This window comes from Chironomus tepperi, unplaced genomic scaffold, assembly GCF_022539635.2.
Source record: "Chironomus tepperi strain 1889 unplaced genomic scaffold, CSIRO-AGI_Ctep_v1 contig_309, whole genome shotgun sequence".
NCBI classification, from domain to species: domain Eukaryota; kingdom Metazoa; phylum Arthropoda; class Insecta; order Diptera; family Chironomidae; genus Chironomus; species Chironomus tepperi.
In genome coordinates, this window is record NW_027226431.1 from 340,782 (window position 1) to 443,219 (window position 102,438).

The following is a 102,438-nucleotide window of genomic DNA, read 5'->3' on the forward strand; positions in this document are numbered from 1 at the left end:
ACATGTTCCAACATATCAACTCTTATTTTTTTTTGTGCTGCTTCTGTAATGCACTTTTCTGTTTTTTTCTCATCGATTCCTTTTCGACTCTTTTGCACAAACTGAATTTTTATATTATTTCTTATTTTTTTCGGGTAGCATATACATGATTCTTACGAATAAGAAAGAAATCACAAAACTGACTACAATAAATAAAATAATTGCACTGCTGCATCGTTTTACGTTACGTTAATTGTCATTTTTTTTTTTGTTGATATTTCCCTTCTTGTAAAGTAATTCTTTTCAATTTTTCTTCTTCAATTGTTGATGCTTTGGCTGTTGCTGGTTATTGCCATTTTTTTGTAGTTATTTCAATAAATCACATTTTCCCAATGTGTGTTTTGACGGATCTCGATAAAGGAATGAAGGCAGTAATGAATGTTGTCGAGTGTGAAGGACTTTAATGTGCCTTTTTTTGGAGAATCTGAATCTGTGGGTCTGCTGTATGTAGAGAGATTCGAACCATTGATATTGAGAGAATAACAAGGTTTTTAAGGATTTTGTATGAAGTTCTTGTGCTAATCAAGACAATATTTGTATTTTGACTGAAAATACAATTCTAATGTGATTTTGGTTTTATTCTGAATAGCACAAGTTGGTTAATCAATCCAAAATTCGGAATCAAATCGTAATGACTCTTACATGTTGCCTGATTTTAATCAAATCCGATATCATGCCAGAATCACGATGATCTAATGTCGGATTTTGGATCAATCAACCTAGATCAACAGACTTGTGTTGTTCAAGGATTAGCGGTGATGTTACATTAGAATTGAACTAGAATATCAAGTCATATTTAGACAATTCTCTCAGTTTTCAAGTAATGCTTCTGTGATCAAATGGTAAGTCAACAGACAAATAAAATCGGAAGATTTCCTTTTTTCGGCTTAAGTTCGATTCCTATTAGAGTATCTTTTGTTAATAGCTACATTAAGCTTTATTAGTAAGCCTTAGATTTCGAAAATTTGTCACGATTCGTGAACTTGAAGTTGAAAATTTTCACGACATAAGTCTTGTCTAGTGAAAAATCATCTTCAACCCAAGCGACGGTCTCACTTGGCAATCGCAAGATAGAAGCTTAGAAGACATAGTCAACTCGGATGCAGCTTGGTTTTAATTATTATGTACATGATGTTTCATTTCATGACAATCCAGTAGAGCTCACGGCGTAGATTTGATCAAATTCTGGTGAAATCTAAATTTTGTCTATCCTGAAGTCGGATTTTCGGCATGCCTTCCTGGATTATTTCAAGATTCAAAACCTCTTAAAATCAACAAAACCAATTCAATTTCACTTAATTCTTACAACAAGAACATTCAATCAAAATGACAGAAAGCCGGACAAACAAAAATCAAAACCACCAACAATAAACATCAATTCCCAACTGCTACTGCTGTTGAAAAAATGACTGCAATCGATTGCCGTTTAAAAAATTTATTTGAACAAATATTTCATCATAGGGGAAGACATTGAGGCTTCAATTTATTGTACTCATTTCAGTCGACTTTTTTTTGCCATCATCATGATGATTATTATTTGTTGTCCCTCACACACAGTTCATAACTTACATATAGAATTCCCATTTTTTTTTTTCGTCTGATGAGAAATGATGAGTAAAACATGAAGAAATGAAGCACAAAAAAAATAAGAAGTTCAAGTTGACAATAATTTTTTTTTTCACAACAACGATGCAAGTCATATCCAAATAGGGCAAAAATGCAATTTTTCCTGTTATCAACAAGAGAGGTAGAAGAGTCGCAGTCGCCTTCATGTCTTTGCGATACATCGCAATTTTTGCATTTTTCGCTTAAAAAACATTAATTCATAATGATGATACGTGATTGAAATTCTTGATTGAATGATGCTCGTAATATCTCCTGAAATTCCATACTGCCAATATTTCTCATGATGCTGATTGTATGTGATGATGAGATTGGATTGTTGATGCATGTTTTTTATTTCTTACTCGTATCATCATGTTTCTCTTAGGTACGGTCTTCCTTATGTTGATTATTGTAAGATTGGGATGATAAGTATGTTAATGAAAATTATGATTTATGGGAAATTGTGATAGTTGGTAATCGAATGAGATTTATATCATGCTGAGAATTGTGGAAATTTTAAGGTTCGAGTCCTTGTATGCAATGTACTTTTATTCTATTTGTAAAGCTGATCATTCCTCTTTTTGCATCCAGAATCTCCTTTTTTGCATTATTCCATTTAAATCAACATCCAACTCAACCCTCAACGTACTTCCTACCATGTGAATAGACCAAAAACATCGAATACAGATGAATGATCCAGCGTCAGTGATGCGGCATGAAATTCAACTTTTATTGCATTTTTATTTACAAAATCACATGTGATCATCAAAGTAATCTTGGCAAATCTGATTTATTTAATTAATTTACATTCCTGCATCAAAATCAACTTTGTTCCTTAAATCAATACAACAATTCACAATCAAAACATTCAATGCAATACATGCAAAAACCTGAATCGGTTGACTGTGTGTGCATGAATCGGTAATAAAATTTATTTTCCCCAAAGACAATTTTTCTCGTGAAAATTAGACAGTGATACGTGAAGTGGATAATGTTTTAATTGTGATACATGTAGTTAGAGTGTGTTAAGCTTTAATGCTAGTGTTAAATCAATGTAAATATAACAGCGGAATATGATGATAATTTGAAAAAAATCTATGCCTCAATCTATTGTTTTCATTTTTCCAATTCAATTATCTATTACTGTTTGACAAACAATGGAAAAAAAATTGATTCTGTCGACAACTAATTAGCAATGATTTTTAAATGTTTTATAATGTGACAAAGATATCAAAATCAATTGTTGCTGTCTGAATTGCTTACTATTTCCATAAATAATGAAAAAAAAAATTATGATTAAGTGTATAAACAATTGAGCCTCAGTTTGTTTAAATTCTTTGCACAATTAGCAATGTTTTCTTCTCTTCTGTGTGTGCTTCTTTATAAACTTCCACAATAATTGTTCCCGTTATAATTCATTACTTATTAATGCTAGAAGAGTTGGATGGCAAATAACAATTGACCGGAAGCACGATTGCTCCTTCCTGTATGATTCTTTTTGGCTATCATTTCGGGAACTAATCAACTGACTATCCATCAACCCGTTGTCAATAAACTTCTACGTACTCATATAGTTCTTTTATAAATTTCAACATTGAATCGGAACATAAAGTGCATACATAATGAATGAATAAATGGATAGGAACATAAGAAAATATAGAAAGAGAATAAGAATCATTTCTGTTTTTATGAATTGCGGCATATTTTTTATTATCTTTACGGGAAATGAAAGGTTATTAATAAATAATAATTGAAAATTGCAACAATGATGAATATAAAGAATCAGGGGGATATTCAATGAGGATGTCCATAATTTTGATGGAGTGGAGTAGGTAGACAAAGGTTGAATGGGCAAAGGACTCTTGGGAGGAGACTGCTAGTTGACAGCATCATATCCCGAACAGATATGGAGCATGTTCATGATATCCTAATAAAATCGAGAAAACTCCATTATAATGATTGAGCGCGCTCATTAAGATGAGTATGCTCATTGTCTGTTAAGGATACTTGGTATTGCTAATTGACAAGCGGAAGCCAGCGATTGAGCCAACTTCAAGTGCTAGTAATGGGAGGTCATGGATCACAATTGATCTAGTATTGAGTGAAATAGTCAAAAGTCCTTAAAGAATAAAGGATATTAAAATATATTTATGTCTAAGCGAAGCGAGGCTTATGAGTTGGAAACAAGATTAGAAGCTATACGGTTCGAGCCTCTGAAAGCTACCTTTTGCCTTAGCTATGCTCCTGCAGTGCAGTATGTCGTCTTTGGTGTCCTTTACATGTTATTCTTTGGATATAACTTATAAAAAGCTTAATCTAGCGACGAAAACTTCAGATTTGATTTCTGGTACCTAAAAACCTATGCTTCAAGTAAAACTGATAGATATTGGTTGTCGCAAGAGCTGTATTGTTTTTGGAGCCATAAGATGCTTCCACTGAGGCACACGATGCAAAAATCTGTCATTTTTTTTGCAAAATTATAGCCGATTATTCCAAAACACGTGTCAAAAAAACACCATAAATGTAATTGTAATGACAATAGTAGAAGCACATCCAAAAGCCATTAGACGTCACTTATCCATCAAACCCTTTGTCATCAAGCGGAATCGATAATTTCAAGTTTTGCGGCTCGTGAAAATTATATGCATAAGTACAAAACAGTATATATTTTTTATGAATGAAAATGAGAATATTCACGTGTTGGATATATTATGTACATTAAGTGCAATATTTCTTTTTCCTTTACGATTGTTCATTCAACCTGAGGATTTATTTTGTGTTTACTTTTTACTCCCCTCAAGTGTGACATCATTTAATGTAAATAATTCCAAGATTTATATTTGCAATTCTTAGTCACACTTCAATATTGTCTTATTCATCTTCTCTGTACAGCACATGCATCTCTCATTCTGTTTTTTTGTTGTTGTTGTTGCTGTTTCTCTCGAAAATCGTGTTTTTTTCTTGGCAATTTTGTAATTTACATCTTTTTTCTTTATTTTTGTAAAGATTTTTTTTTTCTTTTATATTCACGATTTGCATATTTCTTCCTTCTGTGCATTACAAGCATTATATTGACTATGAATGTTTATAAATAAATTACTTCTGATGCCGAACAAGACTTTAGAAAAAATTAATGCAACGGAAAATTATTTTATGCTTTTGTGACAATGGGGAATTTTTTTTATTTAGGCCTTAGGAGGCTGTGAATTTTTAGTTTGAGAAATGTGTTTAAATTTAGTGAAAAGTTTGGATTTGAAGATTTCTATTTTTATGCTGGAAATTTGAAGCTTAAAATTGAGATTCTTGTGGCTTTTTGACAGCTTTTCTTATAACGTAAGATTTATGAAATTGGATTTTGATGGTATCACACAGTTTACAGAGAAAATATGGAGGAGATTACTGGTGTATTCCTAGATAGGCATTGAAAGGCAAAGGACAAATTACTTACCTTCTTTGCTGATCAGACAAATCAACTGTGATCCATAGGATCTCTTAGTTGACGTCTGAAACTGGTTCAATTGCAGGCTGCTCGTTGTCAATTACCAATACCGAATGCTACACTGTCTCTTTCAATAGATTATCTTCAATTGTTCTTTGACCGCTCATTGCGTATATGACACATTAGTTCTTCTAAATTATCGAAGAATTGATCGTAATTGAACACAAAACTTATTCATTAGCGTTTAATGATTTTCTGGCTATTTAGTTTAATTTTCTGTTTTCTTTTCCTGGATAGACTATAATTTCGAGTAATAATCCATAAGTAGGCAAATCTGCTTATGAAAAAGGATAGGCTTTGTGGCCAATTGGATACTTTTGATTACTTTTTGTGAGGACGCGGATTCGATTTCAATCAGAAATCACTCTCTCAATCATTATATAGATCCAGAGTTGGCAGGACTCTAAAATGGTGGCTTCTCTACGAAGTCCGAACTTCCAAAACACAGGCAATCCTGATATAGATTCTAATCGATATGGGAAAAATTCGCAAAATGCTTTTTTATCACCTTTATGTTAAGTTGGTGATTTTTAGATGAAAATTTTAGATTTGTCAAATTCAAAATATTCATCTAAAAATTATCAATTCAGACACCATTTTGCATACCTTAGCCAATGTGATTAGCTCCCACAAAAAAAAAATCACAATTAAAATTCATGAAACTTTCAAGAAATCCAATCACATTGAATATTCATTGAAACGATTCCTAACAAAACGTCGATATTTAAGCTTTTATCGTAGTATTCACCATTTTCAAAAGAAGATTCTTTTTCCATTAGTATTTAATGTCCAATTCTTTCATTAATTAAATCTCCATGACTCTTCAATAATCCAGACATTCGAATACAATTTCATTATATGATTGTAATATATTAATTTCAAGTCTTTTTAATGAATTTTTTTTTTTGAAACGCCTACAACCTTTTTTAGAACTTGAGCCGATGCCAAAAATGGAAATTTTGTAGCAAAATGGTATTAATTTTAATAATACAACATGCGATGCTCGCTAAAGCAATAGTAAATGTTGATGATCATCTCAACTCATGTTGATACTCGTCTATTTTTGAACTTTTAGTTCTTTTTTTCTCTTCATCGCATTTTGCAACTGCATGAGGAAGTCAGCATAAAAAGTAGAAAATTTTATGCTATTTTAAGATGAAAAATTGTTTGAGTCTCGCTTCCTCGATGTTCTAGATTTAATATGGTAGTTTTTTCTTTGAATTAATTGGCCTTTTATGAGATGAGTTTGTGGACTGAAAGGTTTGAATATTCATAATTGAATTCAGGGTTGTTGATTGAATATACCTGGATGATGAGGCGTTTTGATGTCAGATTGCAACAAAGATGTAGCAATGACAGCGAATCATAATGACTGTGAAATGTTTTTGGATTCAAAACTTATATTTTGATACCAAAATATTTAATTGAACTAATTTTATTTGATTTACCTCTTATTTGACCTTTCTCGCAGCGTATTCAATGGTTTCCACATTACTGAGATCCTTAGTATCTTAATCTTCCTTCCGTAGTGATCCTTAGACTTTAAATTAATTAAAATTCACTAAAATTTCTTAAAAATGCTTTCTTTTTTTTCAATTTACGGATTAAACTTGTTCGACCAACTTGAAGTTGACTTCAAAATTTTCATGAGCTTAACGAAATAAAATTTGAATTTCAAACGATCGTTATGGTGTTCTCAGTAGTTTAATCCGAGAAAAATTGTAAAAAATATCAATATTTGACTAGAAATTCTTTGAAAATAGACAAAGGATGAAACAAATCAATGGGAAATAAATGCAGTAAGAAAATGCCCAATGGATAATCGAACCAAACTCTAAACAATCCATATCAATGCCACAACTCCATCCAAAATGTCACACACCAACACTGTAATTTAATTATCCAAATAACTTGAGATAAAGAGTCACAAAGCACCAACTCAAAGATGAAAATTATGAAACACGAGGCGCCGATTTGTTATTTTTAAAAATCTCTCAAAACTCCTCAAAAAATGAACATTTTCCGGTGTTTTCGTGTTTTTACTTTTCCGAGAGATAATGATAAGACTGAGCATAACCTTGAAAATTTCCCTCGTATAATCTTTGATATAATTAGTCGATTCGCACTTCCTAAGAATAATCTTGCCGCGACACAAAATTTCATCCGAAATTTGCTGTCTTTTTTTTGTGAGTCATAAATTAAAACGGAATCAGTGTACACAATTTTTCTCTTCGAACTGTAAGGTTGACAAATGAAATTAATGGCATGTCATAAAATTGTAGAAAATATTAAGAAAAAATAAGAAATTACAGTTTTTGATCAACGGATCTTCATGAAATCTGATCTGTAAATTACCAAGATTGTTAAGTCTTCATCTATAATAAAAATATTAAAGTGAAATTACTGATCAGACTCTAGATCTTTAGGTTGTTGATTTTTAATGGTCATCAGTCCTAAAGATGTAATTTATTGGATATAATTGTGACATTATTAATCTCTAGGATATAAATTATTAAGTAAATGGAGGAAATTATTGTTGATGTTGCGGGTGGAGTTGATGGAAATTGCTTGGTGAATTATGAATTATCATGTAAATCAGAGACTTAGCTTTGGGAGTGATAGATGAATGGAAATATGATAGCTGTTGATCATGGAATGGAAAATAGTTGAATAAATTTGAAGTTTTATGTTTGCTGTTTTGTTGAAAAATGTTCAAAATTAAGTTTCTTAATTCGGAGCTGTTCTCAGTTATGATTCTAGATACACAGCTTTGATTCTAATGGCACAGCTATGATTTTAAAGACGCAACAATGATTCTGGAGACAAAGCTATGATTCTTGAGAAACAGTTATTAACCTAGAACTACAAAGATACCAAAAATGTAGATTATTGATTATAAATGGATTGAAAACTATCAGTTTTACGATTTTTCATTTATTAAAACAACATCGTGACTAGTAAAATAAATTCAAAAAGTTACATTTTATGAGTCATGGTCAGAAAGGAAACCCCATTGAAGAAAGAAGAGTTGATGTATAATCGATATTTTATGTGAAGCCTTCTTTATTTTGATGTTTTACACTTTTATATCTAAAGCATCTACTAATTTTGATACATTTTCGATTTCATTAAGTGATATCACATGTCGGATGCACGCTTATGTGTGTATGTTCACTCATGATACAATTCAAAACGTCAAATTTACATAAATAACCTCAAAATCAATTTAGAAGCTAAAACACCTTTTGCAATTTTCCATAAAATTTCATCTTTTATCTCGTCCACCTGACTGTCATTGGTCGATCGGGCAATGCTCGTGCACCAAATTTAATACAATAGAGAGCTAAGTTTCATTTTATTCCATTCAAATTCCATCTCATCCGAAGAAGCTCATCAAATCTCAAATTAACAATATGTGTCCGATACTCACTGATTTTATTTCAAATGTAATCTGATTCACTCTTTTATCGCATAAATCAGCATTTTACTATCAATAAAAATCATTGCGAGGATCGTAAAAACGAGAAAAAATTTCTGCGAAATATTTGACATATCAAATTAGCCAACTTGTTTTTACTGTAAGAAAAACCATTAGAGCATCAAGTGAAGCATTCCTTTGTGAATTTTCATGTCAAATCAACGCTTGTTGTTATCAACACAAAGCATTTCCCCCTTTTTTTCTCTTTTCATTTCATTAGTGACGATTGACATCTCTTCATACATACCTTGTGAAAAATTATAAAATTGCCCCTAATCGATTTCTATTTTAAGTATTTTAAACTCCTTAAAGGCACTTCACGTGCACAAAAAAAAGGAAAGAAACGTTATACAAACCTTAATGAAATTGTTGGATTGCAATTTAAAGGAATGCCATGATATAAGGAGGGATTGATTGTTAGTGATGACTAGTATGAATTGGTGGGTTGGTTACTTACTTGCTGTAGACATGTATCTTTGAGGAATCTCGGTACAGCAAGAGGCTTTTCATGTGTCTCTCGCTGACTTTGTCAGCTAGTTTGTACAAATTTTCTGAGTCAAATCAGTTCTTTTATCATTAAAACGGATCTTCTTGGTTCCATACTGGTATTCTTTAATGTCAATCTTGTTTGTTGAGTTGCCATTAGCCAGCACCAACTTAACATGAACTTATGAAGTTCCAAAATCTAGGACAGTTTAGCTGAATGTCTAGAAATCAGAGAAAACTCAAATTATGTATAGATTATTCAGATTTGAGTTGATAAATGTTGAGAACATGTCAACTGTCGTTTAATTTTCAAACTATATATGCAACTTCAATTAGTTGATTTTCCCCTTTTATAGTTGTTGACCCCTTCAATTGTAAACATTCAGTCTGATTTAGAATTTCGAAGAATAAACATCTCATTTATCAAATCCGTAAGGAAAAGAGCTTTATTAGTGATATTAATAAGCAGATAAGCATTGTTGATTACCATTCCAACAACTGTACTTGTGTTTTGTATGGAAAAAATCAATAAAATTCAACTTTTCCATTCAAAATCGAGTCAATACGAGTTTTGAGTCAAAAATTCTCTAAATTGGTCTAAATACAGCAATACAGAATTAGTGCAGGAGGTAAAACAGTCAATTTAAGTACACATCATTTATCACCAAATCCTACTCATAAGAAAAACTCTTTTTTACAATCATAAATGACCAAATTACATACACCGTTCATCATGTCATTGAGATCACTAACAATTAGTGTCACTGATTGATTGTTACGTGCTTACGTGACTCAATTTTTTTCCCTCCCTAGATATTCATCACACCATTGTTTTAAATATATGGATAAATTTATCTAGAAAGACTAATGGGCTTAAAAGACATCAATAATATCGATGTAATTCTATTGAAAACATCAAGTTGAACAATTTGTTAATTAAAAGCCAATCTAATTGGAAGGAAAGAAAAAAACTACACATATATGAATGAAGAAGAAGTAATAGTATAGAGGAGAACTGAGAAGAAGTTGTCACAAGTTGAGTTGACCAATGCGGCATTGAGAGCTTTTTTTTTATTTTTTATTCCTCTAAAATATACATTCATACACACACGGGTTTAGGTTGTTTTGCTATATATGAAAGAAAAATTTATTTTTTTTATAACATACAGAGAGAGCGAGAGATCGTGTGCAAATGCGAAGAGAGAAAAAGCACGAAAACAGAACGTAAAAATATCGCAGAATGAAAATTTTTTTTGTATTTTTTCTACATTTCAATACGCAACAACGAAAAACACACGTTGCGATATTGTGCTCTAGTAAAGATAAATTAAATAAAAATAATATATAGATCGGGTTTATAATAAAAAAATTGAATTAATAAATTGGATATATATATAAACACAATTATAAGAACATTCATCGGAAGCACACAAAAAGGAGATAATTGCTCAGCTGTTTTATTATTACACAGAATTCGTGTAATTTTTCGAGAGATCTTCCCTAATTAGAAAACGACATCGACGACGGAATCAATTTATTGATTGATTGAATTTGGAAGAGGCGATTGAGGTTAAATACAAATTAATTGTTGTCATTTTAAACAGAAGATAATAAACAAGATCATCATTGGAAGCTTTAATATAATATTAAATATATATAATATAAGTTTAGCTAATGATTCATAATAAAGTGAAAAATATATAAATTTTCCGGTGAAAAATCATTGATAATCTTACAAAAAAACAAAAAAAAATTTTTTTTTGTTCATATTTCGCCTTAAAAAAGAAGAAATCAGAGTCAGTGGTGGATTCACATAAATGAAAATTAATGTTTAAAAATAGAAAAAAAGCGCTCGAAACAGCGATTGTGAATAATTTTTCGGTTTTAAAAAGAAAAGAAAGACTGTAAAAAAAAAATAAGATTTTTTATTTTAGAAGATATTCATCTCATTTGGTCCAATTAACTCAAGTCTTTTGCCTTGAGAAGAGAACATCACACACGCATACGGGAATGAAAATAAAAAAATGCCGAATTTTCCCATTTTCAAAATAACGCAATTTTATCCTATGTGTAGATAAAAATAAAAGAAAAAAATATAAGAGAAACGCGGGGGACGGACAAGATAGAAGTAAATAAAGCAGATAGTGAATCGTCGTACTTACAAAAAAAATAAAAATGTCATGCTTGAAATAGAGGAAAATCATTTAGAGAAGTGACCAAAATACATAAAAACAGAGAGAATCAAATTGAAATAAAACTTCACCGACTTCTTGATGCTTTAGTGCCGTCGCCGTTAGTATAAAGCAAAGTAAAAAAAAGATTCATTCTAAATTTACACACAAGACACACAATTTAATGTGGACAGGGATCAAATTGTGAAGGAAATAAGACAACAAGTGGAAAGATAAACGATCAAAGCGACGCAGTAAATTTATTGCAATACACAAAAAAAAGGTACGGTAATAATCATCAATCAAATACAATTGAGATGGAACCACCGCGTGAGAATTCGCCGTCAACACCATCAAGATATCTTAATAGTTATCTACAACAGAATCCAACAGAACTTTTTCATCAAAATTTTCCTCAACGACAATTATCAAATCAGCAATTTTATGCAGCTGCTGCTGCCGACAGTGTCACACCAAATAATAAGAATTATTTGAAGAGACATCATCAAAATTATGAGAAGAATGAGAGCGAACGTGATAAAAAGTATGAGAAATATGATAGTAAGAAAATTGATGATCAGGCATTACATCAAGGACACACATATGATGGATTTAATAATGATGCATATTCGACGGCTAGTATAGCAACATCAACTGGTAGTGCAGCAGTAACCACAACACCTCAAACAAAAACTGGTACAAATACCAAGAGTCTATCAAATGGCAAGAAAACCAAAGGACGTGTTAAAATTAAAATGGAATATATAGACAATAAGTTGCGACGTTATACGACATTCTCAAAGAGGAAAACTGGCATCATGAAAAAAGTGAGTATTTTTAAGGTTTATTTCTTTTATGACAAATGTTTTTTGTGTCTAATGTACTGTAACATTCGCATCACTTGCCAATAAGGAAGTTAATGACTATTCCCATGTGTATACTGCATTTTTTTTAATGTTCTTCTAATATAAAAATGCAGTAACATGAATATTTAAAGATGAAAAAAGTTCAAAAGAAGCCAGAAAATTAAATGCAATGCGTGCGATCGTTGCTGGGAGTCATTAAGGCATGGGAGGATTTTTTTATGCTTAAAATGAGGAAAATATTTGTGAAAAATTGTTTTATTTCAAAGTTTAAAGTTTAGACATTATGAGTCAGATTTTGAAATATTAAATGGCAGTTCTTTCAGGCGTTTGGCATTTACAAATGTCTTGAAAAACTTGTAGTTTTGCGATGACTAATTCTATTGCAATATCAGATGGGATTTTTGATTTTTTAAAGATTTTATTTTGCAAAATTATAAAAATTTGAATTTTTTTGGAATTTGATTATTCTTATTCGTAACTTTATGGTTATCGTATGATTTAATTGGGTCTACTGTTAGAAATCACTTTTAAATTTTTGAGTTCAACTAAAAGTTGAATCTGCTCCAAAAATTATTAATCTTAAATCTTGATTTTTGAGACTAAGGGAACAGGACCATTTAAGCTTAGTTTCAAAATATGTTCCTTACCCAAAGAGCACATGGCAAATAAATGACTGAAAATGACCAGCCCCGTGCTAACGTGACTATAGCTTCAGAACAGATTCGATGAAATCCAGCCTCAATTTTGAGTCATGTCCGCCTGTGGCCGGTTTATCAACCATTTATACACCGTGTGCTTTTCGGTTTGACACACCACTAAATGATAAATGATTAAGTCTATTAAAATTTCAAAATTTAAAAAAACATTCTACATTTTAGTCATTTTGATGATTCATATAAAATTTGTTTCAATTCTTCAAAATAGAAAATTGGATGTAAAGTTCAATTAACTATGTTATCCTTCATTGACGAAACCGCGTTTCCCGTAATTCTAACATAAATTGCACTTTCTAAACTAGGATTTTCGAAACTGAGACCATGACTTCACAGTCTCGATCTCGAGACTTCCCTTGAAGTTTGTGTCTCAGTTTCGAGAATTCATCTAGACTTCGAGAGATCTTACTAAATTAAAGTTTGAAGTCATTTCGAGTTTTGTATGGAAAAAATAAAATCGAGTTGAATTTTGTATGGAAAAGTCGGCTTAAGTAGACTCAACTCCATCCAAATTTGAGTCGACTTCGAGCTCTGCTCAAAACACATTTCAAATTACATCAAAAAATAAATTCTTTCTAACAATCCTTAAAATCATTTAATTAACTTCAATTTTCATAGCTAATAAACATTCTTTATATTACAAACTTTAATGTAACTCAATAACTCATCTCTATCCACATTCATACCTACTTCCTAAGTATCAGTTCATCATACTGCATACATCATTTCAATAAAAATAATTTTTATGAATAAGCAACAACATCCTACAAATGAATATAAAAAACAGCATAAAATTTGTTACTAATTTCAAAGAAAATGAAAATGAAAATTTTTGCCCTTAAAATTTGCCAGTGACATAACTGCACATCATTAACGTCGAGTGATCTACATACATTTTCGCACTTAAATGTTTATTTTTAAAAGTAACATTTTTTTCCTCACTCACATCGTCATCGTCTCATGTAAATTACTATACATTTTTCCTTATAATGCGGAAATTACGAACTCATTACTAGATCATTGGCATTTGTGTTGGTGCTGATTTCATTTCAAATTGATTGATTTTTTCTCATTTTCACAAAAAAAGAAAAATAAATGATGAGAAAATGAGAATTTTTCTTCGTTTCGTTCATGATGTTGAGGAAAAACCTGTTGATTCATGAACGCAATGTAAGCTAATTGTGAAATGGGAATTCCGCCAATTATTCCCAAAACGATTGTCTTTCTCTATGAATGTTGGCGAAGCAGGGTTGTTAGGTAAATGCTTAGTATTGAGTGTTTGATGCATAATTCCCATTGGTAATTCTAAATGCAGGAATTCAGGCATAAATACTTTGAGAATCGAAGGCTTTATGACTCATTCATTTTCAAGCTTTGTGTTCGAATCTTACCGATTCATTGTTTCACTTTAATAAATACCTAAAAGCACAAATCGGTTAAATGATCAAAAATCAAACTGCAGGCCATCATGACTCTGACTTGATGCCAGATTCGGATCAACAATCCCGACTCTGGTCAGGCGTGACTCTGACCTAGTGATTGATTTAGATAAGATATCAGACCTCAGGCCGACATGACTCTGACATGGAGAGTCCCACTCTGTTCGAAAATCAGATCTCAAGCCGGCATGACTCTGACCTGATAACGGATTCGAATCAGAATTCGATCCAATACCGACATGACCCTGATATCCAGGTTGGCATAATTCTGACCTAGGCCAGCTTGGCTCTGACATGGTGTGAGATTCGTCGGAGAAATCCGACTCAAAGCCAGTATGATTCTGTCTTGGTTCCGAATTGGGATCAGAAATTAGAACTCAAGTTGGCATGACACTTACCCTGTGCCGGATTCGAATTGAAATTTAGACCCCAGGTTGGCATGACCTGACTTGGTGTGGGATTGAGCTTAAATCCGGCACCATGGGAGAGTCACATCGGCCTTTTGTGGAATTTGATTTAAATCGAAAACCATGACAGAGTCACACCACCCTCATACCGTATTATGGATCAATTAACCAACATGTGCTGTTCGGGTTTACCTCATGACAATCCAATCACAACTTTACAGTCTGATCATAGTTACATGACAGTCATCAACCCTGTATAGCAACAAGATACACGATCAATTGTGATAGATGAATTCCCTTCAGACTCATGTCGATGATTTTCATGTAAAAATTCTCTCATTCATGTATCAATCTTAACGAAATCGCGTATCAAGAAAATCTGTTATTTTTGCAATACACAAAAGCAGCAAAAGAAGTTTCTCTCTATTTCCAAATTTAGAAATGTTTGGTTGAACAAAAAAAAAATCAGTTTCGTCGTCGTCTTTTTCATTAAAAAATACACACGTCATATTCAATATTGGATAGTAGGTGGATACTCAGATGCTTTATAATGTGAGCTGGAACTATAGGTAGAGATTTATATTTCACAAGCTTTAGTTCTCATTTAACATACATAAAGATACACACTAACAATAACAATAATATTCAAAAAAATTTTTTGTATATGAGCCATGACGATGGATGATTATGATGATGATGATCATTGCCTGCCATCACATGTGCGGGATAAATCTTCAATTACTCGTGTCGAGTACGAGATTTTATGTATATTTTTGGAGACCTCTTGATATATGATAGCTCTCACTCCATTTTTTATTTGTCTTTCATTTCATGTCTCAAGAAAGTCTCTTTTACAATCTTGCGGTATGTTATTGTTTAACATTGTTTTATTGAATATCAAACTATGACAGGCATTGCGTTTGTCTTCGCTTTTTGGGGATTGTTTGGCTGTTAGGTTATGTGAATTGATGAAATTTTTGATCTTTCTTTTCCTTCTGGTTCAAAAAAGAAGGGGTATTTTGTCATTTGACCCTAACAGGCAAAGAGTATGTTCTTATGCTACTATTTACTTCCTAGATGGGGCACAGGATGCGTTTAGAGAAGTCTGTAGACAGCTCCAGCATACTTCTGTCAGTTCAGGATATTGAGAGAAAGTCCTATTTAGAGATCCAGGAACTTTTCGGTGCTTTTTTTACTGGTTTGGGACGGAATGGGGCTGAAGATTACAGTGTATCAACACCTGGGCCTTTATAAACGTATAACTTGAGAGATAATCAGAAAGCTCTGATCATATTCATGCCCTTGTGAATGACAACCTCTAGTTGTTTGACGATTTCGACGAGACCAAGAATCCTTGCTTGTGACCAATAACGAATGAAGTATACTCATTAGAATGAGTATGCTCCTTGTATTATTAGGAGTAGTGATACATCTTGCATGATAAAGTGGGAGTCCTATAGAAATCGGCCTCTAAAGCCTTCAAAGCTCTTCGTATGCAACATTAATGTTTATCATCTATTCAACCCTCAACTCTGACTAACTTCCTAAATTTAGAGAGATTTAGGCTTACATGAACCAGCAGCAACGTTCGAATACTATTCGAGTTGACTTTTTGTTACAAAATTCGAGTAAATTTCGAGTCCTGACCAACAGTAAAGGTGCGTCCCCTATAATTTGCATTACTGACTCATGACTGAATCACTTAAGGCATTTACTACACCATTAACATATGATAAACAGCCTTAGATTGACCGTCAATTATAAACAATCCCCTCACAACTAACAGATCATTTTGTGGATAAAAAAGTGCACAAGCAACACGACAAAAAAATGAGTACAATAAATAAATAAAGGCTATATAAGTAAAAAAATTATGGATATATAAAAAAATGGGATCATGTGAGTTGCACAGAGACGCGCGAGACATCAGCTGGAACAGATTTTTTATACGAAAATAGAAGAGATATAAGCTCCATTTTAAGAATGAATGAATGAAACGATTGTTTTTGGTAGTGTCGAGCGTGTAATTTGTAGTGAGTAAAAAAATTTGGATGTGAAATCAGCTGTGATTGTCAACACAGAGTGATTTTTATTAGGCATGATCGTAAATTACTCGCATTCTATGAATTTGGAAGTAATCGTAATATTTACATTCTGAGTTTTTGAATGAATCATTGTTCTAGTCGTTGGCAAATCATCACTGACTTATTGCCACTGCTTTTTTGTGTTCTGATCTGAGTCAATAAGTCAAAAATTCCGCTTATTTTTCATTCACATAAAATTATAAAATTTATGCTACTTCACGTTTTTTTGTTTCTTATTATTTCCTATCCTACATCCACACAACTTTTTTTTCTCACTCTCGCGTCGCATTTAACAAATGATTTATCAGAAGTCAATGGCAAGGTAAATTTGTTGTGAATGAATATAGGCAGATCAGATATTCATTTGGCGCCAAATGTTCAATATTTAATATTTTATAAATGCGTTTAATCTCTTGCCACACTTTTAGCGGATTTTGGATTTTTATTTTAGTCATTTTTGAGGATTTGCAAATCATTTTGTCGGTCGTCGATTGTTGGGGATGAGAAATATATGACGTGGATTGTTGTACGGAAGTTGAGGAAATCAGTTGAATTATGAAGGTCAGACACACAAATTATCTAGTTAATGTTGACCATTTGTGATTTGGAAATCAATAATACACCCATACCCTTTACTATCCAGCATTGAAGATTATTAAAATGTTGCATGACTTAAAAGATTGGTTTACAATTAAATGATGTCGGGGGTTTTGTTAATGAGATTGTTCATTGATGATGGCGCCGATGTGCAGCATTAAGTGAGTCAGGATTCAGATGAAACTTATGAAACATCAGGCAATTGCTTAGTTGGCACCCTAACACTAAGTTTGGTCTAAATGTCAAATTAAATCCAATTGATAGAGTTCCAATTCTCTGTGGTTTGTTCCAAATGGGAATCGAACCTCTCACCTCTCACCTCTCAATTGTCCGTCAAATGCTCGGACCACTAAGCTGTTGGACTTTCCTAATTGAATTGACAATTTGTCAATATATGTGAATCATTAGAGTCTATAACTTTGATATCCAACTTGCTAGATAATGCGATTCTATTCATTGATTTAGCAGCTCACTAGAGCAGTGGTAGGCAACCTTTTATGTGCCATGGCACATCTCAGTGGTAAGTCTGAAGAACAACAACTGAAGAAGCCGCATACATCATGCACACTGGTCTGCCATGGCCCATAGGTTACCTACCACTGGAGTCCGGATCATCTGGCAGAAACTATGGATTCCATTGAATCAATGGAGTTTGTGAAATTTATGAAATCCATGGATAAATTTATGGAAATCATGGAATTTATGGATTTTTTTAATGAAATCCATGAAAATTATGTATTAATTCGTGGAATCAATGAAATCCATGAATTTTTTGGATTGAAGCACCACTACATATAGTGTTGCTTAACATATGTAGCTTAAGTAGCAATACCTTAGACCAATAACCCCTAATCCTAATCCATCAACTCCACAAATGCGCAAAAGTCACCACCAAAAACCTTATCTAAATGATTTCAACCAGTCAATAATCTATTCATAGCCTTTATGACAAATCATTTATTTCTAAAATATTCAAATTACATTGTGGAGTGATAAAAAGAATTGATTTCGCATGGAGCATCTCTCGTATTTGAGTTTGTGTCTCGTAAAGCATCAAATGTTAATTTCATTTACTCAAATGTATATTTTTTGAGGAGGCAGGGATTCAAATTTCATGAATGAAGCATGCCAGTTGATTTCTGATGCTTTATGAATGAAAAAAAAAGTTGTTGAATAACAAGAAAGAAACACAAAAAAATTAAGAAGAAGGTTTTAAAAAAATATAAGCCGCAAAATACGATTTTTGAGTTAAACAGACAAAGAAATAAACAGCGAATCGTCCATAATCGTGGTGTAGGTGTCACAAGTTTTCTGTTAAAACCAGCTGGAACTAAATGAGAAAAAAAATACGACTTTTTAATTCATGATGCGATTGAAGATCTTTATTTTATTTTTCATTAACTTAAGTATGGAAGAAAAGCAAAAAAGCCGCAGAAAAATCAGCAGATCATTTCCATAAATTTTCATTTCTTCATGAAAGCTTTTTTTTTTATGAAATAAAATAATGAAGCTTATGTGTTTGTTGAGTTTTAGAGATTCGACCTCATTGACGACTCAATGCAATTGTTAATGATCCGTTTAATCTCTATTAATTAGTCAACACTTTTGTTGTTGATTCTGTTTAGTTTCTGTGGAAATCAACAACGCAATTTGATGTAGATAATAATGAGGGGGTTGATTATAAGTGAGGTCTTGGTGTTATTGGGGAACTGAAGCTGTATTTCTCTTTAAATAGAATAATTTAATTGAAAATTCATATTGAAGGAGTGAATGGGGTTAAAAAATCATTATTAAGGATTTAATCAGCTGTTCAATGGAGATCATAAGTACCAAAGCTGGAAGTCGACTTGGTTTGAGTCGAATCAAGTCAACTCAAGTCGATTTCAAGTGATTCGACTTCGAACTCTCATAAATACTATAACCTAAGGCTACGGACTAATTCAACACTCAGACTTCAAAATTCAGATTCTTAAAGAATCTGACTTAGAATTAAGATGAACCCCTCCTAAATCCATACTAATATCATCCTTGGGCCAAATTTTTTGACATTTTTACGTCTTACGCCTTCCGAATTTCAATAAACTCAGTTGAGCTCCAAATTGACTCAAATGACATACAAAATTCACTTCGACTTCAAGATGATAAGCAGCGGTAATGGTCTAGTTGGTTAGGAAGTCGATCAATCGACTCAAAGGTCTCGGGTTCGATCCCAGGGAAAAGTATAGTTGAATTCGGTTGCTTTTTCGCTGTTTCAAGTCACACCAACTCGGTTTGTGTATTCGCGACACACAAATTGTGGTTAGATACGTTGCATTGATATACCCTGGGTCATGCAGCGTGCAGAGTTGGCTTAGATTGCAGAACTTAAATATCCCTTCTGTTTACCTCCCATTTAATCGTCCCCTTTCGAACTACTCCACTACCTAATCCACATCAACTCCCAAATTTCATGTAAACAACAACAATTTCATTCACATTTAATTTGATTACCAATCTCGACACTCCCGCCACTACTTCCAAAAAAATCAAAATTGATTTCCGAAATTTGTATTATTGCACATTAAAATAGAGATGATTTTGTGAGGTGAGATGAACGACAAAGGTGCGTGCATTATTATGGTATCTGTTCCACACTATGTCAAATGACAAATTTTATTACCCACACGACGATGACAATCTATTTGAGTATAAGTTGAGTGAACAAGACACAAAAAAAAATCGAAAATTTATGATGGTGATTTGAGTATGGTTTATGGTTTCTATTTTGAATAATTTTAAGGTAAATTTATATATTTATTGCTTTTAAATTTGAGGGGAAAAAGAGATTATTGACGATGTGAAAATAAGGCGAGATGGAAAATTGAAATAAATAGATGGTAACATTACATCGATGACCCGAAACCAATCGATTGTTGTTCTATGTGATTTATTATCATGCAATCGTGTGGCCATATATAAATAACAGTTTTTTTAATGAAAAATTCACTTCATTCAGATGTGAAATGGATTAATTTGACTAGGAAATAAATTTGGGTATAAAGGTGTATAATTTTCCATATTAAGATCGGAGATTGGTCATGTGTGATGTAGGGAGGGGTTATGAGTTGTAAAAGCTGTGAATTTTCTCATCATTGTGAATTAGTTTGGAAATTTGGGTTAATTGATTTGATTTAATTAAGTATTGTTGTCTAATTTCAATGTTTATAGACAATTCTTGATGATTATCCTAACATACAATGAGCATAATCACCTAAAAGATCGTATTCATGAGCATTCTACTTGTCTGTTTGGGTTATAAGGACAAAAAGCTGAAATTAATGCAAAATTCTCAAGAAAAGTCCGTTAATTTCTTCAAATTTTGAATTTTTCCCGCACTTTTCTACAATTTTATTTACAAACAGTCTAAATTATCGAAAATTATTAAATTTTGAAGAATAAACAATCACGGCTTGATTTCTAATAGATAATACAAGTATTAGTTGTATTTGTATCAATTAAACAGTGCACAATCATTTAAAATACACAAAATTCATGAATTTAACTCAACAATTCTAAATTTCACATAAAATCCTTACCAAAACTCAAAAATAAATCAATAAACCAAAAAATTCCCAAGTTAGATCAGTTCTACACACGTATGGTGTGTGTGAATAATTGAAAATTTATTAAATGGCCCATTGAACTGATCGGCATTCACATAAATCATAATTATACCTGGCTATTTCAAACAAAATCATACCGAAATGGAATCAATCTATTAACATGTAATGGAGAGTTGATTCATTTCTCATCATATTTGGTATTTTAATAGATTTATTAAGCGGAATAATAAAAAACATACAAAATCGGCAATTATTCATCATTCGATAGATGAACCTTATAGTAAAATATTATGAGAAAAAAATGTGCCAAAAAAATAAATTTGATTTCTTCTTTATTTTTTCTCATGGGAAGATGAAATGCAACAATCAGTTCAATGAACTTGAAGCTCTTTAAAAAAAAACAGAATCTGATTGCAATTCTATATATTATATGCTCCAATTTAACATCACTTTATGTCTCGCAATGTTCAGCACAAGGAATAAAAAAGTGTCTGCATGAATAAATAAATGGCAGAAAATGGGGAGAAGAAATGAAAAAGTTTATGTTTCGACAGTTTCTTTATAATGCCTGCATCAAAATCTGATTGACGCACGTTGGTGTCTGTTGATGATGATGATGACTCATACGCACAGTCAACTGCATTTTGTAGATCCACACGCGAATCAATATTGGTTATCTTTATTATTGATTGGAATTGACTCATAAATTAGACTTTTTGGCACTTATTATTTATATTTAGTGACTTCCATCTGTAATCTTATAATATATTTTATCTCATTTATAGGCGTACGAGTTATCAACATTAACGGGCACTCAAGTGATGCTGCTTGTAGCATCAGAAACAGGTCATGTGTATACATTTGCCACACGCAAGCTTCAGCCAATGATTACATCGGAAGCGGGTAAAACACTCATTCAAACATGTCTAAATTCACCCGATTTATCAACTGGAACATCAGCTGATCAACGAATGTCAGCAACAGGATTCGAGGAAACTGAACTTAATTATAGCATTTCAGATATCGGCGATAATCCAGGCGATAAGGAAAAAGTAAGACAATTAATTTTTAATTCACATCAAAATTTACCTCAGAACACCAGTCATTTATATAATTTGCCACATGCGCAACATTTTTCACATTCGCCGCAATCCACGCATCACTTTTCTCCTCATTTTTCACCACCCCAACATCATTTTCCGACGCCTCATTTTCCACAGCAAAGCTTTTATGAAAATCAAAGCTTACAGAATCCATCAACGCAAAATTATCATAGTTTAGCGACCGCAGCCGCATCAGTAGCCGGACAAACTCAATCACATCGATGAACAATTTTTTTACTTATTTTATAAATTTTTTTTTGTTTGACTTTTGTTTGTTGCTTACTGTTTTTTTAATGCACACTTTTTATGTGATATGAATGTGCCTTTTTTGTAGACATACATATTTATATAGTGTTGTGAATTCCATTCCATATATAAAAAAACATAAAATCATTCCATTTATTTGTTTTTTATCCAGGATTATTATGGAGAACTGAAAATTGTCGTGAGATTTATGACATTTTTGGGTATATACTGCATGTTGGTTTTGTTGTATGAATTTTGATTGATATTTTTTAATTGCTTGGAATTATTTTTTGAAGTTGGTTCTAAAGAACATTGTAAGAATTAGAAGTGGATATAGAAAGTGGAATTGATTTCCGCGAGCTTTAATGATCTTATGATACTTAATTGTAATGAGGAACTTGTTAAGAGGCCTTCTTCAAAAATTATAGGGCAATTGTGGGCAACCTATGTGCCACGGCATACTAGTGTGCCATGAACCGCATGTCATGAGTGGTTTCGATCGTAGTTTATCACTAAAGTGTGGCTTGTCACCAAGGTTTCATTAAAAGGTTGCTTACTACTGTTATAGAGAATAAATCACTCTAAGATACTACTATCTTCTACCCTTAAGTCATATTCTTAGTCTATTACCCTAAAAAGCACATGTCTAAGAAATGAAGAAGAATCCGTCGCCAAGTCGGCGTGACTAAGATCGAGAATCGATGAAATCCTGCTAGATTCAGTATATTCATTAGTGATCTTGCCTGAATTTTGATCAGATTCAATGAAATCCGGTCTCAGGCCACACTCATGCCCGTCAGTTTCTGAATCTTTCGCTTTTCTACGACATATACCTTCCGGGTATAGATATATCCATGAATAATTAATTGCTCTAGTGTACTACGTTCTAGCCTATAGACTAAGGATATATCTTTGGGATATTGACAAGAAGTAGTACGCTTTAGGATATATCAAGTCAGCTTCCTTTTAAATTGACTTAAAGAAAATTCAGTCTATAAGATCATATTCTTTTGTACTGAAAATCAAACTTCAAAAAATTTCCACAAAATTCCACACAACGTTAGTCCTCAAATTTAAGGAAATATTCAAAACATTCCTGCTTATTTAAGAAGCAAATCTGAAAGAAATTAGAGTATATATGGCATTAAAGCAACAAAAATATTTGTCATTTTGATATTGACGCCGTACTACCTAAAATGAAACAAAAAAGCAATCTCATCCTAAAAGGAAGTAACTCAAGATGCATACATAGTGTAGATATTAATTTGTATTTTACTGTAAATTAAACGAAATCAAGGAAATAGTAAGTGCAACAACAGTGCAACACCTACGCAACGAATATGGGGAAACATTTGTGTCATTTTATATATTAGATTATATTTTTTATAAATATTTATGATTGATAAGATCTTTTTTAATTTTTAATATAAATATTCCAATTCCTTTATACTGAAATTAATTTAATTTATTAATGAACTCAACAAGAAGATTAAGCAGTGATCTTTTTGAATGAAAAATAATTATTCATATTTTTTTATTATTATAATTACTTTATTTAATAGTAAGGCTCAACAATAAATTGTAATATTGTAATATACATTATAAAAATGAAAGAGTAAAAAAATATCTTTAATTAGTCTCAAAAAAAAGTAAGGAAGCAACTTTAAGTGCAAAACAAAAATTTTATACACATAGCCCGAGCAACACAGGCAAGTTTTGGAGTTGAAATCGTGATTTGTTGGCGTTAATGGACTTACCTGGATAACTCAAATTGGTTGATTGATCAAAAATTTGGTCCCAAGTTGTTGTGACTCTGACTGTTGGATGATGCATGATTCTGAATGTTGGATGATGCATGACTCTAACTGTGGCATAGTCACAACAACCTGGTGCTTTATTTTGGAGAAATCAACCGACTTGTGGTTAAAAACATTAACAAATGCAGTTCATTGTCACTTTGGCCACATTTGGATTGATTGTTCATTACCTAAATAACACAAATCGATCAAAAATCAGACCCTAGACCGACATGACTCAGACTTGATTCCAGATTTGGTTTAAATCTGGCTCCATACCAGTGTCATTGCGGTTTGGTGCCAGATTTAAGTAAATGATTGATTAAAACCGTCATTTTGTGCTTAAAGCTTTCGGATTTTATATGGAAAATTCAACTCAAATCAACTTGACTCCATCTTGATTGCCCTGACTTAGAGTTCTGGTGACCCATAATGACTGTCCATATTGACATTTGGCCATGTGGTTGTCCCATAACGCTGACATTCATCTTCATATCCAAAATTCTGAATAAAACAATTTCTAGCAAATATTCAAAATATATTTTGAACAATTTTTGACATTCCATGAAGTTCCCAAGACTTCCAGGCTCCCTAAACTCCAAAATCTTGCTTGTGCTGCCCGGGATAATCATCTGAATGTAAAATGCATGTGGAGGCTAAAAAATTCCTTTTTTAATATGAAATATTACACTCGTGAAACGCATTAGTCTCATTTTTACGAGAAATTGAAAAGAGAAAATTAATTAATTAATACACGAAAGTAGATGAAATGTCCTTTTCTGAAACAGAAAGGGGTAATTAATATTCAAATTAGTTAACGGATGGAAAGTCAGATGTGTTTTTGAAGGCGTTAAAATTACAGGTTTTTTATATATTTCTTCGATCATGAAATAAAAGCAAAAAAAGTATCACTGATGATGATTTAAGATTTGAATTTTCAAATGAGTTGAATAATGTATGAAGATTTTATTTCCACAGAGGGTGCCTTGATTTAGTCAAAAAGTGTGTTATTTTGTGTGTCTAGAAAATCTTTTGTGTGTGTGTATTTTGAAGAGGCTTTTGTAATCTGAAACCATTTAATTAAAAGACAGAGGTATTAAGTTACTACTGGATATGATACAATCTTTAACAATAATGAGGAAATTGGTGTAACATCAAGAAAACCGAAATCTAGTTAATATTAGTGAGGAAGTCTTAATTAAGTTTAAGTTTCATGATTAATGAGCCACAATCTGTCGAGTAGAATGACAAGAATTAGTTAAATCAGTGGTTGGCAACCAGTGTGTCCCGGCATAACAGAGTAGAATGCTGTTAATCAGTGAAAAATCTCAAGAGTTCAAATCAGAGCTGGATAGAGTCGAGTTGACTTGAGTTGACATTTTGTCACAAAATCCGAGTCGACTTCAAGTTCTGGTGCAAATCTTAAAATTCAGATCCATTTCAAACATTAAAAGCAATGTAATGATTGAAAAGATCGGTCTCTGATGGGATTTGATCCCACGTCATTACAAAATGAGAATTTTTTAAGATATTTGATCTGTTGCCTAATCACTCGGCCACAAAGACCTTACAGTATTGGCAAATTTCACTACATATGGCTCAATACTCGAGAACCCGAAGTCGAGTCGGATGACTCGAGTAGACTTCATTTTCAAGTCGAATTCCAAGATTAGTTTGAATTAAATGTTTAGGATCGTACTACTTCTAAGGTTCTAAAGAAGAAGCTAGCCCGAGTGGGACTCGAACTTACGTCCTACGATTTCTGGTTGTATGCATCTACCTCTGAGCTAGCCAAGGGTTGTTAGGAAGTGTGACACAAAGCACATTTCAATCTTCTTCCTCTATTCAATGCTAATTTCACAGCTCTTACCAGTGAATTAAACGACAGTATCCTGTATTTCAAGAAGATTCCAACCCCAGAGCTCAAAGTTGACTCTGATTTTGTATGAAATAAAGTCGAGTCGACTTTTCCATAAAAAATATGAGTGTACTTCGAGCTCCGTTCAATCTCTAAAAATCAAAGTTTCTATTTTCATTTAATTCCGAATTTCAAATGATTATCAAGTCATTTATTATTAATTGACCATAATCCAGAATAAAAGTCAAAAGAGTTCACAACGGAATCTCTTAAGAGCAATAATCATGAAACTTACAATTTCAAACACTTTTTTTTTATCTCCAATTCTTCATGCTTTTTTGTTATTTTCAAAAAACCAAAAGTATCATTTAATTTAATTTTCTCAATATTCCTCTTTATTATAACTTCTTTATTTTAAATCAGTATAAAAAGTTTCAGTTATTTGTTAGTCAAAAAAAGAAGAGAGAAGGCCCAAAAAAAGACACATTAAAAATGCAATTATTGAATTTCCTTACGCAATTATTTTCTTTTCATCATTCTTCTCTTATTTCAATTTTTCCTCAATATATAGGCACACACAGAAGCCACATACTAATTATTTAGAATGACACACTTGAGGCATCATGTTGCTATTAATAATATAATGAGAATGTGTTACAAATATGGAATAACAAAAGAATAAAAAAAAATGATAGACGGAAACAGCAGCGAAAATATAAAAAAATAATTAATAAAATATTGAAAAAAAAAGATTAAGAAATTTAAATTAGATGGAAGAGCTTTGTGTGTTGTGATTGGAATATTTAACACAAAATTCTTTTTAATTTTTTGTTCCGCTCACTTTGAATAAATTAGCTTTGTGTATTGGCAATAATTAACAATTCCATCGGCTTTATCCACCCACCCTAACCTTTTGTGTGTCGTTGTTGTTTCAATGCCATTGCATGAAGTTTCAAGTTTACAATCATGTGATCAGCAGAGTTGGTTGCTAGGTGGATGTAGTTTATGACCTGAATATAATGTTGATTTTCAATGTTGAGGTTTTGATAGATTTTTGAGGTTGACTTTGAAATTGTTAATATTAAGTCGTTTAGATCTTGATAGTAGAAATCTTAAAGATCAAACAATGACCTGCCTGCCCAATATGCTTTCTCAAAATCTCGGTCCCGATAAATTTTCAGGATCAGGATCAGGATTGTAATTTTCGATTCTGATCCTGATAGCGAGAAAGGATACTGCCTAAATCTAGGCAAATTCTAATTTCTGGATAGAAATATTTCTGTCGGTCCTTGGGAGTAATTAGTAGATTTGTGAATAAAGTTTCTAGCCTTATTAAGGCTGGTTCTTTCTATATCTAGGCAAATCTTTACCAAATTATTAATAACTAGGCATTACTAACGATAGGAATATTTTTTTTTCTTTTGATTTGGACTCCTCCTAATCAAATTTCAGCTAGTATTGATAGGAAGAATAGGCAATACCTAGTCAATTCCAGAATTATTAAATCAATGCCTAATTATTGTCAATGTCAGAATTGGTTTGAATTAAATAACTTTACATTAGGAAATTCCAAATTCGTTCAACACATTCTCTTTAAATTGATTGAGTGGTTCGAAACTCCTTTAAGTGAGTATGCTTCATTGTCAGAAGTCCAACTTTGTAGTCTATCATGTCATGTGCATTGTGTTAATCTTTGTCACATAAAGTGCACAGTAATGATTGAGAGATCAATCTTTAATAGGAATCGAAACTCATAATCCTCACAAATGAGAAGGTTATAGAAATCTGGTTTGTTATCTAGCCTCTCAGAGACCTACAACTGACAGAATCCCCTATATCTTCCACTGGCAGATTCCCTTCTGTTTAGATCTTAACTTTATATTAAAAAATACTCAAAATGTCTTTGAAAAATCAACTCAAATAAACACAATTTCAAGTCAATCTCAACCTCTGACTACACCCAAGCTCCCTTAGTAACCAACTCTGGTGCGGAGGTTAAAAATCAATGATAAAGAAAAAATATTTTTTCAAGTGGTCAAATTAATTGCCAATTTGCTAATCACTTTTTAAAGATCACGACAATAAGATAAATGAAAAATTAATACTCATGCGGAACAGATCGAACGAAAAAAAAAGAGAATTAATTAACATTGGTATAGAAACAACAAAAAAAAAGTCACACACAGCACAACAACAGTTAAAAAAAAGAGCAATTTTGTGTGTTGCGGGGGTGGGCTCAATTTCTTAATGGCAATAATATATGAATCAACATTAAGTGGGTAGTAGCTTAACTAAGCAGAAGTAAGCTTTTTTTTCTACACGAAACACGAATTATCATCGTCGTCTTCATATCCACAGCACAGCACACACAAAAAATGTAAAGAGACACGCGAGAGGAAAACAAGAAAAAAACACAAACACAAAACAAAAAGATGCAATAAATTTTATTCTTTTATTTGTTTACAATGCGATGAGAGATGATGGCTTATATACTTTAACAACTATTTTTTTTTTTTGAGGGATTCAAGATTGACCTCACTTTTTTTTGGGGGCTTTTTTAGCAACTTCTACTCATTGCTCAGATAACGGCGTGGGATTAAGGTTGTCTTTCATTAAAAATTTTTATACTTTTTTTTACTAGTTTTTTTGGTTGTTTGTCGGATGTCGTGTGAAGAGAAATTAGCATCTGTAAGGCTAACTGGAATGACATCATCTTGTAATATTTTTATTGAGATCAACGAACAAGCTTTTTGAGGTTATATTTTTAGATAATGTTGCAAAACAGTCGCTTGTGACAGTCAAAAACAGTACAATTTCTTAATAATTTGTATGGTTTTGTAAGAAAAATCACATAATTTATCAAGAAATTGTATGGTTTTTGCCTGGCACCTGTTTTACAACTCTGGCTTAAATTCACAGAATCAATTCAAATCTTAAATTCAACTTAAATCATCATCACTTAATGAACTTTTAAATAAAATCACATTTAAAACACTTTCTTAGAAGAGAAACCTCAAACCACATTTTAGAAACATTAATATTTATGAATGGATTCATGAGTGAGATCTTCCAAGAGATGAGAATTCATTGAAATTTAATTATGGGAAACCCATATCATATGGGCTATATACATAGATCAGTGTTGGAAAACCATTGAGTAAGATCACATGTGTCGCAACTTTTTTCTAGAATCTAAAGTAGAGCTTGATTTTGACTTGGAATTTGTATCAAAAAGTTGATTCAATTCCTTATAAAATTTGAGTCAACTTTGTGCTCTGAGATAAATTATACACTGATCCCGAACAGTACAGTGTGGTTCCTCTATGTCACTTTATTAACCAGTGTTGAAGGCAGAAAAAATTGCCTTTGCCTTTAAGCTGACTTTGAAAGTTTTTTTTTTTTTTTGAGAAACTTTGCCTTCTTTGCAAAGTTTGCTTTTTTTAAAAGTCAAAGGCAAGATATCAACTCTGATATTAACGGTAAGAAGTTACATTGCCCTGACGGCATCGTGATGGCTAATTTCGACCCATTTTTAAGACCAAAAAATGCGTTTCTTCATTTTTTGCCCCTTGGCAATTCTGTGTTTCGCGACCCGGGTAACAGATGGTTCAATTAAACAGTCAATTAGAAACCACAAATAAGTTTACAGTCTATTAGATTCGATAAGGCAAAAATATGTCAGCTCTAGTCATTTATTGGGCATTAACTTGAGAATTAAAGTAATTTAGAATCTTATAGATTCCATAATTCTCCTAACTTATGTCACCCAAGCAATACTGCTCTTAGTTTTTTGTGAAATTGTTCAAAAATTCCAAAAATTATTCAAATTTTGATTCAAAATGAAACTGACGCGATTCAGACTCACGGTATATTTCTAGCTCATTTGATGACGTGTGCCATTCGAAGATGGTTGTGAATAAAATTTAAGAATTCTCAAAAATTTGAAATTGTTAAAATTTAGAAAAGATTAAGAAGCTTTTGAAAACTCAATTAATTTTCCAGAATTTGATGAGTTCATAAGAGCTCAATATCGATTCGGATGTTGTATGGAGACGAGTCGGCTCAAAATCTGAGTTGACTTTAATCAATTAAACTTCCATTTGAACCCATCTTGTTAAAAATTTGTCAAACTCAATTGAAACTATCTTAAAAATCTAATTCTAAATAAAAACTAATTTCCAATAAATTAATTCAATTAATTATCCAGTAAAACAAAAGAAATCCACTAATTTTACAATCCGGATACAATACAGAATCAAATAAATTTCCATTCAAGCCATTACAATGTAAAGTTTACAAAATCTCTCCCAAAAAAAAACATACAAAGTTAATAAAAATTAAAATTTATGTAAAACGAAGAAAGATAACCTTTATCCCCGCTATCTATTCCGCATATGCAATGTGCATTGATATAAATCCCCAATTGTTATAACCTGTAAAGAATAAGAAGAAATAAATAAAAAGAAGTAAAATAACATAAAAATAATAATAAAGTAAGAACAATGAAAAAAGGAGAATGCAATTAAGGGCAAAAAGGAGAATAAAAATTGCGTAACAATGAGACAATTGCTACTGTATTTTTTTTTGTTTTTGTTAATGTATATCCTCTCAATAACAATAATCGATCGTTCACAAAAGATTCGCCCTGATCAACAACAAGCATGAACTGCATCGCAACATGTATCAGCGAGTCTTATTTCTTATTTTTTTTTTTTTGCTCTCTCTCTTCGTGCCTTTCACATGATACTCAGCGACTGACTGTATATATAGCTATATGTTATAAATTTATTCAATAAAGGCAATGTGAATGGTGCGCAGGTGGAATTAACTCGTCGGATTTGCGCGCTAATTTATGCAATTGGTGGCAAATTTTTACATCCAATGCGTAATTTAAAGATGAAATATAATGAATGTGTGAGAATTTTAAGGAAAATTTGCACACGAAGGTGAAAAACTTGTGGAAATTCCAACATGTGGCATGATGCCTTTACCGTACCGAACGAAAAAAAAATGAGAGAATTTCATTACAAATTCAATTGTTTTTAAATTGAATTTCGATTGAAGGAATTCTCTTTTTACATTATTTTTATATATTTCAAGCCACAATGCATCTTCTATACCGAAATAAATAAATAAATAATTTCCCCCACTCTGTATTGTTCTTTGTTGCTCATTGCTCATTGCGTACGAAAGAATAGATTAGAATTTTATTTGCCATAACAATGACAATAACTGTGTCTGTACTTACCGCATGATCTTACCCGAAAAAAAAAATATATCAAGTGCCACCTGTTACAATTGAGACATTTTTTGCACTACTATAAAAAGATTTTTCATGAATTTTACTCACGCAATGTAAAGATCTTATCGTAAATCGACACATTCCCGACTTCTAAAAATGACAAATTAATTTAAATTTTTAATATTTTTTTGCAAAAACTACATCGTGTATGCGAAAAGGAACAAAAATATATCAACTATCAATGATCGAATGAGAAATCCAAACAAAACGAAATCAGAAAATAAACTGAATGAATAAAAAAATAAACTTGCTCGCGGTTGAATGTTAGGCTGTGAGACGCTCTCGACAAGTGAAAAAAAAAGAGAATTGAAAAAGTTTTTAAAAGAGAATTTTGAGTTGAGCTTTTTTTATTGTGCTGGGAATGAGGTGGGAATTTTTATTTTATTTGAGAGGCGAGTCTGAGTTTATAGAAATTACTGTTGGACGTGGATATTTTGCGATCATATGAATTTTTTATTGGCATTTTTTGATGAAAATGTTAGAATTTTAAGGTTGAAAATTTGATTTTAATTTTGATTATTGAGAAAATAGCTTTAGAAATGATTAAAATTAGTTTCTTGACTCAAATACATGAATTTAGCATAAACCATGAATTACTAAAAGCTATTCATTACAAAGAAAGTTAAGATTATTTTAAACATTCTTAATTTATTCATGTAACTTAAAATTGATTCAAAATCAAAATTGATATAAGCTTTTATAAGAAGTCATTTGATGACAGATATGCATGTTTCAAAAAACTTACTTATTATGATGACCACACAGATCAATTTTGATCCAAGCCCTTCCTAAGATATCACTTGAAACTGACTTTTATTATTCAGTTATAATAATCATCTAATGGACTGGGAAATAAGAAATGTTGGACGTTCACTAATCAGAGTGAATCAGAGATGATCAGAGTCTTTTGATTTACTTTAAATTGTAGTGTTCACCTTGGCTTCATACATAACCAAAACATAAAATTAATAAATTGAGCCCGAAAAGTCTAAAATACACTATAACTTGTTAAAGACAAGTTAGTGACTAGTTCTAGTAGTTTGTTGCCCCTACGGAGAAATAAATGTTAATTCTAACAGATTTTGTTAATAATCATGAAAAACTGAAATTTTTGTTAAGCTCGAATTTCATGAAAATTGTTGGTCTAGATAATTGCTATAGCCAATAATTTGATCATTTTTAATTATATTGATCAGTTTTACATGCTTTGCAATATGACGACTTATGTAACTCTATAAATGATCCATGAAGCAGTTTTCAAAAATATGCATGATTTTCTTAAATTTATTAAAAACTCTTGGCTTTATTCCGCTGTATTTAAAAACGAAGTTCAAAATTGACTACAATTTAAGAAATATTAGAAAATCTTTTAAAATTAAAATTTAGACAAATTTAGACTCAGAATTAGAAGTCCTTAAATTAATTTGATAAAATTCAAGTGTAAATATTGAGTTCGAATCTCATAAAATTCCTCAAAATTTATTTCTCAAGCAAAATTTTGTTTATTTTTAAAAATTTCACTGCTTAAAAAAATTGAAAACCTTAAAAAACATTACTGATTTTCAATTCCAAAAAGAAGCATATTCATGCTTTATAAAAAATACATAAACTTTTTTTTTACATCTTTAATTCGCGAAGCTCTTGCTTATGTATTGTTATTTCTTAACTTATTTTGACCAATCAGAAATCGCCGTAGAAGGCAATCGGCGCGGAGAGTTACAAGCAATATAAGAAGAAGTAAGGAAAGAAGAAAGGGCAACAAAAAAAGCAAGAAGAGAAATAAAATATAATCGATAATGTGCGTTTACTTTAAAGCCATAAGTTCACAAGTCTCAAGATTTATCGACTTTACTTCTAAAAATAGAAGTTGTAGATCTTCAATCGACGCACATACAGCATAAGATCAAGACATTGTGAATTAAATTAAATTATATTTTTTTGTTGTTTGATGCAACAGCATCGGTAGAATAGCTTGGTGACATCTTGTCTCACGATGCGCATATGAGCAAAAAAAAAAGCTAGTCGTAAAGTATTTCACATGTGCGGCTAGCTCAATGAATAGGAAAAAAGAAGTAAGAATAAGGCATGAAAAATCTGAATAAAAAATTATCTTTTTTTGTACACAATAAAAAAAAGCAATGGAATTGCAAAGGAGAGCGCGCAAAGAATCAAAAGAAGGTTCACAACTTAAGAAGAACAATAAAACAATTGGAAATGCAGATATGATATCGCATAATTATAGAACTTTTTTTTATTTCCAAATGCTTTTATATGTAAATTATTTCTTATACCCGCTTTTGTCCTTCGTCGGTTTTGCCTTTTTGTCATCCTCACATCGCCGACTTTAAATCAAAACGCACTTTAATTAAATGATAATGAACATTCTGCGCGCGGTCTTTAATTTTCATCTCATTCAATTTTTTTTATTTTCATTTATTAAATTTATTAAAAATTTATTTCATTGACAGCTTTCTTTGTCGATAAATTCACACCTCGTTTAATGGTGATGATACATTACTTGTTTTGTACATTCATGAATTATTGCAAAGTGATTTTTTTGGATACAATTTGGATACAATGTTGCTCTTTTTTTGGGTCAGAATATGAATGAGTGTTTATTTGTTGACGGATATTGGATGGGGATTTGGGGATGAATGTAAGACTTAGGCACTCATTAAAAAGTTGTTAAAATTGCGTAGTTTGCAATTTGCTAGTGATAATGCATGCCAGACCTTAGGGTGACTTTTTAAAAAGTAATATTTTTCAAGTCAGATTTTGAATTTATTATCTGGAAATTTAATTAAGTTTAATGATCATGTAGTTATGAATATATGCTAGGTCAGTGGTGGACAACCTGTGTGCTACTCACGACTCACCATGAACCGTATGTTTGCGGTTTGTGTCTCGATAAACCAAGCAAATTGAACATAAAAATAAATGGTCAACTGTGTTAGGTAGATCAGAAGGCTATTAGATACAGGGTTAACCTGGATGCTTTATATTATCACCAATACTAGAAGCGTAGTAAAAGAATTCATGAAAAAACAAATTGTAAATTGTTTTTGGGGTATTGAAACACTTGAAAAGTTTATGTCACAATTTAGCAGGATTTATTTATTAAGGGGCGTCTGGTTCAATTGTTTTAGTACGGAACTCCAAAGTTAGTTTTCGGATTTTTCGTCTTGAAAAACTCTAGCAAATTAACAAATTTGAGAAGGAGGACCTTTTACTTCCGAATTTGGACTCTATTTAGATTTCAAATGGAGCCTTGTGCCGCATGTATCGTAGGGTAACCGCTCAATATCCTCAAATCTCAATTCTAAATCATCTCACTTAAAACAACCATCAACTTAGTTGCAATTCAATTGATTTCCATTCAATCAAACAAAAATTTCACTCCTAAAAATTTCTAACTCAGAACATAAATCAATAGACTATGTTGCATCAAACAAAGCTCAGTCACAGTCACTTAATCATTTCCCCTTCTCTCACACCTTATTGACTACATAATGAAATTATAAATCAAAAAAATCTTGTGTATAATTATAATTGGCATAAGTTTCCCATGAATTGCTCACCTCATCTAATTCCGTTTTTGTCGTGTCTGAAAGGCCTGCATATTATACGTTCGAGACTGCATGGCTGCACATATGTAACAAAAAAAAAGTCCCCATTTCAACTGCCGTGTTGTACACGAAATAAAATAAAAGAATTTCAAAAGAAAAAAGAAAAAAGACGAAAAAATTCTAAAAAGAAAATGTTGTTGCACTCCGTCGATGCCCATAACGAGAGAAATTGCAATTGTGAGTGGAAATAAGCAAGTAGCAGAGATAATAAAATTGAAAAATATTGACTTGAAAATGTGTTTACAATTGCAGGGAATAGCATTCAATTGGCAAAACATAAAATATTGTATCGCTACCAATTCGACATTAATACATGCTGTGGCCTTATGTTCCTATCTGTTGATTCTATTCATTCTATTGTACAAATTTTTTAATTTATTTCACATCTATTATATATGTTGCACTGTAAAAAAACAATTTTTCTAAAACCAAAATTCAATCAATTCAGCTTTCTTTTCAGGATGACATAACAAGTACAGATGATTCAGATGAGTCTGAAAATGATGAAAATTTTATTGTGCCGAGTCAACAGAATAATCATAAGCAGCAGCAGGTACAACAAACATCACAGATTGTTATTCATCCACAGCATCATCAACAGCAACAGCAACAACAACAACAACAACAACAGCAAAGGGTGCATGAGGATGAGAACAAGCAGCAACAGCAACACTTGCAACAAACGCAGACCCAAAATCATCATAGGATTAATGAGAAAATATTAGATAATCAGAAATTTTTATTAGAAAGCCTCTCAAACTTGCCTCAAAATTTACTTCAAAGTTGGATACAATCAGGACAGTTGCAGGTCTCGGTCGATGAAGGTGAGTATTGGAGGGAATTAGAAGTAGTTAGATTGAGGATAATTGCGAAAATATATGGAAAAATTCTTATTTACTTGCTTAATTCCTTGGCCGTAAGAATCAATTGTAATTCATGGTCGCACTCAAATGTCATCCGAAACTAAAATTTTTCTATAATTTAATCCATAAATGATGATTTTCAACTATTCAAAGGTTTTGTATAGGAATATAATACTTCATATATAGTCTTAAACCATATCCAGTAAAGATAACATTCAATATTTCATGGTTTTTCAAAATTTTCATCTAAGATTGAAGACAGAATCAAATTTTTGGAAAACTTAAGCTAATTTTATCAAAATCTATCCATTTACTTACAATAATCAAAGGTTTCCTTGCAAAGACTAAAATAACAACTGGAAATACGTTCTAACAAGTTAAATTTAGACAATTACTTTCAAAAATTATATTATTTTCAAAATTTTCTATTTTCATCAACTTTTTAAAGCACTGGATCTTTGAATTATCAAACTTTTAGTTATTAAGCATAGAAAGATCGATATTATGACGAGTTCAGAGCTTAATTTGATCGAATTTTTTAAAAAATGAAAAATTTAAGTTTTAGTTTGTTTGTAAACAAAACAAAGTAAATAAAGAAACAAATCAGTTGTAATTCCATACATTTCTTATAACAGTGTTAGGGTTTGATCCAGGACTTCTTTAAGAATAGAGCTAGCCACATACCTAACTTATAAACTTTACAACATTAACAATATAACCAAAAAAACCTCAAAAACCATAATAATTTCAACAATTTTCCTTCTCATCCACAGATGGAATGCAGTCAATATCAATACCGTTCGCCATTCAAAAGGACAATTCAACGCAGGAGATCATAACAAAGAAGATTCCAATAAAGCTTTTAATGACGGGAAAAATAAAGTCGGAAGCTGAATGAGAATCGCTCAATATCATGCTCATCATTTGACTTAATTCTTTAATTCTCGTAATACAGCATAATAATCCATACAATAATTAACTCATAATGCATTGTTAAATGAATAATTTTTTTTTAAATTAAGAGACTTAAATTAATTAATTTTTCAATCTACCTTCCTGTTTTGAGTGAGGTCAGTGAACTCTCATGGTCTAACAATCACGGACATGAGTGTCATTGACAATTTTTTATAATTTAAGTTCAATCGAATGAGATAATGATAAAGTTTTTCTATAATGTAAAGTTGATGAAAAACCTAGTCACATGTAAACAAAAAACATCTATTTTAACTATTCATAGACTATAAAGTGTGAAGTTTAATAATCAAATTTTTTTATATTTTATTGAGATTCATTTCCGAATGAGTGGAAACATTAACATGCGCATTTTTGGGACATAAAATGTGTTTTATTTTATTTTATTTTTTTCTTTAATAAAAATGAATTTTTTTTGTTAATAACATGAGAGGTTCAGGAGTGTGATGCTTTATAATTCAATTTTGAGGTTAATAAAGTGTCACTGATTTTATATTTTAAAAAAATAATAAATATTTTATATGCCTAAAGGAGTGATATTGGATTTTATATGAAATATGTCAAAGTGTTGAAGTCAGGTGAAGGTTGTTTTTGATGTAGGTGTAGACACCTGGCGTTTGACTATAGACACCTAGTCGTATTCATACAGGCATTCAGGGAGTTTTATGGTCAAACTTCCCCTTTTTAGGTCTTTTTTTCTAGACAAAAATTCAAAAACCTCGCTAAATTTTTGGGACTAATACAAAAAATTGTCAAAATACCTCTGGCCACGTTCTTGTCTAGTCAATAAACTTATGAGTATTGTTAGTCTAGATGTAGACATAAAGTCGATAAACTGAGCAACATTCATTTGTCCATTCAGTTTTGAAGTTTTTTTTAGAATTTTTGTAATTTCGACAACATTTCCAAGCATGGATTGAGAGAGATCGACTTCTGATGAGAATCGAACCCAAAATCTCTCACAAAATGATATCACAGATAACCGGTTTGTTGCTTAACCTATTGACCACAGAAACCTTATTCTCGTAATGACAGATTTGCTTACTTATAAGCGGATATTTCAGATTAACCACACTATTGACTGGTATTGAATATTTTGATGATCCATTTTACAATTGTTCAATCATTGCATTTTACAATTATCTTAAGATCTAGCTCTTGACTCCCATCTGTGGTACGTAAATCTAAAGATATCAGTTAGATGATTTCAAGTGACACAACGGTCTGTTTCGACTTAGAGAATGCTTTGTCATGAAGGGCATATGGCCTCATATGGAGACATGTTTGAGCTTTTTTCATTTGTGTCACTTGGATGTTCAGATTAGACCCTAGAAGCAGTTAAGAATCCTAACAGACAATGTGGGTAAATAAAGATTGCAACAATTAGTTATCGTCTGCCTATAAATCACTCATAAGTAACAAAATTGCTCTTGTTCTAAGATTCCCATCGAAAACTTCCCTGTTTGTGACAGTTTGTGACATCATTTATAAACAGCACCTATAATAATTGACTGACAATACCCCAACCCAAACTAAATCAGTGACAGTACAAAAATAAAGAAATCTATCATTTGAATGTTGCAACAACATTGTCAACAAATGTATCTGTTTTTAATCGAAAACATTTCAAAATCTTTGATTTCAAAACTTAATTTTAAAAATTCACTGACTAGCTTACATGTTCATCAAGCAACAAGTTTAACACATAAAATTCTCAAATACTCAATTTTGATTGATTAACATGTCAATACATTCTACATTTTAAAATCCTTCAAATGACTTCAACCTTTTGATGTATTAAATGATGGAGGAAATAATCTTCAACTATCTGCCAAAATAACTAATGGAAATAAATATATATTTTATTAAGTACATGAATAGCAATTATTAAATATATAAATAATATCAATAATCTGTGCGGAGGAATATGAAATGTTGAGAGATTATTGGATTTAGATGACTAATTTGTTATGTCACAAATTTACACCTAGCAATGGTGGACATTACGATGGATTTAAAAACATCTATAAAAGCATGACACTTAATACAAATCAAAACTTTTTATGAGTTTTCATCTTGGTGGGTCTGTTCGGTGTCGAGAGATCATAAAGAAAAGTCAATTTTTGAAAATGGCCATTTGATGAGGAAATATTGGCAAATAAATTAATAATATTTAGGTAAATTCAATTTTCGATTTCTCATCAGCTTTTAAATAGATTCAGCTTATCGTTATGGCTTTTGAAATTTAAATATGTAAATTGAATTGAATAATTGTGAAGTTTCGTTAAATAACGGTCGAAAATTTGAACTTCGAACACTAACACTAAGTTAAAAATTTTGAATTTCGTTAAATAACGGTCAAAAATTTGAAAATTCGAACACTAACACAATGTTGAAAAATTTGAATTTTATTTTTATTAAAATTCTACAATTTTGAATGGAGTTTGCTTATACAGAAGCATTGCAAACGTTATTTCATGAAGTAATCTAGCAACTAGAAGCAAAATTGCAATGAATTTGTGCTTAATTACGTTGGAATTTTACAAAACAACTATTTGTTTACTTTTCTTGAATGTGTTAGTGTTTGAATTTTCGAAAATTGTTCGGATTAACCGAATTTTTGAACTTTATCCGCTTTTTACTGGATTTTCGAAGCTTTTTCAAATTTTTTTCAAATTTTTTGAAGTTTTTCCAATTTTTCTGGAATCAAAAATTGATCAATCTTGGTATATTTGAGCACCACATCATGACAACAGCTGTCACATTGCTGCTACATGACAACAACACGTCACTTGGTTGTAATGTGGTTGCCACTGTCATGATGTGTTGCACGAACTACTTGAAAACCTCCAAAAAACATCTCTCAACACTTCATAATCCACCAAAAATAAGTTCGAATTCAGCGACTTCAAAAAGCTTCCCTCTCACTACCCAAAACGAGAGGTTAAATAAAAAATCTTTGTTGCTCCATTAATGATGTGTGATATGCCGATAAATAATGAAATCACAGCAACCAATTATTTTGTATTTTTGATATCATAAGAAAAATAATAAACAGAATAAATAATTAAAAAAAAATTTAACATAAAAATGAAATGAAAAAAAAAATGGCGGTGAATTTTAATGAGTTGATGGAAAATTTTAATTTATATATGCATAAACAGGCTGTCTTTAGCATTCCAGTAAGCGATCGAACGAGTCATGGGTGTCCATTTTATTGGACTGTTTTGGTTAAAAGCTTCACTAATATGGTGATATTTTCGACGTGTCCATCCATACATGTTCCGGTTTTTTTTTGCTGTCTTTTCTTTCTTTTTGTTAATTAAAAATATTTCTTGCTTTGCTGTACGGCGTTTCTCTCACTCTCGCATTTGCAAATTCAAATTTTTCCTCATTTGCTGTTGATTGACGCATTTCTGTTGCATAAATCTGCATTGGTAATCTGAAATTTTCTAGCTTTCTCATTTAACGGTCTTTTGAAATTCAAATTTTTAACGGTTTTTTGGAATTTGAATTGAGGAGATGAAATTGTCAAGGGTTTTGTTTACAAATCAACAAGTCAATTTAAAGTGTGTAAAAATCAATAATTTTCAGGTTAAACAATCACTGCATACTTCAGGAACGATCAATGAGCAAGCATTTGGAACCAGCAAAGCAATTTCCTCAAAATCAACCAGATCCAGCTCATTTAAACAAAGTGAAATTACAATTTTAACTGCATATCATCAAAAATTGCTTTTTAGCAAGCACAACAAGCCAAGAGAGCAACAATGAAGGAATCTTGCAAAAAAAAAAATGTTTATATGCGTTGTGAATGCATAATTGAAATGTAAAATAGCACAATTTTGAAGCGACGGATGAGAAAATCAAAAATGGCAGTATGCTTTATAAGTTAACGACAATCGCAAATTTGTGAGTCAAATAAAGGCATGGATGGACATTCTTTAGCAGTTGTTGTAGCATTTTTTGCACACGTATGACTGATACTGTTCGATATGTGATACACAGAGAAAATTATTGGAAGTGAAGCGTGTCAATCAATTCAAACAGTAAGCATGTTAACTAATCTTGTTTTAGTTTCGATGCCCGATATTGGACATTACGTATATACTTATTTTAAAATAAAAATTAAATCTATATAAAATTGAAAATAAAATGGTAAGCAAAGAGTTGGCTGGCTGGCATTACACATTTTAACATGAACAGAGAAATGTCAACAAATTACACAAATGTTATTGCGACTATTTCAGGAATCAATATTCGATTTCCATTGCATTATAGCATGCGTAAAGCCTGTTAAAGAAAATCTTTTATCCATATAGATTACAGATGATCATGTGGCGCGCTTGTCTTTCCATTAAAGATGATTGTAAACACGTGTTTTATGATTTAATATGGATATTGAAATGCATCTATTTATGGATTCAAGTTGATGTGAAAATTTCCATAGAATATTGATAACAAAAAATATTTTCGATCATAAATGGATTTACGTAGAACGGAAGTAATGGTGATAAGTGATATCTTATCGTAATTACCGTTTCCTCTCCACATTCTCTGCATGATTTATCGTCGTGATAAAAATTTAATCTCCTAAAACTATAAATAATTGAAAGTTTTTGCTTGACATAGGAATAATATTTAGTTTTAGTTTTGTTGACGGAAGGCAAACATGGCACAAAAGCTACTCGTCTACGTTTTATTTTCAGTTCTATTTTCTTTTGCATTTGTTGCATGTCAAATAACAAATATTCAATGCAATCAAAGCAATCATGGATGGCATTATCCTAGTGGTGTTAATTGGTGAGCTTTTTACTGACTTTTGGATTTTTATCAGTTGTTATTGCGCAGTTATGGCTTCAAAGTCGAAGTGCTTAATTTGAAATTTTAGATCAGCAAAGAAAATTATACCGTTAAAAAATTGAAAATTACCGTTAAAAATTTGAAATTCTTAATTCATTGTTTTAACTAAATCAAATATTCGATACTGAGTTTCAGCTCCAAGGTTATTTGAATTTTAGTAATAAAAAGTGTTTTCAAATAATTTCATGCTGATTGATTCAGCTAGTAGTTATTTCACAAAAATTCAAATTTCATTTGGTATTTTTCTGCACGGATTAGGAAAAAAAGCTCAAAAATAACTCGATCACCAAAATTTATTTTCGAAGAATCGAAATATCTCTTTAATTAATGAATAATGGCCAGAACTAAGAGAATGAAACGATAGATTTAAGAATGCTTTATCATTTGGTACCAATTCAATTCAATTTTGGTGAGAGTAACAAAAAATAGAAAATTCCGAATCGAGTTATTGACCGAAAAATCGAAATAACTTAATTAATCCGGCGTTTCAGTATCCACAACTAAAAGAATATGATAGTTTTCGGTCTAATGAATTAGTTAAAACAATAAGATGAAGCATTTTAGTGGAAATATTTTCCAAAAAATCAATTATTCGACAAAATTTTTCAAAAAAATTCTTAAGTTATTTCGATTTTTATTTTCTATTTTTTGCATCAAAGAATCGAAAAATAGACAAAACTAGAAATGCTACAGTTTAATGACCGTTTCATTTATTTCGATTCTTAGCTTTTTTTTCCTAATCCGTTCAAAATTCAAATTCAGCATGAAATTAGGAGAGATTTTAATGAAAACACTTTTTATTACTAAAATTCAAATTGGTTAAAAATTCTTAATTCAACAAACAAAAATTCAAATTTTCAAAAAATTCGTTAAAAATCACTTTTACCCATTTTTTCAGCTCAACATTCTACACATGCTTCAATGGAATGTTTCATCTCCAAAGCTGTCCCTCTCCATTTTTGTTCAGTAATTCATCTCAAGCTTGTGTAGTTCCAGAAATGTCAGATTGCGATGTAGGACCTGATAATGCTGTCTGCAATTCCGCAAACCATGGAAGACACTTTGAAACAAAATACAATTGGTAAGTCATCAAACTAATAAAATTATCAAGTTAATGATTATTTTGATGGTCAGGACTGTTTACATTCGGTGTAATCAAGGTCATTTGACTATTGTCACATGCTTCAAATGGAATTTTATCTTGAAAGTCGTCATTTGTGTCATTGACTGTTTTGGATATCTGACTAGATAAAGAAACTATTTTTACTAATCATTTAACTTTACTTTTTTCAGTTCGTCATACTATACATGCTTCAATGGCGTTTTCTATCTGCAAAATTGTCCGGATAATTTCTTCTTTATTTACGATGAACAGTCTTGCATGTATAGGACGGATTTTATCTGCAATATCTTCCCAGATGGTGTCACTCCTGCACCACCACCAACTACAACAACGGCAGTGACTACAACAACTGTAATTCCAACAGAATGTCCAGCATCTGGAATCTCTAGAATTCCTAATGCATATTCTTGTACCAACTACTTCCTATGCTTTGCTGGAAATAAAGTTCCACAATCATGCAGTGAGGGATTGCACTTCTCAAGATCACAGCTTAAATGTGTTAGGAAAGAAGATTCAGACTGTGTCCTACCAACTACATGTCCACCTGGAATTGATCCACTCAACATTGTCTTCCTGCCTGACCGAACTGATTGTCAGAAATATTTCATCTGCCTTAATGGAAATCCACAATCATTATCATGTGCAGCAACTCTACATTGGAATCCAGACACAAATAAGTGTATACGACAAGAGGATTCAACATGTGAGGCAGAAAAAGCTCTTCCGGATATTCGAGAAATCGATTGTCCTGAAACTAGCTTAACAAATTTAGAATTTGTACCACATCCAGTAAATTGTGAATTTTATTTTATTTGCCATAATAACAGGTCGCATTTAGCAAGATGTGCTCAAAATCTACACTTTGATCATGTTATGGGCGAGTGTTTTTTCAAAGAAGCTGCCAGGTGTATTACTGGATAGATTTAGTATAGAATTAATAGAATTAGTTATACAGGGACTAGATTAAGAATGTAATAAAATGACAATAATAAATAACCGTTAAATGAAAATTTGAATTTTAGAACCGTTCAAATGTTTTTGATTTTTCAGGAATTTGTAGGGTTTTAATGAAATTTTGAATCGAAGTTCGTTAAAGTTGAAACAATTCAAATGTTTTAGAAGTGCGAGGTTTTCATAAATTTGAAATTTGAAAAACCGTTACATAATTTCGAAATCGAAAACCATTCAAATGTTTCAGTTACTTTCAAGGAATTGTAGGGTTTTAATCAATTAAATAATTTAAATTTTTAATAAACTTTCTTTTTATTAAAATAATCTTAAATATTAAATTAACACATTATTCACTCATATAAGATCACTTCAAATCAATGCACACACAATATTTAAGGACGTCTTGTTGTTACTGATGGATTAGGATTATTTGGTGCTCGTGGATCACATCTTACAAGATCTGGTGTTGTACACCAATTGTCATACATATCCCACCAGAAATCAGGTCCACACGTTCTTGAAACTGGATTTCCATTAAAGCACAGGAAGTAACTTGCACAATCTTGGAAATCTGATCTGAATTCTAATCGATTTGGATCGTCAACTTCTGGACAGTAAATTTCTGTATCAATTTCACATTGTGCCAGGTTGGGTGACATGCACTGTGTTGTGATTCGATTGTAATGTAAGCCTGGTGCACAAAATCGTTCATTTGTTGCGCCCCAGAAGCACAAAAAGTATCTGTCACAATACCATGGATGATGATGCCATGACACTGTATTTGGATCACAAACTGGAGTTGGAGCTTGACATGATACGTAACTTGCTAAAAATAATAATACTACTGCTGTTAAGTACTTCATTTTGCTTGCTTGCTTTATTTTTGACTAATTTCTTAATTTAGACTGAACAGTACGGGAAATTGGAAGCATTTTTATATATTTCTAGTTAATCGAATCTTATCATGGTCATATGAGATTAACAATATCAATGGCAAGTATTGGTGATAAATTGCTGAATTTCAAGTGTAATAAGAACAAGACATTTTAATTAGGTATTAATTCTCGATAAGATGAATGAGTGACGCGATTTTTGTTTTTAAATCTTCACTTCCGCAGCTGTATTTCCGTACTTTAAATGATAAGCTATCAGATGTTTAGATCCTGTCAACAAACTGTTTTTGGGTTTTTGAATTTTTAATTCGAATTTTTTTCGATGATTTCATTGTTTACAAATGAATTGAATTTAAGAATCATGAATTTATACACTTAAATCACTTAAAATATTGATTCATTGATTGTTAAGGATTTAAATAAATTTATTTTATCTGCTACAGTCTTCAATTCATGTAATAAAAGCTTAGTTAGTAAGAAATTCATTAAAAACTAATTCAATTAAATTTGCATTTTCAAAAAAATTTGCGGTTAAAAATTTGAAATTTCAGTGACCGTTGGACCAAGCATTCTAAATTTTTTAGTGAATTCCAAGATTATTAATTATCTTTATCAGTTAATTATATCATAAATACTCAATGTTGATGTTCATCAATGCTTCACATTCATTTTCAACAATTACAAGCAACAAATAAAATTTCCATAACCGTAACGGTCAAAACAAATTCAAACACATCACAGTAAGTTCGAAAAATTTCGAAGTTTTTTAACAGTTTGTTTATTTCGAATTTCAGGATAATAATAAATTTTTGTTTTACTTAATTAGACCGTATTTTCACGGTTTTTGTTACAATTTATTAATTTAAAATAAAAAGTGCCTTATGGAGTCACTACGAGGGATATTCCCTCGCACAGAGCCGCCACCAAAACGTGATTTTCTAAAGGAAAATGTGATGCGAATAAGGAACATTCAAAGGATGCGCAAGCCAAAAGATACAGAATACTCAAATAAGTTTACCAAGCCACAAAAGACAAGAAAATTAAGTTTATATGAAGACAGAATGCCGACACAGCAACGCTCAAATAATTCTCTAGCTTTATGCTCAACAAAAGCACCAATTGGACAAATTGGGAATTTAAGGAAGTCGCTAAGCACAATGTCAATATCCAAAGATTTTGGAACACAAACGGTTGATCCAGAAGCAGATGAATATTTCCTTAAAGACACAATAATTAGATATCCTTCAGCATCAACAATTAGATCGCTTGGAAATTCACAGCAGCAATTATCACACACATGCAGTAAAGGACATTTACTGGAACAAGAAGCACCAAGATATAAAAGTCACTTTCACGATAGGAAAGATGATCATTCAGAGAAAATGGACAGGCATGTAAAGAATTTAAGTGAATTTTTAGATAAAGGATCTGTCACCAAAAAGCAGCCGTCGTCAATCCTCAAAAGTTCCTCGTCACTACAAAAATTAAATAAAAATTCACTAAATGAATATCAGCAGCGAGAAGACAGGACTCACAGAGTCGGCAGTGCTCATCATTCAAGAGAAACAGTAACAATTTCCGATGAAAGTGGAAGTGAAAAGGACGAGGAAGTTCTTGAAATCAATAATATTGACGATAATAAGCAGGAATCATCAAAAGGCAAGAAGAAGAAGGAAGTAGGTGGCGGTGATGTTTTAGATGCAAAGAAGAAGCAACTGGAAGCTGCAAAAGACGATCCAGACTGTCCTGAGGGTCATGTGCCATTGTCAGAGGACGAACGACAGGAATCATTGAGAATTGCTAAGAAACGTAAGTAATGCGTATTATCTACAAGAAAAATTTAACGGTCAAAAAATATTTGAAAAATAACGGCTAAAAAATATTTGAAAGTTTTGAATTTTTAAAAAATAACGGAAAGTTACTGATTAACATTTCTTATCTTTTAGGCTTCAAGGAACTAGTAGATGACTTGAATCGACTACCAATGACATGTGAGACACTTCGAGTACGAAATCGTAAAATTGAAATTGAAAAGGAATTGAGAAGTCTGGAAATAAATCTTAGAGTATTTTCACGTTCCAAAGTTTATGTCAAATTGACAGAATGAAGACTTTATTGTTGATTGAGAAACAGATCATTTATTGCACAATACAATGAGAAAATTTATTGCCATTTCTTTTTCTGTGTAGGATTAAATTTTTTTTGTTTTTTAATGATAAGATGTAACATGATTCCGTCCCACTTATGCACAATGTTCATAATAATCGAAAATTTATAAAAAGTTTTAGGAATGTCTAGATATCTACATAAATTAAAAAATTGTAAACGAATATGACAAGTATTCAGTTAATGATAAAATATTATTAATAAATACCCAACTTAGAAACAAAAACAGACGCTAAGCATTATTGTCATTTTTCTAATTTATATGTGCCATTGTACGCCTGACATAATTACTGAATGAAAAATATGTGTAATTTTCTTTGTTGCAGAATTTTGTAGGAGATTGAGTGCTGTAGAAAGCTCACTTTGGAATGAGAGATCATGAAGTTTTCAACTGTCAAATAAAATTTGAATTTTCGCATCTTTTGGTTTGTGTCTTGACTAAAATTTGAATTTTCAACGATTTTTTGTTTGAATTTTTGGTAGCTTTTTGAGCTTTTAAAAATTTTTCGTTATGAATTTTGTATTTTTTTCACATTTGAAAATTTGACGAATTTTCAGCGAATATTAAATATTATCTAGGTTAATACATTGAAATATTAATTGTTTTTAGAATTTTTAACGGTTTATATTTTTGAATTTTTGAATTTTTGCATCTTTTGGTTTGTGACTTGACTAAAATTTGAACTTTCAACGGTTTTTGCCTCAATTTTAATCAATTTGTTTTTAAATCAGATTTACGGATTTTAGTCACTTTTTCTTCAACATGCGCTTCTGTTTCTTATTAAATCCGATAATCTCAGCCTTCCTTGATAGAACAATAGTTTAATAACCCCCTTAACAAAAGTCAAACACACACACAAATCGATGCATGTAAAAGCATGAATTTACATGACATCACACACTGTCGGTTATCCATTCATAATTCTTTTGGTATGTTCTCTATCCTATGCTATTTACGTTACCATAGAAATATTCATACAAACAACAGCCAATTGAACAAATATGAGGCAAGTAAACTCCGAGAACATTACTAACCGTGTCAAGTTTAACAATATTTTTTAACAAGGCAGATAAAGCACATCAATTGATAACGTTTGATAGTGTATCTATTGCCTAGTTTTTAGATAGAAGCATTCAAGCTGTTTCAACGATTAGTTAGTTATTGTGGCTGCTCGAATTCATTCGAAATGACAAGAAATCGAGCATTTGAGGATGAAAATGGCGAAACGGATGAAAGAAGCAACAACGAGATCCAGACAATATCAAAGAAAGTCTTTCCACACAGTCTGGATGGCGGGAATTTGACAAAAATTGTAAATTGTTGAATTTTATGACATTTATTGCTGATTTGATTAAATTTTGTCACTTCCAGGCCGACAAATTTTACGGACTTAATGTGAATGATTTTGCAACACGAAAGACAATCGCGCAAGGTGGAATAATTTATTCATTTATTCATAAATCAATATCGATGCAAAGCTTTTATATTTTTTAATTCAATTACTGTTTTAGGAATGCTCGATCTTGCACTTTTGACTGCTAATGCTGCTCAATTAAAACGAGTTATGACAATTGGACCTGCAAATCATCGATTCTATCATATTCTTTTGGTGCTCATCATAATCTCAATATGCCTGCAGGTAGCTTGTAGATTTAGAGAATGTTTGATTTTTTAATTTACACAGTTGGGATTTTGGTTATTCATGGATATAAAAAGTGATGAATTGTGATTGGTGATCGGAAAATTCGTGAGAATGGAACCGAGACCGAGACTACCCGGGAAATCTTGATCTCGATTTCGACGTCGGGAACCATTATTGGAACTATGTGAAGAAAACTCGAATTTTACATCGATTCAGAGTTTTACATGGAGTCGAGTCGACTTGGTTACTACAAAATTGACTTGACTAAACCCATTCGACTAAGTCAAGTGGATTCGGTTAAACTAAGTCAATTTTGTATCTAATCAATACAAAATTCGAGTCGACATCAACCTCTAATTATGTATATGAGGAAGAATCAGTATCAAAAAGCTGAAAATGTATAGAAATTCCAGAAAATATTAACGGCTTTTACGGTTTTGAATTTAAAATTTCGGATTTGTAGGGTTTTCCAATTCGAAAAGCAATTGTAAGGTTCTAAAATCGAATTGAATGTTCAAAAAACTGGGAATTGATTGGTTCCGGATTCAAAATTTGGAATTGTATGGTTTTATTTTGTTATTTTTTGAATTTTAACGGATATTCCATGTTTTAATTTGCTTAAGTACTTATGTACCTGTTCCATAATTAAGAGCACATTACAGCCAACTATGACTTCAATGGCAAAACTGTCATTTTTGAAATTTTGATGCTCAAATTCAACGGTCTTATGGTAACCTTAAATTCATTTAAATTTTAAAAAACCGTTAAAAATTTTAAAACCTTCAAAATCAATTTAAAACCAATTCATCATATTTAAGCACACAATTTAATTAAATTAACATTTCTAATAAATTTTTCAAGCATCCAACTCTTCAGCATAATAAATTTTTCACCGCAATTTAGTTAAATATTTAATGACATAAAAATAGATTAATCATTGTATCATCTAATCCACGCATAAATTCTAATTCAACAATATGCTTATAACTTTTTTATAGGTCGTTCAAGGCGTAATTATGTGCATTCTCGCAATCGTATTCGATTTAAATAACATAAACGAGCATCGTCGTACAAACATAGCAAATAATGTGCTGCTAATTGTCACAATTTGCTCTGTTTCGATTAACATAATTATTTCAACATTTGATATTGCTGATATAAAATGAACTGATTTATACTTTAATTTAAAAAAAAAAGGCTCGAAGCATGATTTTTATGCACGTGTGTGATAAAATATAAATTATTTTTTATGATGTAAATTTTCATTTATCTGTTAATCAAGAACAATTTTAAGGGTTAATGATGTTAATGTGTTAATTAATTTTTAATATATAATAAATAAACAGCAATTTAAATTATTTTTATGGAATGCTTTTAAAAAATTAATATTTTGGAGCCTTTTTATGAGCAGTTTAGTATTGAAAGATGAGCTTTTGGAAGTGGCATATTGGGTGAAAGCTGGGTGGTCCATTCATCCTTTAAGAAACAAATTTGCTCAATTCAGCAATTTTTGCAACCAACTTTAGTCCATTCAGCAGTATTTACAGCCAATTTCAGTCAATTCAGCAGTTTTGTTTAATAATTTAGTCAATTCAGTCGGTTTTGGAGCAACTTCAGACAATTCAGTAGTTTTTTGAGTCAACTTCAGTATAATTCGCAGTTTTGATGCCAGTTAATTTTATAACCAATTTTAGTCAATTCAGCAGTTTTGCAGCCGACTTCATTTAATTCAGCAATTTTAAAAACCAACTATAGTCAATTCAGCGGTTTTTTCAAAAAAATTTAGTCAATTCAGCAGTTCTTACAGCTAACTTCAGTCAATTCAGCAGTTTTTGTCAATCAATTTAATCCGTCAATTCAGCGGTTTTACAGCCAACTTAAGTCAATTCAGCGGTTTTTACAGCCAACTTCACTCAATTCAGCAATTTTTGCAAGAAACTTTAGTAAATCTACCTTTTATCAGTCAATTTTGTTATCATGAGCCTGGCTGATTTATGTGTCTAAAATAGTAAAACGTTTAGTCCTCATGTCAATTTGAAATCAATTATTTTGCAGAATTCAGTTGAAAATGAATAAAGTGCCAAAAAAGATGATTTAATAGAAATGAATTCAAGCTAAGCATTAAAATTCAATATAGCTGCTAAAAGAGGAATCGCTCGAATCAGTTTCAAAACTTATCTTTGAAACGCAAGCAATTTCATCTCAAAAATCCATCAAATCTGAAGAAGATTCCTCCAAATCAATTTTCCCCAGATAGTGCGCATTAAAAAACTATAATCGTAAATACCACAGCAAGAGGTAGAAGCGTTTATTTCATTCATCTACGGATACTCTTATAATTTCCACATTTACGTTCATTGCAAAATAAAATCCTTTTAACATATTAATTATGATCATAATCATCATCATCATAAGCATTCTAATATGAAATGTATTTGTGTGTATGGAATACGTAGAGGAAGTGAGCGAGAGAGAGAGAAAAATATTTCAATTTACCCTCAACATTATCACTTCCGCTAGCAAAATAGAAAATATTTTCCACACATCCAGTGTCGTGCGCATGTTCATAGAATTTTCCGTACGCACACAACCACACCAATCCTTTGTGTGTACGGATAAAGGAATACGTTCAAGATAAATCTAATAATCTACCAATTTTCGCGTTTGTGTGCTGTGCTGTGTGTTTCGAGTAGAATTTGAGAATTTGTCGACAGAAGCGAAAAAGCTTTACAGCACGAAAAGTGGGAATTTTTTATTTTCCGTGCAAATGGGAAATTTCCAATTTAAATAATTATTAATTAGTGAAATATTGAAAAAATAAATAAAAACTATCAAAAGCCAAATGTGATTAGAATGTAAATGGACGTCCAACCAACAGGATTTATTAGTGAAAATTTGAATTAAAATTTTATAAAATAAAATATAAAAAAAGTGAATTTTTTGCTCCGAGCCACAAAAAAAAGAGAAAAAAAAGAAATAAGAAAAGAGTAAAAAAAAGGAATTAGAAGAAAGTGTGAAGAGAAATAAATTTACATATTTTCCCTCCCGCATATCAACAACATACATAACAAAAAAAAAGAGAAAAAAAAGAAATCATAAGAAAAAATTTTTGTACATAAAAAAAGATATCTTATACTTTTTGTGAGTTTTTTATATCTATGCTATATTCTCCATCCATTCTGAGGGGTGAAAAGTGGCAGTGCATAAGAATTTATAACACATAAAAAAAGCAAAAAAATAATCAAATTAAATTCTGCTGAAAATTTTACTCAATTCCGCTAAAAAGGATTTAAATTCAGCGAAATTAAGCAATTTAATGCTCAATTCAGCACAATACAATTGAAAGAGTTTGAATTCAGTTCAGAAAAGCCCTTAATTCAGCGTAATTCAGCACAATAAAATTGATACAATTGAAAAAGTTTGAATTCAGCTAAGAAAAGCTCTCAACTAAGCGCAATTCAGCAATAAGGATTTGAATTCAGCGCAATTTTACCACAAATTTGACAAATAAGCTCAATTCAGCTGGAAGAATTGAAATTTATTACAATTCAGCGCATATCAACTCAATCGAGATTTCAATTCAGCGAAATTGTCCAAAAAGGAATTGAATTCAGTGTAATTCAGCAAAAAGTATTACAATTCAGCTGAAAATTCAATACAATTCTTCGCATATCAGTTAAAACAAAGTTTTAAATTCAGCTCAATTCAGCAAAAACGGAATAACAATTCAGCACAATTCAGCTGAATATTAAAGATTTAAAGCAACAACAACAACACGATAAATAAAAATGTTTTTCCAAAATCTATCAAAACGAAAAATCCTATTGCTGATAATCAATGCTTTGATTTCCATTTTGATGATATCCTGTGTCATCTTCCTATATTATTATCTACCCGCAAGCCATCAAAAAACGTTTACGGTCGAGAAAGAGAATTCAGTTCACATCACAAAAAGCCATTACGGAAATGCAAATAATAATAACAATGGTATGAACAGCCTCACCAATGGCTTTGTGAATGCAAATATTAGAATTTCCTCGGGCCGAAGGCCAACACCTATTGATCGTACATACTCGTCAGGTCTCAATTCATACTCGTCATTGTCCTCGAGCAGCTCATCGTCGTCAGCCTCACAAGAGGATGCAATCGATGACACAATTTATATCGATAATGACAATTACGGTGACGAAAGTTACGATAATTCTGGCAATTTTGCAAATGAGAAGCCAGCAACGGCGCCTGTTACAATAATTGAGAGGCCCGTTGAGAGAAGTCAAATGACACAAGGCGATGATGATCTCTATTATGAGAATTACGACGATACAGATGATGAAGATATTGATATTGTATCAAGTGGAAATGGTAAAATTGTCGTAAATATTAGAAAGCCATTACCAATGAGGACAACACATAAAATGATAACAACAACAACAACAACGGAACAGCCTGAGCCAATGCAACCAGTTGTTGAGAATGTTTATAGTGTAAGCAGCGAAATTGTATCGAATTTGAAGAATCAATATAGTGTTGAGGATACAAAGCAAATAAATAAAGCTGACAGATCATCATCATCATCATCAGATGCTGAATATGATAAGGAGGATGGTCCTGATTTAGATGAATGGACGACAGATACAGATGCAAAAGGAAAAAGATTAATTGGAAATAATAAAAGTCTCGTGGAGAGATCGAGGCAGTTACTGCTATGCGAATCAGCTCGTACTGGTGAACTATGTCGAATGCTTTTTAAGGGAACTGTTGGTTAAATTAATGACTTTTAATTAAGTTTTTTTTTTTTTTTCATTTCTTTCCTCCTTTATACCAAACTTTAATTTTCTATTTCTGTGGCCGGAATTCCTGAAACTTTTTTTTTATTTCTCTTCTCTCACATCTCAGCTATGGATGGAATATTGTGAAATTGGAAATGATAAAAAAATATATCGTTATATAGTGAAAAAGAAGATTTTTTTTTCTATTTATTTTTGCGCGCTACAGAATATTTTCTTATACAGTACATAGTATAGAGAGCAAATGGAAAGTTTTTTTTTTCTTTCTTATTTTCCTTTTTTTTATAATGAAAAGATGGAATAAAACGTAGAGAAAATAACATTGACGGGCTAATCCATAGAGGGAAAATGTAATTGAAAAGTTTTTTGCATCTGAATTATTTTTTTTTTCGTTAATTAATGAACTTACTGTTGTTTTTTGTGAATTAATTAAAATAATTGGGTTTGTTTCAAGCTGAATTCAGCTGGTTTTTGGTGAATTCAGCTGATATTTGTCGAATTCAGCTGATATTTGCTGATTTTTGTTAATTTTAGTGAGTTTAGCTGATTTTTTGTTAAATTCAGCTAGTTCTTACTAAATTTAACTAAGATTTCATTCAGCTTAGCTGGTTTTGGCTGAATTTAGCTGTTTTCAGCTAGTTTCTACTAAATGCATATAGTTTTTAATGAATCTAGCTAGTTTTTACTGATTTTAGCTAGCTTTTATTGAATTCAGCTAATTTTTACTGAAATCTACTGATTTTTGCTGATTTAAGCTGGTTTTTGCTAAATTTAGATAGAATTTTTGGCAAATTCAGCAGATTCCTTACCAGAACTTGTAGTCGACTCGGATTTTGTATGATAAAATCGACTTGACTGTTTATTGATTTTAACTGAAATTTTGGACTAATATAGTCGACATTATTTGCTGAACACATATTGAATAAATTATTACCCAGTTTAATAGATTTCTTACTGAAATCAGAGAGCTTTTGCTTAATTTAGCAGATTTTTGATAAACTATTTTTCTTTTGCTGAATTCAGCATAGTTTTACAGAATTATATAACTGAACTGTACTGCTGAATTAAGTTAAATTGGGGTCTATGTTGATTTAAGCTGAATTCAGCACATTTTTGAAGGACTCTTCTGACAAAAGCTGAATTCAGCACATACGTATGTTGAAGAAATCAGCTGGCAAAAACTGATTTCAACTTGCTTTTTGCTAAATCAAGCAATTTTTTGAGCTCAATGTCAAATGTTTTCGGAAATTAAGTTCAACGTCTAGTTTATCTAAGCTTTGAATCTAGTTTAGAGTAATTCCATTGAATGTCAATATCAATTTAGATGAATTGAACTGATAATTTATTCTAATAAAATACAATTCAGCTGGTTATCAAGTTTAATTGCTTAATCAAGTTTAATTCAGCCTTGAATCAAGTTTAATTTAGCTAAAAATCAAATTTAATTCAGCTAGTAATCAAGTTTAATTCAGCTAAAAATCAAGTGAATTTCAGTAAATTATCAATTTGAATTCAACTAATAATCAAGTCTGATTCAGCATAATTCAGCAAAACAGTAAACAATTCAAATTAACAAACCAAAACAAATTAGAAATTTAATCTAAACAAACATCAAGGACTGTAGCCATAGAATCAGAATCACCAAAGAGAATAGCTATTTCTAACTGACATAACACAATTATGGACAGATCACTAAACGTGAAAAATAGAGCGTAAAATTGCAAATGAGGTAAAAACTTGCTTACATTTTGCATTGTAAAATTGATGCAGGAATATCCAGTTACAATTTCCCTACTGTAAAGAATAAGCCTTGTCATTTATGAATTCGGCCATTTGGTGTAAGTTGAGAGAGAAGCTCATTGGACATGTAATCGACAAATTCTTATCAGAGATTTTTTTTCCCTCCATCCAAAATGATATTTTTTTGTTGTTGTTCCTTACTGTATAGAGAACATTCAGTTTCATGCCAAGCACAAACTGTGCAATTTATTGCTTTTTGATGACTGTGCAATATGAATGAAAAAAAAAGTATAATAATAATAATAATATGAGAAAAAAAATTGCTATAATTGAGTGAATGTGAATGGTAGGAACAAAAAAAAGAGATGAAAATGATTTATATGAAAAAGTATTTCGCATATTAATAAATAATATTATAAAAAAAAGAGATGAAATAAGTGAAAAATTATAAAATGTTCTCATTCTTATCAGTATTTTGTAAGTAGAAAATAATAATAATACTAAATAATAAAAAGTAAAGGAACGAAAAAAAGAAAAGAAAAAAATAACAAATTTTTACCATCCAGAAAAAAACAACAAACCAGAGTTGCAAAAGAGGTGCCTGTGACAGGCGAAAACCGTACAAATTCTTGATAATTTGTATGGTTCTGTAGGAAAAAACCATATAAATTATCAAGAATTTGTACGGTTTTTGCCTGTCACAGACACCTGTTTTTGCAACTCTACAGGCGAAAACCGTACACATTCTTGATAATTTGTATGGTTCTGTAGAAAAATATATAAATTATCAAGAATTTGTATTTTTCTGTATAGACGAAAACTATAAAAATTATCAAGAATTTGTGCGGTTTTTGCCTGTCACAGGCAACTGTTTACCAACTCTGCAACAAACATTAATTTGCCGAGATTTTGATGAAATTCACACTTCATTGGGTCTACAAGGGCCATAAAGATGTGTAATTCTCATCAAAGTTTCAGCACAAACAATATCAAGCAACAAAACAACACTCACATAACATAATTCCCCTTGAAAATTTAATTTAGCCTCATTTCGCCAATATTTCACCTTCTTCTTACTTGTTCTTACTTTTTGCCATACACATTAGACTCTAATATACGTGTAGGTAAAGTTATCTCCCCTCTCTTACACATTCCTTACCATCCATAAAGAAGAAAAGCATTAGGAATGGAAAAGCTAAACGTTTTTTTTTGTTGCTGTTCGGCAAAGGCAATAAGAGACTTTTTTTATGGGGGAAACATGAATTAGTGGTCCCGTAATTTTTCTCTCTTTTGCGCGCTCTCACTCCGTCTCCGTTGCTTCCTTTCCTTTTTTTGCTGCTGCCTTCATTATGCTCATTACGCTGATTCGTAAAAAAAAGTCAAAGTCATATACGAAAAAAAACTTATTTTCTTCAATTTAATGTCTTTGTGTGATGCTGCATGTTGAGCTAACTTGTGGGAAAATCTGCAAATTGGAATTTGAACATTGAACACATTTGCAGCATGAACTTTTGACCTAAATTCTAATATTAATAGAATTTTTTTTTTGCGGAATTGTTGATATGAATTTTGTGAAATATTTACAGAACATGTGCAATATATAGCTTATGAAATCAATCGAGTTGTCATGAGAACTGCAAAATAAAGAGAAATTGACATAAATTGCGATAAATAAATTGAAAATTAAATTCATGATAAAATACACAATTTATAATGTGGAATTGTATAAGGTACTTGTGGTTGAATGTTGTATTTTACATAGTTACTGCTGCCTTTGTCTCTATTGATGCTATTACGTAGAATTATAACTATTAAAACAATTTAAAATATGAAATTAATGAATTTTCCTTTTGTAAACAAACAAGAGCTGAATTCAGCTGAATTTTGCTGAATTAGAAAATTCAAATTTTCATCATTCATAACTGACAAAATTCCAATGAATTACTCAATTTTGAAGCTTTTTCACTCATTTCTTCAACTTCAGTCTTCAAAAATACAAAGTTCATAACATTTCCATCTGAAAAAGCACAAAACAACCCAAAATTTCATGAGAAAAATGTCCAAGAAATCAAAAAGAAAGCTTCAACATTCTTGCGATGTAATTAAAAAATGATGGAAATTCCATCAAAAAAAAATCCTTAAAACTTCTTTAATTAACAAATTATTTCGTCACGCAGCTCCAAAAACAAAAGTTAACAAACTTTATTCGTAAATTCAAAGAAAAAAATCCAAATGAAAAACAAAAAAAAAGTAAGAAAATTTTCAAACTTTTTATGGATTTGAAGACTTGTCGCTTTTATATCCTCATACATTTATTCATCGGAATTGCAGAAAATGAAGAAAAGAAAATTCAAAAAAGAGAACGACTGAGAATGAAAGGAAAAATTTTTTGGCTTTGATAGATTGCGAAGACATAATGAAGATGCTTAAATCCGCAAAGAAGAAGAATGAAACGAAAATGAAGTAAAAGAGAGAGTGGAAAAAGCATGAAAGAAAGCCATAAATATTTAATCTCCTCCCTGTCAGCTTTCTTATCCAAAAAAGAAGCTAGCTTCAATATATATTTTTTATTATACGTATTAAACATATATTTATGTGTGGATCCAGGGATGACTTTAAGGGTTGAATTGAGATTTTGATTTTTCTTTCAGAGTTAAAGTTTGGATTGTAAACAATGCGATGTTTCTTCAAAATTTGTTGGAATTAAAGTCAATTCTAAGTACAGGATCTGATTGGATAACGAATGCAGCTTTAAAGATGTTGAACAAGCTTATTTGAAATGAGTTAAGAACATTAATAGAGCGTAAAATATCAAAATTTGAAAGTTTGTTGCATTAATGAAAGAATTTTGAAAAATTTGATTTTAATTTCGAAATATTCGATGTTAATTATGAATTTCGATATTGATTTTGAAAAGTTTGAAACTTTAACATCAAAAAAAGTTTGAAAACTTCGAAAATAATTTCGAAAATTTCGATATTAACTTCGAAAAATTCGAAAATTAATTTCGAAAAAAGTTTAATAAAATTCGATAAAGTTGATATTAATTTCGAAAAGTTGTATAATAATTTGGAAAAGTTTGAAAACATTTTCGAAAATCGATATTAATTTCGAAAAATTCATTAAAAAATTCGAAAAATTCAAAATTAATTTCGAAAAACTCAAAAGAACCCAAAAAGTCTCAAAAATCAACAAACCACAAACCCCCATCCCTGAAAAATAGACACAAAATCTCAAACAAAGATAGACTACTTACTTATTTTCTTAAATACATAACAGAAGCAAATTTGCTGCGCCCTTTAAGAGACTTCCCGTCACTTTTTCTCTTCTTCTTCCATTCTGCTTTATTCACTTAAGTCTTATCTGTCTGTATAGATGATGATTACATCCAAAAAAGATTTTTATCATGCCTCCCTCTTCATTTCTGCCTGCAAGAACTAACAAGAAAGAAAAACAAATTTTTTTTTTCTCATTCACAACACTTTGTTGTTGACTTGGTTGCATGGATGAATAGTAGTCAACAACTACTGTATTATACTCAACCATATCTGTCTTTCTTCATTTCTTTTTCATGTGTATATAATAGGCAATGGAAATTAATGCTGTGTATGATAGCGACAGTTGATGAGCTTTTTTTTTTGCCTCAGATTTACTGCTGAATTTTTTATTGCCGTCAATTTTTAATTGAATATTTTGAGAATTTCCGAATTGGTTGTTATGGGAAAAAAAAAATTGGATATTAGAATTGGAAATTTCCTTTTTCGGTAATCTGTGACTTTTGAGAAATAATGAATAAAAATGGAAATTTCCTCCTGTGGCATGAGTTGTTGAGGCACGGAACTTTTTTTTCGTGGGATTGTCGATTTATGAATAATTGAATAAGAGGCCAACGTGTGGCTGAATTGTGGCTGACAAAAAATTGTTTTTGTTGAAAAAAAAGGAGAGGTCGATTATGCTCATTGGTATTAAAATAAAGTTACAGGATGGGATGCTTTTTGGAGTGATTTTATGGGTCAGGTTGAATTTTTGGGTTTGAAATAATTTAAAAATTTAATACGAAATCAAAGTGAACTTTGCTTTTGAGGTTCATAAAATTTGTAATTTAATTTATTTTGAAATTTTGATGTGATTTTCGGTGGATTTTCAAATAGAATTTTGTATCATGCTGTCTAGTATATTGAAGAGATTTTGAGTAAGGCAGATAATATGATATGTGATACAGAATTACTAGCTTGAAGGTTAGATAAAGAAGTTAAAATTTAGATTTGGGTTTTTGCATTTATTTTGCAGCTGAATTCAGCACTGAACAAGTTTGCTGAATTAAGCAAATATTGCATCGAATTCAACTCATTTGGTAAGAGCTTTGCTTAATTCAGCTCATTTAGACAGAGCTTAGCTGAATTGGGCTTATTTTCAACCAATCAATTCCTCTAAAGTTTGATTTTTATGACTGAATTAAGCAACTTTTTCTATATTATTAACTAATCACGGGACAATCTGTTAAATATTAACTGATTCAGGAACATTCTGTAAAATATTAGCTGAATTGAGCACTTGTTTAGTTGTCAAGTTGAATTTAGCATTTGATCAGCTGAATTCAGCATTTGTTTAACTGAATTTAGCATTCATTCAACTGAATTCAGCTCGATTCAAGTTTAAATCAACAGTTTTTCTGCAACAATTTGATTGAGTTTAGCAATCATTCAGCTAAACTCAGCAACTTTCTATTAAAATTCAGCAACAATATAGCTAAATTCAGAGACATTTAATTAAAATTCATCAATTTTTCAGCACCTTTTCAGCAGATTTCTGCAATTATTCAGCTGAATTCAGTAATCATTCTTGTAAATTCAGCAACAGTTCAGTTGAATTCACCAACTTACTCAGCGATGAATCCAACACATTTTCAGCAATTGTTTATTCATAATCCTTTTCAATCCTTCATGTCAATTTATATGAAACTTGATAAACTAAAGTAATTAACAATGTTCACATGTAATCAATGTTAATACTAAAATCGAATAGCTCATTCAAAACTTTTATTGGATATTAAGCTCTTGAATTAATTATTCAAACATAATTAAAGTTTCAAATGTCCTAAAATCTATGCACTAATGGAATATCGATGATTACACTTCATATTAGAATGAAATATAAATTGAAATAATTTTCCATCCGATAGCTGTGCATGCCTTAAGGTACTACTAAGTAGTTTTTCCTCAACTTTTATTGAAAAATTCAAATAATAATTTTCATACTTAGAAATTTCAAATTTCAATAATTCTCAAATTAGCATGATTGAGCATATTATATCCCATTTGATTCCAACATTGTTCATAAAAACAAAGCAATTTGAATTTTTTAAACATTAAAAATCAATTTTCAAAGCAATTTTTTACTGAAATTGTTGAACTAATGCTTCATTTCAGCTACCAAATGTATGCAAATCTCCAATTTTTTGTTCCGTATAATAAATTACATTTGGAAAGCTTATATAAATAAGCCATTAAGTCCTACCAAAAGTACTCGAAAATAACTTACTGGAAACCTAAATTGATCGTAAAATATCAATTTTCATGAATTTTTAGCATAACTTTAACAGTCAAATCAGCTTATTGATGCATCACTGTCACATCCAATTCCTCAATTCCTTGTTACTTTCGTGTCTTAATAAAAACAAAATTTTATGTCATGTCGATAAAATTTCATGTCTAATTTTAGAAATCACAACATTAAGTGACCCGAACTGTTCAAGCTTTACAATATTAATGATTATAAAATATCATGGACATCTTGTAGATTCTAGAATGTTTAGGAATTTAAGGTCAATTTTCTCTGAATAAAGGATTATTTAATTAAGGATAATTCTGAGGGTGTTGGAATGAACATTTAAATGAGAATTTTTGCAAAAATCACTCATGCAAAATTTACATACAATTGACCTAGATATTCGCTTCTTTTTTTGTGAATTATTCAAGGTTACAGATTGCTCGGTTCAGTACAATCTACACATTTCTGATGCTATTAAGGTATTTGAGTAGGAAGAACATTGAATCTAAGGGTATTTTACTGCAATAGCTCTAAAATATTTTCGTGTAATATGTAGCATTACATCTGCATTCCTATTCAATTTGCTTAACAGACATTCTTCAACAATAAAAAACGAGGTTTCCCATTAAATGCTTAACAACGGATCACAATAGGATACAAAATGTCTTTGTAAGTGATATTAAGGACGGAATTTTCTACACATTACTCAAAATATGATATATCTTGACAGTTCAGACATGAATTTTCAGTAAAAATCCTTAATTTCACTTGAATTCAGCAGATTTATTTACAATGTTAAATATTTAAACTTTAAATTTTCAGTTCATTTCGCTTGATTAGATTGAGACAATTAGATTCAATTGCTTTGCTCCGACTTTATACAGCCTTCAATATTGTTTAAATGACTGATAAACAATCATTTAATCCAAAATTTATGAACAAACTTTTCAAGTGAAAATGTAAACAAAAACTTTTTAAAGCACAATTTTTATTAAATTTTCCTTTGTTTTACTCAATTTTTATGCCTTATAGCTCAGATTTGTCATTTTTCTATCCTTTCTCATGGCTAGGTCAATCAATATAAGCGACAGCTGTTCCAAAAAGTTCAAAATTAAATCCTTGAGATTGTTTTTTTTTTGACAAAATCAAAGCTTACTTCAATTTATTCACAAAATTTACTATCAAGCAATTTATGAGGTAGGTCACGACTCATTAGACTTAATAGCACTAAGAGATAAAGACACAAATATATCAAAAGACCACCTCATAAATTTTCAAATTCCACTCATGCACACCATCAAAATTTCAATACGAAAATCACAAACCGCAACAAGAAAATGTCTCCCCAAAAATTGACAAATTAACTGTGAGAAACCACAAAAATTTATCGATCATGCTACATCACTCGGGTCAATCATTAACATTTTCAATTTCAATTTTGGTGAGAGAAATCATAAAATAAACATAAATTAAGCCATGAGGCACTAAAATGATGTGAAAATAATTAAACTTGAGATCATTTAAAATGAATAATGTTCCTTGAAGCTTTCTCCTTGAAGCTTTTATTCAATTTTATCGACTTGCTTATTATTCAATATGTCACAATCATTTATTGCTGCCAAACCACTATTATGATAATATTTATTTTTAAACAAGAAGCTTTTTACAGGCTTAGCAACAGTGGCATTTCTATGAAAAATTCAAAATAGCAAAATTACATTGTTAGAAACCCCACTCATAATAGCTCAATCATTAATCTCATACGTACTTAATGTTTGGCTTTCTGGTCTTCATACCTACACATGGTTAGAGAATTATGTAGGCACAAAGGTAGGAAGGTGATGATGAGTTGTAGTATATGGGGGGTTGTGTATGAATGATGTCCAATGATGTTAATTAGAATTGGGGTTTTTAGATACTCATGTTATAGGGATGGAATCAGATGAACGATAAGGGGTGAATTAAAGAAGTTGTTATTTAATTTTGGATTTTAGACTAAACTGCAATAGATTTGTGCCATTTTGTAAAGTTTTATGGAGAACAACCTACTTAAATAGCACAAATCGGTTAGTCGATCAAAATTTGGCACCAAGATGGCGTGACTTCGACATGGAACAGGATTTGAACCGAATCTGACACCATGATACTTAGACCAGACAAAGATTACTTATTAATCAATAGGTACAGTTGTCATTCTATAAATGAACTGGAATATTATTGTGTCAAATTGAGAGCGATTTGATGGAGTGCCATAGTTAGGGTGGGTTATGGGGTCAGCACTTCAGCATAAATAATTGGAAAGCCCTTACCCCTAATTTCCCACCCTTTCAACACCTTGTCACAAATTCTCACTCCATCCTCTTTCTATGGCTTTTGTTAAGAGTGAATGATTCCTTGCAAAGGGGTATCAGAAGGATTTTAGGGGCTTTACCTTCTTTTTGGAGAGTTTTACAAGACAAAACCCCATAAGTTCCTGATTATAGAGTTCGTGCATTTTCAGGAATTGGTGAAAATTCTTGATTTGGTCTCGCTTGCTTAACAGTTTTCCCAGGTGACACTTCACTGCATGATCAATCATTCAGCACCTTCAGAACTCCAAGTCCCACCCTTATTTCATTTCAATATTCAAAATTGCTTGACATCATAAGTGAATGACCCATTAAGAATTGAAGAAGAGGTGATAAAAATGGCATAGAAATGACCAGTAAATAGAAAAATTGTCTACTAAATTAATTCATTAGAAAAAGAAAATTTATATCTATACACCCACAACATATAAAAAAAGGAACCTATATATAAATATATATTTTTTGTCTATAAATGCCCACAAAATAAGATGTAAAGTCTCTCCTTATTCTTTCTTAATGCTACTAACTGTCCCTCCAACTATTTATACCCACATACATGCATTTATATAGTTATAATAATGTAAAAGAACTAAAAAAAAAACATGTTTAACGTGAATATAAATTAATTGGTAGATTTTGTTTGTTTGGTCCCAGAAAAGTAGCTCAACAGCACAAAAGAATACACGAATAAATAAAATGAGAATTGCTAAAAAGGAGTCCCTTGAAATCCAAAAATAATATAAATATATTTTATTCATTTTTATTGGGATCTCCCCACAAAAAAACAGTATGAACTTACTTCTATACAGACACACACACACCCATGTATTATTTTGGATATTTAAATCTTTTTTCAGAGGCAGAAGTTCTCGGATTGAGGTTAATTGAAGTATGTGGTGGTTGTTGTGAAAATTTATGCAATTTATATGGAAGAAATCAGAAGATATTTGAGGTTTTTGGAATTCTTGATTGGATTGCATGCTTTTAAAATAAGAAGCTTGTAATTTATTCATGAAAAATCGGATGAAGTTGTGTTATTTTGTTGGTTAAAAACGGACATTTTTGAATTTATTGAATTGCTGAATAGAATTTAGTTCAAAGAAAATGAATTTGTGGAATTGCTGAATTTAATACAGCTACTATCAAATTAAATTGTTTAATTGCTGAATTGAACTCTGCAGTCAAATGAATTTGTTGAATTACTTGATTGAGTTCAGCTTCAAACAAATGAATTTGCAGAATTTAGCTGAAAAAAAATTTTGAAATTTTTAAAGCCGTTTAAAGTTTAAATTGAAATTTATTGAATATTAAGCTTTTTTAGAGCTAAATGAAGCTTTGTTTGGTCCGTAAGCACTCTATCAACTATAAGAAATGTAATAAATCACTAATAAAAGCTCTCTAAAGTAACAACTAATGAGAACTAAGTGAGAAATTTAATTTTAGACAATTTAAAGCTGAATACCATGAAGTTAGCTGCTCATTTCGCTGAATTGATCAAATTTATTGAATTTTAAGCTTTTATAGAAGAAACTGTAGCTTTCATTAGTCCATAAACAATCTATCAACAGAAAATATGTCATCAATCTCTTAAACTGACCTTTAAGTAGTAATTATTAAGATTTAAATGAAAGCTTTCAATGTAGACATTTCAAAGCTGAATAACTTGAAGTTGGCTTCTCATTTAGCTGAATTGATCGGATTCAAATTTTGTCCGTTTAAAACTGTTTCAAAGTTTATTTATGAAATAGAATCCTTCAATTTAAATGAGAATTTACAAGATTTAATTGCTTTAAAGTGAATTTACATGAAAGATTATTCAACTTTCTTATGATATTCATTTTAAAACGTTTAAATTCAAGTTTCCGCAACAATACACCACATCCAGCTAATAAAAAATCGATTATAATCCGCTTGAACTTCTGGTCTATTGTTCTTTATCAAGACTCCAAGCGAGAGAAAAAAAAAATTTGTTTTTCATTCTTTTCTTCATTTTTTACGGCACCCTCACTTATGTCATTATAATATTAAATTTTTTTTTGTTTGAGAAATGGGTTTTCTAACAGAAATTTATTATATTTATATAAGAAATAAAGAGAAATGGGAATCTATAATTGCCAGGCCGATTTTCCATCCTTTTTCATCTATCGCTATATTTCACAATTCACATCTTCGCTCCTACTTCTTATTCTTCTCCATCCCTTCGTCTCTCTCCGTCTATGAAAACTGAGATTTTTATCATTTAATAATTCCAAAGAAGGCTGAAGTTCTGTTGAAGAAAACTTTCTCTACCCAAAATTTACAGCAATTTTATTTTTTTTTCTTGGGTATTTCCAAACAAAAACCGAAAAAAGCAAAATTAATTTGTGTCTTTGCATTATTATCAATTATTTCACTTCAACAGCAATTAGAACAAAGTTTTTCAGAAGTCAACTAAAAAAAAGAGGAAAGAATCTTTCAATCTGTTCAGGATTATTTTTCTGTTTTTGCCATTGTTCCCTTTTGTTTTCATATTACTACAATTATGTGGAAGGAAAAAGAAAGCCACAATGAATGAACATTACCGCATGGAAAATTCTTTTGCGGGATGCCACAATAAATTTTTTTTTTGCTCTGTGTGCCTTTACTTCTCTGCCTGTTCTCTGTTCAACAATATTATTTTTTTTCTCGACTTTCCTATTGAATTGGAAATTTATAGAAAAGTGAGCATTAAAGGCACATTGAATCATTTGTTCTCACTGACAGAATTTCAACTATGTAAAAAAATGTATATTGCATGAGGGGATTGTTCAGGTGTGATGGGTATCGATATATTTGGGGGAGTATCTTATTCATTGTATTGGATTTATTAGATGATGCTGCTCTAGGTCAATGGTAGACAATTTGTGTGCCACGGCACACTAGTGTGGAGTAAAAAATGTTTGGAAATTGTGTCCAAATTTTTTGGAGTGCCACGGCTCACCTTGGTGGTAAACCTTGATCGAAACCGTACACGATATACGGTTCTTTGCATTTCCAATTGAATTAGTGTAGTACACAAGTGAGCTGTGGTCCCCAGTTTGGACAAAACTACTTTATTTCATTGAAAATGACCAAAATATACTTATAAAAGTGAAGACCAGGCTGCCCACCACTGCTTTAAACTGTCATTCACCTATAGACCATCTACCCCTCCCCTCCCACCATCCCTATCCCTAATTCAATTCAGCATCACTTTCTAACAATCCCCACCTCAAGTATGTATATGAGTTTTTGAAGAGGAAGAAGAAGAAGAAGAAGTTGTAAAAAGAGAGCAGCCATGCGATAGATAGACAAGATATGTAGGATGGAATTATGATGATGATGTGAATGGGGAATATAGGAAGAGATGTTGGAGCGTAAGGAAGATGAAGAAAAATCGATAATTTCTTTTCTGTTTGTTGTTGCATGAAGAAGAAAAATAAAATTGAGGAAGACGAAGCAAAAAAGTGTGTGTATAGGAAATTGCTCCCTCCATTCAATATGGAAGAAAAACTTAAGAAGAAAAATTTATAGAAAAATAAATGAATATAAATTTATTAAGACAAAAAGGATATAATTATTATTATGTAGTAGACAATAACAAAAGAACAGAAAATAACATTTATATATATATGAGGAATCGAGTATTAAGTGAAAAAAGATAATTTAATTAATTCTTTTGTCGTACATGCAATTTTTTGTGTACAATAATAGAATATAAAGCCACATAGCCAATACGATACAACACATTTATACAGGAAACATTAAAATTTATAAAGTTTTATTTTCTGGTTGCTACATTTTGGGCAACGACAAAAAAGTTATAAAGTGTTGAGGATAATAAAGGATTGGAAATGATTTAAGCGCATTTTTTGTGATTGTTGTGTGATTTTCTTCGAGTTTTACAGTTTAACGGTCTTTGGAAATTTGAAATTTTTGCATCATTTGAATGAGAAAACCAGAAAATGATATTTGAACAAATTTAAATGAAGATTAACTGCAAAATATTAACTGAACTGTAACTCAACATGAACATTCATATAAAAAGCAATTTTCAAGATAAAAAATAGATTTCCGTTGAAAAATACCAAAATTTTGAAATTTAACATCTCAACGGCCAATAAATATTCAAATTTTTTGCATCTTTGCAATTCAACAAGTAAAGTAATTCAGCAAATCACTGAGTTCATTTCAGTTCAGTTCATTTTCAATTTGAAAACACAAACAATTTCATTAATTACTGTTTTTACCTCGCGTGTGTGTAATTAATTACAGTGAAAATTACAAAATTAACACATCAAAGCAGCCTTTTCACACGTTTTTAAATTGAAAGTGTCATTCGAGGCATCCAAAACAACAAGAAGAAAAAATATTTAATTTTCATCGACAAAGTGAGTAGTAACAAAGAAAATAAAGTGAAAATACACAATAATTACAGAAATTTGCGCTAAAAATAGCATCGAGAGTAAAATTGTGTCATTAAAAGTCATTAAATTCGTACTGCAATAAACATTTTTCTTTCATGCTCATGTAATTTTTGGTATTAAAATGCGGATAATAAATGATAAATTTTAAAGGATATAAATTCAGTCCATTTTATAGACAAAAATAATAATTAACTCAATAGATATTAAAAGAGTATATTCGTAATTACAAATTGGATGGATAATCAACTAAAAAGATAATTTTCTACATAAAATTAAATACTTTATGATAGACAAGAATAAGTTTTTATAAACATGAAAGTTATTTGACGGGAAAATCCACTTTACTGTCCTTGAATTTGCATAACAAAGACTAAACAATAACAAATATGGATAGGAAAATCCCATAGATATAAAGTGTGTAGTTTAATACAATATAAATATTCATTAGGATTATGGCTTGTACTTTTTTTCAACCACTGAAATATCCTCGCATGATGAAAATTCCATTTCATCAATATGCATGCAATTGTTGAAGGAAAAAAAAAATAAATAAAAAAATATAAATTCAGGAATTCCCTCAAGAGAAAAATTGGATTTTCCCATCAACATAAATAAGGAAAAATAAGAGAGAGAAAAAAAAAAATAATAAAAAAATTGAAAATCGAATCTGTAAAAGCGCACACATATGAAAAAAAAATAAGGAATTTTTTCCCTCATACCATATCAGATTTCAGAGAATTGAAAAAAATTTCAAACTTTATTTACATACATTCATCATTTTTCTTTTGCTGCGAAATTTTTTCATTTCATTCTCATCGATGTCATGAAAGCCATAAGCAGTCATGAACTTTCATTTTACTTGTAATATTCATTTTAAATTCCTTCGACTTCGATACGATACGATAAAAAAAAGGAATCTTGTGTTTATTGTGCTCGTGGGAACTTATTGGAACAGTGTTGCTAACTGAGATGTCTGGATTTGTTTACATCCACATGATTTATTCAGAATACAGATATTCAAGTTGATAAGTAGTTTAGCTTACAGAAATCGGGCAACTTGAACAGGCATGCTGTGTCTTTGTCATAAACAGATTATAAACGGCTTGCTGTGGTTTATTTTATTTGTTGCTGTACAGTTGGACTGTAAACAGCGGTTAGTGCATACTAGAGGTCGAAGTCGACCCGAATTTTATATGGAGTCAAGTGGAATTGAGTTGACTTTTCGATACAAAATCCGATTCGACTTCGAGCTTTGATGCACACTGTGTTTGGTATAAGATACATGGTACGGCTAAGCCACATCCACGTCAAGTCTTCAATATTAAGAGTGCAGACAAACAGCATACTTTCATGGTAAAGAAATGCCACTAACTTACTGGAACCATGTTAATGATGTAGAGCCTAGATTAATGCAAAAGACTTTCCTCAAGCAAGTTTGTACCAATTATTTATTTTGCATTAAACTGACATTCTCTTAGAACCGTCCTACGATTGTTGGCTACTAGTGCTGGGGTACGGTTACATAGCGGTGCCCATAGCAACTGCATTATGCTGTTTGGGCTATTTAACACACCCTAATTGGCAAAGGGCATGCTCTTAAGAGCTTCCTCAACTTAACACACAACTAAATGACAACCTACTCTGCTCTTGAGAGCATTCTCTTTGCTTACTAGGAAACGCTCTCTCTGCCCCTTTGGGTACGACTAAATAGCGGTGTCCTTAGCGACTACACTGTGTTGCTCGGGTTGTTCAATCCAAACTCAGTCAAATCCAGATTTTCACAAACTTTGTGATAAGGCCAGCAATAGAGTCAAATAGAAAACATTTTGAAGGAAACCTACACTTCTCATCTTATCATGGCTCCAGTAAGTAAGTAAGCAAGTAATCAAATCCACACAACCTCAAAGATAACAACACTGTATTGACATCTCACGAAAGCACATGTTGAAATCCATATCATGATATAAATGAAATGAAGCATTATGTTTATCGATAAAATAATAATTATTAAGGCATATGTGAGAAAAATGAAAATAACAAGAAAAATGGCAAGCAAGAAAAAGCAAAATTTGTAGTATTTGCTTCGAAAAGGAATTAATGGAAAAAGTTTTTCTGTTTATCGAAGTTTATTTTTCTCATGGTGTGAGTTTTCTTATGCCCTTTACCCTTATGTCCTTTAGGATAGGTTAAGAATCAAAACGAAAAAATTGTTTATCTGTTTAGGACGGTGTGGGATTGCTTCGATTATAAATTGATTCAGACATTGTGGGGTTGAAAAAGATATTCGACAGCCAGCCTGTTTATATTGGAAGTGTTGAAGCTCATCACAATCAATTAATCAAAACATTATAAGCTCTGTGCTGCTCATTATGTTGAAAAAACTTTTTATTTTCCTGCCTTGCAGCTAAATATATAAAAGCTGAATGAAAAATATAAAGTATCTAGTTACCGAATGTATATCCATAAAAAAAACATAATTTGTTGTTTAACCAGAATCAATAAAAAAAATTTAACCCCTTATGTGAGGTAATGAGGATTTTGTGGATTGAGAAACTCACACCAGAAGCTACAAAAAAATTAATAAAAAATGAGCAAACATGAAAAAAAAATCTATTAAAGAGTCATTTGGCATCATTGTCAATATCTGATGGTATATCCATTATAAAGATATATATATTAAAAATAGATATGTGTGTATTGTACAATATCACAAAATGAACCAAAAAAACCATAGAAAGCATATGCGAAGTATTATGTGGGCTGGCTGGCATGCTTAAGTAATTATATCAACAATCAGATGAACAAAGAAGGAATAATGAGGATAATTAAAGGGACATTGAAAGGGCAAAAGTCTTCTTTTTTTGTGTACACGATTATGTGTCTTGTAATGCAGTGTTGTTAGGCTCGATGTTTGTGGCTAGAGAATTGATGAGGATGATGGCTGAGATTTTAAAAGTAATTTTGATAAAATGATTAATTTGTATTTAAATTTTAAGAGGGTGCGTAATGAGATAGAGGCTAATTTAAGTCTATAGACCTTTTATGTGGTAATTTATTAATCTAAGTGACGGATTAATATCTGCTATCATTTTTTTTTAGAAATCTTAGATCAGTCATTAAATTTATAAAGACGGGATTAATGCTCAATTGATTTTCATAGACTCGAATAACACGCAAAAGATAATTGATAATCCTCTAAATTAAAGGCGCTTTCATTGGTCCAAACTCCAACGGTGTTTTTTTGGAATTTTTGAGTCCGGACTCCCAAAGACCTGACTCTCTAAAGCAGAGTTCGAAGTTGAATCTAATTTTGTATGAAAAAGTTCTCTCGAGTTGATTCGACTTCATATAAAATTCGAATCGATTTCGAGATCTAGTAATGAGTTTTGAGTAAATTTCTCGAGTCGTCAAAAATACGTTATGACTTGTTAATGGCAAATCCAGATGATAACTAGTTTTAACACATTTTTGTCCTCTCGGGTTTTTCGTAAATCATTGAATTAGTTGAGTACTGAGGAATGGGAATGTGCTAAATCATTATTAGTAAGACTAAATGCCTAACAGGCAAAGAGCGTGTGCTTGCTGACTCTAAAACCACTATATGAGCTTGCTCGTAAACGTTGTTCTTAACATACTCTGCTCTTGGGATCTAAGCTAAGGAGTGTATGTATATAAAACTCCTTTAAATCAGAGCTTGAAGTCGATTTTTCATAAGAAACTGCCTAGATGTCGGTTTTCAAAGTCTAGACATCATCATACGTTCAAAATATTTTAAAATACAAAACTCTTGTCTCAGTTTGGTCTTAAACTACTTAATAATTCACAAAAATGTATTTTGTGGATATTTCAACCAGTATTAAAGCTTCACATCTTTAAGCTTCACTGCTATCTCTATACACAACCTTATAACAACACTGCAATCCAAGCATGATGTGTACTTACAATAACAGTTGGTCTGCCATTCAATCTTCTTTCCTCAAATTTGAATGGCATATTAAATGACATGAGAAGAACATTTGACAGAATAAGCATAAAATAAATATTGAAATTATGTGAAATATATATAAAAATATATAAAAAAAAATTAAATGAATGAGAAAATTTTTTATGTAACATCAAATGCATGCATACGTACATTTCATAAATAATCGCCTGAAGATTTGTAAATGATGCAAAAGGAAAAAATCAATATTGATGAAAAACGGAAAAATAATTTTTTTGATGAAATAAAAAAATGAAAAAAGTGAAAAAAAAAAATTTGAAAAATAAACATGAACTAAGTTTTTTATACAGCATGAAAAGTTTGCGCTCCTTTTTACAGTTTTCAAATGTTCATCAACATCATAAATTTGTATTTCACTGCTATATTTTCGGTATGCATTCCGTCTCGCTCACTCGAAGCTCTTTCATCGACCCCTTTACAGTTATGCAAAATGCACATCATATCACTTTATAGCTTGAAGGCTCTATTTTAATTTTTTTATTATTTACAGTTTGCTGCTGCTGCTGTTCTTCATTCTCTTGCTGCCTTTTATTATTTTAATAGGAAAATTATTATTTTTTTTTTGTTTTTTTGCATACACAGGAAAATAATTTTAAAATTAAATGTCCAAACCATGCTGTGTGAATATGTGAGCTATTTAAATATGGAAATTTTAAGTGCTACTGCTGTTGTTGAAATTTTACTGACATGATGCGATATGAAGGGAGCGAGGCTTTATAATGAAAAATGAGCATTTCAATGGGAAGATGAAAAAAAAAATTGTAATTTAATTAATGAAAATTAAATGCATTTTCAGTGATTTTCAATTTTTTTTGGGGGGTTTCGCAGTGATGACGTCCAACTTACTTTCGGGGATGATGGACATTTACTTTAAAATTTACCGAATATATCCACTGTTACCATTCAATACACTACTTGCGACCAAGCAATATGCAGAAGTAAATACATTAAATGATGATTTTTTAAAGCTGTTTTGCAGCCTTGCTTGTAGATGAACAGCCTTTTAGTAACCTAGACAGTAATAGAAACCAAACTATTGCAATAGTCATGCGATGATGAGATTGAGACTCAGCTGAACCCTTTTTCCTAACTATACATAAGTAGTAGAACCGCAGCTCAAAGCCTTACTTTGTATGTTACATGCGGCAATGTCTTCAAACAAACGGTTTTGATCCCAGCTTTTCATTTTCGAACTCAACTTGTATAGAAAAATGAAGGCTTTGTTCAATAATTTAGTGATTTAACCCGAAATGACCTTTTTGGCACATCTTTCTCGAATCAAAGTTTGGTCCAGAAAGGCGTGAATCTGGGTTTGAACTGAATCCGACACTAAGTCACCGTTATACCGGTCTGAGCTTGATTAACTAACTTATGCTATTCGGATTAGCTTTTTAAATGCTTCATTCTCAGTTAACATGCTTAACATAACAGCAATTATAAAACCATCCCAAAATCCTTGCTATAAAGACTATCACAACCCCAAAAACTACAAAAACCATTTAATGGACGTCACTTTCGACCATCCCATCATCAGATGAAGAAGATTTCCATCCAATTCCCTTAATTAATCACATTTAAAAGCTTTTAAATGCTAAATGCTCGACTGATGCTTTCAATTTATAATATCAACAGCTGTAACGCTTTAAATAATCTCTTAAATTTAATTCCTTTAACTTTCTATTGCTCGCTTGAATGATTTGCCGCAATTTTTTTCAAGGTTATAAGTTTATTCAATAATATTGTTGGCGGTATGTAGGATATTGCACGAATTTATTGCATTAAAATGCAGGATGAATGAAATACGTTCGCATTTATCAGCTTACGGCTATGAAAATAATTCACTTATGATGTAATTTAATGAGGAAGAGCAAGGCAGTGTCGTTTTATGTCAATAACAGACAAATATGCGTGGAATTTTATTGACAGTGAATTTCAATTTTGCTATTTGTGTTTCGTGTGCGTGGGGTGACCATTGACTTTTCGTTGGAATGACGAAGTTGTAAAGCTTTTATTGCAGAGCTGGATGCTTTGGTAATTTGATGATTTATGCTGGAACGTGCATGCTTTGAGTGTTACTATGATGACCTGCGTTTTTGGTTGCTGGCCACTTTTGAGTATTACAGAAGCTTCATCAAACTTACTAGAATAGCTCAAATCGGATGATCGATCAACAAATCGAATGAGCAACGGATCCAGTTTAAACCCATCACCAAGTCGACGCGACTCTGGCATCGAGTCGGATTTTGGATCGATTAACCGACTTACACTATTCGACTTGTGCTACAAGCTTTGTGATTTGGCCAGCAATAGAGTCAGATAGAAAGCATTTGATAATAACCTAAGCTCCAAGTCGGAGCATATTTCCAGTTAGTAAATAAGTAATCCATAAAAGTTTTGATGCTCTTCGACAAACTCATCATTCAAAATTCAAGATTTCTACCCAAATACTTCTTTAAAAATTTACAATTGCTCAAAATTGAAGCACAACTTTAACTTTTCGTTGCCTACAAAAAGCTGTGACACGATTTCATTGGAAGTGACGTGATGTCCTGCTGTGTTGTGAATAATTGCTTAGTCAGTGTAATACTTTTTAAGATAGCAAAAACTGCAGAGTTAACAGTCACTTCAGTCAACCACTGTACTGCACTACACTCATAGCTCACAACAGTCTACTTCATGAAACTTCGCATTTTGTTCAGCACTGTCAAGGTTAGATTTGAAAATAAGTATTTACCCTTTTCACATGTGTGCTCCAATAAATTTCCGATTAAATCACTTTGCAAATAAACTCAAGATTTTAACGACATTGGGATATTTGCAATAAATTACGTAAATTGATATTTGAATTCAATAAGTCACGAAAATAATCGACATGATAATTGTCACGTAATCGTCTTTTGAACTATGACTACTGAAAATTTTCAACCTGTAAAATATGAATAAATCAATTTATATTCAATAGAATACATTTGTGACTTTATATCTTTTTAGATGTGATTAAGTATCTATTATGCTTTCTCGATGTCGGGACCGGATAATCCTAGGGAAGTCCAGTTCCGGCTTAGTTCCGATTCTGTCTCAGTTTCATTGGGATTTCGTATTGCTTCCATCGCGGTTTCATTCCGATTCCGTCTCGGTTCTTCCCCAGTTCCGTCTCGGTTCTGCCCGGTTCCGTCTCGGTATGCTCCCGGTTCCATTCCGATTCCGTCCTGGTTCTGTCTCGGTTTCAGTCTCGGTTCTCGATCCGTCTCGGATTCCGTCCCAGTTCCGTCTCGGTTCTCTCCTGGTTCTGTCTCGGTTCTGTCCCGGTTCCGTCTCGATTTTATTCCAATTCTGTCCTGGTTCCGTCTCGGTTCTGTCCGTTCCGCTTCGGTTCTGCCGGGTTCCGTCTCGGTTCTGTTCCTCCGCTGTCCCGATTTCTCGGTTCTGTCCTGGTTCCGTCTCGGTTCTGTCCCGATTCCGTCTCGATTCTGTCCCGGTTCCGTCTCGGTTCTGCCCTATTCCCGTCTCGGTTCTGTCCCAGTCCCATCTCGTCCAAGAATTTCGGAAAAGCGAAGTCTCTACCGACAATATACCTTTTAAATCATCACAAGCATCTCTTTATGTTCATGATCTATTGATTTTGACTTTAACGATTAAAGGAATTCAATCTCATAACTTTATCAGATTTAATTTAATTAATTGATTAAAATTGCTTATTGAATCTAATCATATCAAAGTTTGTATTAGAGTCAATTACTTCATCAAGTAATAATTTAATAGGTCAAAATGTTAATCTCGACAAAACTTATTGACTGTCGAATACCATAACGACAAGCATCATCATCATCATCATAATCATTTTCACATGCATTCAATAGCAATGCTCAAATCTGACATGTATGGAGGAAATGATTTTACATGATGACATGAAAATTGAATTCAGAAGGTCAAAAACTGATTTTTTTTTTTTTATGAACGTGCTGTGTCGTGTCATCTGTCAATTGATGGTAAAATTGTTAGAATTCGTGTGATAACAAGTCATGGATTTATGTGAATTTGAAATCACAACATGAAATTTTTTTTTTGGCTTTTGATTAAAAACCAGCCAGCATCGGTATTTGCACATGAATTCGATGGTGCTGGCTACATAAATATTTTTTTTTATGCTACGCGAAATTCAACAGCTCTAAAATACACGACACTTTTCGCAATTTTTGCGCCTATAGACACATTATTATTATTATCATTTTGCATGCATACTACATGCTGCCTTTCTCTCGCTCATTCCTCATATGTATGAATGTATTTTATTGTATTTCATATTATTCAAGTATTGTTATCAACTCTTCACTCAATTCCGTTTATAATAGAGTTCGCATTCATTATTATCGCTATCAATGAGTGTGAATGATAAACAGAACTGCCAGATATTCAGCTTTTTTTTATGTACATATTTTGGGGGGGATGAGAGAATGTGGAGACATGATATTTGTACAAATGTCGACTTTCAATCGTTCTTCTCTCGTCTCTTTACCCAAAATAAAAAAAGTGAATTTGTATGTACTGAATGTGTGGATGTTTACATGCACACTCCTCTCATGCTTTGCTTACTTCAGCACAAAATTTTATTTTTATTTTTTTATTAAATTTTATATATATTCACGCCGTACGAATATGCTGACATGATGACTTTTATATCGGAACTTGATCGAAGCTCAAAGTCAATTAATGTTTTTGTACTTCATGGGAAATTTGAGTCTATGTCGAGCTATATTCCATATACTGTCTTCCTATGGGAAATCACTCTAGAAGAGCGTACACGTTAAACATGAAGGAACATATTGGACATAAGAGGACTACTCACTGAATGAGCTCAGTGAGGACGGAGTGACCTAAGTGAGTTCTGAGTGACCTCAGTGAGCATTGAGTGCCCTTAGTAAATACTGAATGACTTCAGTGAGTACCAAGTAACTGAGAGTGACTCACTGTGTGAGTACCTCAGTGAGTATTGACTGACCTCATTGAGTATCGACTGACCTCAGTGAGTACAGAGAATGACTCTGTGAGTACCGAATGACCCAGCAATTACCTAGCGACCTAGTGTCTATTGATACAGTTTGGAGTCTATTCCTACTTCAATCCTGCAAACTCTGTAGATAATTAGTATATTTGAGTATGCTCAATTTTAAGTCTAAAAAATTCTCTCTTTCAAGTCAGTCAGCCCAAAATCACTTACTATAGTCATGCTCAAGCAATAATTAACACCTAGAACGTTTTTCAGAAATATTAATCTGCTAATTGAAATTCAGTGTGTTGACTGATTTTTTGTGAAATAATTCATTATCGATGTCCAAACTTAATCTATTATTTTGAACCCTTTTTGAACTCATTTTGTACTGATTGATAGCATTTATAGATTAAATATTACGTGAACAAAGCAAAATCGTTAACAATAACAGGAAATGAGTATTTTTTATGGACATCGTAAAAGAGTGAGTTGATAATTCCCGAGCAGTAAGTCATGTAAGTGAGAATAGCTTAGTTACTGATCAAAAGCTTCATAAGTTGGCTGTACTTATTCAAGTGGAGCAGTGCCAGTGTTGGGCAAGCTGTCTGCCACAGCATGTTCTGTGTTCCGCGAACAACATGACATAGTCAGAGTGAGCCTTCGGACAATAAAAAGTTGTCCACTACTATGACAGTGTTCATTAGCACTTCACAAACTTATTGAGTAAGACAATAGAAGGAATTTTACGAGTTCTATGCATGAAATCCAGCAAATTGGATTATGAAGTTACTATTATTTCCGGAACTCCTTTCGCAGTGGTGGACAGGCTTTTATTTTTCGCGACACATTTTGATGTTAAGCCCAAGTTAAGCCTTGATACAGTTCATGACATTTTGAGTGTACATTAGTGACCGCGGCACACAGGTTGTCCATCACTGCCCTACTCCATAAACTTCTTCAACATTTGACTCAAAACCACACATTTTCTACTCCAAAATGTTAAATTACTTCATATTAATCCCTTAAATTTATTCATAAATCCCATTGACGGTGTGAACACATCCATCCACTTCTATATCCCCAAACTAGTTTAACTTCAAAAATTAAAAACATTTTTTTTTTATTTTTTTTTATTCTCTATTTTTCCAGCAATCGTTGGTGTTTTGTGTCATTTTTTTTTTTGTTTGCGAGTCTCTCAGAGAAGTCTCATTGTGTGGATTATAAACACATTTGTTGACAAAGGTAAAAAAGAATAAGCGAGAACAAAATAACAAAAACATCAACAGCAAAGCATTTTAAAGCCGGTCTCAATGAAAAAAAAAAAAAAATGATAATCAAAACTCTTTTGTGTATTGGCTGTTGCTGTTGAGCTGTATATGTTCTCTCATACTTAATTGCAGTATCGCTTTTTCTTCTTGCTTATGAATTTTAGAATATAGAGAGTCGGAAAGATTAATTCGAAGGTCAGTTTGTGCTCAGCATTTGATTGAAAATCATCTAAAGTATGGCGTGTAAAGGTACAAGAAGGAACAAAAAAAATGAAAATTTCATTTTAATTCAAAAAAGGATTAAGCAAAAAATTCAATAAATTTAGGTAAGCGATGCGGAAAGGGTCCCGGATATCCAACACCGATGTGGGCGTATGAGAACGGTCCAAGGGAGAAGCTCTTATACGTTACAACAATTCAACCAAATTTAGAGAATGAACAGGGAGATTATCTCTCTGCTGTTGATGTCGATCCAGAGAGTGAAACTTACAGTCAAGTCATTCATCGTGAATATGCTGGCAAAAGTGGTCAGGAATTTCATCATATTGGTTGGAATACATGCTCAAGTTGCTATTTTGTCGATTCCGAATGTACCGATGTACCAGTTAGAGATAAACTTGTGCTGCCATGTCTCATTTCTGATTCAGTGTAAGTACTACGACACAACAACATAGAAAATAATTCTCAAAAATTTCTCTAGGATCATATTTTTGTACTCTCATTCCACCACCATCACTCCACATTCATTTCTCTTTCTTTTCATGTGCTCTAATGCGAAATACTGCAATGACAATGATAATAACAATGATTTTTCATATGCTCATTATAATGTCACGTCCTTATTCGCTCTATTTCTCATATTATAACTACAATACTAATATCTATTTATATACATGTATATTGTGGATTGTTCATTAGTGATGTCGTTAAGAAATTGAGGTTTAAGGCTTAAAAGAGCCTTTCTGTGTGTGGCATCAACCTGACACAGAGCTCAGAATATTCAGATTGTTGTTCTATTGACGTCCAAGAAGGTTCTAATCCGCGAATGGGATGCATCGTACTCGGGGTGGAAGTGAATCACATCTCGGGGCTAAGATGCATGCATCATCGAGGTTGAGGTGCATGCTTACTCCGGGTTGAGGTGCATGCTTACTCCGAGTTGAGGTGCATGCTTTTTCCGGGTTGAGATTCATGCTTACTCCGGGTTGAGATGCATGGATACTCCGTGTTGAGTTGCATGCATACTCCGGGTTGATGTGCATGCATACTCTCGACTGAAGTGCATACATCCTCCGGGTTGAGGTGCATGCATACCCTAGGTTGAGGTGCATGCATACTCCGGTTTGAGGTGCATGCATACTCCGGGTTGAGGAGTATACATACTCCGGGTTGAGGTGCATATATCCTCCGGGTTGCATTCATACACCGGAATATTCTGGGTTGAGGTGCATGCAATCTCCGGATTGACCATCTTGGTTCATGATTCATTTGCACACCTCCTCTTTAAACATCACTAATGAACAACCCCCAATACTCACATATTTATTTGTACAAGCAGTTATATCTTCGATGTTGGACAAGATCCAAAACGTCCAAAATTACATAAGATTATCGATGGTGAAGTTTTACGAAAGAATAATTGTTCAGCACCACATACGTCTCATTGCCTTCCATCTGGCAACGTTATGATATCAACGATGGGAGATAAGGATGGTAATTCTAAAGGAGAATTTGTCTTACTTGATGGTACAACATTTGAATTTACTGGTACATGGACGGTTGGTGAGACAGCAATTGGTGGATATGATTATTGGTATCAGCCATATTTTAATGTTATGTGCTCAAGTGAATGGGGTGCACCAAAACTCTGGAGACGTGGATTTCATCCCGACGATGTTAAATCTGAAGTTGATTATGGAAGACGTATAAATGTTTATGCATGGAACGAGAGGAAATTAATCGATACTATACATTTAGGAGATGAAGGTGAGATGGAAGGAAGGAAAATTTTCTTTGTTTTTCTGTTGATAAAGTTTTTCGATTATAAATTATACAACACACACACATATTTTTTGTTACAGGAATTGCTCCATTGGAAATACGCTTCATGCATGATCCCAAACGATGCGAGGGTTTCGTTGGCACAGCACTTTTTGCAAAAGTTTTCCGTTTCTATAAGAAAAATCCATCAGATGAGAAGTTTACGGTTGAGAAAGTTATTGATGTACCATCTAAGAAAGTTGATGGATGGATTTTGCCTGAAATGAATGGATTGATGACAGACATCATCTTGTCTCTAGACGATCGTTTCATCTATTTTAGCTGTTGGTTTCATGGTGATGTAAGACAATATGATATTAGTGATCCAGCAAATCCAAAACTTGTCGGTCAAGTATTTCTCGGTGGCTTAATATTGAATGATTCGGGTATAAAAGTTATTGAAGATACAGAATTGACAGAACAGCCATCACCCGTTGAAATTAAAGGACGTCGACTATTTGGTGGTCCACAAATGTTACAATTGAGTTTAGATGGAAAGAGATTGTATGTCAGTTCATCCTTATTCTCTCCATGGGATAAACAATTCTATCCTGATATGGTAAAGAATGGCGGTACGATTGTACAACTTGATGTCGATACTGTAAATGGTGGAATGAAGATTAATGAAAATTTCCTTGTTGATTTTGGAAAGGAGCCAAATGGACCGAGTTTACCACATGAAATGCGCTATCCAGGTGGTGATTGCTCGTCAGACATTTGGCTGGTTGAGGAGGATGAACAAAAATGAACAGTTACTTAAGTTTTTTGTACTTTATTTTTCATACCTTCAGCTTCTGTGCAATAAAATTACAACTTTTTATATAAAATTTAAAAATTTTCTTTATCAATCTTAACAGTTAATAGGTTTTATTGGTAAAATTTGGTTTCATGCCTTCTTGGATGACTCTAGAGTTGGCAGTCCGAGGGACACAAATCCCCTAATCCTCTTTTCTTCGGAAGTTGGACGGACTCCGGGAGTCGAACTCCAATCGGATGACAAAATTCGACATTGTCCGACTCCAAAGTGGAGTCCTACCCGAGCGACACAAATAAAGAAGGCTCCTCCATGGAGCTTTTAAGGCATCAAATGGAAACCTCTTCCATTTGGTTCTCATGACCCATATGACGTCCATATGGCTGCCAAAACTAGGTGGCTTCTATTTGGTGTTAATAACAGAGTTTGAAGCCGAGTCGACCCGAAAAATGCCAAGTAGACCCGAAAAAAGGTTGAGTCGACCCAAAAAAAGCCGAGTCGACCCGAAGCTGACTTTTTTTGACTCGATTCGAGTCAACTTTAACCGTATCGACTTCGAGCTCTAGTTAATAAATGCCTTAAAAGCTTTGTGGCAAACCCTTCTTCATTTGTGTCGCTCTGTCAGGATTCAATTTTGCAGTCCGAATAAGTCGGAATAAGTGGTCCGAGTGAAGTCCAATTGAAGTCCGGCTCCCAGAGTCCTCTCAACTCTGTATATACTCTCTCTGTGTCTTACATCATTCCTTATATCATGTCACTTAGGTAAGCATAGCAGAAGGAAAATTTGTAATCTTTCGATGGTGACAAAAGACATGTAAAGGAAATTTTCTACTTCACAAAATTTTTCCGTATTATGAACATAATGTAAATAAATATAATATGGAGACTTCATCCAAGTAAACAGGCAGAATAGATAGGATTTTTTTCAAAACGACAGGCACAAAAATTTTTCATTTTTTTTTTTCTTTTGACATTTCTTTGTTCTTACATTAATTTTATATATATAATATTATTATTATTATTATTATTATTATTATTACATATAAAGTAAAAGGGAAAAATTTGAACTAATCTTTTAGGTATATTAAGGATATTTACTTATTGTTCAGTATTTTTTTTTTTGGTGTATGTGAGTGTTTTCATGATGATGATATAAAATAATCAGCTTAACATAACTAACATTAAATACATATAATAAAGAATATTATTGGGATCAGAGTTGGAATTTTGGGTATTGTCATATGAGGGAAATGAGGTTGTCTTGGATTGGCAGTGTTTTGGATTGTCTTGAAGATGAGATGAAATAGATAGATAGACAATAACTGGACCAAACTTTAATTTGGTACAGAATTTTTATGATTTTATATTTAAATGAGAGAATTTATAGTGAAAATTAGGTAACATAACCTACAAAGAGCATGCTTAGTGGAACCTTAGTAAGCTATTGAGTATATTAAAGTGCCGCTGGGCATGAACTTTGCTTTTTAGAATTAGAAGGATTACAAAGATAATACTTGGTTAGTTGAAAGTATGTCTTGTAGATTGAGAGTATACTCTTACAGTACTGAACTCCTATAATCATGAGTGAACTACTAATTGTAGCCAAAACAATGCAAAATACCAACTTTGCTGGTATCTAAAGTTGATTCTATAAACAGTAATAGAATTTAGGATGATTTGAGATATTTTCGCAGTATTTATAAAATGTATACTATAGTATACGCTATAGGGTATACTTTAGTATACTATAGAAAGTATACTTTATTATACTATAGAGAGTATACTTTAGTATACTATAGTAGGTATACTTAAGTATACTATAGTATACTCTATTGGGTATAATTTAGTATACATTAGATCTCTAAACAAAGTACATTCTGGATTAAGTCTTACATTTCCTAAATCATCTCCAACAACTCAATCCCAACTACCAACTCTGTCTGGGATATAAAGTATTACTCTATTTTTATTCTGGTCCTAACTTAATATATTGTATCTATCATGTATGATTTTCTATGGAGAAAGAGATTACATAAGTAGCATTAGAACTTATACTTTTGTTTCATACTTATTTTTTTTTGGTTTTATCATGCCTCTACAGGTTGTCATGTTGTTTAAATATAAATGATGTATAATAATGTTAAAAATGGTAATAATTCTTATGATTAATGATTGTCGTCATTTTTTTGATCAAAAAATATAAAAAAAGTAACTTTTACTTAAAACTTATTCATGCTAGCATCTTATTCAAAATGATCAGGACCAATACAGTTGCCAATTGACGGACATTTAAAGATATCTTTAGTGCAATTTAATGATCCGCATTTTGGTTTCTTTTCCTTTTTTGGCTCCTCTTTTGGTATTTCCTCCTCGGCAGGCTTCTCATCAGCATTTTTGTCTGTCTCATCAGCATTCTCAACTTTGGGTGTTTCCAATAGCTGTAATTCCTCTTCCTTACCAACCTTTGCTTCAATATCCTCTTCGACAACTGGGGCGGGCTCTTGTGCCTTCAATTCTAAGTACAACTCAATAATGACGATAAAGAAGTAGACATGTAGAGCGATATATAAGATGAGTGCGATCAAGAAAATCAGGTACATTGATTCAAAAATAGCACAATGAAAGAATGGTTTGCCGGAGGTACAACGTAAATAAATCGTATATGCTGTCAAGGCAATGATGCTTAAAATGGCAATTGGTTGATAAATGAGCCACCATAAAACACGCTTTCGGTTCGCCTACAATTTTTCCATAGTCGATAAAAAAAGGGAGAGAAAAGAAGATGAAGAAAATTAAATAAAAGAAATTTAATCAATTTGATCCATGATCATTAAAGTGGAAGTGACTCTGTCTTCGATTCATTAATAAGCTAAGTTATGCGTTAAATTCATTAGTCATTAAAATGAATAAAAGAGATGAACTGAAGGTCAAATACTGAATTTGAACTTACACATAGTGATCCGCATACTAACAGAAGTGATGCAATAACGCCATAGAACGATGCAACTAATGCAAACAGCACAATCGGAAATGCAAGTGATGATGTATTGATCTCATTGATATATGAACCAAAATACTGACGCCTATCCTCTGATGGCGGTAAATTGAACAATAGCACAAGTTCAACATCCAAAATTAGATAGATAAAATTGGCAAATGCTGATAGATATCCAATGGTAACACCGCCAGCTTTTAAATCTGAACAACCGAAAAATGTCTTGATGCGCGCCATTTTTAAACTGTTTATGTTTTATTCGTTATTATATCTAAAATATATATATATTTTAAGCACACGCGAGTAGCTCTATGAACACTGTACACAAAAAGTCTTTTTCTATTTTTTTAAGTTAATTAATATTCTTAGATCGTATGCCTGTGGCTGTACATAGAATCTTAAATAATAATATCCAGAATTATCCACAAAAAATAAGAGTAGCTTCTCTAAAATGTCACGCTTCACATCCAATCTCGAAGTCAAAAACACAACTGAACTCTTAGCGTTCCGAATTTTTTCTAACTGACTGTTAACACATTAAAGTAAAAAAATGAAACAACAACAACAATGTTTTCTCTGTGACGGTTACAAAACATTAATGGTTCAGTGAAAAACATAAAGAAGGGAGTGTTCTTGTGTTAGGTAATTAAATTCTCTTTTTTTTTCTCGGACGGGCAATTAAGTGTAGGTAGAAATTACATATCTGATTTAAGTTTTTTATTTTATTTTGGCTATTAATTACAGTAGATTTATTCATATGATGATTATGCGATGTTTTTTGTGTGATTTGTTTATTTATTGCTGAAAAATAGTCAATTATTTGGGTTTTTTATGATGAATTGTGCTGAATTGCTTACAATTATTTGGTTTTGTAAAGCTGAATAGTGTTGAAATTCTTACAATGTCTGCTGAAGAGAGCTGAATTTCTTTCAATTTCTGCAGAACAATGCTAAACTATTCACATTTTCAATCAACTTGATGCTAAATTCAGCTGAATTGATGCTAGGTTCGCTGAATAGTGTAGAATAACTTACATTTTCTGCTGAATTATTGCTGAATACTGCTGATTTCCTTTTATTTTCATTTGAATTTTTACAGAAATTGATAGGAAATGCTGAATAATTAAAATGTTTCAGCAGAATAGTGATAAACTACTTTCATTTTCAGCTGAATTATCGAGTTAGTTGATAAATGCTGAATCACTTATATGCAACATTATTTATTTAATTTATAGGCTGCTGAATAATGCTGAATTTCTTAATATCCCAATTGAATTTTTGCTGAATAAAACTTAGTTACTTACATTTTGGTTAAGTAGTTGAATGTTTTGAATGTTTCAGCTAAATTATGCTGAAAAAATTGTTGTTTTAGCTGAATAATGCTGAATAACTTGTTTATTTTAGCTGAATTGTGCTGAATTTCTCAAATTTTTAGCTGAATTGTATCTGAAAATGTCAAAAAGCGCTTAATTTTAAGATGAATTTCAGCCACAATAAAATATGACAAAAACTAGAGACAGATATGCTAAATTATACCTAAATATCGTTAAATAGTGCGGAATAATGATTAAATGTGCTGAATTGCTTACAATTGTGGCTGAATTCCACTGAATTGTTTAATTTAAATTGACAGACCTTGTAATAAAACATTCATCCGCATCCTTGTGCCAGTATTTAACCGTCTTCAATGTTTAATAAACATAATAAAATAATTCGTTTAGACACAAAAAAAGTAAACTTTACCTAATTTAGTCTGCGATATGTCATTTGTGACCTAATCATCACATCAAGCCACATTAAAGTTCTTTCTTTTTTTTACTGGAAAAAAGCAGATGTTGTTGTTGTTGCATCCTAACAATGTGCATTTTGTGTGCTATATGGTGGATGTGCATAGCATAGAAACTATTAAAGTATGTGTGTATGTGTAAGACCTTCAAGTCATTACTTGTATTGTAGAAAAGGGATGCTTTAACATTATGTTATGTTCTATTTTATGCTTGTGCGTGATATTTGAGAATTCAAGTTCTTTCTTCTTCTTTTCTTTTCAATTGCTTATGAATTCTTGTGTTGTGTATTGTACAGCATAAGAACAAGCATCACGAATAGGAAAAGATATGACTGTATTTGTAGGAATAATCCCTTAAAAATAGTAAAATGCGATGATGAAATATGAAAAATATGTGACCGACTCAATTTTATTTCATGAATGCATCAAATTCCTTAACTCACACAATTTTTTACGATTTTGCCCTTTTAACATCAACAAAAAAAAAGAGTATTATTAGCTCTGATGCTGACGATGATGTTTGTAGAGCAATTTTTGATGAGAAAATCTTAATGTCCATGAAATTTTTTTTGTTTTCTCATTCAAAAATAAAACAGAATTAAATAGCGCTGCCGTAAAGACTTCTTATACAGTTGTTGTTGATTCTTTCTTCCCTATTTCTTCGTCTTGCCTTCTTGTTCATTTCCATTCAATGATTATAAAAAAAAAATTGTATTTGTAAACATAGAATAGAATAGAATTGGGTGTATCAATCGCGGCACCAACATCAGAATGAGAATTTAAGTTAATACATGCATAAGATACATGCAGTTTGTGAGGTTGAATATAAAATCTGATTAAAACTACTGATTTCACACACGGGTTTTATGTAGTCTCGAATGGATGATGTATAGCAGCGCAAATCTACACAATCTGTTGAGGCTTTAGTCTATCTAGTTTGAAAATGAAAAAAAAGAGCAAGCATACTGTTTTTGTGCATTGATGCATTACAAGCCGCGCTGTTGTTTGTGCCGGCATATATACACATTTACAGAAGTGGATATATACATGAATCAAGCAGTAAATAAATTAATGCTCTATGTCAAGCGTGACATTTTTCACGAATGAATCCGCTACATATGCAACACATTGATGTTCATCATCGTCACTATACTGACCCGTGTTGCTATCAATGATAAAATTATTGTTGTCCTCAACAGTCGTTGCTTGAATTGTACCCTTAATCATTTGCATGTAAAAGAAAAGGACGCGCTTCCAAAAATATAGCAACACAGGCAAAAATGTGATAAACGTGACCCAATAAATTCCAGTCGAAAGATCATAAAACGTTTTATGCTTCATCGAGCTATAGACATATTTCTTGTCGTCTCGCACTTTAATGAGTATGTAAGCGATTACGAATGATGACGCCAGAAAGAACCCTTGATAAATGAGCCAACTCAGTACTGCTTTCGATTGACACTGTGGATGGAATGAAGAGTAATAATAAAAAATATATTAGAAAAGTACTTGATCATAGTGAGCGATTTTAGCGCATTTTTGTCTAAGCGATCAGAAGTTGATTATTTAACAGTTTTTTCAAACTCAAAATTTCTAACGGTTTTGAAAAATTTGAAATTTTTTTTTTATAAGAATTGTGTTCCAGAGCTTGAAATTTGCTTGAATTTTATGTGAAATCGATTCAACTGGAAAATTGAATGCTTTTCTGAAGAATTTGATTAACGTATTTTTGAATATTCAAATTTTTAAACGGTTTTGGAAAATTTGCATTTTTTTTGCAAAAATTTAATTTTTAAAACATGAAGTTGACTCGAATTTTATATGAAGTAGGCTCTGAGTTCTGGCTACTTCAGATTGACAAAAAAATATTTGTAACGGTTATTCGAAATTCAAATTTTCAAAGTTCAAATTTTTCATTCGCAGCCAACTTCAGGTATGTTTACAAATGAAATTTGAAAGGAAATTAAAATCATTTGTTATCAAATATAAGCCAGCAAGAGAGTCAGATCGAAGGCTTAGGCTCCAATTCAGAGCATGGTTCCAGTAAGTAAGTAAGTAAGTAAGTAAGTTAGTAAGAAAGTTATCGAATTTAGGAATGATTACAAGATTTAAAGCTGTAATGTTAATGCAATAACTCATCAAGAAGCCTGCATAATGAGTTTTTAACAGCAGTCGACTGCTTGACCAGACAAAGTGTTTTATTAAGCTGCCTATTCTACCCAAGAATGCGCCAAAAAAAATGAAATAAGATTTTTTTTTTGTGAACCAAAAGTCTCATTGCATGCTCTGATGTTACATGTTTAGAATTAACCGCACATATTTTTCCTCATTTCTTTCTTCATTCATCTCATTTCTCATCATGTATGTCTTACATTTCTACTTGTTGGTGAATAAGATATATGTGCTCTGGGTTTCATTCTTATTACATTCAGTATGGAATTCAATTTCAACAAAAAATAAAAAAAAAAGAGAGCGTAATGCTCATGTCGTGAATTATAGACAAGGGTGAATGTACCTATTTTTAGGTACCCATCATTAAATTTCTATGCTCACTTACCTTCTTGGCACCGGATATAAGAAGAACTGAACATATTATGCCGAAAATGAAAATGACTAAAGCGTAAATGATGATTGTGAAATAAAATACTGAAAATAGAAGTGAAAAAATTAAGTATTAAGTTTTGTTTGTGTCTCTCACTCTTTTCTATCCAAAATTCAAATTATGTGTCGCTCCTTTTCACTTCTAAATGAGAAAATTGAGTCTTCTTGTTATTTTCTTTTTAATATTTTCCCTCAATTTATTCTCAAAAAAAAAACTTGATTTAAAGTTCATTAAAGTAAAGTTAAAAAGAACGGAACGAAGGTCTTATGTACGATAGAAGGTATGGCAAGTTTGTCACAATTTCTTTTTCTTTTCTTTTCGTTCTTTCCCTTTCATGACATGAAGAATTATTGAGGAATGGAAGCATGAATCTCTTCATTTCCACAAAATCATTAGATGTGAAAATAAATATTGTGGTGTGGAGATTGAGAAAAATATTCAGATTTATTAGCTGGGGAGCAAGGTTGATTGTTGGGTTGATGTGTGTGAAATAGTCACTAAATCAAATGAAGTTCTAAGCAACAGTGCTGAATTAATGAATTTATTTAGCTGAATAAACTGAATTGTTAGCTGAATAAGCTGAACTAGTAAAACAGGAATTTATTAAACTGAACAGCGCTGAATTATCCAAGTTTATAGCTGAATTGCTGAATAAACTGAATTGATGACATAGTTGCTGAATCAACTGAACTTTAAAGCAACAGCGCTGAATTAACCAATTTATTTAGCTGAATAAGCTGAAGTAGTACAATAGACACTAAATAATCTGAACTTCTAATCTTCAGCGCTGAATTATCAAAATTTTAAGCTGAATAAAATTGCTGAATAGGTGAAATATTTGCTGAATAGTGTTAAATCAGATAAAAGTTCGTTGATTTAGCTGAATCAAAGCACTAAAGTAGCAGAATTGTAGCATTTCATTGACATCATGGTATTGATGGTAAGCCCTATCAAGGTATTGAATCTTAACAGTTACTGAATAATCTCAAATTAGATCAGAAAATTTGCTAAATTAGTGAAATTGGGTTGAATTAGTTCAATACTGATTCTTATTATGCTGAATCAGCAAACTACATGGTTTGCCGAATTTGATTTAAACAGTTACTGAACATATCTGAATTAGATCAAGTAAGTTGCTGAATTAGTTGACTTTTTGAGCTAAATTGTCAAAAAAATTTGCTGAATTAAGTAATTTTTCTAGCTGAATTGCCAAAAAGTAGCTGAATTAGCTGAATTGCTGCACTGAAAAGACAAATATGTGCTAAATTTGCTGAATTGATGAAATAAACGCTGAATATCGAATTTTATCAGAATTGCATGAAGATTTGACAATTAGAAGATTCTAGAAAGCAATAAACCAACTTTGACCTATATTAATGCTGCCACATGCTTGCCTTAATACCATAAACATCCAAAACAAACCCCTGTCCCCAAAAATTCATACATTTAATGCCAAACATGAGCTAATTTTGTGGATTTTCATGGGAATTATGAAAATGAAGCAGGTATGATAATTAACAATTGATACCACATAACCACTCGCAAAATTTCATATATTCATCATCATATTCCATCGACATACATAACAGCACAGAAAACATTCGAATACAATCAAAGCTATCAAAAAACTTTATCAACTGCTGCTGTTAAGTATCAATTACCTGAAAATTAATTTGATGATTTTTCTAAGAAGATTTTCAACAAAAAGTTTATTTTTAAGTAGGCGTGAAAAATTATCAAATATTTTTTGGGGAAATTACCTACGTGAGACTTTTTTGTGTACTTTATGGAACTTTATTGATAGTCTATAGCAGTTGTGGGCAACCTGTGTGTCGCGGTACACTACAGTGGCACCAAAAATGCCATGGACCATATGCTGTGTGCAGTTTTGGTCTAGGCTAACCACAAAAGTGTGCCGCAGTACAAAGGTTGCCCACCACTGGGCCATATCAATAGTGAGCAACCCGCGACACTAATGTGGCACTAAAAATGTCTGAAAATGCCATGAACCGTACGTGTAGTTTTCCGAAACCGACGACGTAATACATTTAAGTTGTGCCGCAACACACAAGTTACCCACCACTGACCAATATAAAGTCGCGACACAAAATTGAACATTATTTTCAAATTAAGACCATAAAAATAAAAAAATTTGTAATAGACGTACCTTTCAGTTCATTAATTGCCTGAATCGAGGGAACTTCTTGTTCATTCTCTTCATTATAATGCTTCTTACCATCCATAGCATTAGCAATATGTGTCTTTAAACATTTTAAAATTAGCATACAAAAATACATAATTGCCAATTGAATTGTTTCGGTAATGATCGAAATTGTTGTTATTCCTGTTCTCCAATTGAAGCACATACAATTGCATTTCGTATGGATTTCATGTAGCAATCGAGACATGATCGTTTTATGTCAATTAAGAAATTTTTTTTTTAATTAAATGATGTGAAGATAATTAATTAATTAATTTGTATAGCATTCCATGTTTTTTCATATGCTGACTCCTCTTCCTTCTCTCGTTCTCTTCTCTTTTATACTTGCTTGTAGATTTAATTTCACTAACTAACATATGAAACTTCTGTTACGGTCACTTTCATATTATTAAATTTTTTATGTGAATGTCGGCATTGCTATGAAAAATGAAAAATATATACTGAATGGAATTCTTCAACTGCAATAATACCAGAAGGAGAAATGAGTTTTGTACACATAGACATTCATGAATGAGAATAAAAAAAAAAAAATTTGAAAAATAAAGTCAAATAAGTTAGGGGGGTGTTCATAAATGATGTTGAATTGTATCGCTTTGGTGACTTGTAGAGCGTAGCCAACAATTTAGGGGGGTTATGGGAATTATTTCACGAATAATCATTGGGGTCATACCAATCCCCTCCTTGAATACGCTGATGGAATCTAGAATATATTAAAATAAGTGTGTAGCTTAGAAAGAGCACCTGAAGGAGTATGGATACTCAAAAATTGAAAATTCCTGAAATATTCAGCAGCAATCTCTTGAAAATTCTGATTACCTTCTTAGTTTGTTGTTAGCTCTAGTTCATGCTCTCCTTGTTGGATTTTTTTTTATCTTAATCCAATACAATGATTAGAACTGCGCAATGAGCACTATATAGAGAAAGAAAGTTTAAGTGAGCGTTGTGTCACACTCTTCAACTACCCACGGTAGCTCAGTAGGTAATACCACTTGACATGTAATTAAGATGACGTAGGTTCCAGTCCCTTTATAGACAAAACTATAGATCTAAAAAGTGTTACACTTAGAATCGTGAATTGGCAACTTCTATGAGCGGTTATGGGTCGCAACTTATCTAAATGGACAGCGAAGTAAGTAAGGGTTCTCTAAAACCTTAATTGTAGTAATGTTCCGGACACTCTAGTATTAATAGACTACGCCAGATCTTGAAAGTCAGCATCCTAAAGCTTACTTCCTTGTCTCGCTGGCCATACAGATCAATTGTGATCCATGAACCTCCCATAAATATCTTCTGAAGCTAGCTCTATCATTGTCTTCTGCCTTCTAATTCACATTATCAATTGCTACTATCAACAGACTCCTTCTAAGAGATCTTAAGTTCGTTGTAGAAGTTCTCTTTTGCCATCTGAGATATCAAATTTTTAAGTCTTGATTAATGGAATTCCACAGGTCTTTAAATAATGATCACCTCCATCAGCCTGTACCTAGAGCTACATACTCAAATAAATTCATTAGATTGAAAGAAGAACCCTCTAAACAGGAGCTTATTCAGGAGGGACTTTAGGAATAAAACTCGTTCTGTCTTCAAGTTGCTGACTACTTCTACCTCTTAACATCAAACTCATAATCGAAAGACATCATTTACAAACAACCCCCAAGCAAAATATTTTTTTTATTATATTTTTTTTTTCAATTGTGTGTCTCCGGACTGTCTTTATTTGGCAAATCCAAAAAAATCTAACTGAGCAAGAATAAAGAACAAATATTAAGTTCATTAACATGATAATTTATGACTGTAATTGAAGTATAAAAAAAATAAAAAATTTATTCACATATTTTGTTTAAAGAACTGAAGGTCGCATAGATGACGTCATCTGCACATACGTTGGTTGGATGTTCTAGCTGTGTTCTATTTGAATTACAAATTAATGCTCATATATAGTCACAAGAATTTATATGAATCTCTCTTAGTTTATCACATCGAGTTATGTCCACATGATGGCAATTTTCATCAATATTTTTTTATGATGGTTCCAATCGGAATCACCAATCAGCTATAAATTGAATTTATCTCATCAATTACAACTTGAAATGTATAATTTGATTCTGTTGGTTTATCAATCTTTCGTATCCAATTATCAAATGATTCCGATGCATTAAGCTCGTTTGGATTTAACATAATATCATGTAAATTGTGCTGAGACATTAAATCATCATGTTGAAGATGTGAACTGATGACTTTTATTGACGAAAGAAATGTTAAATTTATGAGTAGTAAGCATCCATAAACCACAATGAATTCCAACCCTTTACGATAAAATAAATATTGATGAATGAATATTGAAAGTGCTATAAAATCTGTAAGTGCTGATAGAATGCAATCGTATTGGAAACATGATAATTTTGATGGTTTCTTCTGTGAATGGAGAAAATAATAAAAAAAAATTAAAAAAGGAACTCGACCTTTGAAGGATTTTAGCGCATTTTTGGCACAGTGATCAATATGTAAATCTGAGTGTAAGATCCAGTAGGATCTAGAGTGTAAGTACAACCTAAAAAGCAAGATTCAGTTGGATCTAACTCACTGCTGCAACATAAAATATAAGATCCAGGAAAATACAAATCAATTCCCAATAAATTTATAAAAATTAAAAAAAATTATCATTTAACGATTTTTCAAAATTCAAATTTTTAACAATTGCTAAAATTTAAATTTCTGAAAAGCAACGCTTTAAAAATGTTTTTCTTTGTTTATGAAATGAAAAATCATTAATTAACGTAAATTGAGAGGATTTTGCGCTTCCAGACCAATCGATACTGGAATAACTCGATGGCACGGAGCTAATGCTTCAAACTAGAACTCTATACGATGTCTGGTTGCCGAGATATCATCCTTTAACCAGCCAGCAAGCTGACCAGCTCAGCAACCAGTCAGCCGACCAGCCAGCATGCTAGCTAGTCAGTCATTCAGTCGACCAGCCAGCTAGCCAGTCAATCGACCAGCCAGCTAGTTAGCCAGTCAGCCTGCCAGCTAGCAGAACAAAGTGTATCATTAAGCACCCCTTTTTCCAAAAATGCGCAAAAAATCATGATTCAGACTCAATTGGATATGACTTAAAAGTCTTCAAATATATCCAGACATAAACATACTGACCTTCCTCAATCCCTCAAATAACTTTACAGATGCATATGTCGACCATAAAATGTAAAATTCAAAAAATTTCAATCCAATTCTATAGAACATTGAATATGTATATTGTGGATTCAAAAGTGACCACAGAATCATTAGAAATGCAATCCAAATTGAATTTCTTATTATTGACATGAAGCCACAAAATTTTACGAACTTTTCAAATGAACACATTTTTAAGGCACAAAAAAATCACTTGCTATTCACTGAGGATCCTTAAAACAAACTAAATTCAAACTGTGATCCTGTATCCATACTTATATGCCAATCTTATCAAGATGTGAGATGAGGAATAGGTGAGAATTGTGATGAAGATAACATGAGATATGTTAGAACATGTTGTCAAGTAATTTGGCAACAAAAAACACAAAGGATGAATATATTTTTATGATAAGATTGTACATGCCTGATATGAAACTAAATTTTTTATGCTTTATTGCTCCTTGAGTCATCAACACAAGCATTAAGTGAGTAATCTTCATAGAAAATAATGTTGTGAATAATTTAGGTGTAAATACAGCAACAAACTTCAATCAGGAATTAGTTTATCATAGCTGATGAGGATTTTTTGGGTGTCTGATATTGAGTTTGTTAAAGATATTTGAGGCTTGGATTGGGTTAACAATGGTTTTTATTGTTTAAATCAAAGCTGGAAGATGATTTGAATTTAAATTGAAGTTGAGTGCATTTCTCATACAAAATACTTGTGGACTTCGAGTTTGGACTTTAAACTAAGGATTAATGTGGTAAATCATCAGGTAAATATTGTAAATGCATCATTATTAAGCCTTAGAAATGTCAAAATGACGAAATTTTGTTGATTTATGAGAAGTCGAAGTTAAATCTTTGAAATAAATATAAAATACTGAAATTAGAAGAGATAATCAAGTTATTAAATGCATACTTACCTTAGCTAGTTATTGATTGCTGACAATTAGACTCTTTATCCACTATAATACGCTCTTATATTGTTAAATGAACTGAAAATTTTTGAAATTCCTTCTTTGTTTACAAAAATTTAAGTTGACAATCCCCTAAGTCAACTGTCACAGGGGAATAAATTATCAATTTTGCTAGCTTTACAGATTAATTGTGATTCTTGAGCTTCCTATGATGGCGTTTAAAGCTGATTCTATTGCTGGTTAATGATTGTCAATTGTCAATACCAAGTGCAACATTGATTCTTGACGACAATAATATGTTATAACTAGTTAAAGTCATAGCTCGAAGTCGACTCAAATTCTCTTGGATTTCGGACTAAAATCAACTTTTCCATACATGGAAAATGTAGATGAATGAAAATGTATGGAAATGGTAAATGTATGGAAAAGTCAATTTGAGTCCGAAATTCGAGAGAATCCTAGTCAACTTCGAGCTCTGGTTAAAGGAAAGTTAATGTCTTGTTAATAACTAGTTTTGTGTGACAGTGTAGCATTTGGTATTGGCAATTGGCAAAGAACAGCCAGCGATAGAGCCAGTTTTGGACGTCAACTGAGAGTCCTTGAATCACAGCTGATCTGTACGTCCAGCGAAGTAAGTAAGCAATGTAACTAGTTCTAACGGTCTTTAGTCCACTATGGTGATTGACAGCTTCACTTAAGCATTCCCTTTGTCAAAACAAAATCAATAAAAAATCTCAAAAACGTCATTTTTATATCTTCTCAATCATGTCTCATCCATATGCTGCTCGTGCCAATATATTCACAAAGAAGAAATAATATTTGTATATGCCTTAAAACTCTTTATTTTTTCCAAATTCAATTGGAATCAGCAATGTGGTGAAAATCTCACGCCTATATACTTATTCAATACATATTCTCTCTCTTTTTTTCAGAGCATTTAAACGATTTTGGTCATGGCAATGAATGAAAGAAATTCCAAAATGAATGAATTGAAATAAAAAAAAAAGAATTTTGAGATAAAAACAAAATCAATTTTTGGCAGTAAAAGAAAATCTTCAAATTTTGCTTGAAGAGGTTTTTTTTTTGGAACTGCTTATTTAGATGTCCATGATTTCGTTATGCTTTAGAGCACTTAAAATAACATATTTCAAGTGGATATATTTATAGCAATACAGCTTGTTCTTAGTGGGATATTTAGCAGACCTTTTGGTTTTGCTTGAGAATGTGTGTCATTGACAAGATATAAATGACTGACTTCATAAGTAGTCGCTGAGAGGAAGTGGAAATTCCAATATTGTAAAAATTATCAAGTGTCTTTTTCTGGTCTGTAATTGAAGTATTAAACTTGAATCCAGTCAATTTATAAACATTTTGTGCTGTATCAATATCCTTCAACTAATACCTAAGCAGCTACAAATTCATCCAGCACGTACAGCAAAACAAAAATTTTAAACTCACGTCTCAAATAAAAAGGGACACAAAAAAGTTTTATAGAGTCTGATCTACAGCTAAGGATGGTTATACCAATTAAGGTTTATGTTACAAAAGCGATACGAAAGTTTTACAACTATTTATGACTAAGCCACCGCTTTTGTTACATCAAAGTTTTTTTTTTTTTGAAGAGGTATAGAGGATCCAATAGCCCTCAAATAAACTAATTATTCTATTTGTTTTGGGGAAAAGTAAATGCTTTCATACGGAACATTTGGTATGGATTTGAGAGTGTGATTTGGGCAATTGTTTTTGGGATCTAAATTAATGGAAGTTCTGAATGTATCTCTGGAAGTTGTAGAATTTTTACTAGAGCTCCAAGACGAGATGAATTCAAGAGTGTCGCTCAAAGTTGAACCAATTGCGGTAACATACAAAGAGCATGCTCACATTAATGAACATACTCAAAGTATGCAAATATTCATACAAATAAGAATGGTAACAAAGGTGAGTATACTCAGAGGATGCTTATTGTCTGTTAGGGTTGTATTCGACGTGACACGACTCAACTTCGAGTTCTGATTTCTGCTATTGACTATATTGGGGATATAGTATGAATATTTCAAGTTTACGGTTGGCTTCGGGACAGATGTTGCCAATCTCACACTTAAAACTTGAATTTGATGCTTTAGGAAATTACAATAAAACGACTATCATAAATTATTCATGACAGCCAAGTGTCTGCCATATCCAAGCCATATCGCATTTAAGACTATATAGCCATGTGTCTGTCACGCTAAGCTAATCGGCAAATGCTTGAGAAAACCAAATTTTCATAATAACCTGGATTGGGACTGGGAATCGAACTAACATCCTTAAGATGTCTACTCACATATTCCTCGCATTGAGCTATTTGTGACTACTTGGAACCTTGACAGAATGTCATCTTGAACTATTAATCAACCCTTATTGACACAAATAATTAATGCTGATCAAATGGCTGCCATATGACTTTCTATGGCAATTTTACATCAAAATGAAAATTGCAACTTGGATGCCATGTGGCCGCCAACTGGCTGGCATAAATAACTTGTGTCGATCGGGTACTTTATCACTGTTCTAGTGAACCTTCATAATCTACAACCTCATTTTATTCAAAAATACAAATTAAAAAAATTTCAATTGACTTTAATTTATTAAATATCCATCAACCAGAACTGTGCCTTAATAACATTAAAATTTGTACATAAAAAAATTCAATTTAAACCCGTATGATGAAAATTTTCCCACTATCTTTCATATCTCTCTTGTTTAAACTTATAGGAATCATTTGTATAGAATTAGAACGTCTCTGTGCAATATCGTTGCTGCTACTTGCATTATTATTGTTATTACCATCACTTCCAGTATTATTGTTATTGCTATCACCTTGAAAATTCTCATTTAAAATTCCTGTTGTGCTGCTATCAACAAAAATTGCACCACTGCTGTCTCTTCGTCTCTTTTTCTCTCGTTTCAAATATGTATGCAGTGATAAGACACTAATCCAAAAATAAATTAACAATGCTACAAAAATTAAATAAATTAAGACAAATGAAATGATGAGAATTTTAAAGAAGTAATTTTTAAAGTATGAAATTAATCCGTAACGTTCATCTTTAATTGAAACAAATATGACGACAATTCCAGCACCGAGGATGATGAAGAGAATTTGATAAGTCAGCCACCACCACAGATAGCCAGGTTTTCTCTGAAATAATAACAATAAGAAGGAAAAAGAACGAAGAAAAGAGAAAATTAAGATTGTTTTTATGTTGTTGTTGCTGAGGGGGGTAAGATAGTGGAAATATTTGAGATTTTTGGAAATTAGTGGATTTGAAGGTCAAAACCTCTAAATCAGTGAGTGGGCAACCTGTTCCCTTTTGCGGCACACCTTGGTAGTCACCTTAGCTTTGACTGAAAACGCACAAAACATACGGTTTATGACGTTTGACGGCACTAGTGTGCTGAATCACATAGGTTGTCCACCACTGCTCTTGATAGTCGCTCTTAACTCGTGAATTGTGTTGCTTCCTTTGTTCTGAGTGGTCAAAAATACGTTATAACTAGTTAATGACATGTCTGGTCCAGGTTCCATCTAGGCACCTCATCATCTCGCCATCAACTAGGCGACAGAGCAATTCACTAGCACCAATATTGTACTGCTTGGGTAGAATTGTAATCTTAACATTATTCCCCGAATTTCACAAAATAAATCACTTTTTTCCACTTAAAATTCAAATCTCAAAATATTTCCAACATGTTACCCCCCTTAAAAAATTCTTTATCATCATCTCATGGACGGATATTATTCTCACAATGACTCACAAGTTTTGCTCCTGTTATCAGAAACGATGCACATAAGATGCCGAATAATAGAAACAAACAATAAACGAGAAAGAAAATGCTGAAGACTAAGGAACAAAAAAAAAGAAAAGAACTTTACTAGCCTCAATTTATATTTTCATCACGTCACATTCTCACTTTTCAAGTCTTGTAAGGTTTCTTCAATTTCATTATCACTTGACCGTGCTCGAATGTAATTTGAGAATCGATAAAATAAACTCCAACTTCCAATGCCTGCATCATCAATTCTTAACTTTATGCACCATAAAACGATTATACAAAGTAATAGAAGAATTCCGTAAACGAATATTGAGAAATATCCGATAAATGATCCACCCGATTTTAAACTATATCCACAACAGAAAGAATTCAGACATGGCATTCCATCTGCCTTTCATGAGCGACTGTTGGTCTTGGAGTGTTGAACAATTTGTGGATTCTTTATTCTTAATTTCATTAGAAATGCGCATTTTAATCTAGAATGCTTAAGATATTACTTTTGGTGTATTTTTGTAAAATGGTAGCTTAATCATACACTTTATGATGTCGGTCGGTCAGCTGACGTTCCTCGTTAAGTAGACATCGTAGTCTTGGCACATCACATAGTCTTAAATCTTGTAATCATTCCTAAATTTGATAATTAATGATTTTAATTTCATTCAAATTTCACTTGTAAACATACCTGAAGTTGGCTGCGAACGAAAAATTTGAACTAGGAAATTTAAATTTCGAATAACCGTTACTAATATTATTTTCTTTGAGGAATCAAAAATTTGGGATTTGATAACTTTTTCAATTTGCAAAAAACGTTGCTAAAATTTTCTTTGAATTTTGAAGAACCGTTAAAAATTTGAATTTCAAAAGACCGTTGCTAATATTATTTTCAATTTCGACAACTGAATTTTGACAACTTTTTACAGAAAATTTTCAAATTTTACAAAACCGTTAGAAAATTTGAATTCCAAAAAACCGTTAAATAATCAATTTCTGATCGCTGAGACAAAAATGCGCTCATGTCACTCAGTAAGAACGACTACATTTTTAATTATTATTTTTTCATAGGACACGCTTGTCTGCTCCTCATATTTCAGCACAGTACGATTCTAATGAGCAATTGTCATGTCTTCTTCACATTGTTTATGATAATAAAAATTAGGTTTTATAATAATGTGGGGCGTCATAAAGACATACAGGCATAAATGTTTTGTTTTTTATGATGTCATGAAAATTAAAAAAAATTGTCGATAAAGCAGTCGCGTGAAATATGATATAATAATTAACGCCTATTAATACACAGCAATTACAGTAATTTATACTACATCTTTTGTTGCCTCTATCTTTTGGATTATGATTTATTGTGTTTTGGGAATATAAAATGAGGAGTGAGATTAAGAACAATTAAAGCTCACTAGCTGATTTCTTTTTTGTGTTTTGGATATGTGTGAAAGCATTTATGAGTTACATGCATGATTCGAGCATATTCATTAAAAATTTAGCAGACGATGTGGTATGAGTTCTGGATATAAAGCTTAGTGCATTAGTTATTGTGATTTTATGAGAGAAAAGCTGCAGTGGCGTGTGAAAATAGCTATTAATGGGGAAGGAACTGTGATTTATAGCTTGAAGTTCAAGGACAGAATTGATATAAGTGTCAAATAAGGGTGCGGAATTGATCAATCACATTTTGTATGATTTTGAAAACTTTAGCACAGTTTGCTTAGTGTCAAACATTTTAATTTATTTTTCTGTTCTTAGCTTTGTGGTTACTTACTTCCTTCCTTAGCTGGGAATCGCCATAAGTCGCCTTGCAACACGGAGAGAACGACTAAAGTCGGGTCGATTCTTCGAAAACTTTTGTCAGTTCTTAGCTTTCCACTACTTCTTATTTCAATTGGTTTTATTAAAGGAATTGTGCAGAAATTATTTAATTTCATAATTTATTGGTGTTACTTTCCCAAGCAACTTAAGCGATAAGGTCGGATTTTTAAGGATCTGAGGAAGCCCATGGACACTAAATTGAGTTTCGATACTGAGACGGCTTCCATTTGTTAGCGGATAGCGATATCCATTAGTTCTATGGTGGATCCTTTTTCATTTGTATCGTTCGGATCCATCTCCTTAAAATGGTATATGATAACCTTTTAACTATTGAGCTCGTTGAGATCCAGAGCTACGCTAGGGCGATTTGCAGCTAATGATTGTGAGTGTGCGCCAGACCTCTGCACTCAGTAGACGCACAGTTTATAGTGGGATCAGAACCACTCCTTTGATGATGCCCATGTCAGCTTATTATCTTTAGCCTATAAAGGCTGTAAGTCGCATTTCCTCTTCATATGATTGAAAAAGGACAATCGAAAAATGTCTCCTGCCGAGTCTCGAACCCATGACCGCTTGGTCGGTATCACAATAATTAAGTACCAAAGTACTTACCCATTCCGCCACCAAGCCACTTTGATTCACATGACAACAAAGCTGTCCTTGAAATACCAAAAAATCAGAATACAAAATATCCTTTATCACCCAACCATGCTGTGCTATTGAATATCAAAGAAACTAATTATAGACTACTTTGTGCCAATTAACTTCATTAGTAGATTCAATTTAAAAATTTTAATCGTTCATAATTTATTTAAGCTCAAAATATTACATAAATAATTAATTTGATATTCTGCTGCTGCTGCTTTTTAAAATTAAGGCACTCTAGTAATAAAACTCAGATTATATTCATTAAAGTAAGCAAAGCTTTATAGAAGCTTAAAATTATGCTGTGTTCTCAGGTGTCCATTGGTGTATAATATTTTTTCCACATGAACTGACACAGTTTAAATGCACAACAAATTAAACTTTTCCAGCTCGAGCTTTTCGTGTGCAGATTAAAATATTTTTAAAGAGCTTTTTCAAGTTTTTTTTTGTCTCTTATAATAGCAAGCAGAAGTAAATTTTCATGTTTTTTTTTCTACCTCCATTTCCTTGCTCATTTGACATTAAAGTCAACAATGTATAGAAAAAAAAATAAAAAAAAAATGTTGAATGTCCTCGTGCATTTGAGGGACTTGGACGCATTTTTGACCAGCGATCAGTATTAAATTGATAAATAATTAACAGTTTTTTAAATTTCAAATTTCTAACGGTTTTGAAAAATTCAAAATTTTTGTTGCAAAATAAAAAAATTTGGAATTGAAAATTCGAAAAAGTGAATAAAAATAACGGTCCATTTTTTTTTTGAATTTAAGTCATTTTTTTTAAATTTTACGGGTTATTTTTATTAAAATTTTACGGCTTTTTTTTTGAAATTTAACGGTCAAAAGAAATTCAAACATTTGACGAGGGGAAATTTTCTACAAATTTTGTAAACAAATTGAAAAGTTCGGAAAAAAACATTAATTAAAGCATTTAGATTGAATTTTAAGCTGTCCAACCAAGTAATAAGCCAGTAACTCAATAAAGCAGAGCAAATGCTTCAAATTTGAACTTTCTACGACGTCTAGTTGCTGAGATCTCGCTCTTCAATCAGCCAGGCTGCCCGGAATGACACAAATGAAAAAGGCAGTCACGGAATTCCTTAAACCTCTTTTATTAACACCAAATTGAAGCTGCCTCTGTTTGGAGCCATATGTATGGCTTATGGCTGTCAAACGCCGCTAACGGAGGATTAGAGAAGCTTAAAAGCTCGTTGGCAGAGCCTTCTTCATTTATGTTGCTAGGAAGCCGATCAAAGTAAAATTATAAGCGCCAATTTTATCAAAATTGCGCTAAAAAGTTCGAATCATTGGCATGACATCCTATGAATTTTGAATAAACAACCTTAAAGGAAAATTTAATTTGGGAAAGTTTTTTCTTTTTTTAAATTTAATACATAAATTTATAAGCCACGTACTCTATTAAATATTGATTTAGGATAAAAGTATCTTAATACTAAGAATAAACAGAGTTAAAAGATATTGACTCTACTTTCGCCTTCGGTAGACATAAAATTGGTTATTTTATTACTAACTTAATGTGTATCAGTGATAAAAGCTTTTGAGGTTAAAGAACAAAAGACACATAATTTAATACACATCGATTTGAAAACTTACAGCATATTTACTTATTCATGATATTTGATAGAGTTATCCGGAATAACTTAATAATTTTTCATTCGATTTAATCGACAAAAACAGGAAAAATGTTCCCATAATCATCATTACAATTTTTATTGTACATAATCTAGTACCGTGGCGATTAAAATCAATACGACTGTATAGTCAAACATTGACATTAATATTCAACCTTTACAGTCAGTCTTTATGTTCCGTCGTACAGTAATTATTTATTGATTATGGTGTGGAACGTGGCGTTGCATGAACATATGGAATGAATTTCCGTTAAATATTTGAATTTTTAGGGGATTGTCAGCATAGAATTTTGTAAATAAATGAAGTTTTTGGTGCTGTTATTCCCCTATAGAATTTTTGAGGGGTTGTCAATTTAAAATTTTGTGAAGAAATTAATTATTTTGCAACTGATCTGCCCTGTTGGATTTTAGGGGATTGTCAACCTAAAACATTATGAACAAACGGATTTTTCAGCAACTGTTGTTCCCCTGCAGGGTTTTAGGGAATTGTAAACCTAAAATCTTGTAAACAAATGAATT

At 31.8% G+C, this 102,438-nt stretch overlaps 8 protein-coding genes and 2 long non-coding RNA genes across 12 annotated transcripts; 5 read left to right on the forward strand and 5 right to left on the reverse strand.

Annotated features, from left to right (window-relative positions):
- The first annotated feature begins 2,579 nt into the window (after positions 1–2,579).
- LOC139092588 (serum response factor homolog) lies at positions 2,580–36,759 on the forward strand. 2 transcript variants are annotated; one of them, XM_070643052.1, is made up of 5 exons: positions 2,580–2,698; positions 10,712–12,105; positions 21,772–22,038; positions 35,366–35,741; positions 36,554–36,759. In XM_070643052.1, exons 2-5 carry the CDS (start codon positions 11,596–11,598, stop codon positions 36,676–36,678), a joined length of 1,278 nt encoding a protein of 425 aa, XP_070499153.1. In that variant the 5' UTR covers positions 2,580–2,698; positions 10,712–11,595; the 3' UTR covers positions 36,679–36,759. The 2 variants fall into 2 exon arrangements, with proteins under 2 accessions (XP_070499153.1, XP_070499154.1); XM_070643053.1 differs by lacking the exon at positions 2,580–2,698 and having other exon boundaries at positions 9,594–12,105; positions 35,378–35,741.
- On the reverse strand, positions 29,773–31,495 carry LOC139092705 (uncharacterized). The gene is made up of 3 exons (XR_011544618.1): positions 31,340–31,495; positions 31,238–31,278; positions 29,773–30,422 (listed from the first exon to the last, which is right to left on the reverse strand). It is a non-coding gene; the product is annotated as an uncharacterized lncRNA (long non-coding RNA).
- A 6,237-nt stretch (positions 36,760–42,996) lies between the features above and the next one.
- LOC139092758 (peritrophin-1-like) lies at positions 42,997–43,659 on the forward strand. Its single transcript, XM_070643291.1, has one exon. It carries the CDS (start codon positions 42,997–42,999, stop codon positions 43,657–43,659), a length of 663 nt encoding a protein of 220 aa, XP_070499392.1.
- Positions 43,660–44,081: 422 nt separating this feature from the next.
- On the reverse strand, positions 44,082–44,552 carry LOC139092759 (probable chitinase 10). Its single transcript, XM_070643292.1, has one exon. The coding sequence runs from the start codon at positions 44,550–44,552 to the stop codon at positions 44,082–44,084; it is 471 nt and encodes a 156-aa protein (XP_070499393.1).
- An 809-nt stretch (positions 44,553–45,361) lies between these two features.
- LOC139092748 (uncharacterized) lies at positions 45,362–46,938 on the forward strand. The gene is made up of 2 exons (XM_070643281.1): positions 45,362–46,391; positions 46,529–46,938. Exons 1-2 carry the CDS (start codon positions 45,464–45,466, stop codon positions 46,687–46,689), a joined length of 1,089 nt encoding a protein of 362 aa, XP_070499382.1. The 5' UTR covers positions 45,362–45,463; the 3' UTR covers positions 46,690–46,938.
- Positions 46,939–47,786: 848 nt separating this feature from the next.
- Positions 47,787–49,725, forward strand: LOC139092796 (ninjurin-2-like). 2 transcript variants are annotated; one of them, XM_070643328.1, is made up of 4 exons: positions 47,787–48,061; positions 48,121–48,181; positions 48,261–48,391; positions 49,390–49,725. In XM_070643328.1, exons 1-4 carry the CDS (start codon positions 47,936–47,938, stop codon positions 49,555–49,557), a joined length of 486 nt encoding a protein of 161 aa, XP_070499429.1. In that variant the 5' UTR covers positions 47,787–47,935; the 3' UTR covers positions 49,558–49,725. The 2 variants fall into 2 exon arrangements, with proteins under 2 accessions (XP_070499429.1, XP_070499430.1); XM_070643329.1 differs by having other exon boundaries at positions 47,789–48,061; positions 48,261–48,388; positions 49,390–49,719.
- A 27,685-nt stretch (positions 49,726–77,410) lies between these two features.
- LOC139092655 (methanethiol oxidase-like) lies at positions 77,411–80,376 on the forward strand. The gene is made up of 5 exons (XM_070643160.1): positions 77,411–77,475; positions 77,666–77,750; positions 77,828–78,149; positions 79,060–79,487; positions 79,583–80,376. Exons 2-5 carry the CDS (start codon positions 77,738–77,740, stop codon positions 80,287–80,289), a joined length of 1,470 nt encoding a protein of 489 aa, XP_070499261.1. The 5' UTR covers positions 77,411–77,475; positions 77,666–77,737; the 3' UTR covers positions 80,290–80,376.
- On the reverse strand, positions 80,298–83,788 carry LOC139092656 (uncharacterized). The gene is made up of 2 exons (XM_070643161.1): positions 83,246–83,788; positions 80,298–83,033 (listed from the first exon to the last, which is right to left on the reverse strand). The coding sequence occupies exons 1-2, from the start codon at positions 83,525–83,527 to the stop codon at positions 82,539–82,541; spliced, it is 777 nt and encodes a 258-aa protein (XP_070499262.1). The 5' UTR covers positions 83,528–83,788; the 3' UTR covers positions 80,298–82,538.
- A 1,664-nt stretch (positions 83,789–85,452) lies between these two features.
- On the reverse strand, positions 85,453–90,355 carry LOC139092695 (uncharacterized). Its single transcript, XM_070643212.1, has 3 exons — positions 89,845–90,355; positions 87,633–87,721; positions 85,453–86,536 (listed from the first exon to the last, which is right to left on the reverse strand). Exons 1-3 carry the CDS (start codon positions 90,083–90,085, stop codon positions 86,144–86,146), a joined length of 723 nt encoding a protein of 240 aa, XP_070499313.1. The 5' UTR covers positions 90,086–90,355; the 3' UTR covers positions 85,453–86,143.
- A 6,232-nt stretch (positions 90,356–96,587) lies between these two features.
- Positions 96,588–98,230, reverse strand: LOC139092799 (uncharacterized). Its single transcript, XR_011544625.1, has 3 exons — positions 97,944–98,230; positions 97,788–97,873; positions 96,588–97,170 (listed from the first exon to the last, which is right to left on the reverse strand). It is a non-coding gene; the product is annotated as an uncharacterized lncRNA (long non-coding RNA).
- Positions 98,231–102,438: the final 4,208 nt, after the last annotated feature.

What these genes read in the sequence shown, in the direction of transcription:
- LOC139092656 (XM_070643161.1), bottom strand. Translation starts at nt 83,527, where the DNA reads ATGGCGCGCATCAAGACATTTTTCGGTTGTTCAGATTTAAAAGCTGGC. An exon ending in TAGTATGCGGATCACTATGT is followed by an intron (nt 83,034 to 83,245) that starts GTAAGTTCAAAT and finishes GAAAAATTGTAG; the next exon opens with GCGAACCGAAAGCGTGTTTT.
- LOC139092758 (XM_070643291.1), top strand. Translation starts at nt 42,997, where the DNA reads ATGTATAGGACGGATTTTATCTGCAATATCTTCCCAGATGGTGTCACT.
- LOC139092748 (XM_070643281.1), top strand. Translation starts at nt 45,464, where the DNA reads ATGGAGTCACTACGAGGGATATTCCCTCGCACAGAGCCGCCACCAAAA. An exon ending in ATTGAGAATTGCTAAGAAAC is followed by an intron (nt 46,392 to 46,528) that starts GTAAGTAATGCG and finishes CTTATCTTTTAG; the next exon opens with GCTTCAAGGAACTAGTAGAT.
- LOC139092588 (XM_070643052.1), top strand. Translation starts at nt 11,596, where the DNA reads ATGGAACCACCGCGTGAGAATTCGCCGTCAACACCATCAAGATATCTT. An exon ending in AAACTGGCATCATGAAAAAA is followed by an intron (nt 12,106 to 21,771) that starts GTGAGTATTTTT and finishes TCTCATTTATAG; the next exon opens with GCGTACGAGTTATCAACATT. An exon ending in ATCCAGGCGATAAGGAAAAA is followed by an intron (nt 22,039 to 35,365) that starts GTAAGACAATTA and finishes CAATCAATTCAG; the next exon opens with CTTTCTTTTCAGGATGACAT.
- LOC139092796 (XM_070643328.1), top strand. Translation starts at nt 47,936, where the DNA reads ATGACAAGAAATCGAGCATTTGAGGATGAAAATGGCGAAACGGATGAA. An exon ending in ACGAAAGACAATCGCGCAAG is followed by an intron (nt 48,182 to 48,260) that starts GTGGAATAATTT and finishes TTACTGTTTTAG; the next exon opens with GAATGCTCGATCTTGCACTT. An exon ending in TCTCAATATGCCTGCAGGTA is followed by an intron (nt 48,392 to 49,389) that starts GCTTGTAGATTT and finishes ACTTTTTTATAG; the next exon opens with GTCGTTCAAGGCGTAATTAT.
- LOC139092759 (XM_070643292.1), bottom strand. Translation starts at nt 44,552, where the DNA reads ATGAAGTACTTAACAGCAGTAGTATTATTATTTTTAGCAAGTTACGTA.
- LOC139092655 (XM_070643160.1), top strand. An exon ending in TGTCTCATTTCTGATTCAGT is followed by an intron (nt 78,150 to 79,059) that starts GTAAGTACTACG and finishes TTGTACAAGCAG; the next exon opens with TTATATCTTCGATGTTGGAC. An exon ending in TATACATTTAGGAGATGAAG is followed by an intron (nt 79,488 to 79,582) that starts GTGAGATGGAAG and finishes TTTTTGTTACAG; the next exon opens with GAATTGCTCCATTGGAAATA.
- LOC139092695 (XM_070643212.1), bottom strand. Translation starts at nt 90,085, where the DNA reads ATGTCTCGATTGCTACATGAAATCCATACGAAATGCAATTGTATGTGC. An exon ending in GGCAATTAATGAACTGAAAG is followed by an intron (nt 87,722 to 89,844) that starts GTACGTCTATTA and finishes TTCTATTTTCAG; the next exon opens with TATTTTATTTCACAATCATC. An exon ending in TTATATCCGGTGCCAAGAAG is followed by an intron (nt 86,537 to 87,632) that starts GTAAGTGAGCAT and finishes TTCCATCCACAG; the next exon opens with TGTCAATCGAAAGCAGTACT.